General features: G+C 43.2%; 2 protein-coding genes and 1 long non-coding RNA gene across 3 annotated transcripts; 2 read left to right on the top strand and 1 right to left on the bottom strand.

The window, feature by feature from the left end:
• Nucleotides 1-33147: 33147 nt before the first annotated feature.
• TMEM215 (transmembrane protein 215) lies at nt 33148-35180 on the top strand. The gene has a single exon (XM_006265459.3). It carries the CDS (start codon nt 33676-33678, stop codon nt 34381-34383), a length of 708 nt encoding a protein of 235 aa, XP_006265521.1. The 5' UTR covers nt 33148-33675; the 3' UTR covers nt 34384-35180.
• Nucleotides 35181-44264: 9084 nt separating this feature from the next.
• LOC102572314 (atrial natriuretic peptide receptor 1) lies at nt 44265-97503 on the bottom strand. The gene is made up of 23 exons (XM_019490662.2): nt 97422-97503; nt 96346-96442; nt 91148-91280; nt 84814-84937; nt 82770-82874; nt 81537-81639; nt 77943-78088; nt 71872-71944; nt 70882-71029; nt 68277-68363; nt 66532-66675; nt 65457-65578; nt 63972-64113; nt 59539-59587; nt 58354-58458; nt 57168-57287; nt 56395-56488; nt 55405-55492; nt 53806-53945; nt 51291-51443; nt 49706-49804; nt 47682-47773; nt 44265-46573 (listed from the first exon to the last, which is right to left on the bottom strand). Exons 1-23 carry the CDS (start codon nt 97473-97475, stop codon nt 46412-46414), a joined length of 2580 nt encoding a protein of 859 aa, XP_019346207.1. The 5' UTR covers nt 97476-97503; the 3' UTR covers nt 44265-46411.
• LOC132249460 (uncharacterized) lies at nt 73343-112330 on the top strand. Its single transcript, XR_009460933.1, has 5 exons — nt 73343-73480; nt 82068-82178; nt 85121-85303; nt 85483-85615; nt 112082-112330. It is a non-coding gene; the product is annotated as an uncharacterized LOC132249460 (long non-coding RNA).
• Nucleotides 112331-144179: the final 31849 nt, after the last annotated feature.

Below are 144179 nucleotides of genomic sequence, written 5' to 3'. Positions count from 1 at the left end.
AAAAGGGCCAGGTGTTCACCACGAGGGGCACCCAGAGTCGTGGGCCTGGGACACTGCCTGGCCTTTGAGGTGTGGCCAGAGCCTGTGTAGGGCCAAAGTTCCTGAGTAGGGACCACGCCCGAGAGGGGAGCCAGCTATGTGGAGCTCGTGAGCCTGGATGAAGGTGGCGTAGGCCGCCAGAGTGGGGGGACTAAAGGAGGGTCCTATGAGGAGGATTCTGGAGCCTAGCATGGGGCTGGTGTACTTGTTATATCTGGATGCCATCTGTGAGGCTTGGGCTGCAGTGTAGGGGAGGAACGGAGCTGCAGATAGTGCCCCTGGCATCGGGGCAAAAATAGGGCAGCCTCTCGCCTTATTTAACAGCTTATTAATTTTCGGGCAAGTCGTGGTGGGTGAGACAGGCAGGTGGCATGTAAGGAGGCAGATGGGGGCCCGGCGATGGCCGGCCTGAGAGAAGCCCACTTTGCCACACACTCCTGCCCATACCCACCCCACACCCACTGATGGCACCGCTCTGGCTTTAGCCCTGGCCACCACTAATTGGGCTGGACAGGCAGAGGGGTGGAAGGCAGCCGGGAGTTGGAGCTGGAGCCCAGTGCACAGGAGCCACCCAGGTTTAGCTTCTTCCACACTTCTGCTTTCCCTGCTACCTGCTGCCTGGAGCAATGCAGCAGGGGCAGGAGGAGGTGCTGGAGGTTGGGGGGAGATCAGCAGTATCTGGACAGCTGCAGCGAGAGCAGCCCTTCTGGGAAACTGTGCACAATGGCTGGTGCTAGGGCAGTGCTGTCAAAATGTGTGGAGCAGATGTGGGCAGGAGAGCAGCACAGTGTGCCCTGGGCAGGAGTGGGTGGGGCTCAGTCCCCTGAGCAACACTGGTGGCAGCTGTAGGCTGGATGCAATCAATTGGTGGGCCGAATCTAGCCAGTGGGCTGTATTTTGCCCACCTCTGGTGTAGCTAAATGCAGCATCAACTGCAGTATTTTCCTTACTCGGAGATGGGCTTCCTGATAAGATGAGTGAATTATAAATAGAATGAAAGAGAACCTTCTCTGCCTCTCCCTCCATGTAATCAGAGTGCTGCCCTAGGATATCATGCTTGGATTTCCTGCCTGCCTTGAAATCCTGCCTGAGGACAAAGCTGGCATAGAGAGGAAATGTCAGAAGTGTAGATATCGGGTAGGACACATGCCCCACTAACAACTCAAGACTGGCAGCTGGTGTGTGAATTACATACTTCTAAATAAATCCTAAATGGAGAACAGCAGCACAAGGTCTGCAAGACATCAGGTCAGGTGGAACCATTTTACACAAAGAGCTGAGGAGCAACAATTTGTAAGTACTATTTTTGTGTGCCATTAGTTCTTGTCACATTGTAGAGAATGCATGGCATCTTAGAGGTTCCTTATATGCTAGAGGGAGGCTATGTATATTAATGTATTATATACTATATATTAATACTTAAGATGGCCGTCAAGATGGCCATCCTTGGCAGACCAGTCTTTTATCAACAGTGGGAATCCTTGATGTCAACTTTAGTCCCTATGAAAACAGCAAGTCGTATATAGCCACTCTGAATGGAATTGTGCCTCCTTTATGCTTGGGCTGACTTTGGCCTAACAGGCTTACCCCAGTTTCTCATCCTAGCAACAGGGTTATCAGTGGACGACTAAGAATATAATCAACTGCAGAAGCATTGACCAAGGAGTTCCATCACTTTATTGGGTCTACGGACACTGTTATTTACACTGATTCTGTCACAGACAAAGTAATGTGCTAGGTATGTTGAGGGAAAAGTAAATCTGTTCTCTTCAAGTACCAGACATCTGAAAATAAAAATGGTTTTGTGAAATGCTGAGCTTCTATTCTTTCCCCCTGCATATCTATCGATATTTGTGAGCAATGCATTTTGTCCACGGCATTCGTTTGGCATTTTGATCCAAATTTAAGCTTTATTAAGAACAATCTCTGAAGGAACTATATGTTACCAGTGTGCCTCCAATAACAAAGCCTACATACTATAAGGACAACAGGAATCTGAGCAGAACAGTTGCAAACTCAGAAGTTATCTTATTAGATAAGCAGAAATTTGTTCCCGTTTGGTTCAAAGCTAGTAAAGCATTTAAACCTACATTTAAGCAAGTGAGCAGGTTTCTCAACCCCAGAGGGATTTTACTCACATGACTTAAAGCATAATCTTTAGTGCCTTTATAGCTCTGAGTCTTATTGGGCATATCTCTGAGACCTTTAATGCTCACTAGCCTAATAACACTGTGCAATAGCATGCTGGGCAAAAACCGTGTTAATACGCTACTGTGCAGTAATCATCACAAAAAAAATGTGTGGTGGAGCTACTGCGCAGTAACTGTAGTTACTGTGCATTTTAGTTAGCACTTAATTAAGCAAGTACTAAATTAAATGTGCAGCAACTACTGTGCATTAATGAATGTGTAGACATGCCCATTTGGTAAAAAAAAAATGGGCTACAGAATAAACACCACTAAGCTGAAGTAAAGCAGGCAGCATGTGACACACTTTAAAAGTGGTATCATAAGAGCGAATTCCACATAGATGAGAGGTACCAGGGTGTAACGGGGAATTCCTACTCTCCTTACTAGGAAGGAGGAGCATAGTATATGCAGATAGCAGAAAGCCTAACGATAAGGGGTAACAGATGTGGGCCACCTGTGTAAATTGAGCCATGGGCCACAGAACGCCATGTGGCTGAAGAGGGAATTAGCAGCACCTGGGCCCTAGGGGTGGCAATCCAAACTCAATCTGATGGCCAGAAGAGACGAGGTTTGGGGGGCATATAAGCCCAGACTCTGGATGTGGAAGGGCAGTCTGACCCTGGCTGCCACAGGGCAAGGAGCTTTGAATGAAACCGAGTGCAGTTTGGAGTGTGGCCGGCCCAAGCGAGGTATTTGGTGGGCTGGGGGAAACAAGCCTGCCCAGGTGGGAGGGCATGAGGAAACAGGCCCAGGAAGGGGTTTATACTTGATTTGGAGCCATTTGGGTTGGTGTTTTGTGTTCAGGCTTGACCAGAGGTTTGGGTAGTTGCTACTGGGGAGTTTTGGAGGCCACCTGACAGGATGTCAGGTGCATTCAGCAGGATGAGACCTGCTCTGGGCAGGAATTTGAAGGGCTGAGGTCTGAGGCAGCGGACCGAGGCTGAAGGCTCGGCCAGAGAAAAAGGGAGCCAAATCCAGGACACCTGAAGTCCCAGCAAGTACTATGAGGTCTGAAGGAGGTCTGACTTAAAAAGGAAGTACCCCTAGGAAAGCACAGAGATCTCCAAGACTGAGTTTGGACAGAAAAGATCAAGGATGTAGCCAAAGCAGGGGGAGCACCACAAAAGCTACTCCTGGCCTCCAGGGACTGCCTCCTCAGTATAACAGCAGTAACATCAAAGGTGTGTCAGGCAAGACAGTAGAGATGGGGGTGGGGGGGGGAGTGCAGTAGGTGGGTCAGACCCCAGGGGGCATTAGGTGTCAGGGTAGACCCACAAGCTTGCTATACATGGAAGGTGAAGTCATCAGTAATCATAGCATAGTCGCATCATACAGGTTCCCCATAAAATCCAAATCTTGGTTTGGGCAGAATCAAAATCATGCCCCATTCCCATCCAGTTCTTGACATTCAGCTGAAACTGCCAGATAGATTGAGATTCCACTGGCCAGAGAGGTATTTTGCAGCACACCGTATTTATTGGGCACTGGACTGAAGCAATGTAAAGGAGAGGGAGACAACCTTTAGGGACCCCTGAATGCTATCTCTTCTCTCCAACTTTCCAAATTCTACTTTCTGGGAATAGGAAAGTGAGGTCAAACCATCGCTTTGTAAAATGAGGTGAGGGAAGGTGAACTACAACATTAATTCACACTTAGCACATAAGTAGCACTTGTCATGTTCCTAGCACTTCACAGAGATGGTCCATTTCACCCTCAGCACTTTTGCAAAGTGTCTATCTATTTGCCTTACTAAAGTGCCTATCACCTTAGTACGAGGCTGAATAAAACTAGTGAGAGCTTTCTGGTGGTTTAGTCATTGGCTCTTGGTTAAATCATTGGTTTCTAATACTGTGTATGCTGCCATATTCCCTTCTGCTCTGACTGCCTCAAGTACTCCAGTGATGATGCCTGTATTGGCACATTATCTGAGGTTATATATGTATTGATCTATGATCGCCTTTGGGAGTGCTTTTTCAGAAGCTGGGGATTACCACCGTGAAGGCCCTAACAGTCTCCTTTGAGCTCTAGTACATGGAGTGCACTTTATCACAGCTACTAGGTGGGTCCCAACACCACAAGATGGCATGGATTTAATCCACTTGGGGCTTTGTATATCAAGAACAGACATCTGGAAATGAATCCAAGAGAGAGCATGCCATGGTAGGCAGCAATATTTGATCAGTGATGTGCTTTCTCACCCCTTTAGCTAAGGAGGCAGATGATTGTACTGTGGAGCAGAAATTACCTGGGCATAAACACTTCATAGAAGGGGGAACTACAGTAGAATTTAAAAGACTTGTTCCGGGATACAGGGAAAACAAATGTGAGAGAACAGGGACCATTTTCCAGTTGTATGCTTGTATAGGACCCATCACCACAGGGTACTGGTCACTATAGAGTACTACTCAGGGGCTTGGGTAGTAGAGATGAAAATCATAATATAGAGGTGCTTACTCCAGTCTCAAACTCAGACTATTAGACTATATGACCCTATTTCTTAACCTTATTGTAAATAACAAACAATTCCGCCTAACATCAACAACCAAGGGCTAGAATCATATCCTACTATACCATCAGCATGTCAGGAAAAAGTACCAAGTTCAGGGGAGAGCATGCTTCTGAAATAGCATGCCTTCATCTGTTCCTTAGGGGCTACTACAATTACTCTTCTATTCAGGTCAGTGACTAAGTGCTACAATTGAGACCTAAATGTACCTGGAATTATTCTTACAAAATCTACAGGAGGTTTCTCCAAATCAGAACTAAGTTTTGCCAGTAAGGTTGTCTAACTGGTCCTTCTACTGCCATGGCCAGTTAATGTCTATATTCTGTAGCTAAATCAAGGAATTCAAGCCTCCAAAGCTGTCACTAAGAATGTTTGTAAGAGGATGAAAAGAGGATCGTGGTGCTAGGTGGAAGTGATGAATGCAGTCAAAGCTGACATTGAGATATGGAGACAGACATGGAGTGGATTTCAGACGTGTGGAAGTCAAAATATTTTGGCGGCATGCAGCAGTAGCTAGCAGGCAGGCGTGACAGCTAACTTCTTAGATTTCTAGTCCTTTGGTTAATAGAGGGGTGCTCTGTATCTGACACCTCAGGCATTAAGGCGTGTTTGGAATTTGAGTGTGGATGTTTTTACAGCTGATTTGTTTCTGTAATGAGCCAAACTAAATCACTTGGTTTGAACTTCATAGCCTGCAGTTTCCAGTTTGTATCCAATTGTATAGTGTGTTCATGCTAATTCAAACCAACTGTTTGCTAACCTTGAATTGAACTTTTGACCGAAGTCCCTTAGTCAGCTAAAGATTTTTTCATAATGAAAATACGATTTTTATTTCCCATCTGTGTTATCTCATTAAATAGTAAGCTTCGTGGAGAAAGTGCTTTTCTTTGCACGTGGCTGGATAGGTTCAGGTACAATCATGGCATTACATAAATAAACTAAGAAAAATAATTATATCTACCACTAACTTTGTACTGTATTACTAGGAGGTTTTGCTAAACTCAATACAAAGAATGGAAATTAACCATCCATGCCTCAAATTCTGATTTTTAGTTAAAGAAAATAAATGCCTATGTGATGGCATAAGAACCACTACACAGCCTTGCTATGACCTATTTTTGGTGCATGGAGTTTTTGTAACAGTGTGCAAACCTTGGAGCTAGGTGGAGGCTGCAAAGTATTAAATATGTACCAGGTATTATACACTTATATTTGGAAATGTGTAAACATTTGTTTCCTTTAAAGCCATTTCCTGTTCCAGGTGAAATTCAAAGTCTCATTTTGGTTGCATTTAAGAATAATCAGTGGATTTTTATAGCGTTGGGAAATTTTACAGCAGACATTCTGGTTTCAAATCAGCTCTATCCATTTTGGCATTTAGCAACAGCAGTGCTTGTATATGCAGAGTCAGGGATCAGAAACAATACCAGGTAACTTATTCAACCAATCACAGTTAATACAGTTCACATATGGCTTGATCCAAAGCCTGCTGAAAACACTAGAAAGACCTCTATAACCTTCAGTGACATTAAGTCATAAACAGAGGGAAATACTCTTAAGTGATCCATAGATCATCTAACAAATGAATAAAGCAGAAATATTATGAAATAATATTAGATACAGAAGAGGACAATGTGATCTTCTTGGTGTTACCCTGGAGCAAAAAATGATGGCTAAATCTGTTGAACACATGAAAAAAAAATTCAACCTGGAATTTTACCTATTTTCATCCTTAATACTCCTTTTTTCCCCGTCTATTGTCAGACTCTAGCTTTTAAAGTCATGGGGGTGGATGTTCCCTAGGAAGGGATTGAGGGTGGAGACCAGACTCTTCTCTCACCAGAACAATTTCCTCATATTATGACTCAAATTCCCTCACAGCATCTCATGAAAATGCATTGTGAATTGGAAAAATGAGATTGCCTTATTAAAAAAAATGGAAAACCTATTTTGTGATATATATCATATACAACACTTAGATTTTTTAATATTTGTATGCCCACCAGCATGTAACAGATACAGAAGTGCAGACTAGATGAAACCTCTTGTTCATTTGTCTTGCCACAGCACACAGTATGTACAAATGCAAAACAAAACAAAAAAAAGGAACCACATCTCAAAGATCTAACAACATAAATCCATAGGAAAAAATCTTAGTCAACAGGAGCCAACAGAAGTGGGTGGGAGAGCTTAAGGGAGAAGGTTAATGGCTCCACCTGAGCCATTAACCTTTAACTCCACCTGAGCCATTAATCTGAGGAGTTTGCCTTTTAATAGGTTGGATAAAGATAGAACGCAACAAAATACACAACAGAACATCGCCCTAACAGAGTGCTGCAGGTCAATGATACTTAGTTAACACCTTCTGGAGCTGTATCATCTAAACGCAGGGGAGGAAGGAAGATAAGAAGATAACTAAATGCGACATGGAAAGAGACCAAGAAAATAGAAGTGGGAAGGGGAGCTAGTCTAACGGAGAGCCAATCTGCCCTGAGAAGGAGTAACAATAAAACCCATTCCACCTTTATGACTGTAAATAGGTCTCAGCATTTTCCAGGACCGGCAAATAGCTTACCTGAATGGCAAGTTACTTCCCTTAGCCCTGAAGGAGATGGGAATTCCCTATGGAGGAAGAAGCTGAGAAGCAATCTAGCACAGTGTGAAATGCAGACAATCTTTGGCTGGGCTACATGCAATTTAGAGCAGTGTTCAGCAGATTCCACTGGACGGCAGCCAGATGCCAAGCTGTGAGCTTAATGGTACTTGCATGTGGCCCCTCACATGCTGCATGCTTTACACATCCTTTGTTCCTACCACATAACATGCCCAAGAGAAGAGCCATCTTCAGCTATGTCTCAGATATGCTGGGCAATTCCATTACCCCTTCTTTGCTTTGATGAGAATGACCCTATCTCCCACTCAACTTGGAAAAACAGTATATCATCACAGCTTGTATTTTATACAAGACAACTTTTGAGGAAAGCAGAGAGAGATCTATAATCCCAGAATGGAATTCAGATGTATAGTGCATCCCCACAGAAAGTTTTATTTGATGTTCAAAGCCTTACAGCACTCAGACTGACAACCTATAAATCAGAGAGACAAGTTGTAAAAGAGGAAATTCCATCCTTGTACAATACATGGTGGAAGTTCCAAGACCTGAAAGGAATTAGGGGCTGTACAATACAAAATTTTTCCATGCTTTTCAGGCTCCAGCTGAAGAACATATAATTCACTCTACTGGGCAGGCAGAACACTGGAATTTAGAGAGCTTTCCAAGGCTTCTACTTTTACCAGGCCCTAATCTCTTCCCCACCTTTCCTCAATAAAGTGAAAAAACAGCCTCAAACAGACCCATCCACTCTGTCAGGCAAGACATAGAGAAGGAACAAGCCTTATGCCTATCTAGATACTTTAAAGACTAGTATGGCCTCCCATCACTATGATATCTAAATGCCTTACAATCTTGAATGTATTTATCCTCATAACAACTCTTGCTAGTATGCCCATTTTAGACAGGGAACTGAGGCACAGAGAAATTAAACAACTTGTCCAGAGTCAAAAAGGAAGCCTGTGTTAGAACACTAAGCTGAAACAGGTCTTGAAGCAGTCTTAGCAAGCTTCTTCCCATCACAGTCAATAGGCTTGGAGGAAGTGATCTTCAGGGTTCATGACTTTCCACTCAGAAGGACCTGGGCTGGAACATTCACATCTCAAAAATGAACCCAGATGAAACATTTGAACTTGTCTATCATGGGAATAAATGGAAAGAAAGGTACTCCTCTGGAGGAATAATCAAAAACACAAATATAATATGGGCGACACCTGGCTGCATGGCAGCGCTATGGAAAAGGACTTTGGAGTCCTTGGTAGATCACAGACTCAAAATGAATCTGCAGTGTGATGCAGCTGCACAAAAAGTGAATGTGATTTTTGGGATGCATCAACAGAAGCATTAGGTGCAAGACAAAGGAGGGGACAGTGCCTCTATTCATCACTGCTTAGGCCTCATCTGGAGTACTATGTGCAGCTGACATTTCATAGAAGCAGGACATTGGCTGCCATTGTTCCCTTGCTTTATCTGTGGCAGATAAGGGTGTTAGGTCTATGTTGTGTCAGGGTTAATGGTAGTCTTATGAAGAATTTAGACTATGGTTTGTATGCTATTGTTTAGATAGGGATTATCCTGCTTCAAGCAAGGGGCTGGATTAGATGACCTTTGGAGGTCCTTTCCAGCCCTACTTCTCTATGAGTTTATGATTTTATTATTCTTTGATTCCCTTGAATAGCCACCCTGGCTATGTTACTGAAGTTCATTCCCAGTTCTTTCCCATACAACCAAAAGCACAGAAAAAATGGTGTCAAACAAATCCTTGATGGATAAAACTCCCAAGTAAATGGGAAGCAAGGTGAAACTCATATCAGATGAAGCCTTCAAGTGGTCACTACAGGTAAAGTGGCTGGCACTAAAATGTCCGTTTTCAAGTTACACTCCATCTAATCTAAAAACTATAGGGCTCAATGGAGAAATCATTAGGTGGAATCTTTTACAGGTGCTATGTTGGAGTAGGATTAAGGTAATTAGGACAAATCTCCAGACAAGGCTTTAATAAGCTCCCACTCAGTACCTTTAATTTATGGAGGACCAACTGCACACATCCATGCTTGCAGAAAAATTAAGCCAGCTAAGGGACTCAAGAAGGTGCAGTGGACCTTATTATCTACTTTATAGCTTGCCTTGTATCAATCTACTGTATGGCTCCATTACAATCTGGAAAGGCTTGAGTCCAAGCACCATGCTCCTGCCCAAACACTGGCCCTCTTTTACTGAAAGATCTCAGTACTAAATTAAAACAGCTTTCAAAAAAGAAAATCTGTTTTATGCTCAGCACTTTCTGAGTCCACATGAGAACTATACCTTTTATTTCCGATCTCCACATGCTTTTTGGGTAAAAGAAGAAGAAAATCTTGTCATAAATGTCCCACAGATAACACTCCAATGTTGCAGAGAAACAATCTGTTATTAAGCAGATGTGGCACAACCAATTATTTCAGTGGCTGTTGCCTTGTAAAGTATTCAGAACAACGTGTGCCATGTGAGCAACATATCCCAGGGTTCCTAGCTTTGGCAACAGGCCATCTCTCTTCCTGATGCCAGGCCTGCCTTTCTTTGCCAATTTTAGCTGTATTGTGATTTGAGACTAAGACATGGATTTCATTAGCAGAGTCTGTTATCCATTTCATTTTCATTGATTGGTGAAAACGATGGTAAGTTAATGGTAATACTTTCCCCTTCTAGAGTGTTTTTCATACGAGAATTACAAGCCTTAAATCATTAAGCTGCACAATAACCGTATGACGTTGATGAGGGATATACGGGGATCACTTCACGCACCACTGAAATGTACTCACAGTTGGGGAAATGCAGCAGCTATTTAACAGTGTGCCATCGTAAGGCTACATAATAATTTTAGGTTACGAAGTGGAGAACACCTTAATTAATTGAACCTTCAGGGGGAATTTAGAGAAGCAAAATATAATTACCCAAGCTGGAATTTGTCCAGCATACTGGAATAATAGCCCTATTCTTGCAAAAAATACCATGAGATTTTCCATCACCACAAATGATAGATTAAAAGTTCTATTCTCTGTGGCCAGAGCTCTTAAAGTGTTGACTTGGTACTATTTATATAATTGCTGTATATCAACATATCTGAATGGTTTTGTCTTTGCACTTCTGTTCTATTGAAACTGTAATGCCAGGCAACACAAGTCAGAATAGTTTCATTAACTTCAGTGGAGGAGGGAAACCAGGTACATTGATTTACAGCTGCTGAGGACCTAGCCTAGACATATTTAGAACATGACAGTATTACTTTAAGACGATGAGGACTCACTTTTTCATGGTTTTGAGTAAACTAATGGTACTTGTCTTAATTTAAAGGTAATCTGACAGTTACTAGTCTTTCTAGTTAAGGTGAAGGTAGGACAGCATGGGGAAGCAAAGCTTGTCAGGCAGTAAGTTGGAGGTGTAGGGAGCTGGTGGCTCAGTTTTTGGCTTTAGGTGCACTGGAAGTCCTAAAATAAAACACTCTGAGGATCAGAACATTCAATAATAGAAGGCCAGTAGAGTTTGACAAGGCCTGAGTATTCAGGTATTAAGATGGTTCTTGGACTGAACCCAAAGTGACTAAAATCTCATAAACTATAACTAATTAGCTTTCCTGGCAATTCTGAAACTTCAGTTCCTAGATGAGAGAGAGATTTGCTCAAACTCAGCACTGGGACAAAGCACTCTGCAGCTCCTATGGGCTGACTGCAGTTTACTCTTCACCCCATACTGTTCTACCAGCTCATTCCACTTTAACAATGGAGGCTTCTTCTTTGTTGCTGAATTCCATGTTGATTGAGAAGCTTTCATTAAGACAGAATGGGAAATAATTAGCTAGGAAGTAGTGTGGTTGAGAAGGATCTGCAGTTTGTGGGAATCACAGACTCAAGATGAGTCAGCAATTTAATACAGTTGCAAAAAAAGCAAACACAATTTTGGACTGTGCTAACAGGAGTATTATATGTAAGACACAGGAAATGATTGTACTCCTCTATGTGGTGCTAGCTTGGCTTCAGCTGAAGTATGTTATACCATTCTGGGCTCTGCATTTCAGGAAGGGTGTAGAAAAACTGGAGATGATCCAGAAGTGAGTGGGAAAGATAATAAATGGGTTGGAATGCAAGCCGTATGGGAGAGGTTATGAGAACCAGGTATGTTTTCTCTGGAGAAAAGGAGATTTAGGGAGGACATGATGGTAGTTTTCAAATATTTGAGAGGCTACCATAAAGAAGATGGAGAACAACTGTTCTCTTTTACCACAGAGGTCAGAACACAGAACAATGTATTTAAACTGCAGCAAAGCAGATTTAGATTAAATCTCAGAAAAAAGAAAATTTCCTTACTGTCAGCACAGGGGGGCAATGAAACAAGCTGCGCAGGGAAGTCATAGAATCTCCTTCACTGGAGGTTTTCAAGAAAAGGCTGGAGAAGCATTTGAAAGGGATAGTTTAGGAATAATAAATCATGCATTCAAGAACAGAGTTGGACTAGATAGCCCTTGAAGTCCCTTCCAGCTCTATGATTTTCTAAGACCTACATTGTTCTCTGTCTGTTCAAGAAGGTATATTTATTTGAGGGTTTTAAACCTGCATTCCCATACTGGCAAGTAACTGACTGACTTAAAGTCCATGTTGTTTTTCTAGAGACTGGAAGCAGCAGAGTAATGGGGGAGTAGGAGCAGGGGGCTGTTTCAATGCCCCTGTTTTGGTGATGGTCTTGTTAAATGCCACAGAGCCACTATCTTCTAGCACAGGGAGCTTCTGGGTTGAGTTACATCAGATACTTGCCTCTTTAGAAAACCAGAATCTACCTTTAAGCTTCACCAGGGCAATCTGTTTTTGTCATTCCTCCATCTCTCTAAACAAACTTCTATCATTCCTCGCAATGGTTTTTTTTCTCACTATAGCTACTTCCAAGATAAAATTTGCTAAAGCACTGGAGCAGAACCTGCTAATGATGAAGTTCTATAAAAGCATCTGCACAAATATCAAAGCCTCTTAGGAAATAATATTGACCATTCACATGATGTAAAATTAAATTATGAAATGCTTCCTCATTACAGACCTGCAGCCTATTGAATATTTACAATGATTAGGAACTCTGTAGACTTATGTTAATTACTTATATCAGATTTTGTTTTTAACATAAACAGATGCCCCATTCATTACTTCAAATCTCGGACGTGTATTTAAGAGCTTTGATCCAGTAAATATCTCTCTGGGATGTGTGTGTTAATAAAGCTGATGATGCTGTCCCAAAATTGGCTTGGTGGTGATGGCAGGCAGCTGTTATACAACTCAGCACTGAAAGCTGATCCTGTTTCATCTGTGGCCAGCCAGGGACTTGTCTGCCCTCAGAAACATTTCAGCAGAGAACCAAGGATTCCAGCCAAAGGAAATGACAAGGTGATTGGCATGGAGATAAAGAGCCTTTTAGTTTGTACAGAGGGTGATGGAATGAAGAAATAGCTCTTCTTTAGGCTAAAGTCTTGCTTTCATGAATGACTAGGCATTCTTTCCCCAACGCAATCATCAGATAAGTAGTAGTGTCCATTTCCTTGGATTCATTCTGCCCACAAAATTAAACGATCTACTTATGTTATGTTGGAAATATTGACCTGAATTCAGCTCTGGCAAAAAGTAAGGGCTAGTTACCTTGGACAATCTAAGAGCTGCACCTTGCTACCCTAAAGCTGACCTTGATCCATTTTTAGTAATGTCATGTTCATCTTTTGAGGCATGCGTTTCCAAAACACTACCACCTACTGACAGATTCCTCGATACAAGATGGAAGAGAAGGGAAGTGTTGTTATGCTGAACCTAAGAGGAAAAAAGAGAGAGAGAGAGAAAGCCCTAGGGAGGAAGCAAAAAAAGAGAGTGCATGAACAAAATTCACATTCAGGTTTCCGCAGAAAGAGGGGGGTGGGGGAAATCTTTCCAGGGCTGGAAATGCATAGTGAAAGTCAGCACAACAATACTGAATTTGACTCCACTTTATCACCACCAACTTCTCCTCTTCCAATCAGGGAATGCTTTCTGTTTATTGTCATAAGGAAAACTGGTTAAATAATACAAGAAGTGATTCATGAATAAGTGAAGCAAGTTTGCTTTATCATTATCCTTAGGGACATATTGTGTTATTTGCAGAGATGAGAGACATGGCCCTGGCACTGACCTGTGACCCACACCTCACTCCTGTTACTGGTTCATAGTGCCACACAGACAATGCAGCATGCAGAGAGTTTTTCATCCAGAAGAGAATGAAGGGGAAATCAATGTCCTTTGTGTATAATGAAGGTTCCTGGGAAGGGATGCCCTGGTTCATATTCCAAAATGGCTCAGCATAAGCCTAAATACTGGAGTTGGGCTTACAGCCTCACTTTCCAGGAGGGGAATCACAAGCAGGTCCAAGGAGGTGATCCTCCCCCTCTATGTGACCTTGGTCAGGCCCCAGTTGGAGTACTGCGTCCAGTTCTGGGCGCCGCACTTCAGGAGGGATGTGGACAACATGGAGAGGGTCCAGAGGAGGGCCACTCGCATAATCAGGGGGCAGCAGGAAAGGTCCTTTGAGGATAGGCTATAGGATATGAACCTGTTCAGCCTCCACAAGAGGAGGCTGAGAGGGGATCTGGTGGCCATCTATAAATTGGCCAAGGGAGACCAGCAGGCAATGGGAGAGTCCCTGTTCCCCCAAGCACTACTGGGAGTAACAAGGAACAACGGCCATAAGCTGACAGACAGCAGATTCAGGCTGGATATCAGGAGGCACTACTTCACAGTCAGGGCGGCTAGGATCTGGAACCAACTTCCAAGGGAAGTGGTCTTCGCTTCTACCCTGGGGGTCTTTAAGAGGAGGCTAGATAGATATCTTGCCAGGGTCATCTGACCCCAGCATTCTTTCCTGCTTGTGGCAGGGGGTCGGACTTGATCTGCTCAGGTCCCTTCCGACCCTACTAACTATGAAACTATTGAAAGTAGATAACAAACCAAACTGGTGTGCTAGGAGCCTATGACTAGGAAAGCATTTGAATCATCTTTCACTTATACCTAACAGATGCTTAGGGAGATTAAAGGTGCATGGCACCCACTGTGTTTTGGCTGGGCACTATGATATCTCAGAGTCCAGCATACCTTGGACTCAGGTATCAGATCCATCAACATCTCTAAGCACAAAGAATGAGTCAATTTACATTCCGGAAGATTTGAGTACTCATTGGAAGCCATTCAGTACTCTGAAAGCATCTATTTAATGTGGCACAAACGCAGCTGATGCTTTTGACAGTAGAGTGGAGTGCAGCTGTAACTGGCTGCATGTGAGCTTTTGCATAAGCTCCCCAATTTAAGAGATGCACCATTCATACAGGTTGAGCTCACCTACTGAATGCAAACCCAGCATGTATTTGGTCAGGCTGTGGCATCCTCTACAGGACCTAGCAGAATACTTCAAGAAGTGGCTAGATAAAGATTACAGAGATTCATGTTGTGGCACAAGACAGGAAGGGCTGAACACAACTGCCTCAGAAATATACACTCTGCAATTCTTTTTAGAAATGGTTCACCAGCCCTTAATTTAATAGGAGCCTCTGAAACTACAAGGACAAAAACAAGGGATAGATATTCTTTGGTGTAAATCAGTGTTATTCCATAAAAGTCCATGGAGCTGAGCCAATGTATACCAGCTAAGACTCCATCCTCTTATTCTGAAAGCACATTTTGCTGCACAAATTATTATTGAAGCATCTGCTAAGAAGCATTGCACAGTGTATTTCAGAGGCAATTGTGTTCAAACCTTTCTGCCTTCTGGCTGTTAGCACTCAACTCAAAAGAGCTGTTGGGCTCTGCAGCTACCCTGTGGCTCCAGAATGCCTTTAGATTAAGGAAGTGAGTCATCAACACCCCAAAATTCAGCCATAAAGAAAATCATAGGTAGACTTAAGAAATAAAAGAGAGGGGGAAAAATCAGCTGTGTTTACAGTACTTGATGCCCACAGAAGTTAGTGACTTACAAACATGGCCAGGCAAAATTGTAACATAAAGGCATTTAACATAGCCAAGCATACTGCAGATGGTAAAAACCACAATGCACCCAACTTTGAAGAGCCTCTCCAGCACTGCGCTGTTACCATGGAATGGGAATATATTTCAACTTGTAGTAATATGTGGTTGCTAGGAAAATCAAGGGCTGGCAAAGTGCAGACACAGATACTACTCTGGCTTTTGCAGCACTAAAAGGTGAATCTAGATTGGCATTTTCTGCATCCTAGTTTGTAGGTGGCATTTTGAGGATAAAAATGTAAAATTATTCCTCTTTCAGAAGAAATGCAAACTAGCTAGTGTCACTGGGACAGTGCCCTTTGAGGACTCTCAGTGGGATATACTTAACTTTTAGTATTTTTCCAGTTGAATGGCACCTCACTGCTACTTGAGATCTATAGAGCTGTTCAGTTTTTAAAAACAAAATTGTTTTGCTGCTAAGGGTGAATTTATTCCCATAATAGACCTTCCTCTGTACTCTTCATTGTCTCACTCGCACATCTTCAGATGCCTAGCTTATTCTCTCTCTTCTCGAGCCTGATGGTATGTTCTGCTGTTATTTCAAACTATTCCCCACATCTTCAGTTCCCTCCCACTATCCCCCATTCCCATTTTACCTCTTAGGGTACATACAGATGTTTCCATTTACCTATCTTCTTCTTGAGCCTCTACACATTCAGGTTGCAACACCTATCAAGTAATACCTGCAAATTCTGCTAACACTCCAAACCATGATCGACTTAACTAAATTAGGTGAACTAATTTAGATCAGGAACAGGTTAATCTGGGAACAGTTTAATATGGTCCAGCAAATATCTACATATGTTCAGAGTTCAACTCCAGGGCTGGGAAAGCCCACCCACTTACCCCAGATCTGGGGCTGCAGTCTTCCACAACCAGACTATTTTTAGTTCCCGACCCCTGGACTTCTCCATTCTGCAAGAGAACAGTGATAGTACTTCTTTATTTTAGTGCTGTGATAAGACTGAATGTTCAGAGTACTTCCTAGCCAAGAATGGGAAACAAGAACAGAACAAGAGAAAGACAATTTACAGGGTCTGACTATGTCCAGTCCTTACTCTGACTGAGTATCACATAGCCTTCCAAGCAGGCCAATTGATTTGAACGGTCTATTCAAACAGGGAAAAGGTATTACTCACAGTGAGTAAAGGTAACTAAATCTGTCCCTACACAATTAACCCATTACTAAAAATCATAGCTTTCAATGTCACTTTCAATTTTGTGAGCCTCTGGACCTGAGCTAAACAATGATTTGGGACCCAGAAACATGACACCAGCAAGTGTTTTCCCTTGATAAAATTATAGCATCCCAAAGCAACATCGTTTGTACATTAGGTATCTGAAAATGTGAAATGTCTATTCAAATTCCTACAATTTCCTCCACAAATTACTCTAATGAGTCCCCTGTGAAACAAACTATTAGAAAAGCCTTTGTTAATTTGTTCCAAAGTAAATGATTATCTAAAATGTACACAGTAGGGAGGTTCTTAATTAGTCTGTCATCAGCTGGGACTGTAAGTGCCCGTGGCAGCGAGAACCTAATTAATTACTCATCTCACCACATTGCAGCTTTTTGTCCAGCTGCAAGCCTACATAGTCTATTGTTCCCTATCCAAGACCTCAAGAGTAGCATCCAGGAGGTTTGCCTGATATTGCTCTGGACTGTCCTCACTATCGCTATGCCCACCTGGAATATGAGAGATTCTAAAATTCACTAGGCTTACACCAAGGATTAATTTAGTGCTCCAAGAACAAGCTGCCTTGATTTCCTGGTGAAAGGCAGCTCTTTGTGTTGTTCTGCTGCACTTTATTTGAAGATTGCTCATTGAGCTGGATGAAAAAGGAAGAGGTCTGGGAGGTGGGTACTTGGGGTCAGCTATAAGCACAAGCCAGTGTCTGCCCAAGGCACTGCTTCTTATGTAAGATTAGCAACACATGGGCTACCCTTATCTAATCTCTAGCATTAAAGCCAGAGGGGAAAGCCATTGGTTTCTTCCTTAGCAGCTCGCAGGCCTACAAATCATAAGAATATACCTATGAATAGCAGATGCCCTGCTAGAATAAAGGTTTCTCTAAACTAATGTACAATATAGCCAACTGGAGAACAAGCTAAGGGTGCCTCGAGCACCAAGGGTATTTTAAAAAGTTTTAGAATTAGAAGGATAGGGCTGTTCTTTCCAGATAAAAAAAATGAGCCCAGTTATAAAATTGTCACTATATAGTATTATGTAAGTCAGAGAGTGCTTATGTCTAAGATGAAGAATTTTGTTTGGGTGAAGTATTTTATGTAATCTTTGTAGTTATATAATTTTTTGGTTAAAATTTTGACTTTTCATAACTTACTGGCTGTTCTCTGTATAATAATAACATGGATATGAGACTGGGAAAATGCTACATACTCTAAGTGCCTTTCTTACAACCTGGACCTCAGATGTAACCAGATTCTGGGGTTCCCTATAGTTGGAAGGAAATACAAATTTTAGCTCGAAATGCAGCCTGTTACCTGAGGGGTATTTTGTTGTTTGCTGAATAAATACAATTTTACGGGGAGGTGTTGATCCAGAAGGTTGGCGATGGACAGCTACTTGGTCTGTTTGAAAATCAATTAGATTTTGTTTTTTAATGGAGCAGGAGAGTTAAAATCTTCTACGTGCCCACTATAAGGAATCTTCTTGTATAGAGAGGACTGACTGGAGCAGCCAGGGCCTGACTCTTGCAGCAGAATGCAAGCAGTGTTAAAGGTATCTTAAGGATAGGCAGAAGCCTGGCTTCAGCTGAGGGACCTAACCCAGGCATCAGAATGCTTGATTATGTGACCTCACAAACAGATAACTCCTTTGAGCTGGCTGCAGCCATTCTGTTTTCAATCACTGTCTCCCTTCCTCCTCATTTTTTTACATAATTTTTCCCAGATTTCTATGAGATAGCCCATCCCCTTTTAAAAGACAGAACCAAACAGTATACAGATATGCATTTACAAACTTTTCCTACAGAGTGCCTTTGATATTGTTAGAAAGACAGTTTTGACAGTTGGGAGTAACACAGTCATGCCAAACATGCAGCAATTGAAGCTCAACATACTCTATCATTCACTTGAATACTGTATTACTCTATATGTTATAGTGGACATCATCTATTAGCCAACTAGTTGTTTCATATCTCCAATAAAAGTTTCTTCTACCAGTAAGCGCTGCAGTGTAAACATACTTTATGTCTCAGGCCAATGGGGAAAATTGCGTGGCTGGCACTAAACACAAAGGATCCTTGCCTACAAAGACCTGCATGCACACAACATGATTAACTTGTCAGAGTCCTTATAGTTATAGAATGCAATTCTTTTCTATTATCTTCTTATATGTTGGCTCCTTAGGAGACTATTTGGATGAGATTTTAAGAAAAGGCATATTTGCTCCCCAGCAAGTAAATGACTACATTCAATGAGGACATCCACAGGATTAATCCATGCCAAGCTAGTGAAATGATCTCCGAAGCAATCAAGTGTATTTTAGTTACTATAAAGTGACAGCAAAGATGAGTTTATGAGATGTGGTTTTATGTGTTTACTGTGGAAAAAATATAGAGCTTACATATTGACCACAGAATGGCAAGTTTGTTAAAGGCTGACTGAGATTTCCTTCATATGTTTGATCATCCAAGTTCCCAGCTCTGTTTCTCTGCACTTTACACAGAAAATATGAAGAAAACAGGACCTCCAGAGCCTATCCATATTCATGGGTGTAGTAATGAAATCCATTTGGGGATCAAAAGTGTGTTCTTGAAGAGCCTCTTACAAACTAGTGACACACTGAAGGGCTACCTGAGAAAATGCTTATATTTTCACTGCCATCTTGTTACCGCCATCTTAGAAAAGCATCCTGGATTTGCTGTATGCTCTAAAGTATGGTTCACAGTGAACCACATCAGCACACTGGAGGGTAGATGAGGCCATCACTTTCATCTATGGGGCATCAAAAACAATTCAGGGTGATAACAAGTCACCGGGTATGGATCATGACATGCAGCTGCTAACTTTGTTCACCAACAGTATCTCCAACATGTATCAGGCAACAAAAGAAGCCGTCCATTGCAGCTGTGCAAATCTTGATATCATCACATAAATTGCTGATTACACCTGCCAAGATTCAGTGCACCTCTCCTGACTTTTCTAGGAATAGTTTCATTAGCTTTCAGCCACATCTCACCTCTGGATTTGGACTACTATTCTTTGCCACTGGGCATATCTGACAGTTCTTCTCATTGTACTCCCACCTCTTCCAACCACGGATCTCCATTGGTCCTGCTTATTTTCTACACAAGACATTCACTGTAAAGCTGACTAATTAGCTCAGCAGTAAAACATTACTGTCTACATGTGCAACCCTATCAGGTTGCAGTAGACTAATAAACGGCACTGCAGGGTAGTCTGGCTAAACACAAGTACTACCATGCAGTGGCATTGTTTTGTGCACCATAGCACACATATAGATGATAATGGGGCTGGCTGGGGCACAGAGTGCTTCAATGCGGGGCTAGCCAGCAGGCTATCCCCTGTGCTGATGCACCCTTGTGCCCCAGCCAGCCTCTCCACAGCATGTGGAGCCCAGCTGGAGCAGCCTGAGCCTAGGGCTGCTCTGACTGGTCTCCATGTGCTGCGGAGCAGCTGGCTGAAGCACAAGCAGCCTCCATGCTAAAGCACCCTAGTGCCTCAGCCAGCTGCTCCCACAGCACATGTAGCCCAGTTGGAGTAGCCCATGGCTGGCAGGCTGACCACGCAGATACCCTGCCAGTACAGGGCTGCTCTGACCAGGCTCAACATGCTGCACATGAATAAACTCCAGGGTAATATGTTCCAGAGTGTTTTGCTCCTAGGAGCATGTTCAAATGGCAATAAACTTCAGAATTTATTTGTGCACATTAATCGCATGTGTATCCATGCCTGCTGAGAAGTAACTTGCTCTAAACCAGTCCTATCCTGAAGTGGGACATTGTTCTTCATCTCCAGACATCTCCTTTGTCCACAGCTGAGTGGTAACTGGGGAAAGAGGGTTACACAACCCCTGTTAAATCCTCAGATCTTTATTGTACAGCCTCCCCCTTGGGGCAAGCTGTTGTATGCTATGCAGTGATCTCATAGCATATTATCTGTTTAGGTTATGGAAAACCTGTAATAAAAACAACAGAAGCCAGAATTTGATGCCCAGAAATTAGAGAGAAAAAAAGATTCACATCTGTTAGTTGATTCCCTTGTCAATTCTGGATTAATTAATTCAGTGGACCACATTCTCAGCTGTTATATGACATCATGTGATTAAATTAAGTGAGCTATGTTAACTTATTCCAGATGAGGATGTCTCTCATTACACTCCTTTGGAGACAGTTAATCAGGGGTAGAAAGAATGTCTTCATGTTTTTTGTATAATTAGGGATTAGCCATGATGCAAATGTAGCACATTTCTATATCTCTCCAAATTTTAGGCAGTACTATGGACATAATATACAAGCACATCCAAGTGCTTGGCATAAGTGTTATTAAGCTACTTGTATGCCACTGAAACAAGTATAACAAAGCTAGTACTGTTGTTTAAAAAATGCTTGTCTTGGCATGTCAGAAAGTCCCTGTTTTTTTTCAGATGTGGCTGACCCTGGCTTAGACCATTCTGCATGTCTTTCCTAAATGGCTTTTACAGGTCAACCTCCTGTCTAAGGGTACCCAAAGGAATTTTGAATTGGCATCATTTCTGAGTTCCTGGCCACAGATACAACTATCTAGTAGTTTCTTGGCACCTTCGTTGTTCAAGTACATAGCTATCACTGTCACTTTTGAGGGACTGGAGCATTCTTCTAGTTGGTAAAATAGTTCCCCAAGATCTTAAGGTCATCAACGAGGGCTGTGCGGATATCAATGACACTGATACCTTGAGTTACAAGAGCAATATCATTAACCCATATGAACTTTTTCAATATTATATTTGGCATATTGCTTCCATAGATGTGTGTTGGATAGGCAAATGTGGTAGCTGAGGTGATGACAGACACTGCCTACGCAGACAGATGTGCAGGTTGAGATTGTGATGAGAGAGTGCTGACTGAGAAAGTTTGACAGGTACAGCCAATCAAGCTGTCTCTGCTGAAAACATGGCCCATATTAGTCAGGAATACAACTGCCAAGTCAGCTGTGATTATGCTTCAATTATTTCATATTAGCATCTGAAATAAGAACTGAGCTTCCCCCTTTCAACAAGTTCAATGTCCTGCTGTTGCCCAGCCCTCCACTAAACACCCATATTCTGAAACTCCCCCTTCCTTGACACAAGCCCCAGTGGTGCCCTCCACTTGTTATCACTCATTCTTCTGGCACCAGAGTTCTGTCAACAGATAGGACAAGGCTCCAGGAGCTTCACTGCTCACACACAGGCCCTCTGTTTTCTCCATGATGGTAGACAATGGAGGAGTAGGGTAGGCCTTGTGCTGAAATCACTATGAATTGGGCTTGAAGCGATGCAGACCTTGAGGCTGTGTTTTCAGAACAGTGGCATGTAATAACATTATTGCTGGAAAATCTGTGGAATATGAATGGCATCATTTATATTCTGAAAAGAAAACTTTGCAGTGTTCAATAGATAGAGTTCTTGGCTGTTTACATTAATTCAGCAGAATAAGTGAAAATCACTGCTTTTTATTTTCCACCTCCGTTTAATGAAGCGTACATTATGCACAGAATAATTCCCAGCATCTTCATTTACTTCATGCTTAAATGATTTTGGAAGCTACAATCTTTCAGAGCATCCAAATACCATGAGTTGTTTGGATTATTTAAATCATAATCTTGCATTTTATTACTACATGTTCCTCAATCAGGTGAAAAGGAAGCGAACAGTAATCCTAGAGTCTCAAGACTCAAATGGGACTAGGAATTTTGGTTGCCTCGGTGTCTAAGCATCCTTGCTTTCCCTCCCCCAAAACACACACTAGTAGCGTGGTGACCAGGGCAGCTGCCCCGGGTGCTCACTTGGGAAGGGAGCATGGAAAACGCCCCCACTGCCACTGCAGCCTCATGATTGCACTGCCCCAGGTGCCCATCTGCATTGCTTTGCCAAGTTCCTGTAAAAGAGGGCCTCAGTCTGGGCATCCCAGTCACTAGCTTGCTCTAGCCTAAATTTCAGAAGAACTTGAAATAATGATTAAATAACTGAGAGAGTAAAATCAGAGATCCCTTAAAAAGTTCTGGTATAGCTTTTGGGAATCAAACACCCACAGATGCCAGATAAAAATTTTCCTCCTGATTACTATATAACTAAACCTTTCAGGTTATTTCCATGCAACTATTGCATCTTTTGTGGTGCTTTTGTGTGAACTGTGTTCCACAAAAATAGCAGCATATTTACCAGAAAACCTTATTAAAGGGGAAGATGGAGTACAACTGCCTCTGAATGTGAGATCTTGGTCTTACCAACCAACAAAACTCACAGTAACTTGAAAAGAGCCAGAATTTCACTCCTGAAGTGCAAATTTACAACCAGATTCTCACTTACTGATATAACACATAGCCCCATTCATCAGAAGTCAGTGAAAGCACTTGAAAAGTAAGGAATGACTCACTACCAGTGGATTTGGTATACCTTGATTTAGCAAAGTCTCCCACAACATTCTTGCAGGCAAGCTAAGGAAGTATGGGCTGTATGAATGGACTGTAAGGTGGATAGAAAACTGACTGGAAAATTGAGGTCAGAGGGTAATAATAATCAATGGCTCAATTTCTAGTCAGCAGCCGGTATCAAGTAGAGTGCCTCAGGGGTGGGTTCTGGGGCCAGTTTTGTTCAATGTCTTCATCAGCGACTTAGAAGATGGCATAGAGTACACCCACAGCAAGTTTGCAGATGATACCCAGATGGGGGTGGAGGGATTGATATGCTGGAGGGCAAAGGTAGGGTTCAGAGGGGTTTGGACTGGGCCAAAAGAAATCTCATGAGGTTCAACAAGGACAAGTGCAAAATCCTGCACTTAGGACAGAACAATCCCATGCACCAGTACAGGCTGGGGGCTGACTGGCTGGGCAGCAGCTCTGCAGAAAGGACCTGGGGGTTACAGTGGACAATAAGCTGAATAGGAGCCAGCAGTATGCCCTTCTTGCCAAGAAGGCTAATGGCATACTGGGCTGCATTGGTAGGTGTGTTGCCAGTAGGTCCAGGGAAGTGGTTATTCCCCTCTATTCAGCACTGGTGAGGCCACATCTGGAGTACTGTGTTCAGTTTCGGGCCCCCCACTACAGAAAGGATGTGGACAAATTGGAGAGAGTCCAGTGGAGAGCAACAACATTGTGAAGGGGCTGGGGGACATGACTTATGAGGACAGACTGAGGGAACTGGGCTTATTAGTCTAGAGAAGAGAAGACCCAAGATGGGATCTAATAGCAACCTTCAACTACCCGGGGGGAGGTTCAAAAGAAGATGGAGTTAAACTGCTCTCAGTGGTGGCAGATGACAGAACAACGAGCAATGTTCTCAAGCTGCAGCAAGGGAAGTTTAGATTAGATATTAAGAAAAACTCTCTCACAAACAGGTTAGTAAAGCACTGGAACAGGTTACCCAGAGAGATAAAGGAATCTCCATCTTTGGAGGTTTTTAAGGCCCAGCCCAACAAAGCCTTGGCTGGGATGATCTAGTTGGGGATGATCCTGCTTTGAGCAGGGGGTTGGACTAGATGATCTCCTGAGGTCCCTTCCAACCCTCATTTTCTATGATTGCTTGGAGCAGACAAGCTTTAGAACTGTAAGCAAGGCAGGTTTCTGTTGTCCATCGCATCATCTATTTCTTCCAGGGACGTGCATCAGGAAAAAAGTTCTCTTGAACAAAGTTTCATCAAGCCTGACCTGAAGGCCATTCTGCCAGGAAACAGCAGTTGAGTTCAGATGATTGCCTGTGAAGATCAGATAGAAGCAAATTCTTGCACTACATTCCTCCCCAAGATAAACTCCATAAGTGTGAAAGATTTCTGCGTCCTGGAGGACCGCTGTTTTTTTCAACTAGAGAAAGAGACAAATAGATTGTTCACTGGTTGCCTGTGGTGCAGACAAAAGCTCCATCCTTATGTTTGTCATTCTCCTTTTCAGCCAGGACTGAGAACTACAAAATAAGAGTGAATTGCAAAGTGGATAATGCAGTAAGCCCTCACCTGCAGTGAAGAAGCCCAGAGCACAGACAAAGAACTTGAAAGAACTGCTGGAATAGATCTTCAGAAGGTGTAAATCAGCTGCAAGTGATGTTAAACTATGTAGATGTAGTGCGGCTGAGGCTCTGGCCCAACTATAAACTTGACAAAACCATCAACCCAAAGTAACAATGTGCAGCTGGAGCTTCCCAACACACAGGGGACTCTATGAAGCCAGTCTACGCACTAAACCTTCCAATAGGACAAAAGAAGGGGAATTTCACCAGGACAGGGCTTATTTTCCACTAAAGTCCTGTTCTGAGAGCTTGAGTAGAACTCTTCAAGAATGCATGCCATTTAGAATGAACTGACAAAATTGTCCAACTTTGATAACTTTTTCCCATCTACTAAGGAACATTCAGAAGCTGGAAATGGAAATGAGTGTTCAGTTTTATCTGTGTTAGCTTTCAGTACTGTAGATTTAGCTTTTGGAGTCTTGGCACTTTAGGGTTGAGATGTTACATCTGGGCCAGCTGCCAGGTGCAACAGAATAGCTTAAAACTTCGTCTACTGCAACTTTTTCTCATCAGGGACTTTTTGAAACACATTATGCTGTGTCCCATTGGTTTACCTGGTATTAGCAAATCAGCAGAATGCAGGTTACTCATTCTACTTTCATAATAATCCTAATGAGACTCAATACTGGCTGAAATAGCAATCAGATATATGAAATCTGTGAAATTAAGATGAGGAAATGTATTTAAGAGAAGATGTGAAAAGAGACATAAATCCAGTCACTCAGCCAACACCCCTTTTCTGCACATTCTTCCCTCTGTACCACACAGTCTACTCAGTGGAACAAATACATAGAACATTTCTTATCTGAATATCTGTTTCCTGTATATAACTGCTATTCTTGTTTCTTAATCAGCTTGAATCAACCATTTGCCATTTGGCCCAATACGCAAGATGAAACAGTAGCAATTAGGAGTTGATTATTTTGTTCAGTTCCTTGGTACTTCAGGATGATTATGGTTGATCAGCATATTCAGCATTGATAACATTTATCTGGCAAGTGTCAATGGCATGCTCTCCATTAGAGAAAGAAAAAAGAATGCATGTTCCCTGCCTAAAGTATTACAATCTAGATAGACAGACAAGCAATCCTGACAAAAAATACCCTATACTGAGTTCTCAGCATTTACAAGATCAGCTCCTCAGTGTTGTAAAATCCTTGTCATCCTAATAGGTGTCTAGCTGCTTTTTATTTTAGGTGGTACAACTTATAACATTCTTATTTTCTGTGAAGTTTACCAAAGATAGAGCTAAAGGAAGAAAAGGTAACCAGAGAAGTTTCACATACTTGGAACACAGATATGAGTGAACAGGCTTTAATAACCAAAGTCCTTTGAATTAGCTACTTACTTCAAATCCTTAAATTTAATTTGAAGTTTGCCAGTTATAAACCATAGCTTGGAAGTATTATAATGACATCTGACATTTCTAAAGCCCCTTTCATCTCAAATGATCATTAGGATGCTTTACAAACAAGAGCCACTTCAGTCAGCACTGAGGTCAAGCACAGCAATTGATAACAGCAACACTGCACAATAGTTTAGGACAGAAACTGAAGAATGCTGTAACCCAGGGGTGTCGGACTCATCTGGCCATGCGCCCCCCCCCCCCCCCCCCCGCCAATACAATATGCTGGATCCAGAGTGCTCAGCACCCATTCCAGGCAGTCCAGGATTGTATCACATGCCACCTGGAGTGGGCACCATGTGCACTGGATCCAGAATGCCAGCAGGGGAAGAGGGGAGGTCCAAATGAGGGGGCCAACAGGGCCAGATGAATTTGACACCACGTGTGGCATGTGGGTCAACTCTTGAGACCCAGGGCCAGCACCTACAGACTCCTGGGGTTTTTTGTTTTGTTTTTTGGTGATCTCTGTTTCACACACAGATCTAATCAGACCCCATCTAGCTTGTGAAAAACAACCAGATCACAGAATCATAGAAAAGTAGAGCTGGTGGGAACCTCAGGAGGTCATCTAGTCCAACACGATCTTAAACAAGTGTTTGTCTAACCTACTCCTAAAGACTTCAAAAACAACAGCCACTCTACAAAGTTTTAGAGAAAAGTATTTCCATTTTTTAGAGGTTCTCTCTCCTTATGTTGCAATAGCACTTAAAGAGATGAATTTGTGGAATGGAGCTCCATTATGCTAGGTGCTGCATACACACACAGACCAAAGCAATGGCTCCTGCCACAAAGCACTCATTTTTCCTCCCAATGTGAACCAGACAATAATTTAACAATAAACAGTCTCAGTTCGTAATTTCAAAGTTACAAGTTCATGGGTAAATTTAGCAATCTGATAAGAGTTTTCTGAACCATCTTCTAGGTTTCCCTCTGTGCTCCACCCAGGAAGTCTCTGATATTTACATTATTGTCCCTTGAACTGTTTTCTAGGTCTAAATTTGCCCTGTTTAGTTCCACCTTTATCCTGACATTTTCTATAAGCATTTTCCACTAACAGCATTCTTGTCCTCCAGAGTGGATATTCTCTCTTCCATCTCAGTAACCCTGTCCCTTAAATCTGAAGAGCTGTTTTAATGTCTGTTACATATTCTGACATCCACTGTAGTTCATGCTGTATCTGGATAACTCTTTTTTTTGCTGTGATTACTAATAACATCTAGAGTCTCACACTGTTTTCTGCTCCTCTGGTGATATTTTCCAAATGTCCTTTTTTCTTAAGGACCCTGAAAAAAAAAGGGGGGGGGAGGCACATTATAGTTGCCACTCAGAGGCAGTTTTATTTTATTTTTTTTGCTTCAGAACTTTCAGTTCTGGTAATTAATTAGCATATCTTAAGAGCTAATACACACATGCGTGCACATGCGCACATGCACACATACACACATTATATACATAGTTACATGTTTATAAACTATTTAAACATTGGCCAAATCCCTGGCCACATATTTTTAATGTTATAACTCCAGTTCAGTGGGCATTTTTGTGTGTTTGAAGTTAGGCATATGTTTAAGTAACTTGTTGAACTGAGAATCAGGTAGAGGGCAAAAAGCTATATTGGTTGTAATGTCATGAAATCAAAACTATACGTAATAATATGACACATAAAAATAAACTTCATGCTTCACAAAAGCATGAGGAGTGGAAGTAACTAAAATTCTTCCTAGAAGTGCAAATTGGCTTGCCTTGCTATAGGGACTCTGCATCCTGACTTGAAGTCTTAAAATGAGGAAAGAAATCTTCCTGAAAGATCTGTACTATTTCAACCAGAAATCAGTGCTTTTGCACTAAGCTCATAAGTAAGGTTCTCTGGCATCTGTCATGTAAGAGATCAGATGGCATGATCACAGCAAACTATTCTGGTCATAAAATTTACACAAAACAAAATTCTGGCCGATTGCATCAATCTTCCCCAGAACCATGGAGAGCTCATGCACTTCTCAGTTACACACTTAAGTTTTCCCTAAGATGAGAGAAAAAAAATATGTCTTATATCATGTGCTATTAATCTAATAAAGAAGATTGCAGGTCTAGTCCTAAAAGACTGCGTATTCCCATGTACCATGAAGAAATTAAGTACCTGGCAACTTATGATCCACTCTGTGATATTTCTCAAATGTATTACTGACATTCCTAACGTTAAGACGCTGCCAAACAATATTCATTGAATCAGCACCCTCATTTCAGCTATGTCAGCATACATCAACCTCAAATGAACCTCATGTAAACAAGCAGACTTAGAATTTTTTAAATAAAATATCAACCATTTAAAATAATAGATAAAGTCTGGGAGAGCTTAAGCATTCAAAAAGACTAATGATTCTGATTCTCCTCATTAGTGGTGTAGCTTCTGCATTTGGATACCTGGGGATGTTTCTTATTCCTACAAATGGATATTTTTTTAAATCTTGAATTCTTGGCTCTATGACACCTTGTGGCAATTAGTTCTACTGATTCATTGTGAGTTGTGTACAAAAAGCATTTTCCTTTCCTCACATTTGCCTAATAATTTCACTGAATGTCCTGAGACAGGGAGGAAGCCTTGACCTTTATCTTCCCTATACCATTCATTACTTTGTATGGCTGTGCTGTGCCCCTTCCTTATCATCTTCTGTCTAATTTAAACAGTCTCAGTCATTTCAATCTTTCTTCATATTCAGGTTTTTGCAAGCCTACCATTATATGTGTCCCACATTTTAGATGCATTTCTAGAGCTCTATTTCTGTAATTAACTTTTAAATGGGATAAAAAAGCAACATTTAGTACTTACACTCTTGACTGGCCACAGTTAATGAAGAACTATGCAATGGGTAGAAGTAGTTCAAATGATTCCTTCAGTGTACATTACGTTACATTTGTCAGTATTTAATGTCATTCATTATTATGCTGCTCCCTTACTTAACCTTGCTATTAAGGACAATTTGTAGAATGGGACACGAGTATAGGTTCAGTTCCCATCTCTTTCGCAAACTTCCTATATAGCCTTTCGAAAATCCCTTTTTCTCCCTACCAATTATTCTGCAAAAGATTCCTGAGCCTATCTATGTGATAAACATCTCATTTGTATCTTTGGTACTGGCTATTTGTGCTTCCAAACATGCTTCTTTTCTAGCTTTTTTCATTTCCAGGTGACATTTACAAAATAAATTGATCTTCCTTTTCTAGGCTTCACCTATGCTGGATTTCCTTTGCCACATAACCATGCTTCCCTTTCTTTTCCCTCACTTCCCCTGCTTCCTTTTGTGTATACCCACATTCTACAATTCTTATAGCTGCTTAAATAATTTCCATGTTCCAATTTACGATTTTAATGTATTTAATGTTGACTATAAGTGTTATTTTTATATACTCTTTTCTTTAAAAAAACAACAACACTGTCTTACAGTTCAATGTCCCTGTGCTAGCTTTTAGTGCAATCTTTCCTTTGAGGATGTTGGATTTAATTATATTCAAGTAATTATTCCTGAGGGGCTCAGCTTTAGTGGTTTCTTGAATTACCTACACTCTGCTAGAGATGATTTTTTGTCATTATTTTTGGGAAAGAATACTAAGATTTAATACAGGCCATATTTAAAGATATAGGTTACACAAGGCAAAGGGCCTGTTCCTGTATCCATCATAGTCAAAAGGATTTTTTTTCTCTTCTGAATTCTACAAAAAGCAGTATTGGGACCAGAATCTTCTGACACTAGACTGTCAATTCAAATTTTAAGCCTTACACTATTTTTCAGTGTCTATTAAAAACTGACTTAAGAAGGATGAAGGAAGAGGAACTAGATAACAAATCCTACAGGTGCTGATAAAACCAGGGCAAGATGGGAAAATATATTTGTTTTCTCCTTGTGTCATAGATTCATAGATGTTAGGGTCGGAAGGGACCTCAACAGCACCCCCTGCAGTGTCATCACTGTTTGCTTTATATTGCCATTGGGTACTAGAATAGGGAGGCAAAATGGCTAAATCATTAGTAATTGGCATTCTGCAAGCCTCTCCCTCCATTTCATAAATACCTCCTAACTTAATATGTTCCAGGTTACCAAACTTAGACCTAAATATACCTCCATCTTCCACAAGCCTGGAAATAAGTCATATGTCAAGTGGAGCTTCCTCTCCAGATGCCTCCTCTGCAGGGATTTTAGTGGCAAGACTTGCAACTTCCTCCAGGAATGGGCAACCAGTCAGCCCAGTCTCCCTGGCAAAAGAAATGGAACCCCTCAGGAGGATATACTCTATTGTCTCAGCACCAATTTCTGAACAGTCTTGAAAGTCACCTTTCAGGAAAGTCTATGGTCTCTGTGTTGTTACTCCATCTTGAAGGGTTCTTGAGGGGCCTCATTGTGGCACCTTGATTTATGTATTGACTTATCTGTGTCAATGGCATCTTGGCTGCCAGCAGGCTTGGGAATTTTAAAGAACCCTGAATAAACCCATGCATAAAAAGTCTAGGATACATTTTGATCTGTAACGCAGGCCCATGCCACAGGTGACAAGCAAAAGAAAAGGCATAAAAGGCACTATGTTGGGTTCTCTTTTGTGCTCAGCCTAAAGCTTTCTGCAACACTTTCCAGATTTCTGATGTCAGCAATACGGAGAAACAAAGAGTAACTTGAATGGGACAATTCATGTGAATAATGGTCCCAAAGCTGAGCCCTCAAACTGTCCTGTCTTCTTCCCTGGCATTGCCTGCTATTGTCACTTTATCCCCAGAGCATCTTTGTCCTCTAAAATGGAAACTATTTATTCCTTTAAGTCACTGACTCATAAAAGTGTTGAAACAGATCACGGGAAGGCTCTCCCCCTCCTACAGAATTCTTCATTCCTTTCCAGACATGTCAGGTTTATTCCTGTGTTAATTTTTGTGGTTGCCTACCCCTTGTTTCAATCATTTCCACACACTAACATTTTGAGGCCTAGATAGTTGTGAAGAGCTACATGCATGTGCCCTACTAGCACTAAAGGAGACAGCAAAGGTTTCACTTTCTTAAACAGAAGATGGATAGGTTTTTAACCAGGGTTGGAAGGGACTGCAGGAGGTCATCTAGACCAACACCCTACTCAAAGCAGGACCATCCCCAACTACATTATCCCACCCAAAGCTTTGCCTAGCAGGGTCTTAAAAACCTCTAAGGATGGAGATTCACAACCTCGTTGGGTAACCTGTTCCAGTGCTTCACTACCCTCCTAATAATGAGAAAGCTTTCCTAGTATCTAACTTCAACTTTCCTTTCTGCAACTTGAGACCGTTGCTCCTTGTCCTGTCATCTGCCACCACTGAGAATAGCGTAGCTCCATCCTTTGTAACCCCTCCTTTAGGTAGTTGAAGGCTGTTATTAAACCCCCTCTCAGTCTTCTTTTCTCTAGACTGAATAAGCCCAGTTCCCTCAGCCTCTCCTCATAAGTCATGTTCCCCAAGCCTCAAACCATTTTTGTCACCCTCTGCTAGACTCTTTCCAATTTGCCCACATCCTTTCTGTAGTGGGGGGAAGGAGGGAGGGAGGGAGGGAGGGGCAGTTTGGTTCTTCTTTGCATAGTGCCAAAAAATAACAGGGCTAGCAACACCCTCAGAAGGTTGTCTATGCCAGTAGTGCTCAACCTTTTTGCCCATTAGGCCACATGGGCAGTGCCCAGTTCATCTGTGGACCCAATGCGATGTCTGGGGTGGGCTTGGCGGAGCCCCATCTAGCCATGCAGAAGAGGATGTGGGGGAGTCCAGTCCCAACCTAGCCCCATAGTTTGGGAAGAAGGCTTGACCCAACTTTGCAGGGAGAAGCAGGCACACCCATGGGACTTGGTGTTTGGGAATCTAGCAGCAATGGAGGGTGGCTGTATTAATTGCCACCACTCCCCTGCCACCAAAGATCCCACTTGATGGGGAGTCCTATGGAGTGGATACCATGGCTGCGTAGGCACCATTTGGCCCGTGGGCTGGACATTGACCACCTCTGCTCTGCTGGCACCATGCTTAAGGCAGGAACAGCCCAGCCCAAGCCACCCCAGACAGACCCTTAAGCCCGTCCAGTCCTGATGTTCCCAACCCAGCGCCGGTTAAGACAAAACCAAAAGCCTCAGTAAAAATGCAGGGTAAATCCAGCCATGAAGCAGGAGTGCTCTTATGCTCACTAACACACTCACATGCACACACTCTCACATGCACACACTCATGTTTACTAGCACACACTCGCATTCACACACACACAGTCACACCCGTGCACATTTACATTCACTTTCACAGACACATTCACACACACATGCTCACTAACACTCATGCACACACACTCACACATACACAGTCACGTTCATGCACACTTACATTCACTTTCACACACACATACACACACATTCACACACACTTATGCTCAATAACACACTCACATCCACACACTCGCACATGGTCCCATTTACTCTCTCTCACACACATTCATGCTCATTAACACACTCACATTCATACACATACCCACACACTCACATGCACACGCTCATGTTCACTAGCACACATTCACACTTATACACACAGTCACGCGCATGCACACTTGCATTCACACTGACTTTCACACACACATTCACACACATGCTCACTAACACTCATATTCACACATGCACACATGCTCATATTCACACTTAAATGCACACGCATGCTCACTAACACATTCACACACTCTCACAGTCACATACACTCATGCACACTCAGAGTCACACACACACATGCTCACTAACACACTCCCATTCACATTCACACAAACTCATGCTCACTAACACACATATCTCCACACACAGTCCCTCGCACATACACCCCCCCGTCACACTCATGCCCACTCGCATTCACACACACACACGTGATTCTCTCTCCTGTGTGGGGAGGGGGGAGCCCCCAGCAGCACGGGGGGCGGTGTGAGAGCTGCGCCCCCTTTCACCGCCCGCCCAAGCCCTGAAGGCAGCGCTGAGGGGACAGCCCCGGGGCCGCTGCGAGCTGCGCCTTCTGCCCGCGGGCAGGCGGGGCGGGGAGCTCCTGCTCCTGCCCTTGCCCCGCAGGCGATCGCAGCACCCGCGCGAAATGGCCCCAACCCCCGCCCCACTTGCCTGTGGCTCGCGGTCTGCCGGGCGCCGCTGCAGAGACGCGCGGGGCGGCGGAGAGGACACACGTGCGAGCGGAGCGCGTGTGTGGCGGGGCGGGGGGAGCGCCCAGACCAGCCGCTGCCTGTGGAGGAGAGGGGGCCTGGGGTGCCCTGGCCTCGCCCTCCCGCTCCCCCTCCCCGGCAGCGCGAGCCGGGTCCTCGGGGCAGGCGGCTGCCCCCCGGGCGGGCTGTGCAGGAGGGACCCGGCGGCAGGATCCCGGGGATCTCCCGAGAAAGAGCTCCGGCACCCCGCCTCGCAGCCCCGGGGAGGTTTGCAGCCAGCTCTTCCTCCTGGGAAGACAGAGGAGCACATCAGATCTGGCCAGGGATTGGCTTTTTCTCTCCCCCCCCTCCCCCCTCCCTCCTTGGAAACTTTGGGCTTGTCACTCCAGCTGATCCTTCACAAGAGCAAGTTCTCCTCTGGAGGATTAGAGCCCGCCAGCTGGAGAAGGGATCCAATGCTCTGCTGCGGTGAACCATGAGACCCGACGACATCAACCCTAGGACTGGACTGGTGGTGGCTTTGGTCAGCGTCTTCCTTGTCTTTGGCTTCATGTTTACTGTCTCCGGGATCAAAGGGGAGACCCTGGGAGACATCCCCCTCCTGGCAATAGGACCTGCCATTTGCCTGCCTGGCATCGCTGCCATTGCCCTCACGAGGAAAACCGATGGCTGCACCAAGTGGCCCGAGAACAAATGCCCCTGCTGCAAGAAACCAAAGGACAGGGAAGTCATTGAGCTGCTGAGAACCCCCTCGGACCTGGAGTCAGGCAGGAGCAGCTGCGATGAGTTGGCCAAGAAGGCATACCTGAAGGACAGGAAGGTCCTCAAGGGAGATGACTCCGTGTCCATCTGCACCACAGCGACCAGCACCACGGCAGGGGAATGCAAGAGCCTGCTCAGGAAGGTGGACCAAGAGGAGATGCTGAGATACCTGGAGACCTGCTACCCAGAGATGCCCGGGAACGTGTTCGTGGGAGATGGCTCCACTTACCGTGCCTTGGAGAAGCAGTGCTCTTCTCCTACCTGGGACAGTGCAACCTGCCCTGACACAGAGGACAACATTTTTGTTGCTCCAAAAGACAGCATTATTGTCTGTTCCTACAAAGAGAACAGCCCTTACGACAGATACTGTTGTTATATAAACCCAAATGAAGTCAGCTCGGACCATGAGACCATAGTCTGAAAGATGCACATTTTATAGATATAAAAAAAATGTACGTACTGATACAAACACCATAACTTCTAGCTCTTATAGGGTAAAAAAAGTAGCTGATTGCACTGCATGGGACAATCTTCATGTTGTTACAAATTTAACCTGGTATTTGACTGATGCTCAAACCTTTTGTGCCTGAAATACTCTTTCTGTAAGTAAATGAGCATGTTTAAGGTTAAGAACTCATTCTGCTCTTTGGAAACCCATTTTGTTTTCTTTTTTTCTGTGTTGAAAGGCTGAATGTTTTATCCAAGCCCCTAGACAAGCTAGCAGGATGAAAACAGATGCTGTCAGCTAAAATCAAGACAAGAATCAAAAGTCTGGAGTTCTCGGTATAGAATAATAACATACAATATGGATGAGTGGGTCTTATGAATAGTGTCACTTCCTTCGTGTGAGAAAGAAGTGATGGAATTCAACGTGCAGTTCAATTAGCTGGCTGTCCAATGTTAAGCTGTTAGAAAGGCTTTGCAGTTGAGACTTAGATTCAAGACTGTCTCTAGGTTTGTGCTCTTATTTGGTTTCACAGTACCTTATTTGAGAAAGCAAGAAAGTAAGGCAATAGGCTACTACCTTGAGAAGCTCCTGCTTCAGGGAGTGGGAATAGGATAGGGAAAATGTTCAAAGTGAATCTATTACCAGTCATATATAAAAGGGTACAGGCTTTTAGCTTATTTTGCTTTCTTCTTATTTAATAATGAATTCACCAACGTGTTTGGGAGACATTTGGAGTTTAAATCTGTATTATAAAAAGAAATTACAACTTGGACATGATGAAATCATTTCAGTAGCTTTTAAAAATATATACTTTAAAATATATATGCAAACACTTCTCCGATCAGTTGGTAGTATAGGGCCTGATCCAACTCCACTGGAAGTCAACTGATAGATTCCTATTGGTTGTAATAGGAATTGGCTCGGGGTCTTATAGAAAGTGTCATCTTTACTCACCTTTTAAAAAAACATCCAGATGTGTATCAGTGGTTTGCAAATAATGCCACTTTTCTCAACGTCTTCAAAGTTGATTTTTGAGGGTGCAAAGAAAAAAGAGAATGTTGCAGACAGATTTTTTGCACAGCCATAAAATATGCTTCATTACTAGGTTCATTGATCACAGATATATAATAATAATGGAACCATTAACTGAATGAGAAAACATACTGGTGACTCATTCAGAGCTCGCATAATGTGTGCACACATATATGTAATATAAATTACTACACATATTCTATGTGTACAGATGACACATTATGTGATATCTGTAATATTCTACATGTACTTATGTATGAGTTGTTTTAGCTACTAGTCAGCATATATGTAATCTGCACAACCAGTTTAAGGGTTAAACTGTTAGGAAAATGTTTGCTAATGCCTAGAACAATTTGTTAGCATTTCACAGACAAAAAGCCCTGATTTCTATAACTAAACTCTCAATGCAGCTCTGCAAAGCCGTTCTGTGATGGAAGTCTTAATAACAGTTCTCACTTTAGTTATTTTTAATCAACCATAATTTGTACCAGACAGATTTATTGAACTACCAGTGTAAAAAAAAATCCATCCTTCTCTTTCAGGAGGAATATTCTGCAGAGACTGGAATTTTCCATTGAGAATTTATTGAACAATTCATTTTTGCCTGTGAAATCATTTGGAAAGTAAAGGGAAACCTCAGGCACCTTGAGGGTCTCCCCATTTGCATGCTGCTTTCAAATTGCTACTGACAACCAGCTCAAAAGAGATTGCCAAGGATGAGGGGAAGGGAAGATTTCCCAACGTGGGTGTTTGGCTTCTCACTGGTGTATTAGACTTTACAGTTTGTTCAGCTATTTGTTTTTCACATGGTGCGCATTGGTGGGCACCACCAGGTGCTGCTAGTACACATAAAACAAATGCAAGCTGGTCTCAGTCAGAAACAAGCAGTTAATATCAATATCCTGCATGTCTTGCTTCCGTGGCGTTTAATTAAGGGATTACATAAGTAAATATGCCCTCACATTTGCAAAAGCCAGGCTCTTGGGGTCCCCAAGAGCAAGTTAGTCCCAATGTCTAAACTAAAAGTCTTCAACTAAAAATATCAAAATATGCAGTCCGGGACGAAGACAGCCCTAGGACTGTTTAAAAGAATAACTCAAAAGACCCTCATCACTACCATGTCTCCCTTGGAAGAGGTAATATGGCTAATATCCTAACGTAGTGCAGGGTAAGGCTGCTGAATTGCCTTCTGCTGCCACTGGACTGAGCCAGAGTTGTGGGATGTTTTGCAAAAGGTGCTCAACATCATTTGAGATTCAACTAATCTAGAGAGAGAAAATCTATCTGGCAGCTGAGTTCTAAATCAGTCAGGATTAGGTTGACAGTGTAAACAATCCCTTACATTGCACGAGGTTGCAAGGAAATAGAGAATTCAGAGCACAGATTGTAAGAGTTTGTAAAATACATTAGAAGGATGAAGAGGTTGACTGTTTTTTATTTTGGTTAAATGGTATCTGCCAAAACAAACATTTTAAAAGATGTTAAAAGGGGTTTCTAAAGGCAAGACAATAAATTCTAGTGACAAATGGCACGTCAATGCTCTAATGTGATTCAATCAACAATTTGGAGTCATGGCACCATATTCTGTTCTTAATGTAGTAGTTATGGATTTGTTATTTATGAAAGCAGAGCTTTATAACTGAATTACCTACAGTTTACAAAAATTATGTTAAAAATTTTGATGATCATGAAAGAAATCTTGGCTCTGCTGAAATCAATGCGGCCAAGATTTCACGTTATAAATTTGCAGAAGTTTAAGCAGTATTTATAGGCCATTTTAAGATGAGGCATTAAAATGATTCTTAAGTAAGCACAAATACAATTTTTAAGCCAAAGGTGTATGGATAAGTGTTCTCTCACATCTCTCTGCTTAACAATCTCTTCCCCCACCTAGTTCAGAAATAGCCATCATGGAGTAGTGTGAAATAAGTTTATCCACTGAAGTGATTGGGCTCTGCTTCATTGATGATGGTGGTTTTCATCTCAGGCCCTTAGAATTCCTAGAAATCCTATGCTTGTCCCCAAACAAGCAGATTCTAGGGGTAGCAAGGCTAATAGTGTGTCACAACATGCTCTGCAGGATATATCCTCCTGGATCAAGAGCGCTGTTTAATCTCTGTGCCCACTCAGTTCTTGGCTTCTCTGGTACCATCAATCAACACCAGTTCTGGAGTTGGCTGTATTTTAAATCTAGATTTAAATCTAGATTTCTCTACAAAGCAGTCATCTTATGGCTACAATCAGTAGCCATTTGAACACCTTTGAACTTGGTGTAATTAATTAGGAGCCATTCCATTGCTTTTACTAGTGTTGCTCCTGCTTTGAATGAATTTGAATTTGTTGAATTCAGTGTTGAATTCATGGATGTGATTTGAACACACAACACCAAGGTACATGACTCTTGATGTCATTTCTAGCTCAGCAACCAAACTCTGGTTAAAATGTCACTTCATCCTTGATTTAAGTATCAAAACAAGGAACACAAAGTGTTCTGCTCTTAGGGCTAGGACCTATTTCCTCTTTAAAGTCAATGGTAAAGCTCCCATTAAGTCAGCTGTGTGAGTAGGATATCAAATTGTAGAGACCTGGCAATGTATGTATGATAGGTTTATAAGACTTATAAAATATATTTTTGCACTAGCATTTGCTATGAACATGTGTACCATAGAACATGTGTACCATGTGCTTCTCCTTTATTAAATAATGTAATAAGTGATGCAAAAATCAGTTATAGTCCATAGTTAAATCTTAAAGTATTGTTTCGTTTATTTGTTATACAATAACACGTTTATCCAGGAAGTTAGACTTTTTAAAAAGCCATGTAGTTTCTGGAAGAGAAAATCAGGAAGCATTTTAATCAGCTATGCTTCTATATTAATTTTCTTCTCTGAGCTCAGGTGTAGTTATCTCTTCTCCCCATCGTTTTTTAGAAAGCAAATATAAAAACAAGAAACACTGTATGACCCAATCCTAAAAAGTACTGAGTACCTTCCAGTTTTCTTGGACTAGATGGAGAGTTGAATAGATTAGGCCCAAGATTAGGTTCTAAAGAACTAAGTTGCTATTGCAAGGATAGTTTTCTTTCACCCCTTCATTTGTCATCTTTTCCCCTTCATTGTATATCCATGTTATCATCAGTCAAATTTTGGTTATTGGAGTAATAGCCAGTTTCTGAAAGCCTTACTTGGGTACAGTAGCGCCTCACTCCAAATAATTTATAGAAGACTACTCGTGCAGTAAGGGCAGTGAAAGTAAGGCACACTGCTATGGCTCCAGAAGAGCAAGAATTCAAAGCCTCTCACTGGACTTGTGTTGATGGTTGTCCACCCCTGTGAATAGTCATATTGTCACAAGGGTCAGGGAATCAAAGGCAGGAGGTTACTGTGCTAGCCACTTCATTAGCTTGTGTGCTGTTGACTACAGAAACATGGTGCCTGGACTGTGCCTGGATTGATGGGACTGACTTATACAGTAAGATACTTACTTAGTGTCAAGGTGGAAGAATCTAGACCTACATCATCAGTCTAATTTAGACTGTCATGCTAAATCAATCTAAACTGTCAGCTCTTCAGAGCCTGGGCTTTGTATTTTGTGTCTCTGTATAGCACCATTGGGACTACATACATTTTACTCAGAAATAATGATCAGTGTAAATGACTGTCATTAATTAGATCACTTTGGAACAAATTTTCAACATGCCTATGACACAGAGTCCTGAGAGGCTTCATCTTTTGAGGTACACAGCACAATTTACCAAATATCTTCAATAATTATTTGAAGTCTATTCAACATCTGGGTACTAAGCCCACATTAAATCAGGTCAACAGCAATCCTTATTCTGATACAAGACAATTTTATCCTCCCTGCCATAAAGGATTTCTGTAGGTTGCTAATAGTGCTATTAAATGTAATGGGTGCATCTACACATCACCCTACATCACTGTACAGCTTGCTACAGTGACATAGTGATGACGTGGGTCTACATGTGATCACCAGCTACATCACCGTAGTGGCAAAATCTAACTGTGCTATGTGCACGGCATAACAACTGCTTGTACTGTGCCATCCTTTAGTACTTCCAAAAGGAAGTGCTAAAACACAGTGACATGTAGATGCGCCTATAGAATTAATTTTTTAAAGAAACTTCATTCTCATCTCATTGTGTGGGGCTTTCACTGAAGAAGACCTCACACTGGCCTGGATTCTAATCTGCAGTGACTCAGTGGGCGAAATGCCCCTAGGAAGATCTAAATGTTGTTTTAATGTTTGTATCTGGTCTTCCCCATGGGATTATGAAACCTGGGTGCTCTTGCATCTTAAATCTATTTACAGCAATTACAGAAATCTAGCCCAGGGTGCATTTATGATAGAGTTAAAGTTTTAGGTAGAGATGCCTGCAGTTACTCTCAGTCTGACAGTACCCCTTCCATGTAGAGGAGCAAAACATAGGAATGAAGGGACTGGATGGGGACCACTTGGACCACTGAGTTAGGGCTCCTGCAGTCACAGACAACTACATTTCTTTTATCAGCCAAAAATTCTGGCTACCGTTGCTATTAAATGCACATGAAGGAGGAAACTCTGAAAGTTATAGATATCACCTCTGCTCCTACTGACAGATGCATTCATAGATTTTTATGCTTGGATGGAGTCCCCCTGACTTTAGTGGCACTCCATTCGAGTGTCAGAATCTACAATAGTACATCTGTTCACAAGATTGGGGCCATACGATACATTCACAAAGTAGTATGTTTGTTTGAAATAGCTTCATAGCCCTGTGATCTCAACATTCTTAAAGTATGAGAAGGTTGTAATCCAGAAGCAACCTTGCAGCTCTTTATTTGTGCTCCTGGAACTTTAACATTATTTCCATCCTTTAGAAAAGGGGAATGTTTCTCATAGGAACACAGATTTTACTCGATAGAATGCAGGATATGTCCTCTGAAAGATGTGGAATTTCAAAGCTCCAGGATTGTATTATCATAACTAGACATGAAATCCTAGCCCCACTGAAATCAGTGGCAAAGTTCTTATTCTGTTTAATAAGTCCAAGGTTTTAGCCCAGATGTTCAAAAGTGCTTTGCACCCAACCGTTGCCATGAAGCACAATCACCCCCAAACCTTACTGGGAACTATGGAAGGTGCTGGACACTTTTGATGATTTGGCCATTTCACTTGGGAGTCAGATTAGGAGCTTTGGAAATCTGACCATTAATCATAGTCCAAATGAGCCTAGGGCAAAGCTAGTCAAGTGGCAACATCCAACAACTGAGTGAAAAAAAAAGGATTCCTAGTGGATATCTGGATAGTCCATCAATTTTTTATTTTTTTTTTAAATTTTCATTTCACTGTGTCCTGCTTTGATTACTTATGGTCACTGCATTCTATGTGTATATTGCATCCTTTTGGCAGATCACCCTAAAAGCATTACTTGAGCTGGGGCAGTTGGGGTGGAGGTCTTCCTGCCTTTACATGGGATGGGCTAGGGAAGGCCACATGTGTCACCTTGTGTCATGGTTAAAGAAAAGATATTGAACCCATCACAGATAGAACATCAAGCAGAGCCCTGCAGAGAGGGAAGATTTTTCAGAACCTTGAAATATTTCATTCCATCCTATCACTGAATCCAATGTTAAAATTTGGTGTTCATCAATAAACAATCTCCAGCCTCATATTTTATGACCAGTGCCATTAAGGACGTGATCCTATTGACTTTGAAGTGAATGGCAAAATTCCAGTCCTTTCAGCAAGGTAGAGCTAAGCCCTAGAAGGTCAAAATCAGCCTAGTATCATAGTTGTGTTAAAACCAACACAATTGGTCCATGTTAGCAGTCTTGGAAACTTGGGACTGCACACGCATTGGATGCATATAATCCCTATTAACATAAATGTTAGAAGCACATGTGAACTAGGGGAACAGTTCAGGCCCCTTATTGATAGTGTGAGCTGAGAAGTCAGAGACTGCTCCAGCACAATACCTCCCACACTGACATAGGTGACTGGTGTCTCCCGAGTCTAGTGGGGCACCGACAGGCACTGCTGTCAGCGTCAGCAGTAGGGCCGGCGGCCCTGTCGGGGGGGGGGGGGGCACATGCCCTCCCGCCTCGTGTCCCCCCCCTGCCCGCCCCGTGTCCCCCATACATGTTGTCTACGCACACTGGGTTGAAGCACAGAGGTTGAACAGTTTGCAGTGATGCCCCTTTATGCTGTAGCTTTGTGGCTTAGCAGAGGGCTTCAGTCCTCTGAGTTTTCAAAGCAAAACCTTCTACAAAGCCCAAACTCACACCATTGTTTCAAGCTCCAAAATGGTTGCTTTACATGGGAAAAGCTAATCTGAAGTTTTAAAATGTAGAAACAAAAGATTATGCTGGGTTTGTTAAAATGGATCCAATAACCAGGAATAAGAAAGGGAAAGCTTGCAAGAAACATCCATTTGCAAGAAAGCTGGTATAGGTCTGTTGATATTGGCTTCTGATGGATTTAAAGGAAACCCCAGAAAGACGTGATGAGAAAAAAGATAATTTCAAGAAGGCAATTCATCAGTGAGGGTCTCTAATTATCAGGAGTTTATTGAGGGGTAGAAAACAAGTGATCTGTCTAACAGTGCTATGCCCTAATTGCCCTGATCTCATGGCTTCTTCACAGAGAAAGAGACAACTTTCTAACTCCTATCAGGGTTTCTTCACTCAGAATTGGAGCCCATTCCTGCACTGTGAAATTAATAGGAGACCCATTATTGGGCAGGGTGTGAGCAGCCAATGTTGCTGCACAACCAACATGTTTGAACTATGCCCTGTTCAGCTGGGTAGGGAGGTTCCTGACTTTGTGTCCTTGCTGTCTGCACAACAACCTCCTCCCGATTCAGAAAGCTGAAAGTTCCTGCCCTACCTACATGAGCATATTCTTTGTACCACAGAACCTCTTTACAAAAACAATAGCAATTGAACATAAGGTAAATTTAGTTACTAAAATATTCTGAAGTTTTGGGGTGGGGGTTGTGTTTTTTTACATTTCCATTGGTTTGTTCCTACTATTCTTTAGGCAATTGAGATAAACTTTATTAGAATGTTATTAATTATATCAACTTTGTAATTTGTTTTTTGCTTTGTGCTATTTATTACTTGTGCCCGTGTGCATCAGCATCTGTTTATAAACTGTAATGGGATGGCATTGTAATAAACAGCAATCAAAACTATATACATACATATATGTATATAATTGCTGCTTCATAGAGGGAGAGTGCTGTTGTTGTTGTCCATACCTAGGATTTCTTCTGTGTTTGCAGATCTAATACAGAACATAGCACCTTCTCTCATTCCCATCTGGATGCTAAGAGTGCTTAACTTCCAATGAAACCCCTCTGAGGATCTGACCCTATCATTAAAAATGTTCACTGTTTATCTGCTTTCAGATTTAAATAAGGACTAGAGATAACAAAGAAGAGGAGGAAAATATCACAGCTGTAGCTAAATGTAACATATGTAGTGCCCTCTAGTCTGTCACAACTGTGATGGTTCACAGGTCTGTGTTGCATGAGAATTTCAGAGATTTACACTATATCACAACATCGTACTTCATTGTTTATCTGAGTTTTGATTGGTCATTGTTGGCCTCATTCTTCCCAAGTAAACCAGTGTGAATTTAGTCATGAATTTTAGTTGGAGTCAATGTAAGGTGTATGGCAACATTTCTGCCAAGCCAAATAATTTTTTAAGGAGATTTTATTTTGAGATTATCTATTTGGTGAAAGATATAATAGAACCATCTGGAGTTATGATTTGATAGTAACTTCAGTCAGGTGTGCAGCCTAGTCAAAAGAATTTCAATGAAAAAAGACTATTTAAATTATATACAACTTTTCCTTTTCTTTGACCTTTTTTGTATCATTTTTGTCTCATTTCATTTCTACCAGCCTGAAAAGGAACTTCTCACATGTGTAAAGCTAGACAGGTGTTTAAATGGTTGCAAGGCCAGGGTCTGGACAATTCCCAGTGTAAGTGTTGGCAGTTTTGTCAATGGTATTGCTTGTGTATGTATGTAAGTCCAGACCTACACATATATGGCAGTAAAAACTAATGCAATCATTACTAGACCATCCCAATGAGCTAGAAGAGCTCACCCCTAAGCCTTTGTGCTGCTACCAATTTTATTTTGTTGTTGTTTGGATGGATAACACCTCTACTGATTGTTCAGCAGGTTTTAAGACTTTGTCCTATAAACAGTTAAGGTCTTTGATAATATTGCATTCATCCAACATGCCTCTTTTTTGAAAGGTGGCAACCCAATTTTGGACACCTTTATTGACCATAATTGTCAAGATGCATTAGTTGATCCTGCATATCTACTAATTTACCAGAAAACACTAAAACTTAGATTTAACATTATGTTGTATATCCATTTCCTAGTAGACAAATATCCACATTGCCAGTGCCATCATCCTAACTGAATGAATCAAGACTCTTTTTAGAAGTGTCAGAAGAAACAAGAATTCAGTTACCCATGAACATTTCCCTTATCTTTTACCTCAGGGGGTCCATCTATGACAGAGCTGAGAGAGGGAGAGATGACAGAGTAACAGAAAAAGAGGTTTGCACTCGTGCCATCTACATTGTTCCTCTTCTGCAGATAAGAAATGTAATCCAAAGCCCACTGAGGTCAATATGAGTCTTCCCATTCATTTCACTAGATATTAGACCAAGCCCTGGATGGACAGGGCTGTCAATCCAGCAATTTTCATGAGCATCAGTACTACAGATAGTTTACAAAAGTGAAATGACCACACTCCTCATTGATATATAAAAGCACTGTAACAGAAAACATGCTCATTTTAACATATTTAATTATAAGAATTTAAACAAATACAGAGTAGCTGAGTAAGAATTGCAACGTTACTATACATGAGTTCATAATAGATCCAGTGCATACTATCTATCCAGTTTACATTGCCTAAAAGCTGTGAGATCTTTTTTTATATTACTCCTAATACAAAATTTAACACATTGGAAAAATGACTGTTAATTCAGTGAAAGAATAATACACAACACAATGTATGTTGCAACTGTGTAGAACACAGGGGTTCAGGAACAAATGCCACATCCTGATAAATGGGTTTTTGGCTAAGCACCAGAAGCAATCATTCTGAGTGGGATGTTACTGCTATGTGGTTAAATGGGAGTATAAGGTTGAGACTGAGTATAAGGTTGTTTTCCTGTACTGGACATTAATATGATATTTGAGCATATACAAATGAAATCTTTCAAATTTAATAGCTGTGAAAGCATATTTTTTAAAATTCAAGTGTGTAGTATAATTTAACTCAGTAAGAATAATTTCATATGCTGGGTGACATCCTAGCTCCAGTGAAGTGAGTGGCAAAAATCCCACTGATTTAGCAGGGCCAGATTTCCCCTTTTAGTATCTTCAAAGGTCCCTCAAACTCACTTTGGATTTCAGAAGGATTTGGAATCATAAATCTATTAATTCCCTTTAAAAACTGCTGCCTACTGTTGCATTTGCTTTCTGCAAAAGAGCTGAGTAAGAATCTACAATGTCAGCAATACCGTAATATGTTAAATCTCACTCATCACACAGCATATACTTAATAAAATGCAGGCTAATTACAGTGCGGGCACAAACTGGGCAATTATTCAGTTAAGATTTACACCTAATTAAGTGCACCTATGTGACGTTTTTGTACCAGACTACCTAATTGGTTTTAAATCAGGTTAGTTACTCTGCAATTCTTCTACTGTAGACCAGTCCTGACTCAAAGAAAGCTGGCTACCATTTTAAATAAACCTTTAGTCTGACAGAGGGAAAAACACTAACAACCCTAAATAGTATACAACACACACCATACTTTGCCTTTAGGGAAAATAGTGAAAATAATCACTAACAGAGCTTGAAGGAGAAACTCTAGAAGTAAAACCATGTTTACCAGCAGACACAGATTTCTAGCATAAGGTTTCTCTAAATAAGAAGCAACAACCCTGATTATGGTCTCCTAAATTGCACAGTGACTCATAAGGTTTTCTCTGATTTCTCAGTGAAACTGCAGACAAACAGTATCTCTTTAACACAAACTTGCCTCCTTCATCCATAATACAACTTGAGTGTGTCAAACCTTCATTCCAGAGAGCTCCCATAGTTTCCTAATCAGTCCTCAGTTGGGAAATGCTTTTAACAGTCTATCTTGTATTCAATAATAACAAAAACCTCTTGTATAGCATTTTCTGGGCATGAATTTCAGTGTTTTACAAAGAAGGTAAATATCATCATCCCCATCTTATACATAGAGAAACTGAGGCACACAGAGGTAAAGTGATTTCAGCCAGCCAGCAAGCTACTGCCAGAACTAGGAATAAAATCCAGGCCTCCTACATTCTAGTGCAGTACTCTATCCATTGGGTCAGGGTCAGACTATTTTCCTTCTACTGCACACAGCTAGAAATGTTAACAAATCCACATTTCTGTCCCTCCTTCTGAAGCACTCATTTTGATTCCATGAGGTTTACTATGACCCTAAATAGCAGCATTACCCATTTTCTCTCTTTCCAACAAGCAGAGCTAATCTGTTGGAATCTCCAGCCTGTTGTTTCTGCCAAGTCCAATAATAGGGGTTGTACACAGGGAGTTCCCCAACAGAAGCAGAGAGACAGCTGTACAGATCTGATTCCTGTTGGAAGATTCCCATCTCTGGATAGCTTCTGACACAAAATAATCCATTTCACTTCTTATATCCACACACCTGTCATTGCCAAACATTTCTTTTACTATATTTTTGTTTGTGCCACAAATCCAGGAGGACTGGTGGTATGGGGAGGCAGCACCTATTCTTTAGCTTTGACTCTGTGTGTGGCACAGAAAGGGAGACTTTCAAATACCCAAGGCCCTTCAGGAACACAAGAGAGGTTTGTCAGATATATTAGAAAAAGACAAGAAACAGGAACAGCCAAACCACTCAAGTCCTTTAAGTTGCACTTGAGAGCGGGTCACTGGGCAAAACTCCAGGAATCAAACTAAAAGTGGTGGCATCCAGCTCTTGAGTCGGTGCAGTCAATTTGGGAACTTGCTTCTGTCTGGCAGCAGCCTGCTTTCCTTCCAGCCAGTAAGTTACCATGTCTCCTTTTCCCTAAGGAGAAAATAAAATAAGCCAAGATGCAGCAACAGCATCTACCTCTTATATACAGGCTTCCATCAGTAGATCTAAAAGCACTTTTAAAGGTCAGCATCATTATCTTTGTTTTACAGATGGGGAAACTGAGGCACAGCAACTTGCCTAAGGTCAAAAAGCAAGTCAGTGACAGAGCTCGGATTTAAACTGAGTTTTCCTGAGTCCCAGTCCAATGCTCTGCCTGCATTACATTGGCCCTATCATCACACTGTTGCTGTTATTTATTCCATAATAGAACAATGTGGGGAAAGTATCTTTGAGAAAGTGTCATTGTTTATACATAACACTACAGATCAAACCAAGACTGATGATGTGGTTATCACAAACTTCTCCCTTAACTCAGTTACAAGACAATTCCAGTTTGTAGTTTGGACTGGACTCATATGGGCTTTGCCATCTCCCATAATAGAGGTAAAAGACTTTAATTAAATCCCTAAGTCAATCCATATCTTTATCCTGGACATAAGACATAGTTATAACATAGTCAGATCCTGTCCCCTCTATGGACTGCAACTGTGTCAATGTGATAACTGGGCACCTGGAAGCAATTGTTTCTGTGGTCTTGATGGAAGTGGCAATGGAAATGAACCATTCACCCAATGAAAAGTCTACCTGCCACATAGTTCCATATCATAGGGCAAAAGACCAGATAATGACCCAAAATGAAAAGACAAGATCTGGGTTTATACCCATCAAGGTCTAGGGGTGTTTAGATCTAACATTCTCATTTATGACCTTTCAAAGAGAAAAAAAAAGCACCTGGATATGAACTCTCCCCAAATGTGATTTGTCCCACTTTTTATCACAAGGAGTACATGCCACTCCCTCTCTCATAAATATGGGCAATTAGGATTCACTTGTTCAAAACAGAAGGCTTTTATCACTTTGATTTTTCACTCCACTTTAAAGTCTCGCTTGATTTTCAGTAATTGTGCTAATTAAGGCTAATTCAAAGCCTCTGAGAGATGAGTGTACGAAGGGTTAAAATCAAGGACATCTCAGTGGCATGTACTTCCTTCACATGCTTTTTCTTCTAAAAATTTGGACATACACTGCATATATTTACCTTGACTTGTAAATTCCCTCGACACACTAACACATACTCTCCAATCTGCTCCAACAGTTGGTATGTACTCAAACTGCACTGGATTTTAAGAGCTGAAAAGGGAAAAAGTGCTATATTATTTTAACCATTTACCTACATACAACGTAGTCAGCAATGAATACTGCTTACTATCTGCTGCACAGGCTGCTATATCATCACTTCGCTTTTTTAATTTCTTTGCTGTCATTTCCATGTTATTTGAAGGGCTCACAGATGAACCGTAATGTCCTGGGTTTCTTTGTGAGGCATCTCAGGACAAATCCATGACTGTCAACAAACACGTTGTATCACATCCTGTGTTTGGTATTATTTTTCTGCTCTTTATAGCTGCTTGGCTGGAGTTGTTGACAAGTGTCTCTTTCATCTCACAGTGAAGAAATCCATATGGAGTTTTATCTTATGGCCCAGCAAAACTAGTGCTTTCTTCATGCAGTCTGTTTTGAACAAAACCTAAAACAACCTCACCCCCGCCCCCTCCATCTTCAGAACTATGAATAAAAAAAGGGGGGGGAAGATACTGTTTCCTGCAATTGTATAAAAAGATATGGCTACACAAGTTTCCTTCTTTAGCTCAGGCACACAAAGTGTTTATTGTTTGGTCCTCCCGAGAAAGAGGGGTGTGACTGAGCAGGAGTCTAGGCAGCTGGACTCCTAGGTCCTATTTCCACTTCAACTGTTAATCCTCTGGGACACTGAGCACTGAGAAAGTGAGAGAGGAAGAGAACCCAGCTCAACACTCAGCACCCCATGGTTGAGTCTTGTAAGGTCAGGGGGTAGGAAAAAAATCCTTCTGCAAACTAGGCAAACTTGGTCTGAAGTGCATTATGGGCAATGGATGTTGAAGTTCACCATGACAAACAAGGTTCATTGGGTAAATGTGATATCTTTTATTAGAACAACTAAATAGTTGGAAAAATTGTTCTTTGCAAGCTTTCAGGTACAAACACCCTTCTTCAGGCCCAGGGTGTTTGTACTTGAAAGCTTGCAAAAAACAATTTTCCAACTATTTATTTGGTCTAATAAAAGACATCACATTTACCTGAAGAACATTGTCTGCCTATGCCCTTAGACCAACACAGCTACAACCAACACCCCTGAAGTTCACAGTGATATTTTGAAAGTCATTTTTCAGAATGCAAGTGCACTGTAAAGTAACTTGAAAAATTACCCAGTTTTGATACCTCTACAAAGTATTGTAAGTCTGGCAATAGAACTATTTGGCCTTGTTTTCCACATTTAAAGAGAAAATACAAGAACAACAATAAAGTCACATTATTTCTTTTAGATTTTTTCCAGCTCCTGGAGCTTAGATCAAATCTAATTTCAGATACTGTTTTTAATTCTGAGTTCGGAAAGATAAAGCTTGCTAACCAGACACTAGGCTCTGGGAGCCTGTGGGAGAAGCTGAAGAAGAACAGCAATCTGTGAAGATTGCTTTGTTGAGATTTCTCTGTCATCGCTGTGCTGGAGGGCAGAGTTTGCCTTGCTGTGGAACCAAATGCCCTACTCCCACAGGCTGCTGGCGCACGTCCAATGCACCATGCTGTCAAGTCTCTTGCAGTTGCTGGCAGTCTCCTGAACTCCCCACAGGCAAGAAGATGTCACTGAAGAGAAAGGGCTGTGAAAATGGATTAGGATTTCTGCTGCAGATGCAGTTACATAGAGGGGACGAAGGAAACAATGAATGTTCCCTGATAACTGACACACCCTTTCATTACCTGGCCCACCTGCCCTTCAGAGATCTTAGGATCCAAGACAATCCCTTCCTGGGGCTGGAAGAAGAGTGGATGCTCTTACAAAAGGGGAGAGACATGTACATAAATGTATGTGAATCATGGGTGCATAATCAGATCCTCAAGTCAAGAAGCACCCTGGATGGGGATTTGCTCCCATTTACCAGGGTTGTACCCACAATTCGGGATTTTGTTTCTTTACACTTTATTACACTGTGCTAAGAGCAGACCCCATGCTCTGCTCTTCATTACCTTCACTGGTGGACTCCATCCTGGATGCGGTGTTCACAGTATCTCCAAATAAGCAGTACCGTGGCATTTTGGTTCCAACAACTCCAGCCACAACAGGCCCTATTTGAGGGAAAGAAAGCCAGGAATTCTCAGAGACACTTTTAATTGACCCCTGAAGCTAAGCCTAAAACCTGTGTGGCCTTCATGGGTATGTTCAGCTGAGTGCATGTGTGTAGTTTGTGGTGCCTCAAAGCTGTTTGAGGCGCCTCAAACTGCATGCAGCGTGTGTGCAAGTGTTCACCACGCTGCAAATTAGACAAAATCTGACACCAGCCCGGCCATCCAGAACTACATGCTGGCTGCTGGCAGCTCACTCTTTCCCTCTGTGCAGCCAGATTGGCATTGCTGCTGCTACAAGTGCTGGCCCCAGCCTCCCCTACCCCACCCTGGACAAATTGCCCTGCACCAAACCCCACACACGGGGGTGTGTACAGCAGCAAAAAGCAGTGGCACAGATTCTTGCCACTGCAATTTTTGCCACAGCAAATGCGTATCCCTGCATGTGGGGATGTGCCCCATGGTTGCAAGAGACCAGATACAATGCATAGCTCCTGTCTGCCAGCCACAGCACCATTCTCAGTTCTTCACAAAGGAAAGGACTGAGTAACAATTTTGTTCTAGCCACTCCCTGCATTTGATAAATTGAGCTTCAGCTCCACAACTAACTACTAGCTGGGTAGAACAGTCAGCAGAGATCAAAGAGCAGAGGTCATAAGCAGAGGAGGACTGGAGTGGAAAGATCACAGGTTGTTCATGTAAGGTCCACAAAACCTTAGGCTGGCTCATACCAGGAAGCATCTAGAATTACAGAAATCAAGAAATGAGCCCTTAGCTGCTGAGGACAGCCAGTAAGCTTTCTGTTCTTACTTATGCCCACTGAATGTTAGTTCTGATCCCCCCAAATCCACCCATTACACCTTAAGATAAGAATGGTTTGATCTGCCATTGAGATAATGTAAGCAAACTATTCTGTAGACTCTGTGCAGTGCAGAGCTGAACATCCCATTTGGTCCAATTTTTTAGACTCAATTGTTCACCATACACTTTGAAGAGTGGGAAATCATTTTTCAGCCCAGGCAGCCAGGGCAAGCGTAGCATCAAAGATATGAGAAAGGCTTTCTGCTTTGGATAATGAATAATGGAATCGGTCCAATGAGAAAGAGGCTGTTCCCTGCCTAAATTAGCAGCACTTTTCTCTTGTTCTCTGTGGAACACAAGTGAGATCTGACCCTTTCCAGTCTGGCTGGTGAGGTGCTGGTTTACTTAAAATATTTGTGCCAGGCTTGTCATTTAAAATGCAGCAGCTGCCCCTCCGCAACAAGATCTTTGTCAAGGTATGCCTTAGGATAGAATGATGCTGCAGTCACTTGGGGCCACATGTGTCAGGTGTTCAGTAGCATCCACAGTTAATGCTGACCTGAGCATTCAGATGTAGTGTACTATGTCCATGGCTCAAAATTCAGCTCACTCTTTCCCTAGAAAAGGTGCTGTTATAATCATTTGTGGTTTGCCAGACAATTTTTTATTCTGCTTCATCGCCACGTACCTGAGTGGATTCCTGCTCGTATCTGCAGCTGGGTGTTGGGCTTGTGTGGAATCCTGAATGTCTTACACACTGCCACAAGGTCCAGGGCCATACTGGCTATTTCTCCAGCATGCAGAATTCCATTCTCCTTGGGTACCCCTGACACGACCATGTCTTAAAAACAAAAAACACAATGATCAGCCCAGTCACTATAAAAAGGGTTTTTGCTATGGGATATTAACTCATTTAACCCACTGTTGTGGTTTGGTGATAGATTCCTTTTCTGCCATGTAGGAGACCTGGGTTTGATGCCTCAATGTACATATAACTATAGCTACTGAGGCACAGAACATCCAGACTTCGTCTGACCTTTGGATTCTGTCTCAATGGTCTAAAGTTGGGGAGGGAAGGTCTGGGCAGCCTCCACTCCTCCATACTCTTGCCTAGGTCCTGGTGACTTCTCACGTATGAACCATGGTTGAGAAGGATTGATGGTTGCCTATCAATTCATCTAGAAAAATCATCTTTCAAACTGAAGTGTAGAACTGTGAGTGTAGGGTAGTGGTCACCAACCAGTGGATCTCGATCCACCAGTAGATCTCTGAGCCTCTTGGAGTCAATCCAAGGCTGCGGTGGGGGGATGAGTGCCCATGTGCATGCACATGTGTACCCCAGCCCAGCGGGTCAGTCTGTGGGCGTTAGACCAAGGCTCCTGCGGTAAGGGACAGTGCCACAGAGGCAGGAGCAGGGCTAAGTTGAGTGGGGCCCTGGCTGGATGGGACTTACCTGCTGGGGAGGCACAGCCCCAAATAATTTTTTCTCCCTCTGCCTCGATCTGCACCCCCCTTCCCTCCCCACAGACTTACCTGCTGGGTGGGGGGGAGGGTGTGGCAATGGCAGTGCATGGTAGATCTGGATCTTAGGCTGTTTTTAAATGCCAAAGGTAATCTCCTACTTAAAAAGGTTGGAGACAAAGGCAGGTTGGAGATAAAGTTTGGAGACAAATCTCCTACTTAAAAAGGTGTAGGGCAAAGGCAGCAAGAAACAAGGTCTAGGCATAAACACAGCACCATATCCTGAGTATTTAATTGTTCCAGCTGTGCAAAACTAGACTTTCCCCTTACACAGCCAGGAGGGCATGCACTCCCTTGTCAAGGTCCTTGAGGTTGGGGGCAGCTGATAGGTGTACCCAACTTTAAGAAGACGTCATTAGGAAATAGCAATGAAGTCATCAGGAGCCCTCTCCCATTTCTTCTGACGTTGGTTCCTGCTTTGCAGAGGGAGAAGTACTGTAGGATTAGCACTGTGCCTACAGAATCCATGCGAGTACTCTGCAAACCAAATGCTAGGTATGGTGTCCATATTCCCTAACACACAGTTGCTCAGGAACCCTGTGGGTGCATCTACATGTGCGATTAATGCGCACAAATAAACTCCAGAACATATTGAACATGCGACTGGGAGAAAAAAAATAAAACTCTGGACCATATTGGGTACCCTACCAGCCCTGGCTTATCTGACCAGGCTCCACATACTGCCGAATGGCTGGCTGAGGCACGGGAGTGTTCATTGTTGGGGCTGCCTACCAGCTAGCCCCTCACTGAAGCGCCCTGTTCCCCAGCTGGGGCAACATCTATACAGGCAGAGTTGTGCATGAAAAACTCCAGAGCAGGGTAGTACGTGTATTTTACAAATACTACCCTGCTGTGGAGTTTATTAGTTCCATGCACCCTAATAGGGGCACACGTGTAGACGCCGAGCTGTTTATTGCACAGTTAATTAGTCAGCTGCACAGTAAACATCTCATGTAAACATGCCCAGTTTATTAGATTTATGGGTGTGTGTAATCCTGCTGCTTGGTTTAGCAGCAAGAGGAGTATTTCTTCATTCCTGTTACTAAGAGTTAGAGTCTGTCCCCAAAAGATACCAATGATTTGGGAAGAAGTAGCATTTAATTAGTTGCCAAAACCTACAAAGTTACAATATGGGAGAAAAGTCACGGGGGGAGGGTTCCAAAGAACCAGGAGAGGAGATGCCAAGACTCATAGAGACTGTGGAAGGGGCATGTGTGTACTGAGCCCTGCTCAAGAAGACAACAATGGTACGGTTTAGGAATGGGGACCTTGAGACATGAACAGAAGTTTCATCCTTGGCAGAGTGTGTGAGCTGATTGCTTGGGCTGATTTTGGAGTCATATATTCCTATAAAATGCAAGTCAACAGCTAAAACTAGTCAGTTTCCAGCATCTCAGCAGAGACTCTGCAGGTCACACCAGGTGCTGGTCAGTTCCACCCACTCCTCTATTCTGCAGCTTTCTTTAGCCTCATGAAATACTATGGCCATGCATGAAAAAAATACTGACAGTGCATTTTCTAGTGCTGTGTTTAGACTTCTCGCTTCCTGTAATTTTATTCCTCTGGTCTGTACAGTGATAATTAGCTTTTCACCTCTCTTCAATTGGCATGTTCTTTTGAGAATTTGACTTCTCCTAATTACCTCACAAAATCCCCTCCTACTGTTGGTACAGAGAACTCACATGCATCTCCTATAGTTTCCACTTTGTAGACATCATAATTGTCTATAATTTCATCAAAGGTGGTGTAGAGCTTGTTTAAGAAGTCTACCACTTGGTAAGGTGTGCTGGTGCTGGACAGATGAGTAAAGCCAACGATGTCACTGATAAGACACAGCAAGGAGAAGAAATCCTGGTCAGTCATGAATGTGGCATGCTTTTGTGAAACAAAAATAGGATGGTGCATCTTGCCTTTTGATAATAATTTCTCAACTGGAAGTTAGGACTTTCCTTTTCTTCCTTTCCTTTGCTTTCTCATTTTATTTGTTTTGAAGTGTATTTCTTGAGTTTACAGGATCTTACAGACATATTTTCTTCTTTAAGACATTCCCTTAGTAGCAAAGAATGGACTACTCCAAGTTAGCTTCACTGACTAAGGAAGTAGACAGTTTTAATTTACAACTGGATGTAAATTTATTTGAGGATATAGGGTCCTTGATCTTAAGCTATGCCCACAAGGCAAAAATGGACATAACCCCTATCCCTTGCCATGGGCTGCACAGCGGGGTCAATTACTTGCTGGACTATGTCTTATCACTGTACATGTCCAATGCTGAAAGTCAAATAAAGTTTATAAAATGTGTTTTCTCTCTGGTTTTTCTACTAAAATCTTAAGGTTTTTATTTAGTTTTACCTTGAACAGAAATATATACATTTTAACCTCATCACCAGAAGCAAACTTCCTCAAGCCCAGAACACACCAAAAGGATCCAGACCGTGCCATGACAAGAAATGCAAAACCTGCCCCCACATCTCCACCACCTCCACTATTACTACACCCCACAACAGAGCCATCAGCATCCCAGGATCTTACAGCTGCACCTCCAGGAATGTAGTATACCTCATCCAATGCACCAAATGCCCTGATGGAAGATATGTAGGAGAGACCAGACAACAACTGCGCACCAGAATGAACGCACACCGGAAATCCATCAAAGACAGAAACACTCAATTACCGGTGGGGGCACATTTCTCACAGGAGGGCCACTCTCTCTCTAGTCTCTCAGTCCTGATCCTCAAGGGAAACTTACACAACACTTCCCAGAGACGAGCCTATGAGCTCCATTTCATCAACCTGCTGGATACTAGAGATCAGGGACTAAACATAGACATTGGATTTTTGATACATTACAATCTGCCTGGCAACTGACTCCCCAGCCCAGCCCAGTCCCTGGCTTCTTTACTTTTCATTCCATCCAGGAAGAGCACACACCAACTGCTGCAGCTTCCTGAGCCTGACGAAGGGTTTTTGAACCTGAAAGCTTGCTTAATAACTATTCTCCAACCATTTGGGTTGGTCTAATAAAAGATATCAAATTCACCCAAGGAACCTTGTCTGCCTATGCTCAGATTGGAGGTTTTACCTCTTACAGTTAACACAGTGGCATCCTGCAGATGAAAATTTATAAAACTATATTAAGGGCTCACTCCAACAAAAAGCTTAATGATTTACATCATTTGCTCCTTGTCCTCTTAGACAACATTTTGCTTCTAAATATGATTTGGGCACATATGGCTTTGTTGAGGTAAATTCCATCTCTGACCACATCCATCCCTACTCACCTGAAAAAGATGGTGGCACTTATGTAGCTCTGGGCTTGTGCAGGTTTTCCTTGCCTTAAATTATCTGCTACTTGCTTTGGTAACATACCTGTTTTAGAGAGTAAAGAGAGATCATTAACTAATATTGTAACAGAGAAGTACACAAAAATGCTTCACCATAATTTGATTTATTTTTCCTGTTAGATACAGAATGCAAAATAAACATGAATAAATGTACAATGCTTTGATGTTGGGGCAGAAGCCTCAAGGGAAAAAGAACTAGGGAATCTAGATACAAACACTGTGGCTCTTATCCCTCACTAGTGCTTTCTTTACCTCTCCTTTCTTGTTTTCTTTCCTATGAGCTGTCTCTTCTGTGCATTCCCCTTGCAGTTCTCTTCACCCACAACCTCTCCTTTCTCTCTGTGCCTCCTTATTTCCCTCGTCTCTAGTCTCTGTCTGTCCTTTCATCTCTTTCCTCTTGTAAAATTCCATAGTGAAAAATCTGTCAGGAAATGACATCACCCTTGTATTAGTTCTCCAACATTCTCCAGCATTTTTAGAGCCAAGCAAAATGACATTTTCATAAAACCAAGAAGACCTCAGACCCAGAGGAAGATGAAACATTAGCAATTCAATGGGAAAGGAATGATTTGAGGGGAAAATGAAAACAAATGCTAAATGTCTATCGTACTTGCATGGAGGAAATATATTAAAGGAAGACCTATAAAAAATGATGAAGGGGATCAGGCATTGGAACAAGTTACCTAGACAAGTTGTGGAATCTCCAGGCTTGGAAACTTCAAAAGCAGATTAGACAGACTCTTGGCAGGGATAGTTTAGTTATCCTGCCTTGAGCAGCAGACTAAACTAGCTGACCTTGAGAGGTCTCTTCCAGCCCTACTTGCTTATGAACCTATTATCCTAAAAAGGTAGATTATTTCACTGTTTGTCATTAAGAAAGAAAAAAAAAATAAATTTGACTATGCAGAATACTTTTCAGCAACTTACTATGCAACAAACGATCAGTTTTCTGTTTTTCATGCATTAAGTCCTGGGTTCTTTCTGCAACTAAGACTTCCAGGTGTTTGCTGTATTTCTCCATCTAAGCAACATAAACAGAGAATTGGACAATGTAATCCATTCACTGAGTTCCTCATATCTACAAAAACAAACAGCTTTAGCATGTCACTGATTTCAGTTTGAAAGCATGCAGATGGACAAAGGTCAACCTTTCACCCCTATTTTTTCTGATGGCTCTATGCATTAACTTTTATCTTTAGACTGCCACTAGTAAGCAATCAGACCACCGCTCAAGGCAGTATTTATCCCAGACATCCAAAGCCTATAGAGAGGTAGTTAGCCATGTTAGTCTGAACTCAAGCAGAAGGCAAGGTAGATTTGCACCTTATAAATCAGGACTGTCCAACTGGCAGCCTGCAATTTGCATGCAGCTTGTGAGGGATTAAATTGTGGGCTCTGGACTTAAAAATGTTTATCCTTATACAAATCTGCAGAAGTTCTGATTGCTGACAGGAACAGAGTTAGAATGGGACTTGGACTTCAACTTAAGCATAGCTTCCACTGAAGCTCAAACTGCAGTTAACCTACTAGATGTGAATTACTGGATTTTTTTTTCCTTTTGGCAAACAATGGGTGCAACATCAAAGGGCAAGACAGTCCTCAATGAGTGGCAGGGAAAGCTGGCATCAGTTTCAGGTGTGTGCGCTGACAACTCTTGCTTGAGTTGCCTTTTCATTTGATTAGAAATCTACTGTGCTTACCAGGGTCATCATCATGTCAACAGGGCTAACTTTGTTAGGATTCATCTTGTACAACATCTTCTTGACCTGCTCAAATGTTGGTCTTTGGACTGGGTTGTTTTTCCTGCACCTTCTGATTAGCTGGAGAAATGCCGGGGGGGGAGATAAAGCAAATAAGTCATTTGTCAGTCAAGGCAGGGATAAATCTTTCTATCAAGCACTGCTTCTTGGGTTGTCTTTGCTGCCATTTGCAACCATGATACCAGATCTTTCCCTGGTCTATGTTCATACCTATCTCAAATCATACTGACTGATTTATTCTGTCCCCTTGTACTTCACTGGCATTAGTTAATGAAGTGCTGCTGGGGGGAAACCCCAGAATGCTCTAGTGTTGCTTGTTTTCCTTTGGTTCAATACCTTTAAAATGTGGGGACCCAATTCTTTTACCTTACCACGTTGCACTGCTAAAGTCAAACAAAGTGACCTTTGGGTTTGCTATTCACAGAAATTGCCTGGGGTTAATTCAGCTGTCTTTCAAAATCAATTTAATTAAACCAGAATAAGACCTGGTTTAACTCATTTCTAGACACTCATTTCAATCTAAAAGGAGACCTGTTTAATTTAAGTAGTTAAGGAACTGAACTGAGCTAAGTTGATACAAAGCATTCTTAACCTAAAATCAGACTGGCTGAATACAAACTCCCTTAATTGAACTAACTTGCTTCCTTTGGTTACACTGCACAGGTTTAAGTGAGAGAATCAGCTCTTTCATCTCATTAAAAAAAATAAAATGGATTGTTTGAGAGGCAAACTTCAGCTTATTGACAACTGGCTTTCAAATGCTAATCATAAAGCATCTCTAATATTAAATATGTATATCAAATTGCCACTTTATAATAAAATTAAAAGCCATAGCATTCCATTGACTGAAAATTAAAAACATCATTTACTGCACTGAAACTTTTTGGGACAAACTGAAACTTTCCATTTGTTGGAATAATGGCTGCTCTGTTATGAATATTAAAGCTATCAAGCATTTTATGGTGCCTTGCTTAAGATGTAAAATCTTAACTCTTCATTTCCTGGGTTTCTTACTTGTTTACATTCATCAAAGGTGCTACTGCACTGAAATCACTGTCAAATCCCTACAGCCTTCAATTCACCATAATAACAATGTTTGTGTGCAATAGTATATAGTGTTATTTACCTCCACATAGTCTGTAGGGCATGGGCAGGAATTGTCAGACTTCCCCGAAATTAATTCTGTCAGAGGCGGGCACCAAGAATACTCTGCTGAAAGAGATTCATCCTTCTAGAAGGCAATATTTAATAACATTGAAAGAAGAAAACAAAAAGGGGGATAAAAACTGTAAATAAATCAATCATAATATTGTAAAGCAGTGAATCAATGAAAGAGAGATTTATTGGCACTTTTTTGTATGTTATGTTGAATGTACCCCACTATTGTCCTACGTCTGCAACATATTCTTCCCTATCACTTACAACATAGAAGCCTTCATATTTTTCTGTGTTGGGATTAGTCCAGATCAATGCTTTCATGTGTAAGCACATAAAAGGCCTGGATGGCTCATTCTAACCCAGATGGCTCTGTCTCCAAGCGCTCACTCAGCTGAAAGGATTTGAGCTCAGCCTGCATTGCAGGTGAACAGCTTTGGAAAAGAATGAAAAAAAAATAGATGGAACCAGATACTCAGAGCCCTTTATGAAACTGGATGGACAGTACTATTAACCACTGGAGAAATACAGTCCTAAATTCAGGTTGTTAGATCTATTTTAAGCAATGCATTCCATAGGACCAGAGCAATGACACATTCTGTCTTTAGGGAAACTGCTATCAATTTTGAAGCATATTCTTTATGCTGGTGCTTTTGCACTAACCATTTACATGGGGGATCAATTTGTAGACAACACCACCCCCATGGATAAGGGCTCAGCAGCTATGCCAGTGCAGTTTCCTGACCTCTAACTTACTCAGTCAAGGTGCTTTGTGGTTCTATGGAAACAGGACAGACCAGGGAAGGTATGGCCTGGTGAGGAACATGCCTGGGAATGGCATACATGGTCATAGCTCTAGTCCCAGAGAGCTTCCCCAGAAGTAATGGATACAAAGACATATAGTCTTTTCCACTGGATTCCTCTTGGAAGTCCTGGGAGCTTCTGGAATTAGGAAGAATCCTTAGTAATACAGCTCCATTGGAGCCAGCTAAAAATCTGGCCCTGAGTAAGCAGTGAGGCTTTTTGGTCCTTGTGAATAAAGTGCAATAAATCTCATCCTATTCCCTCTGGAGTCTATCAGAGTTTTGTTAATAACTTCAAAGGAAGCAGGATTAAAATTACTAGGAAAAAGCTCACAAAACAGAAGAACTCTTACCGGTACAGGGTCACTTCTTGTTGCAATCTCTAATAAAATGATGGCATAACTGTAAAATTACAGACAAACATGTGAAACAGAAACAGCAAAGTACATCATTTGAGGAACAGGATGGATTTATGTATATTTTCTTCCCCTTGACTTTTTGTTAAAGAACTTGACCACAACAATTTTCTGATCAGCAACAGATCTGACCTGCTTAAATGGGCAGATTATCTATGCTATCAGTTGAAGAGCATGGATATAGTCCATAGGGGATATGTAATGTACTGAATAGCGTCATAATTAATCTAGTGTGGTTTTATACACTGATCGCTTGCAAGGAGGGGAGCCATTTCTGGATCACATGACAACAAGAAAACCAAGGAGATTTTTAAGGAGAACAATTAGATGGTAACTGAAGCAAAACACCAGTGATTCCAGAATGCCCTCCCTGCCTCTGCAGTGCCAGCAGCTATGCTAGTACATGCTGGGAAGAAAAATAAAATTCCTAAGAGGAGCTAAACAATGTCAATTGGACCCAGGTGCTTTGGTGTCTGTATAAATAAAAATACTGAGAAGCAGAACTGAAGGGAACTGTGACTGAGAGCAGGCTTTGCATCTAAAATGCAAGGATTCTTTAATGACCCTACTCCCCATTCCTCACTAAATGCCCATTTCCCCATTCCATTGTCACTAGACGGTCCAAGGATCATCTGTGATGAATCCTGTTTTCATGCGCAGGCATCTTGATCTGCCACAGGGAGAATGGCAGAACAGGAGTAGGCACTCTAAAAGGAGACTGCCATGAGTTCAGATACTACAGTGGTGAGTGACCTCTAGATTTATGTCACCTTAGTCAAGCCAAATTTTCTAAAAGTTAGTATTGATTTGGAGTGCCCTAATTTTTAGTTCCCAAATTCAAGGTACTTGAGGAAAGGACTGAATACCTCTCCTTGCAAGTCAGGGCTTTTTGAGTTATGTCCCACAATTCATGACTCACTTTTAAAAATGGTGAATTCTGGATTTGAGTTCCACCCAAGAGAAATGTCAGGCACAACTAAAACCTACACCATAAGGCAAATCAGGTTTTAGAAAGCCACAGATTATAGTTACCTTACCTAGGATTTCCAGATCATGTCCAATGTATTTTGGCCAGCATTACCTATGCTCATATGTTGGGATTGCTTAGCATCTGTTTCTACAGACAAGCCCCAGTTCTGTTGCAAAGTAGGTGCCAGTCATTAGTAAATTTAGGACAGCCTGTGCAATAATACAGGTGCCATCTCTTTTTCAGGAACTTTCTTGCACTACAACTACATGTTTTGCCTTGCAAGGGGAACAAGAAGAAAGTATGGAAACCAAGGAGACACTACTGGCAAGTGTGATGCTTTTTGATACATGGCAGTGACAAAACAAATGCATAAGAGTGCTGAAAAACAGCCTGGGCAGAGCACCATATGGTTTAGGAGAACTAAAGCTAGATCCATCAAATCCTCTACCATCAGGCCTAGGACAGAAACAGAACAGCATAGCTAGGTTCAACCACAAAAAGTCCAAGCCATTTTGGACCAGCTTCTTCAAGGTATTAAGATGCTTTGACATGAAGATAGGCACCGAGTAGAATTTTCACTAGTATCTGGGAACTGAACTTGCTGGAAAGCCTGAGGTCTACCAGCTGGGTCCCTGCAGGTATAACCCCAAGTTATGTTTTATTCACTGAAAGGTAATAAAATCTAGAAATCCAGTATGTATATATAAAATAACAAGCTTTTCTACCAAACTTGTCATTTTGCTAGGTGTTAAGTGAAAATAGGGGAAAGATTAATCAAAGTTTCCTTATATTAGCAACTAATTTATTTTTAAAAAGACTAAAAACAGTAATTGAAAGGCAATTAGACTTAGTCACAGACAACCTAGCCAAAGGAAAACTAGGCTTTGAGGTAAACATTAGTTTTATAATTTCTTTCTCTATAGAATATTGTACATTTAATTCATACATAGTTTGGTTAGCTTAACAATTATTTTGACCACTCCCAATGTGATTTTGGCTGTTATTTTTTTACAAATGTACCAATAGTTAGAAAGCCCTGTCTGCATTTGAACAGATGGAGCCCCAAACAAAATCTCACCTGCATATTGAAGATACTGCAGACCTAAATGCCCCATTAGCTTCAACCACTTATTATTTGTATTTTGTTAGTACCAGGAGGCTCCAACTACAACCAGGGTGCTGGGACAAAATAAGAGAAAATTCCTACCACAAAGATTATATGATAAACAAAGTTGTCCCTAAAGGACATATAGGGTGCGTCTACACATCGCTGTAGGGTGACATTGCTATGGTGCTGTGCTTTAGTACTTCCTTTTGGAAGTACTAAAGCATGACATGGTACAGATGATTACTGTGCTGGGTATGCAGTACATGGTTAGATTTCGCCCCTATGGAGACATAGCTTGCGATAACTTGTAGATCCACATGATTGCTATGTTGCCATGGGGCGACATGTAGACATGCCCCCAGAGGCACAACAAGAGAAAGTGACTTGCCTAAAAGCAAACCGGAAATCTTGGGGAGAGCCAAGAAGTGACACTATATTTTTGGAATCCTAGTCAGGGGCCTTATAATCACAAGACTCTCCTTTTCCTCAATCATCTTAGTAATCTCTGTGTGTTGAACAGAAAACATAGCAGAACACAATTTAGCAGAACCTGACAAACAGAACCCACTTGACAGATAAGCAATTACCATGTGCTCAGAAAGAAATAGGAAAGTTTTTCATTTCCTCTATATTATGGTTATTCCTTCTGCATAAAAATATATTCTGAATCAGTTGTGTGACAAACTGGAAATCTGCTCCCTGCGTGCAACTACGCATGTGCCTGAATAAATTTTGGTGCAGTTTACATTGGAGACAGCTGTTTCCCGGGTGCAGTGTCTTCACGGGCACCCAGGACCACAGCTATTTGACCTGGGGTGAAGAAGCCCTGGCCTGGCAGAGGGTATGGGGGCTCAGCCCTGGGTAGCAGCAGAGGACAGTAGAGAAGCTGGCTGGGGGACGAGGGTGCTACAGTACAGTGACAGATGGTAGGTCCTGGTCACAGTCTACATGTGCATTTGAGCACATGTAATTACTCTGTTGTAGGATAGTATTTGTCCCAGACAATACTGTCCTACAGTGGAGTTAATTAATTTACTGGACCCTAATACTGGCGCACATGTGATGCTTTACTGGGGAGCTAATTAATCAACTCCAAAGTAAAGCGCATGTGTAGATGTACCCTATTTAAACCATTTTAATATTACTGGGTACATCTACACATGCAATTAGTACATAGCAATAAATTCTGGGACAGTTTGCACCGGAGCTTATTCTTCCCAGGCGCAGTGTTTACATGTGCTCTCAGGACTGCAGCATGTTGAGCCAGGGCAAAGCAGACCCGGGCTAGCAGGAGACCTGGGGGCATCAGCCTGCCAGATCAGGGCTGCTTCACCCCAGATCAATGTGCTGCAGAGGGGCTAACCAAGGCATAAGAATGCTATAGTGTGCGGTTAGCCGGTAGGCAGCCCCCACACTGCAGAACCCTTGCACCCCAGCCAGCCCTGGTGACAGTCTACACATGCACTGTAGTGCATGTTAGTGCTATCTGCTGTAGAATAGTAATTGTCCCTACAGTGGAGTTAATTAATTTACTGTGCTCTAATGCAAGAACACATGTAGATGGTGACACTTTACTGCACAGCTAATCAGTCAGCTCCATAGTAAAGTGCACCCACTGTGAACTAAGTACAGTAAAAGCTCCATTAACTGGCACCTTACAAGCCAGCACGTTCTATTAACTGCCATGCCGGCTTGTAAGATAAAGTGAAACCGGAAGTGCCCACCGTGGCACTTCCGGTTTCTCCAAGCCCCCACAGCCCGGGGCACAGAAGGCTGCACGGGGTCCACCTCCCTGTCTCTCGGGGCCCATGGGAGGGGCGGCGATGCCCCGGATGCAGCGGGAGAGGCAGCAGCCCAAACAGGCAAAGACGCCTGTTCAGGTTGCTCAGTTAACAGGCATATTTTGTTATCTGGCACCCCCTATTCCCCATGGGTGCCGGATAACAAAGCTTTTACTGTAATATTTTTTCAACAGAAAAACACAAAAGAAGCAATACTGTTAAAAAGAGAATAGCTATAAGACCTATCTTTTGATTGCACTTGCACTAGTGAAAAAATATCAAAAACATTACCCTGGATTTACATCAGCTTCAACAAGCTCTAGAATTTTACTTCCTATCTTCAAGTAGTGGTCCCTTTAATAGCTAAATTATTCTCTAAATGTGAATCAATCAACTTTTAATCACAATCAGTCAAATTCTCCTCTGATATAATGTTAGAAGTCAATTCAGCCCAATTAATAACAAAGGATATTTGATCACGAAGGAGGACACATGAAAAGTTTATCGTCACCTGTACACATCTGCCATAGGAGTAGGTTCAAAGTTCAACAGTGAATGCATCTCAGGTGGCAAATAAATCTGTATCAAATGCTGCTGATATGAACTAGAACCCCCAGAGGAATCTTCTTTCCTGTAAGACTGCAATCCATAGTCTGTCACAGAAGAAAGAAAGAAGCAAGTCCTCAGTAAAGATTATGTTGTTTCCTGAAACACCTGTAGTACTAAGTTGCAACATTATTGATTTAAATGAGTTTATTGTGGAAGTAAAGCCATCCCAGTTTCAACCTAAAGAGTTTGGTAGGTGGGGGGAGGTGTTTCTACTCAAATGTAGTTGTGAACGCAGGAACTGGAGAGCAAGTGTTGGGTGAGATTACCCAGATAGTATAACTAAGCCTTTTGATCCACTCCACATTGAATTGTGGCCTAAAAACCAGCCTATTCAACCGTGGCAGCATCATTTCAGTGTAAGACAGAACCAGTGTTACAGTCTTTTGCAGCACCCACTTCCTTGCAGGCCATGTTGAAGATGTCCAGGTATAGTTTCAGTTTTTTGGAGCAATTAGAAGCCAGCAGAAACAGGGTACTGAACCTACACATACTGGCCCCAGGATTAGGGGAATATAAAGGTAAAATGTGGAATACCGGGGCAGGGGATGTACAGTAACTTTAACACTACTTTTGGAGCCAACCCTCTGTTCTGTACGGTATAAAGCTCAACTGGACCCCTGGATCTGACCCTGAATTGGGATGAGGAGCCCACACTCAGCCACAGGGTAATCTCAGGCAACAACTTGAGAAAAAATACTTTTACTTTCATTTTCTAGAAACAAACACTATTAAAATTGGGAGTGGGGGAGGGTAAGGTTTTTGGTTCAGACCCATCTCTAATCAGGATATTCTAATAGTCTCATTTTTTAGACTACAACCCAAGTTTTACCCTTAGCAAGAAAGTGGCAAAGCTGTTGTCTGAAACCACTGAGATCGAATACACTGTGATCAGTTAAAGACTAAACAGTTCTGTAAGTCAAATTATCCTCTATGTTACACTGGCCAACACCACTGAAACTGGTAGGCCCTCAAAGAAACAAGACTGGTTGTGTTGGTGTAAGGGAGGGAGAATTCATCAGACTGTCCCTAGTTTTCTTTTACCTTTCCCTATTAAAGTGTCTTCAGGTTTACCAGTCATCAAACATCTTTTAGTGTTTCATGCTGATGTCTATAATGAGGTTTCCTTATGAATCAAATAGAAGATGAGGTGGATTTTGCCAAATCTGATGATGTCTGACTCCATCTCTCGTGGGATATGATATATGCAAGAGGGGCACACATTCAGTGGGAGGACAAGATAATATAATGGGTTTGCTCTGCCATTGTTTACTAGTAATATAGGCTGTTTCAGTTAGTATTCCCATCTGAAATGTCAGATTGCAGTACTGCTGGAGCAGTGTATAATTGGTTTACTGGACAGATTGCAAAATCCATCCCTTCTCTTTACCTGCGATTTTACAAACCCATCGGTCATCAATCACACAATTACTGGACTTCAGCTGTCCATGATACATTTTATGTTGGTGAAGATATGCCATTCCGTGGGCAATGTCTGCAGCAAAGGAAAACCTGAAAGGCACAAAGTTACTATTAACAAACTAGTGTCCTTGTGAACCAAATCCTCAGTGAGGGATTTGTTAAAAACCTATTGAAGTCAATAGAAGATTTTGAGACTTAAGTAGCCTTTGGATCCAGGCTCCCAAGGCTCAATTCTGCAAAGTGCCAAAGTAAGGACTCCTGTGAGTTGCTGAATGTCCTCAGTTTCCCCTTAGGTGACACACCAGATGGAGCACATGGTACTCAGCACATGATAGGAGTGTTCATGTTCTTGAAGGTTTTCTCAGTAGCTTCTATGATTAACCTCTGGCTACAGACATGCAGATGAGGAACAGATTTCTAAACTTCCTTATTTAACATGGAATGGCTATTTTTAAAGAGATTTTTTGCTGTTGCCCTGAAGCAAAGCAAAGAGAATGCACAGCTGGTGGGAATAAGGGGCAGTATGTATTTATAAAATAAATGGCTAAAGCAAAGAAGTTGTTTTTTTCTGTATTCCTTTGAAATCCTTTGAGCCTCTTCTGTGTACATGTGTCTTTTTACAGGTAACTAATAATGCTCACAGTATTCCTTTCAGTGTTGGACCTGTATTGCTCTTTTACACAGTTTAAGTCAATAGAACATCAGAGTGTAATAAGTCTATATAACATCAGTGAAAGAAAGGAAGCTATGTGGGATCCTAGACTTCAAATGGCATCATACCATAAACAGAGATGTAATGAAAAGGCTTGGGCTCAGCAGGAGTAATGTGGAATATAAGGATATCCCTGAGATAGGTCAGGGCAAGGATCAGTGGGCTTTCCTTTCTCTTTCATTTGCAGAAGAGTGGTATCTTCTGATCTACAACACATCACAGATTCATGTACTCCATGACTTTATCTATAATTGGCATCCTGTCTGAAACAGAAAGTGTCACCTAGCAGTGCTACTTGTGTCGCTTATCTTTTCCAAAGTCTTGTTTTTACCTGAAGCCCCAGTTTAGAGGGATGTCTTCATTGAGCAGAACATCATTCAGGCTCCCTTTTGGACAGTATTCTGTCACAATTGCAATGTTTGGCACCTCTACACAACCTCCGACAAATTTGCAGAGGTTGGGATGATCAAGTTCTCTGTGAAGAAGAAGCACAGGAATCACATCATAGAACCATAGATTCATAGAAAATGAGGGTTGGAAGGGACTTCAGAGGTCATCTAGTTCAACCCCTGCTCAAAGCAGGACTATCCCCAACTAGATTATCACAGCCAAGGCCTGCCTGCTCCCACATCTCTACACACTGCAGAGCCTCTGCACTGAGGCACCCTGCATCCCCAGCCAGGTGCTCCCTGGGTTGGCTGCTCCCCTGTCTCCTTGTGTCTCTGCATGGGGGCTCCACTGTGGAGCCCCTGCACTGAGGCACACTGCACCTCAGGCAGCTGCAGAGCAGCTGCCTGGGGTGCACTGTGCCTTGAGACAGGGGAGCAGGGCTGCCTGCTCCCCCATATCCACATGCCTCAGCATGGGGGCTCCATTGCATCATGTGCTATGGGGGGAGAAAGTGGTGGGTAGCTGACTGGGGGACAGGGTGCCTCAGTGCAGGGTTAGCTGGCAGGCCTGTGCTGGCCTCCCAGCTGGGAAGTGGCATGTGGAGACAGGGAAGCAGACAGCCCAGGGCTGCCTGCTAACCTGTCGCTGCACACTATGGACCCCCTGAGCTGAGACACCCTGCACCCCCACCTAGCTGCTCCCTAGTGGCCTGGGAAACAGCGTGCCTTGAGATGGGAAAGAAGGCAGCCCTGGGCGACCTGCTCTCCCATCTCTACATTTGTCCTGGCGAACGCCACATTGGTGTGGTTTGCACTGCTTTTTCAGGTTTCTTTTTTTATTGCTATCAGGAAATCCTGGTAGCGAATTTTGCCCTGGCACTGCAAATAAGCAGCACCGTGCACAAATTAACATGCAACTCATGGAGTTTCTGGGGCTGCAAAGAGTTAGGGTTGCAAAGACATCCCTGCATGTCTGGATCCAGCCTTGCTGGGTAACTTGCTTTACCACCGTCCTGGTGAGAATTTTTTTCCTGATATCTACCCTAAACTTCTCTTGCTGCAGCTTGAGACCTTTGCTCCTTGTTCTGGCATCTGCCACTACTGAGAACAGTCTAGATCCATCCTCTCTGTAACAACCCTTCAGGTAGTTGAAGGCTGCTATTAAATCCCAACTCAGTCTTCTCTTCTCCAGACTAAATAAGCCCAGTTCCCTCAGCCTCTCCTCAGAAGTCATGTGCCCCAACACCCTTCATTGGTATGAAGATGTGGTGCTTTGCCATATTTTTTGAGTTTTTTGTGTTCTTGAATATTCACAAAAGCATCTTCAATCAAGGTCAAATAAATGCACTGCAATAAAACATTTGGAGAAAAAAGAAGATGAACACAAGTAACAATAGGCAGGTCTAAATTTTCAGTCAAAGATGTACTAAACTTTAGGAATCTATCAGCCTGGCATGGGGAAGGCGCATCAGTGTTTGTAGCCAATAGCACAGTGATGATGATCACATTTAGTTACCTTTGACCTGAAGCCTAAATGATCAGATATTTACAGCAGAACTGAGTGGGTCATCTTTTGCAATAAGCCTGGAACAAGACTCAAAGTCATAACAAAATGTCTTAACTGATCTGCCACCATATCCTCCTACTGGTGCTCTCATAGCAACCCGTATTCAGTTTCATTGTTTACCTCACTTGCTTTACTTCCTTCCGTATGGATTTGGACAGAGTGAAAGTCTTTTTCATTATTTTCTTGATGGCGACTGTCCTTCCATCACTGCAACAAGACCAAGATGTTTTTGTAAATGCTGTAATCCCACAGTGCTTCACTGTGGGATTTGGGGATGTTTGGAATAAAAATCTGCAGAAAATTACACATTTTGAAGCTCATGTCAGTTTCTCTCTATATATTTGTGTTTCCCAACCCAATAGGTAAATTCTTCCCATTTCTACAGGGGTCACTAGACTAGCACAGAGCAGATTGGAGAGGTGTGAGGCAGAAAAAAGGAGCAGTGGGACCAGGAAAAATGGTATTCCCCTAGTCAGCACGTGGGACACAATGGTAATTAGCTCCTTACTCCACTTTCCCTCACTCTTTTTCAGCAGCTTCTAATGCAGTCTGCTAGAAGAATAGCTAATGTAAGCAGGGCTGCCATTTAAGTTTGTCACCCAAATTCTCCTCTCATCTTCTGTGGGACTCAGCATGGTATTCTACAGTGCAGATTGCAGTGTAGTGTAGAGAAAAATATGTTAGCTTTAAGTAAGCTAGCCTGGGTAACTGAAACAGTCTAGCCAAGGAAGCTCAGAGCTGTGTGGTCTACCCTACTGAGGTAGCTGGCTTCTGGATGTTCTGGGCAGCATTTTTCCTGGGATGTGAGAGGGGCCACAAGAAGTAGGGCCCTTGTCCATCAAACTATTGGAAGTAGCTGCTCTACCCTGAGATGTTTTGTATGGGTATATCATGACCAAGATCAACTGGTGACCTAGTGGTGAATACTGTCTTCAATTCCCAGTCCTGCAAACTGGTTTAAGGATCCAGTTTATAGATAACAACAATGTAGTACAGCATGTCATTCCTTTGTTCTAAGACCCTAACTGACTTCTACTTAAATATTACAGATGGACCTGCAGTAGAGCCTTAGGTTTAAACACACTGAGGTATTGAAAGGCGCTTGTACGTGTGACACCACTAACATGTACACATGATGAAAATATCACTTTGTGTGGCTTAATGGCATCACAATGTACATGTGCAAGACTTTTGAGGGGTTTTAAATGACTTTGCATTGTTGCAAACTAAACTACATCTGGATGTAGTTTAGTTTACAACTTTGCAAATTGCAATGATGCTGCTGTCAGCTTGTCCCCTGGCCACAGGACAGGCAGGCAGGCTCTGCCAAACAAAAGGATTGGGCCCCTCTCCCCTTCTCTTTCTGGCCTGATCCAATTCCTCCCTGAGCCTTCTGGGGCTTCCAGTGCCCCATGCATTGTCCCTGCCGCCTGGGACTGCCTAGGAATGGGATGGCTTGCCTGTGGGGCAGTGCGGGGAGGCAACAGGAAGGGGGCTGGGTGTGCTGGCATTCGGAGAAAGCAGCAGGGACAGTGCAAAGGGCGCTGGAAGCCCGCCAAGCCTGAGCTTCCACTCTGGGCTTCCAGCACCCTGGCACTGTCCTTGCTGCCTTCTCTGGCCTCCAGCACACCCAGCCACCCTCCTGCTGCCCCAGAGGCAAGCCAGCCCATTCCCAGGCAATCCCAGGTGGTAGGAAGGCAGTGGGAAAAGTGCACAGGGTGCTGGAAGCCCCGGCGGGCTTGGGGAAGAGTTGGATCCAGCCAGGCACTGCCTCTGAGCTGGGGCAACACCCGGCCTACTAGCAACCTACCAAGGCACCCCGGGCGGGGAGGGGCACCACTGCCGCAGAGGGAAGGACAGGGCCCCTAGTAGCTCAGGGGTCACTTTTCCTGCAAGCAGCTCACACCTCAGCTGGGGACAGGCTCCAGCTCCGACAGAAGAAAAAAAAAAAGGATCGGGCCCCCTTGTCATAACACGATGGAAAAATTGAAACGATTAGTCCTCAGGATTTTATTCTACACCCCACTGTTTCAATTTATGGGGCACAGAATGAAACCTTAGGGATTAAACCCCCATCACATGTATATGCACCTGAGAACATTTATAAACTGAGCTATGACTTGCAGCAATCTCATCACTATTAAAAATCTCATCAAGAAAAGAAAAAGGGGCAACCAAAAATAGTAGTCACTGGGGTGGGTATGGGAAAATCCCTCATGCAGAGCATGGGAAGAAGCTCATGTTATCATACAAGATCATATGAAAGTAGGGCTGGAAGGGACCTCACAAGGTCATCTACTCCAGCCCCTGCTCAAGGCAAGGTCATCTCTGACTAAACCATTCCAGCCAGGCTTCTGTCCAACTTGCTCTTGAAAGTTTTATGGATGGAGAGTCCACAACTTCTCTAGGGAGCATGTTTCAATGCTTGACTACCACCCTAGTCAGAAAGTTCCTCCTAATCTTCAGCCTAAATTTCCTCTGTTTCAGCTCGGGGCCATTGCTTCTAGACCTGTTCCCTACTAATGCAGAGAAAAGCCTGTCTCCATCTTCTCCATAATCATCCTTTGGGTACTTGAAGACTGTTATCAAAATAGGTTAGGGGATGGAGAATAACCCATTGTATTACTTGCATATGGCAATATGGCAAGGAATGACAGTCTTCTTGAACATGTGTAGCTATAGTAGACGGAATAACACAGAAAGAATGATTGTAAGCTAAGCCTACTATATTCCGGTCTGTGTGAAATACTGCTTTCTGGAGGTGCTGACAGCTGCTGTGCAGGAGCTCAGTGCAGTGATACAGCTGGCATTGGATTCACTGGGTGCATGGGGCACACTAAGGATGCTACCCATTGCAGTCCGTACCATGCGATCTAAATTGAAACAGTAAATGGCCATTGAGACACATGTGACTTTCAGGCACATTTAAATCATACACACAGAGGAAACTTCGCTTCTGCTCACACCAGAGTCTGGTCTTGTGTATACTTGTAGTAGAACTGCTTAATTGAGGATCTGACTATTAAAGCAAATGTAACATCAAGTCCCTGAATTTATTATGGCTCAAAGCCGTAAATTAGTGACCTCTCCCACTAACTCAGCAATTGGGGTAATGCTGTGCCACACAGAGATACTTACACTAGCTCAGGTGAGTTAGCTTCAGTATAAGAAACGGACTAGCATCATTAGATCCTCCTAGCCCAAGCAGAGGACCATGCTATTTTAACTAGACTACAATATAAAGCTAACTCAGCTATCTATACCCTACACGGTATTGCACCATACAGGCATTTCCATAAGTCAGTTTCCTGGCTCTCAAAATGATCGGCCCCCAGTGACTGACATTACCAGCACAGATACAAGATGTTCTCTGTTGAGTCCTTACTAATATTCTGTCGAGATTTGTTTTAAATGAGCAGGTGTGATGGGCTTTCCATCTACTTCCAGCAGATCATTATTTCACTGCATGACAGATCCATGTCATAAAGTTTTTTTTTGATAGTCAATCTAATTATTCTCTTCTTTTATTTCATCCCCTTAGTGTAAGAAACTTTAATATCTTTCCTTTCCTTGGAATTTACACTTCTTTAATCAGCGCTTGTCTTGCAAGTCATATAATCCATCCATCTGGCATGCAGACACATTTATGCATTTGATTCACTTATACAACAAAGTAACACTGCTAAGAATGCAAAAAAACCCAGTATTTACAAACCTTGTCTGATGTGGCGGAAGTCTATAATCCAGCTTTCATCCCAAAACATCTTTTGCTTCTGATATTGAAACCACTACAGAAGACATAACAGGTCAAATTCATTTCGGGGCTGGGGGGGAGGGGCAGGGGGAAGAGGGGGTAACTCCATTGGTTTCAGTGGAGTCCCTCCAGAAATGAACATGGCCAAAAATCATTAGATATATAGATATTTTAAAGTATAAAATCTACCAATACTTGAACGTATAAGATAACTCTGAGCAGTAACAAGTCAGGATACAACACTTAAATACAAACATCAGTAGTTCTAAACAATATGGCACGATAAATTAACGGGAGGATTTAGGATTTTGAAAAGTGGGATGCAGCTGATGTGGTACATCATCCCAAAGAATGCAACACATATTTTTCGTTACTAATATGCTAGGAACTTATGGCTATATTATTCCATTTACCATTGAAGCAAAAACAAATATCATTTTATTGGAATGTGCATTATTATGTATTAAAAACACAACAAACTAGGCAAAAAAATAATCAAAATACCATTTCATTAGTCCTGTAGTCATTAGAGTTAAATGTATATCTCTTTTTCAGATTCATAAAACAAAGCCTAGTCTTTTTGAGCATCTTGGCAGTGCATCCAGTGCTTCATTGAAAGTTATTCCACATCAGAATTAATGTTTACCTGAGTTAATGTTTTTAGCTGGAGTTAAAAAAAGTCTGCAACACAGTTAAATAGGAGCTACATTACTAGGAGCAGCTAACAGACAGCATAAATGCCAAAAAGGATAGCTTTTGATTAGTGGAACATCAAGGTCATTTAAAAAAGAAGGGAGGGTTGTTAAGGAGGAATTATGTAGATTATAATGAGCCAGGAAGTTAACTGAGTCTCTAACCATTGCCTAAATAGAAATGCTGCTGCTGCTGCTGCCAGGTAGTTGGTTTTGAACTTTGGGTAGACCGAGAAGCAAAGGGAGCTGCAACTGCACCAGTGCACCTCCCCCTGGATCCACCGCTGAATACATTTATAATAATATAATCTAACAATTTCCAACCATTTGTACTACACTTAGAACTCAACTCTGAAGTCAGCTAGGGGTGCATATGACCTCCTTAGGAAGACTGTAGGTCATGTTAAATGCCAGTAATATATTTTTCATCAATACAAACAGTGGTATTTTTCACATAATCAAATTTGGGGTCTAGATCAGCATCTTAGGGGGTACATTATCACATCAAGTTCGCTATCATATGAAACACTAGATTGGACATAGTCACTGCTTTGTTAATAAGATTTAGGTCTGTACCAGGGAACCCTAGCCCTGTTACTAGGAAGTAGAGTGGCCCCTTTAAGACTCAAGTCTTCAGAGCAAAGCTTGCCAGCAGAGCAGGGGTTAAAGGCTAAGCCTTGCAGGCCGGTCAGCTGACTGGGGGCTGTCAGGTGTCTGTGAAAGGGCCCAGGCCAGAACTATATAAACCCTAGTCTGCGCTAGCTAGAGGAGCCCAGACTGAGACAGAGGGTGGGCTCTAGAAGGCTCCAAGCAAACCTGCAGCAACTCTAAAAGAGAGAGCCACTGGCAGTGGGGACTCAGAATTGTGGAGCCCATGGGTAAGAAGGCTTACTGCCTACGTTAACTCTTCTTTGTTATAGCCCAGCGGCTTCCTATTCATGTTATAGTTTAATCCAGTGGTTTGTGGCTGAGGCTGTATAGGCCTCATCAGCACCCATGGGGGTGCAGCTACAGGAGCCAGAGAGCCTGGCTTCATAGCGGGTACAGCTAGACAGGGCCAGGGGCCCAGAGCAGATTGAATGAAGCTAGTGCCTCTAAGCTGGGTCCTAACCAGTGGGCCCTGGCTGGTAGGCCTAGCTAGAGTGAAGGGGTTGAGACCTCAGAGGCCTTGGCCCCAACAAAGGGACATTGTACAGATAACACCTACAAGGCATGGGGCGTGATAAGGAGAGGTCAGAGTTATGCAATTAGCCCTTAAGGCAGAAGCTCATTATCTCACAGAGGTGAGAGCAAAGACCCTGTCTGGGAAGCCCTGGGGCAGCCTCCCTTTTAAGAACCAAAGAAACACCAAGATGTGGCAGGTGAATGAAAGGGAGTCTGTTCCCAGAAGCATATTAAAAATATAAAAAGAAAGGACTCTGGGGGGTACCTCTAGGTGTGTGCCAGTGCATCTGGGGATGACACCCTGTTACAAGGTCCAATAAAGCTTTCAAATGCCATAAATACAAATTAATATAAGTACACATTCTCTATAGCTGATTAGTTATGCAGATGAAATTAAAATAATAGAAAACTAGGGTTGGACGCGACCTCATTTCCTGCTCAAGGCAGAACCATCCCCAACTAGATCATCCTGGCCAAGGCTTTGTCTAGCTGGGTCTTAAAACCCTCGAAGGATGGAGATTCCACAACCTTTCCGCATAACTTGTTCTAGTGCTTTACTATCCTCCTAGTGAGAAAGTTCTTCTTACTATCTAACCTCAACTTACTTTGCTGCAACTTGAGACCATTATTCCTTGTTCTGCCACCGCTCAGAACAGTCTAGCACCATCCTTGCTGGAACCTTCCTTCAGGGAGTTTAAAGCTACTCTTAAATGCCCTCCCAGTCTTGTCTTCTGCAGACTTAATAAATCTAGTTCCTTCAGCCTCTCCTCCGAAGTCATATGCCCCAGCCCCCTAACCATTTTTGCTGCCTTCTGCTGGACTCTCCCCAAGTTGTCTACATCCTTTCTGTAATGTGGTCCCAAAACTGGACACAGTGCTCCAAATGTCGCCTCACCAGTGCTGAACAGAAGGGAAGAATCACTTTCCTCAGTTTGCTGGTAACCCTCCTACTAATGCAGCCCAGTATGCTGCTAGCTTGCTTGGCAACAAGGACACACTGTTGGCTGATATTCAGCTTATTGTCCATTGTAACCCCCAGGTCCTTTTCTGCAGCGCTCCTGCTTTGCCAGGCAGCCCCCAGCCTGTAGCAGTGCATGGGATTGTTCTGTCCCAAGTGCAAGATTTTGCACCTGTCCTTATTGAACCTCATGAGATTTGATGCAATCATCACAAGGCAATTTATATACCAGGTAGAGAGCACCATTTTTTTGCAAACCATCTGAATATCATATTCTAGGTTTTGTTCTGCAGAAATTAGTTACTAAAAGACGGCAAGTGACAAAAGCCAAAGTAATACAAAATTCCTTGTGACATAATAAGAGAACTAACAGTACTTGGGGAGAATTGAGGGCCAAATCGAATCCATAGCTCAGTGAAGTTAACAGGAGTATTTCCATTAATTTCAAAGGACTCTGGATTGGATGGCTGATGATTACAGAAAAAGGAGAATTACATTTTGCCATGCAAGAGTATGATCAAACAAAATGAACTGATCACAAGAGACTGTAAGAGCTGATCCAATACCTTCTGAAGTCAGTGGCATCCTGGTATATGGAAGACAGGCTGACTGGATGGGCAATCTGTTACTGTATATGAAAAACTGAATAAAAGTGGCCTCAACATCTTTTTAAAAACAAGCTCGTATGCGGGCTAACCTACAAACATATACGAATGATCTTGTACACCGAAGCTAAGGAAATGAAACAGCATAAGATGGTAAAAGCAATACTATTGATGTGTCCCTACAAAAGCATCATCAAGAAATAGTTGTAGGAGGTAAATTAGACTCATTCTGAGTCTTCTGTAGCCAAAATATGCATGGATGAGATAAGGATTTGATTTTATCCCAAATCAGTTTAATGATAATTTTAAAATTCTTCTGAAATATGACACAGCAGACAATGATCAAGCTGCACTTTGTCAAGACGTAGAGGATGGAGGGTAAAATGTTATCATCTGCATTAGGTTGAAAGACCCTTAATAAAAACATGTTTTTGTAACAAACCAACTTTGAAGCACTATACAGAGCCAGCTCTGGACTTATATAGTGCCAACTTCCATGATCTGGGGATCATGCTTAGGAAATTTCAGAATGTGTGTCTAATTGTGGTAGTTCTAGGGCCCAGTTCTGCACTCTAATCAGACTCTCACTTTCTGGGATGAAAATTTTATCCAGATAAGATACTGATATCCTGTCTTATGTTAATAAATTTGTTAAAACGAACTGCCATGAAGTTTAATAACCATATAATTGATAACCATAATATTACTTATGTGAATTATGCTGTATTCTTGTGAGAAAAATGAAATATGTATGTGCCTACCACAGACCTTGAACACAGCCAAAAGCCAGTGATAATTCTTCATTTCCCATTCAGAATCACTAAACACCCCTACCAACATTTTTATTCTTATCCTGGAGAAAGAAGCCCACGGGAACAAATGAGGATTACATTGCAACCTGAAGGGTTACGGAAGTGGACTTGTGGTGAACTACAGTAGGAAGCTGATGCCACATACCTAATTATAGTGCCCCCACAACTCTATTATCTGAGTGTCTCCATGGAAGGCTGCTATTGATTTATCTTGAAAACAGCTTTGTGAAGTAGGTACAGATTTTGATTCCTATACTTTCAATAAGAAACTGAGACACCAGGAGATTAAAGGCCAGAGACTTTTAGACTAAGTCCCAAAGTCACACAAGAAATATGCAAAAGAATCAGGAACTAAATCCTAATTCTCTGGGTATCACCACAGTTCCTTAACCATAAAACAATCCATCTTTCCCTGAGGGAGAGCCTGCTTTCTTCACTCCCTTTCAGTTAACCCTGGGGAGTGTGTTAGCTTGAACACTCCAGATGGTCTTCAGAGCTGCAGTGTGAGATGAAGAAAGAAGTGAGATATCAAAGAGCAAATCCATTTGATGGATTTATATGTTAAAGCCAAATAAGTCTTTTGTTATGGATACAATCAATACAGTGACTATACATCTACAAACATTCCCCCAGCAACATCTTTCGGTAATGTTCAGAAATAAATTTATGTATTTTCAGATACAGAAGTAAATGTAAACATGGAGGATCCATTCTCCAGTAATACTGTACAATAACAAGCAACAACAGTACATTATCTTGTATCAACATAGAACTTTCCATTCCAAAGGATCATTTTTCCTACATTGATCTATCCAGGTCTCTATATAAATGCTTCTTTCTGCATTCCCTCATTAAGTGAATTTGTCATTATAATAATTAATAACTACTAAACAAAACCCAACATTTTGAACTGAACCATGAAATTATGTTGTGCCAAGCCTTTAATTAAGTAACAGATGATGACCTAATTTAGTATTTCTTATCCTCTCTCTGGTCAGACCCTTCATGCTTCTTCTTATCCTCATACGTTGTCTAGCATCCAATATAAGATTACAAAATACTTAAGGGGTATGGATGTCTCTTTGGCCTGTGAAGTCCCTCACAAACCTCTGTGCCCTGTAAATAATAAATCTGTATATCCATGTATCTGTATGCATAGTCCTTGGGACCATTTCACTATGCCCACTAAAACAAAGGCCTTTTTAGTATGGAATTGTGCAGAATATTAGCAGTTCCTGTATATATGTTCAGGGCAGAAGGACATTTTATTTCTCTGAAACTGGTGACAGAGAGAGTAGTCAGAATGTAACTTCTACAATTACCTATTAAACTTGTGACAAGACCACAAGCCAAGAAGTAATGCCAAGTCATCTAATAAAAATCCTTAGACTACCCTTCATGTAAACTTTTGCCTGGTGACTTGTTCCCTTGCTAGGGGCCAAACCTTACCACAAGGGTTAGATTTTCTCCCCAAATGCAGCCTGCTTAATAGTGCTTTGTCAGTGCAAATCATTTGGAAACAAAATGGATTTTCTTAGATGGGAATTACCCTGGCATGAGGGAGTCCCTAGTTGGTGTCGGGTGTGTCAGGATCATTATGGAGTTCCCTGCTGGCAGACACTCTCTAGCTGTGTAGGATTGCCATAACTCTTGCCAGGGTTAGTGTAGAACTAGCCTCTGCATTTAGAAACAACTTTTGCTCAAAGGATTCTAGAGAACCGCTACTTCCAAAGAACTTTTCTGTAAATAATAAAATAATGACCAAGCCAAATGGAAATAAAAAAAGAGAGGGGACACTCACCATTATTGTCAGTATGAAGCCAGAACAGACTAAACATATTGGTAAGGCAATTGCTATTCTGGCACCAGTTGTCAGTGGGCATTCTCCACAGTCAGCTGGACATGTCGAACAGCCTTCATCGTCTTCACAAAAACCATCTCCACACACTGGACAGAAAGAGGGAGATATCAGAATACTTGAAAAAAAATTGTCATCTGAACTTAGGTGTGAATTTATCCACAAAAACAGATGGCTTCTGATACGTGGATGCCTGTGCAAGGTGAGAGAATAGGCAAAGGAACAAATTTGCCCTTGTAGTTGAAAGCAGCATTTTGATTTTTATAGGAACCCTTAAATCACTTCCAAATGATTGTGAACATCAGTGCTTGTTGTAGATGTCTTACTTGGTTATTATTGAATTTTATCTGTCTATTGTTATTTAGCCTGTAAACAGGCCTGTCTGTTTAGTCTGTAGTGAGACGAGACTGCCTCCCTTACTCACATTCTGTGTACTAAGCACAGTCCTTTGAGACCCAGAAATAAGGGAAGCAAAACCCCATCTTTTCTTCCTATCCTTCTAATCAGCACCACAGGATTAGCACTTAAGGAGTGTAAATTTAGGCATCTGGGGCACCTATACACATGCTAGATGTCTGGCTCCAACAGATGCTAATTAGCACATGTTGGAACAGACTCAATTAATTAAGTCTGCTGGAGCGTGCTAATTAGCAAGCTCCAGCAGCCTCCACATCACGTGTATTCAGCGTCCCCACATTTCAAAATGGTGGCCGGGGTGCTTTAACTAAAGCTTGACAAATGAGACACTGAATACATGTGACACCTCCCTCCCTTCCCCCAGCGTCCCAGAGCACGTATAAAGATGCCCCTAGTTTTCATAATCTTGGCTAATGTGAACAGAATTAATGACCCCATACACATGCAGGGAGTTTCTAATGAAATCTCATGAATACCACATGTTTTTTAAAAGGAAGCCTTCTCATGCAATACCAACAATTATACTTATAATAATAAGTTTGAAAGTATCCTAAAATACATTATTCTTTTCTGGATGAGATGTCCAAAGTGAAAAGAGTTGGGTAAGAGCCATCAGATTTGCTTTGTGTTGCAGTCAATAAAGCTAATGACAAATGGAGCTTCATTAGATGATCACTATTTTTTCCTTTCATTTATTGAAACATAAACCCAGTAGGATTATTACCGAGAATAAAATTATTATTTTATTTTAAGGTATTATATTGCTTAGAGTAAAATCTTTCTCTGAAGTCAATAGCCAAACATTTAGATGGTCCCTTTAGATCTTTATTGCTAGACATTGTATCTCAGACTTTCAATCTAAAAAATAATTAGTCCCACTGAAACAAGCTGAAGAACGGCTCTCTTAAGATGTCTGTACAACACACTTTGGGAGGAAAATAAATAAGTAATAGCTCTGCCTGACTCTTTTCTACCCCACTGTAATCTGTGGTCATATGCTATGACCATCACCGAGGTTTCTGACTGCTTTATCACTAGTAGGCAAGATGGAGGAGGAGGTGATAGTGATGAGAATACGGCTGGGGATATCCCCTTTAACAGAGCATTTTGTGTCAGGTCAAATAGAATGTTTTGTGTTGAGTAAAAACTGTTTTGATGTTATATTTTGGCAAGAAAACCAGAAAAAAGTCAAATGCAGTTTGGTTTGAATCAGTATTTTGTTTTGTTTTTCCCCCTTGAATTTCCAGTTCAATAGCCTAACTGCACAATCAATTATTGACTTAGTCCTATTTACAGCTCAACTAAAGTGAATATAAGACCCATGTATTTGGGACTGTGTGAAGTTGTATATCCAAGCAAGCTTAGTAAGGTCAAAAGCAGTTGGTTCTGGCATTTGATTCAAACTATTTTTTACCTCAGTCTTCACAGGCTAGGTCAGCTCCCAGACTACTGCACCAGGCAGCACAGGTTGGGGAGGAAGTGAGCAACCAACAGTGGTGAAAGAACAGGTTGGGACTATTTAGAAAAGCTGGATGTGTACAAGTCCATGGGGCTGAATGCAATGCATCTGAGGGTGCTGAGGGAGTTGGCTGATGTGATTGCAGAGCCACTGGCCATTATCTTTGAAAAATGTGGCAATCAGGGAAGGTCCCAGATGATTGGAAAAGGGCAAATATAGTGCCCATCTTTAAGAAAAGGAAGAAGAAGGATCCAGGGAACTACAGACGAGTCAGCCTCATCTCAGTCCCTAGAAAAATCATGAAGCAGGTACTCAAGGAATCCATTTCTAAGCACTTGGAGAAGAAGAAAGTGATCAGAATCAGTCAGCATGGATTCACTAAGGGCAAATCATGCCTGATTGCCTTCTATGATGAGATGACTGGCTCTGTGGATTATGGGAAAGCAGTGGATGTGATATACCTTTATTTTAGCCAGGCTTTTGATACTGTCTCCCACATCATTCTTGCAAGCAAGTTACAGAAGTATGGGTAGGATGAGTGGATTGTAAGGTTCATAGAAAGCTGGCTGGATCATTGGGCTTAATGTGTAGTAATCAATGGGTTGAGATCTAGTTGGCAGCTGGTCCCAAGTGGACTGCCCTAGGCATCGATCCTGGGGCTGGTTTTGTCCAATATTTTCATTAATGACCTGGAGGATGTAATGAAGTGCACCCTCAGCAAGTTCTCAGATGATACCAATCTGGAGGGTGTAGTAGATAATCTGGGGGCTAGGATTCAGACTGACCTAGAAAAATAAGAGGATTGGGCTAAAAGAAATCTCATGAGCTTCAACAAGAACAAGTTTAAATTCCCTCATTTAGGATGGAAAATCCCATGCACTGCTACAGGCTTGGGATCAACTGACTAAGCAGCAGCCCTGCAGAAAAGGACTTGGGGATTATAGTGGACAACAAGCTGAATATGAGTCAACAGTGTACCCCTCTTGCTGAGAAGGCTAACAACATACTGGGCTGCATTAGTAGGAACATTGGCAGCAGAACAAAGGAAATAATTATTCCCCTTTATTCTGCACTGGAAAGACCACATCTGGAGTACTGTGTCCAGTTTTGGGCCCCCCACTACAGAAAGGATGTGGACAAGTTGGGGAGAGTTCAGTGGAGGGCAACAAAAATGGTTTAGGGGGCTGGGGCACATGACTTCTGATGAGAGGCTGAGGGAACTAGACTTAGTCTGGAGAAAAGAAGAGTGAGGGGGGGATCTGAGAACAGCCTATAACTCCCTGAAGCGGGGTTCCAAAGAGGATGGAGCTACACTGTTTTCAGTGGTGGCAGATGACAGAACAATGCTCTCAAGTTGCCAGGAAGTTTAAGTTGGATATTAGGAAAAATTCTCGCACTTGGAAGGTGATGAAGTACTGGAACTGGTTACTTAGAGAGGTGGTGGGATGTCCATATCTGGAGGTTTTCAAAGCCCCGCTTGACAGATCTCTGGCTGGAATAATTTAGTTGGGCTTCGAGCAGGGGTTGGACTAGATGACCTCCTGAGGTCCTTATGGGGGAAGGGAAGATGTGTGTCCTCCTGTTCTTCGTGCTTATCTATAAGTAGGATGCACTACGTAATACTTATTTGACATACATTGACTCTACATTTAGTTTCATACCTACTGCAGGTAGGACAGTGGTTTTGGCTTCCAGAGCTACCTGCATTCTGCCAACTCTGATGTGTGCGATGAGAGAGGTCACACCCACATGAACCAAAACTACCTGAAAAACAAATTAACACAATCACAATTGATTTAAATTGTGCAAACAAGAATCTTTCAATATCAATAACCCATGCTCCTTTCCCCTAGACCTAGTGTTGCCCCTTCCTATTCTTAGGTATTAGCTACCTCAAAATCTTCCCACTGCCTTATAGAGTAACTCAATCAACTGTCTAGGAATTTCATTTAGATATATTTATCAGTGTATGCATTAGATGTTACCTAAGACCTAAGGTGGGCTACTTTCCTAGAGTCATTATAATGTAGAGCAAGAAGCAGGAAGCAGTGTCTATGCAGTGATATCATCTCCCAAGTATTTGCATTGCCTTTGGGAAAGGAACTGGGGGAAGGGTCCTTCCTTTCCCTCTCCCCATTTCTAACCAACTGAGAAAAACCTTCACTCTGATGGATTTTTCTCTTCTGTAACAGATGTGTCAGGGGCTGGTACTGTTTTAAGAGTGAGAAGTGCCTCTAAGGAATTGTGCTGCTTACAAGCTTGCTGCCTCCCCACTCTCAACACCAATAGACTGAAGAAGCCAGGTAGGTATCTCTGCTCCTTGGCAGGGAACAGGATTGGGGCACATCTATAGCTGGGCTAAAGGAAAGGCCTTTAAGATCTTTGCAGTTCCTCCTGTTCCTTCTATGGTAAAAGGGAAGATGGGAACCATGCCTCCCTTAGAGATGCTGGCATAGGAAATGACAATGCTGAAAACTCAGTGTTTTGTTCCTGCAGGGGACTGGACTCCACGAAGCACTAGGTCCAGTCACTTCCCAATGAAGCCAGTGGAGAATTACAAGCACTCAGCACCTTGTAGTATCTGGCTCTTATCCTACAACCTTTATATGCATAATAATAATCCTTTGGTGAGGTGGGGGGCAAGGTTGTCATACATGGTAGAAAAGCAACTAAGGTGTCTTCCTATAGCTCCAGATGTCTGAGTTCAAGTCTCACTTCATTGTGTGCTGTTAGCTATAGAAACTGGTGTGGCTTCATTTTGCTAACCTAGGCTCAGGTTAACCTTTGACCTTTTTCATGCATTAAGACTCCACAACATTATTTCAAACTACTACAAGCTGTCTTGGAAAGATAATAATCCAAATAAACTATAATAGGCAGAGAATGCACTGTACCTTGGCAGTCCAGTTTTTCTGACTCATTTTGCCAGCTGTAGATAGGGTATGAGTAAATATCTGTCCATCATCTGGAATCCATGGCCCACATATTCCACCTTTCCCCTTCACCAAACATTTGCAATAAATAATGAAACAGTGAAAATTCCAGGTTCCCTCAATAGTCTTATAAAGTTTTATGCTTCAAAACAATGACCACTCAATTATTAGGCATGATATCTGCATCTACAATATGACACCATGGTATTGCTGTATACTAAAATCACAAATACTGTTGTGTATACTAAAATAAAATACAAGCAATAGGAACAAAGCAACTTATAATTTAATTTAAAAATCTCATAAAACTCCCATAAAGAACATGAGCCAAAGTCTGTGTGGGGTAACTTCGATCAAGTCATTCTGGATTTACCTCACTGAAGAAGCAGAATTTTGCTCCAATTTTTTGGCTGTTACATAGTATTTTCACAGCAGCACTCATTTTGATATAGCAGCTTCTTCTGACTAATGAATAAAGCATTTCTGCTATGAAATGCTTTCTTTCACAGCATTTCTCATTAAAGCTGCGAAGACTTTAATTTCCTAACAGTTGCAGCCATGAAGGATTATAATGACTATATACAGATGTAGGTTGTTGTGGGTTTTTTTCTTTTTTTAAATGGATTAGTTCTAATTCCTAATTTCAAATATTCATGCAGACATTCCAGTTTATGCACTTTAGATTATGATACAGAAAAAGAGATGGATTATTCATGCCAGCTAAGGTAAAACTATTCAGAACACATGACACTGTCAAAAAGATCTTGCTTAATAGAAAGGGATTGATTGGTAAATACCCATTCAGACTCATCTATCCACATTCTTGTGGTATTTTTGGTCTATGATAATTTTTCTACACAAACTTGCCTTTTTTCAAGCAGGAAACCACAAAAACTTTGAAATGTGAGGTTACATGGAATCTTTGTGCTAGGTGTGTTCACAGATCTCATTCCCCACACAAGGAATTTAGCGGTGCACTAGCTTCACAAGAGATCCCCTCCTGTCCTCCCACAAAGGGGTGTTTGTGGCTTTGAAGATTCAGATAGGGAGAGAAAGGGGGAAGGAAGCAGTCAGTGGGTAGACTAAGAGAGGGGCAGGCATGCTGGTGGGATGCATGTTGACCCCTGCTGTGCCTCCATCAGAAAGATAAGACAATCAGAGGTTGTATGATCATTCTGGTAGGGATCTCTCTCTCAAGAGAAAGCAGAGCCAGTGCTACCAAGGAGCAAAGTCAGAACTCCTTAGCATGGAGATACAACCAGCTCCAGGGTGTATCCTGGGGTATGTATGTGATTGGTGGGTGAGAGACTGATTTCCTTCTGCAAAACTCTCCCTCCTAATGAAATAGTTTTTAGAATCTCCATGAGGGCCACCATGGAGGACTTCCTGCCTCATGTGATCTTTCTAGACCTATGGGCTCTCTCTGTCCTTCAGCAAACACACACAGTTCAAATTGTCCCCACGCTTCCTTCTGCAGTCACCATATTAAATAATGAAGATGAAAAAGAAGGGAGACTCCCCAGCTTATCAAAAACATTCCTATTTATTTAAATGGGCTCAGCTTTTCAACCCATAAATTTGGTTACACATGCTCTCCTAGAATCCAAAATAAATGAATGTATCTTGCTCACTATGCACCAGCAAGTCTTCAGATGTCCATTCTCTAGCCCTAACATGTTTGTTTTGCCTTAATCAAATCTGATAAAGACAAACCAGTTTAAAGGGCCCAATTCTGCAGGTCAGTGAGGGATTCTCCCTGATTTGCATGGAAACTGCTTACTACTTCTGAGAAGTCAAACCATTTGCTTTGGTACCTGGGAGCCTAATCTAAAGACTATTAAATTCAATGGGAACCTTTTCACAGGCTTTAATGAGCCCCTGGATTTGATCCTCAAGGAAGGGTCTGACTTTAGGCATCTAATTTTCATGATGTTGAGTCTAGCTATGAAAGTGGCCTATCCACCAGAGCAAACAGACTTCTGAAAGCCCTACCCTCGGTACTAACCATAAAGGCCAAGGGGCAGGAATGAATGTTGGCATGATGAACGCAGCAGTTCTCTCCATTTGCATCTTTCCAGTTGGAAGGGCACTCCTGTTCTTCGCAAAACTTCTTTGCAGCAGTAGCATTGCTGGCCAAACAACATTTTTTTTTTAAATAAAAAGATAATTTATATTAATTTCTCATTCCTAAAAATGTCAACAGGCACAAAATGAAATTCTGCTCTTTAAGCAGCACAGAAAAAAAGCATTGTGCAAACATCCATGGCAGGAGACATGTGGCTGTTTCCTTTTACTTATCTGTTTTACCTTAGGGTCAGGCAGTCCCAGAGCACTGAAAGACTACTGTTGACTGGGCTACCACCTACTGCTTTGTAGGAGGAAGTTCTGGCAGCTACTACCCCACCAGCAGATCCCAACACCTCAGCTTGCCCATCCAACCTGACTGCCCCACCAGATGGAAGATTTTGGCAAGACCACTTATGGCACCTCTGATGGTAAAACCATAGTAGTTCCTGAATACTTCCATCCTCATTTTATCATCATTATGTTTGTTTCTTTATAGCTGTAGAAACATAAAATGTGTACTATTCAGTCTCTCTCTGCTCCACCATCTCAAAGGTCCAAGGATAATGGCTATGATATTTATGAGTATGTCCATTCTGCTCAATTACAGCACAGTACATCATGCCTGCTCTGCATAGGATATTTCCTGAACTGAAAGAAGTGTATTCACACACACACAGAGCCCTGTGTGCATGCCACACGGGCTGTGGCATCGAGCGACTACACTACATCCAGCTTGGAAGGTAATATTCAGGGAACTGGTGTAGCATGTTTCAGTAGGACAGTGCCTGGCTCTGTAAAAGACCAGCTTAGACCTACCTGGTGTGTAAGATTTCAAAGACTGCAAATTGCAAAATCGTGACATTTAGAACCAGAAGTGGATTTAGTGAACTCAGCTGTAAAATGATTCAAGGCCCTTGAAAGTTTACCACATGTAAAGATTGCAAAAACCACACATGCACAAAAAAATGTATGTCACTACAATTTTTCCACCTGATTTACCCAGCCCTACTTTCAGATGAGCAATTATCTCTCTGAACTTGGTGCCATGCAAGAGGAAGTAAAAATAATTGAAACAATATTCTTTAATGAGTTGCACTATGTAAATAAGTCCGAGACAACATTTGAGCAGCATCTGAAAATGTGTGCTGTACTGTAACTTTCTGTATCCAAGTTCTATAAAAGATTTCATTTTTGCTGTACTGCAAATTATATTCACTGGATGCATCTACATGTGCCATTAAGGCAATGTGATAAACTGGTGAAGTTTCTGTCACAGTCTGCTGTTCCAGGGTGCAGAGTCTGCACAAACACCTTGCAGCAGTTTGAGTTGGGGTGTAGCAGCCCCAGGATGGCAGGGCCCCAAGGGTCAGTCCCAGGCTCCAGGTGGCAGTGTCAGGAAGACTATGGCCTGGCGGGGCACGAGGGTGCTCAAGTGTCAGGCTAGAGTGCAGGCAGCCCTGGTGCCCCAGCCAGCTCCTGATGTCATCTACATATGCATTTAATCGCATGTGATTACTCTATTTTAAATTAATTTACTGTGCCCTAATACTGGTGCATGTGTAGGCAGTGATGCTTCACTGCAGAGCAAATTAGTCAACTCTGCAGCAAAGCATATGGGTAGATGCACCCATTGGGGTGCATCTACATGAGATGCTAATTGTGTAGTAGCCTAATTATACTGCACAGTAGTGTGCAGGGCAAAAACCATGCTAATTCACTACTGCACAATAGTATTAGACTACTGCGCAGTTAGCATCTGTAAAAAGCCACATGCTGGTGCTAGCAGTGACTGTGTGTTGATTTAGTACTTGGTTATGCAAGTATTAAACTTAATGTGCTGCAACTACAGTGCATTAATGAACGTGTAGATGTACCCACTGAGAAGTAACCAGTAGCATTATAAAAAGAGACTTCACTGTGAAGGTATAAATGCAAAGAGTTAAAATATAAATATAGGTATAAACAAATACATATTTTAAATTGTAAATGCCAGGGTAAATCTTTCAAGATTGGCTAGGGCCAGATTTAAAAAGGTATTTGGGTACCCAAAGATAGAGGTAGGTACCTTTTAGGTTTTGCAAATTAGCCCAAGCAGGTTAAGCCCAAGAAGTCTCTATAGGAGATAGTACCGGTGAGAGAGGATGCCATAGGGATGACGGAGACCTGGTGGGACTCCACCCATGACTGGACCACGGGTATAGATGGCTATACCCTGTACAGGAGGGATTGTGTAGAGAAAAGGGGCGCGGGTGTAGCTCTCTATGTTAAGGAAAGCTATGCGTCCCTGCAAGCCGATATTGGCGAGCAGGGTGGACGGCTGGAGACCTTCTGGGTTAAAATCCGTGGGGAACACGGCACAGGGGACACAATGGTGGGAGTCTATTACAGACCTCCCACCCAAAGTCCTGAGCTTGACCAGGAGTTTGCCCAGGAACTGGCTGAGGCAGCTTGCTCCAGGACCATGGTTGTCATGGGTGACTTCAATTACCCAGACATCTCGTGGGAGGGTCGCTCAGCAAAATCTGAGCGGTCGCAGAGCTTCCTCTCGTGCGTGGATGACCTCTACCTGACTCAAGAAGTCTATGGGCCAACGAGAGGCAAAGCGCTGCTCGACCTGGTACTGGCTACTGGGGATGACCTAGTCGGCGACCTAGTGATCGATGGGAAGCTGGGTGACAGTGACCACAAGCTGATCACCTTCACCATCCGCCGAAAAGCTGGCAAGTCAGTCAGCAACACGGAAGTCCTTGACTTCAGGAAAGCCGACTTTGACAAGCTCAGGAGGCTTGTCAGTGAGGCCCTAAGGGACTGTGACCACAGGGAGAGGGGAGTTCAAGAAGAGTGGTTGCTCCTCAAGGGAGTGATCCTCAATGCACAAACTAAGTCTATTCCATCTCAGAGGAAAGGCAGCAAGAGGGCACAGCAGCCCCCCTGGCTCTCCAGGGACCTAGCAGACCTCCTGAGGCTAAAAAGAAAGGCCTACAAAGGATGGAGGATGGGAGTCACCTCCAAGGAGGATTATTCTGCACTGGTCCGGTCCTGTAGGGAGCTGACCAGGAAAGCCAAGGCTGCAACTGAACTCCAGCTAGCTTTGAGCATTAAGGACAATAAAAAGTCCTTTTTCAGATACGTGGGGAGCCGGAGGAAAAGCAGGGGCAACGTTGGACCCCTGCTGAACCAGATGGGGCAACTGACAACTGACGCCCAGGAAAAAGCCAACCTATTAAATAGGTACTTTGCGTCGGTCTTTCATCAGCCCCATGGGATGCCCATGCCCGCTACAGGGCCGGGAAGTCCGGGTGAGGGTGATCCCCTGCCCTCCATTAATGCTGACATCGTGAAGGAACATCTTGAGAAGCTGGATACCTTCAAGTCAGCCGGCCCTGACAATCTTTACCCCAGGGTACTCAAGGAGCTGGCGAGCATCATAGCCCAGCCTCTAGCACGGATCTTTGAAAACTCTTGGCGCTCTGGTGTAGTGCCCGAAGACTGGAAGAAGGCCAATGTGGTGCCTATCTTCAAGAAAGGGAGGAAAAAGTGGATCCGGCTAACTATAGGCCCATCAGCCTGACTTCTGTCCCGGGGAAGATCTTAGAAAAGTTTATTAAAGAGGCCATCCTTAATGGACTGGCCGACACCAACATCTTAAGGGACAGCCAGCACGGGTTTGTTGCGGGTAGGTCTTGCTTGACCAATCTCATTTCCTTCTACGACCAGGTGACCTATCACCTGGACAAGGGAGATGAGATTGATGTCATATATCTTGACTTCAAAAAAGCCTTCGATCTGGTGTCCCATGATCGTCTCTTGGAGAAACTGGCCAATTGTCGTCTTGGGTCCTCCACGATCCGCTGGCTGGAAAATTGGCTCTGGGGTCGTACCCAGAGGGTAGTAATTGATGGAAATCACTCATCGTGGTGTCCTGTGACCAGTGGGGTCCCCCAGGGCTCTGTCCTTCGACCCATACTGTTCAACATCTTCATTAATGATGTGGACACTGGAGTCAGAAGCGGACTGGCCAAGTTCGCAGATGACACCAAACTTTGGGGCAAAGCATCCACACCAGAAGACAGGCGGATGATCCAGGCTGACCTGGACAGGCTCAGCAAGTGGGCGGACGAGAATCTGATGGTGTTCAACGCCGATAGATGCAAGGTTCTCCACCTTGGGGAAAAAAAACCTGCAGCATCCTTATAGGCTCGGCAGTGCTATGTTGGCTAGCACTATGGAAGAAAGAGACTTGGGGGTCATCATTGACCACAAGATGAACATGAGCCTGCAATGCGATGCTGCGGCTAGTAAAGCGACCAAAACGCTGGCTTGCATCCATAGATGCTTCTCAAGCAAATCCCGGGACGTCATTGTCCCCCTGTACTCGGCCTTAGTGAGGCCACAGCTGGAGTACTGTGTCCAGTTTTGGGCTCCACAATTCAAAAAGGATGTGGAGAAGCTTGAGAGAGTCCAGAGAAGAGCCACGCGCATGATCAGAGGTCAGGGAAGCAGACCCTACGATGACAGGCTGAGAGCCCTGGGGCTCTTTAGCCTGGAAAAGCGCAGGCTCAGGGGTGATCTGATGGCCACCTACAAGTTTATCAGGGGTGACCACCAGTATCTGGGGGAACGTTTGTTCACCAGAGCGCCCCAAGGGATGACGAGGTCGAATGGTCACAAACTACTACAAGATCGTTTCAGGCTGGATATAAGGAAGAATTTCTTTACTGTCTGAGCCCCCAAGGTCTGGAACAGCCTGCCACCGGAGGTCGTTCAAGCGCCTACATTGAACACCTTCAAGATGAAACTGGATGCTTATCTTGCTGGGATCCTATGACCCCAGCTGACGTCCTGCCCTTTGGGCGGGGGGCTGGACTCGATGATCTTCCGAGGTCCCTTCCAGCCCTAATGTCTATGAAATCTATGAAATCATTTTGGCATCCTTAGTAACACTCATCCTTAACTCATCCTTAGTAACACTCATTTATATCCACTGATTTCCCTAACCTTCTGACTTGGTGTCTGGCATCTAACTTGCTAAGGCATTTTTAAAAATCCTCTTAAGCATCTATGCACACTGCCAGGCACATAAATACCTTGAAAAATCAGGAAATAGATACCTTATCTAATTTTACCCTTATATGCTCCATTGAGCATCTGCCACATTTTGGCCCTGATCTGAAGCCCGCTAAAGCCAGTGGAATAATTTGAATAAACTACAGTGGAGTTTGGACCAATTACAATAAGCATGGTAGTATGTCACTGAAATCAGTGAGACCACTCCCATGCTTAAAATGAGTCACATATTTAAGTGCCTTGTTGAATGAGGGTGTGTGTTCCTGGGGTTTAGGTTGTAGCTGTGTTGGTCTAAGGACGTAGGCAGACAAGGTTCCTTGGGTGAATTGAGTTTGACATTATTAAGGTAAGAAATAAATGTGTTAGTATCCATATTTAATGGCAGTTTTTTCAAAAGCTCCTAAATGTTTTATGAGAACAAGTTGCACTGAAAAGACCGTTGAAATAATCCCTCTTTTACTGGCAGAAATTGTTTATTTTTTGGCAATGCTATTGTAATGCTATAATTAATGGCTATGAAATTTTACTATAAAGCATATTTTGGGAAGTGTGAGAAGGATTTTTTTTTTACCACATATGATGCAAAAAGGTAACAATTCTCAGATGAACAAAATAAAAGTTTATGTGGATGATTCATTTGATTAAATATCATTCATAGTTATCTGTGAAAGTTTCTCTAAGTCAATACATATACATTCAGACAAATTCTGGTTCGTTAAATCAATAGAAAATTGATTTCAATGAGCTCAAAATCTGGCCCATCATGTAGTTTATATTTGCAAGGAATGCATTTAACTATATGAATTATTATTGCTACTGTAATTCAATCTTCATGTTGAGGTAATACCTATTGGCTGCAACCAGGTGGGAGCCCTTTGTGTTAGACCTTGTACAAAGATACCTCCATCCCAATGAGCTTGTAGTCTAAAAGCCAAGAAATACCAGGAGGCGGAGACAAGCAAGCTAGGGCAGTGATAGCATGCAATCACAATAGGATATGCAACCACTCTTAACCACCATTCACTAGAAGTGATGTAAGCATATTTCACTCAGAATGAAAGGAATGGAACAGTCACTCCGAAGAAAAATGTTCCCAGAATGTCTACCAGTAGAGTCTTTAGTACAGCCACGTCATTGAAAATAGCCAGGAATCCACTGCAGTACGTTGTTCTGAACATTAGAGAAGTCTCTATAGGAGATAGTACCTGTGAGAGAGGATGCCATTTTGGACAGCATATTGGTAGAAGTGATCTGAAGCAAACACTGTGTAGGTTACATTGAAGAACTCCCCACTTAAGGCCTTTTCTGGAGGTCGTTGGACCCATGCCATCTCAAGGCCTAGGAACAACACAGAGTTATGGGTCAAACAGCTTTGCTTAATCTACTTCAACTGTGTGCATCTAGACAAACTGGTTTGTAGCAGAAATCCAAGGCAAATGTATATATTTTTTCACAAATATTGCTCTTATAATTTTTCCCAGGAAAAAATGATTCCCCCTTTAGAATGTATAGATTGTTCTAAATTCACCTCTCCTGGTGATGTAGTATCTTAAAAAGTAATGACCCCATACTGCTTGCTTTGCTCATGTTTACCTCATTCTTTATGTACCAGTAGAAATGTTACTCCAGTGTGACTCAGCTTACTTCAGTTATACTTGGTTTACTACTACGACTACTACAACAACTGCTACTACTATACAGTTTTTCTCTTAGTAACGCTCATTTACATCAAGCAGTAAATATATCCTCTCTTTCTCAGATGGTATCATATAGGTACAAACATCGTCACTGAACAAAGGAAGGGAAATATTACCACAGAGAGAACCCAGACATAAAAATCCTTTTTCATATGAGCAGTCCTTAGTCAAGCAACAGTCTCTTTAAAATGGGTCAGGAAGAACCTGGATTATTTAGCATAAATACCAGAAGACTGAATGGGGATTTGACAACTATTCTGAAATACAAAGAGGGTTGTTATAAAGAGGATGCCACTCAATAGGTCTCTGTGTCCACTAGGGGAAGAATAAGAAGTAAAGGGCTTAAATTGCAACAAGAGAAACTTAGGTAAGATCAGTGATGTCCAACTTTTTGGGCCATGCAACAGATGAGTGGTGCAGGGTTGGTCCATGGACTGGATCCAGTCTGTGGACCCAACCTGGCACTCATGGCTTTTATCCTGTGGACCATATCACAACTGCAGTCCCAGCCCCACACAACAGATCTGACCTCAGTCTCATGTGTGCTTGATTGTGCCTGCAATCCTGCCCCCAGCTCTGTGCATGCCAAATTGAGCCCGCTGCCCCAGTCCCACATGTGCCAGATTGGGCCCACTGCCTTACCCTGCCCCGAGTCTTACAGATACCCAGAAAAGACTGTCCAAGTGTGAGGGCCCAGGCTGCAGAGCTGACTGCACAAAAGGGGTTGTTCATGCCCTGGGCATAAAAGCCTGTGGCCAGAAAAAGCCACCTCACAGGGTAGAATTTTCCATTGGCAAGGAGTGTGCAAAGGGAGAGAGATCGTGCAGCAAATGTGGAAGGCAACATGGACTCAAATGTGATGCATTTGGAAAGCTCTGTTTTGCCTATCACAAAAGGAACCATTTTGTCATGTGTTGCGGATCCCAAACACAAAAACCTTCATACAGACATTACATCTAGAAGTTCGAGGGGATTTCATCAGGTTTAAAATGGCCCCTGATCTAACTCAGCAATCAGATAGGTGCTGAGATCCTGATCTAAGGTAAGTCAAGGGAGGGGGAGGGGGCAGGCAGGGTGGGGGAGCTAGCGGGGGGTTAGGCGGTTCTGGGGGGCTAGCGGGGTCCAGGGGAGGGCTGTGAGAATGAGGGGGCTAGTGGAGTCTACAGGGGAGTCAGGGGGATGGGATGGGTTAGAGGGGTCTGCAGGGAGGGTGGGGGGGAATTGGGGAGTGAGCTCTTAATGCGTACCGAACTTCAGTTAGATTGGTTTACCTGTACCTCATCTAACTTAGTGCACCTCTGAGGTTAAATTAGATCCAGTAGGCCATTTTCTGACAAATCTAACCTTCATGAGATATCTGTACAATTCACAATTAGGTCAACCTAACCAGGGATATACGCATAAGGTCCTCACATGGGCAAACTAAGTTAGATCTGGTGTCTATTTTTAATGCAGTCTAAACAGTTCCTAACCTCCCTGAATGTCTATGTAGGCAGAGTGAAGAAAGACTTTTTTTATACATATAGTTGAATTAAGCAAAAATCAATGAGAAGGACTGGATTTGCCAATGAAAGAAAAAGGAAGCTCAGGTTAATATTTTGCCAGGGCATGGATGTAGAAGTTTAAAATTGAGATCAAAGACAAGTCCAACAAAAATCAAAAGAGTAGGCTATTCAGGAATAAACATACTAGTGAAAGGAAGATATATTGCCAGCACACAATATAAAAAAGAGCATACAAACTCCCACTCATAGTATTTAGGGAAGTGACACCAATTTTTTGGATTAGGTAGCCTGTGAGAAACTGAATCTAGTTAAGTGTGTGGTTGCAGTAGAAGAAGGCATAGCATCTGTGCCTCCTGATGATCCTCTTGGCCATCATGACCCAAATCTGGACAATTTTCTTTGGAAGAAGCTGATTGTTCCAGAACACAAGAAGAAACTATGTCTTTAGGGGAAGAAATGTACCTATGGAAACAAATGCAAATACTAGTATACAGAAAGTTGAAATCAGCCTCAGTGGTCTGTAGCACATGAACTTTGTGCTATGTGCAAAAGCATGGGTGCCAAAGTGCAAGTCAGTCAGGTCCTTGTATAAGAATTCAAGTCTATCAAGACGGAGAAAAAGCTTCCCACCAAAACAAATGAAAAACTAGATACTTCTTCGATTTGAGAAGACAGTAACATCTCCTGAAAGGTTCATAGAGACTTGTTAAAATAGCTGTAGAAAAGGAAAGTGAGTGGTAAAGACTGACTCCAGAGTGAAGTTCCAGTAATCTCGTCTCTGTAGATTGGTATTGATGGCTTTTTGTGTTAATTTTTTTTTACTTATTAAGAGGGAAAATGTAGTGATAGTCAGTAGAATTTAGAGATGCTTCTAAAAGGGAAGCTGAGGGAGTTGAGAATTGGGGGACAGTTCCTTAATGATAGAGGAGCAACCTAGCAGGTTATTCAGGAGAGCCATACTGGGATTACAACAGTTGCACACTTCAGCAGAAAAAAACTTGCTGTGTAGTTTTTCTCATTCTTGTATGCCTGTATTTACTAAACCTAGCGATCACTACACTGTGTGTGGGGCCATGTTATCTGGCAGTGGGGGAATAGTGGCAGTGTTAATTGCCACTGCTCCCCTGCCACTAAATTTCCAGACTCCTGAGGAGCCATACAACCCATATCGCATGACAGCGTGGGTCAGATCTGGGCTGTAGGCCCCATTGAGCTCCCTTGGGTTAGGTAACTGGATGAACTTTCTAACACTGCATGTTGAAGCACTGAAACACATTACCCAGAGAGGTTTTGGTATCTCTGGCATTGTATGTTTTAGGTGCAGGCTAAAATACCTTTCACAGATGAGCCTATGAACTTCACTTCATCAACCTATTAGGTACAAAAAATCATGGACTAAATATAGACATTGGATTTATGACACATTATAACCTGCCTATCATCTGACTCCCCAGGTAACCTCTCTACTATTTACCAGCTATATTCATTCCCCCTCCTTCCTCCCCATGTCTCTCACCCATTGACTACCTCAGTTTACATTTTCACTGACTTCCTTCCTTGCCTGCATACCAGCCTCTGGCTTCTTTACTATTCCATCTTGCAAGAGCACAGACCATCTGCAGATGCTTCCTCAGCCTGACGAAAGGTATTTGTTCCCAAAAGCTTGCAAAGAAGATTTTTTCCAACTTTTTGAGTTGATCTAATAAAAGCTATCAGATTTACCCAATGAACTTTGTCTGCCTAGGTGCAGGCTGGACAAGCATTTACTCTGGGAGGCTTTATACAACAGGACCCTGCCCTGAATGAGGGGGTTGGACTTAGATGGCATCTCGAAGCCCTTTTCCCCGCATGATTGAATAGGACCACTTATATCAACAAAGGCTGGCAGGAGAAGCTTATCATTTTTAGTGATTAGAACATTTTGTTACTGTATGGTTGGTGACTTCAGCTGCTTTTTCTTGTGCACAGTTGCCTTTTCAAAAGGTGCTAATTTTAACAGAAATAATCCTTTAAGGCATATAGTGCTATAGAAAAGCAAACAAGCAATCCAACCATGAATAACGATTACAGCAAAACAAAACAAGGCTACACTTGAAATATCATTCCAATCTAGCCATATTTTCACCAATTATTAAAAGGTGAAATATTTGCTATGTTTGATGGCAAGCAATAAAAGGTCAAAATAAATGAAGCTTTTATTTTTCTCAAAGCAGTTTATATCCTTCATAGATTCCCAAAACAAGCGGATTCTGTTCTTTTATCCTATTCAGACATGCTTAAACACATAGCAAAACAAGAATAAAGGTTTTGATCTATAGCAAAAAAAAGCCATAATATTTGTCTCTAGCTGAATTTCATCTGCCTTTAGAAGCTGGCAGCGGTGTTTTACATAAACAGTAGCCTGCAAACTGCTCTAAAATTGGGTAAAATGGGAACATGGTAGTGCAACAGCTTCAGACATCATGGGATTGGCAGGGAAACAAAATAAAAACTTTTCTTCCTTTGTTTCCTTTGGTATCTATTTGACATGACCACTCATTAGTAGCCAATTCAAAATCAGTTGTGGTCATAACGAGTTGTTTTAATCCTGGGCAGAAAATTGCTAAATTCACCAGGTTATGGAAAGTTCCGTTTATAATCTGTACTCTTCAGACTTTCAGTTTGATATGAATGTGAACACGTTAAAGCTATTCAGTTCTATTTGAAGCCTGGACCCGAAGTCCTTACACAGATCTCAATTAAAATACTGATGAAGAGACTCTACTTATTGGCCAGAGTGTTTAAATGAATACAGTCTGGTTTGGAACTGGTTCTGCAAAATTACAGCAACTTCACAATTAAACAATCTGCTCCAATGCAGGGCTGATTGTCTGCTTTCTTTTATTTAGGCGGCTTTGTTTTTTCTTGAGTGAAACAAAATTCCTTGATTAAACCCAATTAGTTGAAATGATTTCTGTTGATTTCAAATCCCTCTCACAGGTACTCTGTCGAGTCAATAGCTCCAAACAAACATTTATTATGAAGTGAATTGGCCTCTTTCCTTCATCTAGGAAGAAAAGTTGCTACTGACTCAAATAGTTCCCTTCATGAAAGAGACCTGACATGCATTAGGGATTATTTTATTTCCTTTATTTGCAAGTTGTCATCTCTTCCTTCAGCCAGAGATACGGACTTTGTTGAATAACTGTACAACACACTCACCTCCGCAATCCAGCATGTTATACTCATCTGGTTTTTCTAAGGGCCAGCAGTCATAGTCTTTGTTATCCAGATCATGCCATCCCTCCACTAATAACACCTGCCGTGGAAAGACAAACAGATACGTATATAAAAGCCTAGGATATTTTTCCCCTATGCAAAGTCTGCCATTCTTTTATTTAAAAAAATGCACAAACAAAACCTGACATTTTGTAGGTCTTTTTCAGCTTTCTGGAACAAAGATGACAGCCAGGAATAACCTTAATGCTCACAAACTAGGTCACAGATGGATTTTAGCCCTATTCTGCTCCCCCGTCCCCCAAATCATTCATAAAACAATCAGAGAGACTCAGAAAATGCAACCTATAAAGAAGAGGCAGCTGAAGGTTCCAGTAGCATCTGCAGTTAGATTGTGTCATTTCAAAACCCCTTCAAACTCTCTCTTCATTGTAGTTAAATTTCTTAAGTTTCTATTTAGAACCTCTTTTTAATATCTTAAATAGTTAATATGTTAAATATACACATATGATAACATATTATACAAATATAAGCTTTAATAACAATATGTTTTATTAACCTATTCAGTAGCATGAAAAAGTTTCATTATTAACGGACACTGGGTACACAGCAGCAGGATATGTTACGTTATATTAATAGAATATATTCTGAAAACAGTTTGCTATTATTCTGTATACTAGAAAAAGAACAGAATCTATTCTTCTCATTATTATTCTATACATTATTGGAATAGAATAAATAGAATAGGATGCCTTCTGCTAATGTATTATGCTATTATTATTCTATAAGTGAGTAAAATAGGATGAAATACATTAGGATAACATATTTTATTATTTTTCTATATATTATCGGAATGCAATATATTATTTTAAGAGATTCTGCTATTTGTCTTCTCTGTTTTAGTGGAATAGAGTATAATCAATTATTTCTTTATATTAGCCAAATAGAATGAATCAGGAGCCATCAGTAATAAGCAAAAGCACCACAGTGCACTACTCTTAATAGTTCTTTGACGTTGAATTGTATGTAGACTAGCAATAGGATCTATGCAGTTTACCTACCAATAAACTGAGGAGACTTCGGAGCCCAAAGCCAGTTGATTTGACAGGTCTCATGGTCCTTACCAGGCATTAAGCCCAGTTACTGTCAGGACTGCTGCTGCTGCTGCTACTGAGCTAGGAACCTCCCACCCCCAGGGTAGCCAGCCAGCCAGCCAAGCTGTTTGCCACCACTTCAACAGGCTGCAGCTGTTCCACTTCCTCCTCCCTTGCTTCCTGCCCCTTCCCTGTTCCAGGTGGGAATCCCTTGATACTCCAGCAAAGCCCCTCAGAGGGATGAGTAGAGTGTCACCTCAGCCTGAGGGCACCCCACCGTGAGCGCACACAGGCTCTGAGGCAAGGGTTCCCTCACCCCAGCTCAACTCAGGATGAGTAATGTAGGAAATTTATTTCATCACCCCCATTGCTCCTGAACCACAAGTTGCTGCTGATCATTGCAGGGAAATTGCCTTAAAGGAGAAAGGGTCATTTTTGCAGAAATAAACATGTAAATACAGATGGGCTTGGAGTAAAATAGATTTATAGACTGTAAAGCCAAAAAAGACCATTTGATCGTGTAGTTTAACCTGCATAACAGCATTTCACCCAATTACCTCTGCACTACACCCAGCGATGTAGGCCTGGAAAGTAGCCTGCAGCATATGCAGCTGCAGTAGAAATCAAATAGTTTGGTAGAATCATCAGTATATTCAGACCACTGCTAACATGAGCTTTGGGTTTGACCTGTGTGTGCTGGTGTCCCACAAATTTACTGTGTTCAGCTTGCAAGAAGTCTTAGTGAAAATGCCATGTTATCTTTCATTGCATCAAAATCACATGAACCTCCTATTCAGAAGACTGATGCTTACACAAAATTGTGGCCTTGCTTTGCTTGAAACATGTTTGGGACCAACTTGAAAATAGACCCAGGCTAACTCAAAAAATGTATGGACTGATGCAAACATTTCAACCTATCTGTTGAAGTTTGAAACTCTAAATGGGTTAAGCTTAATGGATTTAGTGGGAGTAAGAGGAGCAGGTTCATTATGAACATTTTCACAACTATGGAATACGGACACACCTCTGTTTTTGAATAAATATACATATTTATTGTAATCATTCCCCAGCAGTACACCCTAACCAAAATTCCTAGCATGAATCCTTCATCCCAAGTTTTGGGCCATGTTTAGACTGATACAAACTGCATACATGGGTTCTAATCTGAAATGGAAGTAGACCTAGTAAAAATGTTTGAATTTTAGAAGAAACATATCACACAAAGACCCAATTCATTTTTTTCTGAATATTAGGGGATCTAACAATATTTTTTGTCAAGAAATAGATTTTCTGCTGCAAAACAAAAACATTTAGTCTTTTTAACCAGTTTTAAACCAAATCCTATCTCCAGTCACATTTAAACTTCAAGTTTGGATACAGATGCTGATCTGAGGCTGTGATGCCTTAAACCTATTCTTTATAATGACTCTAATATTTTAAGAGAGATTAAGATTTTGGTCTTTTTTGAGTTACCATTTAAGAAAGAGAATTTTCACCTTTTTAACAGTAGGGTGCATATAGCCTTCTAGGGAAAATGGATTGCTCATGAAAAAGGTCCTTGTGGAGTAGAACTTCCTTTTCAGGGCAATGTAGTTTAGGTCTCTCTATTTTCATCCCTGGTAGCCAGACAGTATATGATGAATATGAAATTAGAATAAAGAAATACATTTTTTCTTGTATCCTTCAAAAGTAAAGGCAAAGCAACTGTAAGTTCTGAATGAACCCACAGGAACAGTTGAGAGAGAAAATGGGAGAAAGTGATAAATGATAGCTAACAGCAAATGTGCATTGATAGCATCACTAAAAGCTGATGTGTATGAACACTTATGTTTTGTTTTCTTGTAGGATTTATTTTAGTATATTTAGTTTAACTATGATATGCTACTCCTTTACATTCAAATGTCAGCATATTTTTAGAAGTTTTAGAAGTAAAACCATTTAGTCCACATCTGAAGTACCACATTGTGCTACTTTACGCAAATCTAAAAGAAAAAGTGATTGGAACATTCTGTTACTCCCACCTAGTGGTGTTAGAACAAAACAACTGAATGGGAAAAAGGTCCATCTTGACTTGGGCATGGATTCCTTCTGCTGTAAAAGCCATTGTAAAGGGAATGACTGCTCTGGATGGCATGCTAAGAGCAGTGACTTAGATGAAATACTGTGAAGATACAGCAAGGACTGACAGTGGGGCTACATATCTGTTCATTGTAGTGTGATCCAGAGGATGGCAAACCTAAGATAAAAATTTCAGAAGTGCCTAAGTGATTTAGGAGACAGAGTTCTACTTAAAAAGTGCCCTAGGAGCCTAACTCCAACTAAACTTCTCTAAACTTACATGGTCCTACTTTTGAAAATGGGATTGTGCTTCCTAAGTCATGTAGGTGCTTTGAAAAATTTAATCTCCACATGCTGTTTCAAATTCTACCACTAACTGGCTCTATGATCTTGGGAAAATCTGTTCACTTCTCTGTGCCACTGTTTCTCCTCTTACTGTTTGTCTGTCTAGCCCATATAGCACATAAGTGCTAGTTATAGTTGACTAGCAGGGGTGGACTACGTACCTTTCATGCACCTTGTAACCCTATGATTTTATGGCTGTGTGTGTGTGTGTGTGTGTGCGCACACGCATACACACAGCACTTCACACAATGGCACCTTGATCCTGGCTGAGGTCTTTCTACTACTGTCAAATACATAATAATTATTAGATCAGATTTCTTGATAGCTACAATTTAAAGAGACTATTTAGATTGTGGTAAATTGCAAGTCTTTCAGATCTGAATGTCCTCAGCTTGCAGAGGGGGCTGAACCCTTCACAGGATGGGGCACTAACAGCTCCTTCTAAAGAGAAAGAAGTTGGACCTCACAGGAAGTATATGATAATTTAAATTGCCAGCATCTCTATTTCTCTCAAATGTTGAAGATGTCTGAGGGAGATCCAGAGAGAAAGGCCTTAGACTAAAAAAGTCTTAAAATATATATTTTTTTAAAAGGTAAAGGAAATGCCAAGGCATATATTTGTTCCCAGCCATTTGGAGTCTTGGTTTTAGATGATTAATCTTTGATGACAGTTTAACTCAACTGTAGCAGAAGGAACAAATAGCACATGATTTACACATAGGAATAGAGCTGACAGGCAGCTAGCTAGCGTGACAGCTCAAGAACAGGACTAGCAAAGAGATAGTAAGGAAGTTCAACAACGAAGCTTTAATAAAGATATGACTATATTGGAACCCAGGATAGTATGTATATCTATGTCCACAGTGCATAGATACAAGCTCCAGAAGCATTCAGATTCAGCCATGCATTAGTATGCTACCTCTGGGTTGTCTAACTGGTGGCCTGCAGGCTGCATGACGATCACAAAGTTAATTTGTGATCCTCAGGCTCCCACCCAGCCAGTTTCCCCCCAGCCCCATCACTGTGTCTGAAGTAAGTCATGGGCCATGGGCTTTGGGCTCTTCCTACTTCCTCCAGCTTCTACTTCCTGCCTCCACCCCATGGAGCAGGGTGATGCACTGCAGACTACAGCACTAGGAAGGCCCACAGCCTTGGGGTGCCCATGCAGTGTGGTGCAATGGAGGAGCCCTTAGCTAGGGAGCTGAAGGTGTCTGTTGTGCACAGTGCAGTCAGGGGGCACCTGTGGTTCACCCTGTTGTGGCCTGAACAGTATGGGGCCACTGATGGTATGAGCCCTGGTTGCCTGAAAGTTACTACATCAGCAGCATCAGCTCTTTTCTATCACATTTTGTCCAAAGATCCCAGTGATATATAACAGTGATATATAAGTGATATATCAAGTATACAGTAATATATGTGTAAGTTTCCCTATTTCACAGATACTGTGAAGCAATTTGCCTAAATTTACCTAGGCAGCCAGTAGTTGGGTAGTTGAGTTGTCCCAGCTAAGATATGTGCCCCCTTGTACAGCACACTGTACAAACACAGTGAAAGATAGCCTTAAGCACCAAAAAACTTACAATTTAAATAGGGCTTGAAAACAGTCTTAAAATAAATAAAAAGAGGGGTTAGGGTTGTTATGAAGAGGATGATGACCAACTATTCCTTAACCAAATAAGCTTTCATAGATAGACATTAGGGCTGGAAGGGACCTCGGAAGATCATCGAGTCCAGCCCCCCGCCCAAAGGGCAGGAAGTCAGCTGGGGTCATAGGATCCCAGCAAGATAAGCATCCAGTTTCATCTTGAAGGTGTTCAATGAAGGGGCTTGAACAACCTCCGGTGGCAGGCTGTTCCAGACCTTGGGGGCTCGGACAGTAAAGAAATTCTTCCTTATGTCCAGCCTGAAACGATCTTGTAGTAGTTTGTGACCATTCGACCTCGTCATCCCTTGGGGCGCTCTGGTGAACAAACGTTCCCCCAGATACTGGTGGTCACCCCTGATAAACTTGTAGGTGGCCATCAGATCACCCCTGAGCCTGCGCTTTTCCAGGCTAAAGAGCCCCAGGGCTCTCAGCCTGTCATCGTAGGGTCTGCTTCCCTGACCTCTGATCATGCGCGTGGCTCTTCTCTGGACTCTCTCAAGCTTCTCCACATCCTTTTTGAATTGTGGAGCACAAAACTGGACACAGTACTCCAGCTGCGGCCTCACTAAGGCCGAGTACAGGGGTAGAATGACGTCCTGGGATTTGCTTGAGAAGCATCTATGGATGCAAGCCAGCGTTTTGGTCGCTTTACTAGCCGCAGCATCGCATTGCAGGCTCATGTTCATCTTGTGGTCAATGATGACCCCCAAGTCTCTTTCTTCCATAGTGCTAGCCAACATAGCACTGCCGAGCCTATAAGGATGCTGCAGGTTTTTTTTCCCCAAGGTGGAGAACCTTGCATTTATCGGCGTTGAACACCATCAGATTCTCGTCCGCCCACTTGCTGAGCCTGTCCAGGTCAGCCTGGATCATCCGCCTGTCTTCTGGTGTGGATGCTTTGCCCCAAAGTTTGGTGTCATCTGCGAACTTGGCCAGTCTGCTTCTGACTCCAGTGTCCACATCATTAATGAAGATGTTGAACAGTATGGGTCCAAGGACAGAGCCCTGGGGGACCCCACTGGTCACAGGACACCACGATGAGTGACTTCCATCAATTACTACCCTCTGGATCTGACCCCAGAGCCAATTTTCCAGCCAGTGGATTGTGGAGGACCCAAGGCGACAACTGGCCAGTTTCTCCAAGAGACAATCATGGGACACCAGATCGAAGGCTTTTTTGAAGTCAAGATATATGACATCTATATCATCTCCCTTGTCCAGATGATAGGTCACCTGGTCGTAGAAGGAAATGAGATTGGTCAAGCAAGACCTACCCGCAACAAACCCGTGCTGGCTATCCCTTAAGATGTTGGCGTCGGCCAGTCCATTAAGGATGGCCTCCTTAATAAACTTTTCTAAGATCTTCCCCGGGATAGAAGTCAGGCTGATGGGCCTATAGTTAGCCGGATCCACTTTCCTCCCTTTCTTGAAGATAGGCACCACATTGGCCTTCTTCCAGTCTTCAGGCACTACACCAGAGTGCCAAGAGTTTTCAAAGATCCGCGCTAGAGGCTGGGCTATGATGCTCGCCAGCTCCTTGAGTACCCTGGGGTGAAGATTGTCAGGGCTGGCTGACTTGTGTCATGACCCAAAGGTCTGATTTTTTGTGTGTGTGCTTCGGTACTAAGAATTATCCCCATGGGTATACAGCTTCGTTGCGCAGAGGAGTTCTGCTGCGCAGAGAACCTGCGTGCAGGGAAGTGTTCCCGCCACTTTGCAGCGATCTTTGCAGGGTGCATTTCCTTTGCAGCACAGAAATGCACGGTGCAAAGGTTTTCCGCTCATCGTATGCAAATTTGCGCCCCGCAATTGGCTAGTTCTAAATTATTCACACGTGGCAGCTAGTGATTGGCCTGCTAGCTGTATAAGAGGCTTGAGCAGTTTCCGCCCAAGCCGAAGAGGACTCCGCATCCATCTCGTGGGGACTCTGGGTGTGCGCGGCAGGGTAATAGAAACCCTGCTCAGAGGAGTTTGGCGGCCTGATCCACCGCCCACCTCTTCCCGTCTTCGAACGGAGCCTACTATAAGACGTAACGACGAGTTTAATGCGCGCTTGTCCTGGACATCCGGAGTTTGTCGTGTTCTGTCTACATGGAGCCTTGCAACCTCCACGTGTGTTCGTGTTTTTTGTTGTAACCGCAACTCAAGCAAGTTCTCAGCCTACACCACGACCATCTCGGTGTAAGTAAAATAATCTTAAAATCAACCGTTACGTGTCTGTGCCTAATTCTAGCTCGGCGCCCACCCTCTCCGATCCGGCCTGCCTGGGCTGCTGGCCACAGCCCGCGTGCAGAGCGACGTAAGCGACCCGGGGTCAGACCCGGCGCGCACAACTTGAAGGTATCCAGCTTCTCAAGATGTTCCTTCACGAAGTCAGCATTAATGGAGGGCAGGGGATCATCCTTTCCCAGACTTCCCGGCCCTGTAGCGGGCACGGGCGTCCCATGGGGCTGATGAAAGACCGACGCAAAGTACCTATTTAATAGGTTGGCTTTTTCCTGGGAGTCAGTTGTCAGTTGCCCCATCTGGTTCAGCAGGGGTCCAACGTTGCCCCTGCTTTTCCTCCGGCTCCCCACATATCTGAAAAAGGACTTTTTATTGTCCTTGATGCTCAAAGCTAGCTGGAGTTCAGTTGCAGCCTTGGCTTTCCTGGTCAGCTCCCTACAGGACTGGACCAGTGCAGAATAATCCTCCTTGGAGGTGACTCCCATCCTCCATCCTTTGTAGGCCTTTCTTTTTAGCCTCAGGAGGTCTGCTATGTCCCTGGAGAGCCAGGGGGGCTGCTGTGCCCTCTTGCTGCCTTTCCTCCGAGATGGAATAGACTTAGTTTGTCCATTGAGGATCGCTCCCTTGAGGAGCAACCACTCTTCTTGAACTCCCCTCTCCCTGTGGTCACAGTCCCTTAGGGCCTCACTGACAAGCCTCCTGAGCTTGTCAAAGTCGGCTTTCCTGAAGTCAAGGACTTCCGTGTTGCTGACCAACTTGCCAGCTTTTCGGCGGATGGTGAAGGTGATCAGCTCATGGTTGCTGTCACCCAGCTTCCCATCGATCACTAGGTCGCCAACTAGCTCATCCCCAGTAGCCAGTACCAGGTCGAGCAGCGCTTTGCCTCTTGTTGGCCCATAGACTTCTTGAGTCAGGTAGAGGTCATCCACGCACGAGAGGAAGCTCTGCGACCGCTCAGATTTTGCTGAGCGACCCTCCCACGAGATGTCTGGGTAATTGAAGTCACCCATGACAACCATGGTCCTGGAGCAAGCTGCCTCAGCCAGTTCCTGGGCAAACTCCTGGTCAAGCTCAGGACTTTGGGTGGGAGGTCTGTAATAGACTCCCACCATTGTGTCCCCTGTGCCGTGTTCCCCACGGATTTTAACCCAGAGGGTCTCCAGCCGTCCACCCTGGTCGCCAATATCGGCTTGCAGGGACGCGTAGCTTTCCTTAACATAGAGAGCTACACCCCCGCCCCTTTTCTCTACACGATCCCTCCTGTACAGGGTATAGCCATCTATACTCGTGGTCCAGTCATGGGTGGAGTCCCACCAGGTCTCCGTTATCCCTATGACATCATGATTGTTTGCACTGAGCAGGAGGATGAGCTCCTCCTGTTTATTCCCCAAGCTCCTGGCATTAGTGTACAGGCAGGCAAGTGCCCCCTGTGGGGCTCCTTCCTTGCCCACAGATTTTACCAGGGCTGGGGCTGGGGTGGGCTCCCTTGAGTGCCGTGATCCGCTGGCTTTGCAAGGATTGCTCAGCGGGCCAGCAGTGGCGGTAGTCCCCCCGTCCCCCAACGGGCTTAGTTTAAAGCCCGGTGGAGCAGGTCAGCCAGTCTGGCTGAGAAGAGCCTCCTCCCTAGGGGAGAGAGGTGGAGACCATCTCTTCCCAGCAGCTCGCTGCCTCTCTTGCCAAAGAGCGGGCTGTGGTCATGAAAGCCAAAGCCTTCCTGACGACACCAGCGCTGCAGTCTTTGGTTGACCACATAGATCCTCCTGTCCCTTCTCAGCCCATAGCCTGAGACTGGGAGGATCGACGAGAACACCACCTGTGCCCCCAGACCCTTAAGCCCTGCTCCCAAATCCCTGTAGCGCCTCATGACCTGACTGGGAGTGCTCCGAGTCGTGTCATTGGTGCCCACATGAATAAGGAGCATGGGATAGTGGTCTTTGAATTACAACAAGGGAGATCTAGGTTGGACATTGGGGTATGTAGGTGGTTAAATGCTGGAATAGATTAGCGATAGAGGTTGTGGGATCTTCAGCAATGAAAGTTTTTAAGTGCAAACACTTATCCCAGAGGGTCCAGCCTTGACCAGGAGTTGGGCTAGAATGATGACTCTCTGAGGTGCTATAAAAGGGTGGTTTGGCCCTTTAAGTGGTAGCAGACAGCCAGTGGTAGAGACCCAGCTGTGGGTGGCTAGCAGCTTAAGGAGGACCTGCAGGCGGTTATAAACCCCAAACAGAGAATAGGGAGCTTAAGCTAAGGGGAAGAAATGGTTGTGGGGGGCTTGCTGCTTTTGCCTGGCAAGCCTGGCTTGGAGAAGGACACTTTGGATTGGAAGAACATTTCCACCAATCAGGTAACAGCTGGGAGGGGCTTGCCCTGCCTCTGCTCAGAGGGGAAGGGTGCGAGAAGCACCTGGACCTGATTGAAGACTGTGCTTTGCAGGTCCAGAAGACTTCGGGGCAGGGCTTCCAGTGTAAATAAAAGCCTAGCATGCTCAGCACAGTGGGCAGATGCAGCAAGGGATGGCAAGGAGAGAGGAGCTGCATAGAAGACCATCATCTGGACTCCGCCTGAGCCTCAACAGTGCATGGATCAGTGCAGAGAGCCAGGCCTGGGAGCTGCTCAAGGCTGCTCAGGCCACACACAGTGCGCAGGTCAGCGCACGGAGAGCCAGTCCTGGGAGCAGCTTGAGGCTGCTCAAGTTAGGCCCGGCTCTAGGCCGGAAAGCCAGAGCCCCACAGTGTGGCTCAGTATTAAACTAAAAGAGCCCCGGTGCCCAGAGCAGGGCCTGAGAAAGGGAAGGACCCCTGGCACGAGACCCAGGAACCGGCATGAGGCTGGAGAACTGAAGCCAGTGAGAGCTCAGTTCCCATAGGAGCTCCCTGGGTGCCCAATGCGGGACAGAGGGCCCAGAGGGAAGAACCCCCAACTTGAGGCTGACTGCTCCAGGAGGCCTGAGATGGTGTGGGGACCCAGAGGCCAGATTGACAGCCCCCAGAGGAAGGACCATGAGTTACCGGGAACCCGGGTCCCACAGGGGAGGCGCCTCTGGGCAAGAGACCGTGGGGGAAGTGGTCCTAAGGGGAGAAGACCCTATCCCAGGGGTCAGCAACTACCCCAGCACGTGCCAAGCACAGCACACAAGGCCATTTTGCTTGGCATATCGCTGCCAGCCTGGGTTCTAGGCAGCTGCTGCCAGCCATGAAGCCTCGGCTGCTCCCAGCAGCTAGCTGGGCAGCTGCAAGCCCTGCTTTAAGCAGACCAGGCTCCACGGTTGGCAGCAGCTACCCAGAGCCTGGGCCGGTTGCAGCCAGGAGGCTGCAAACATCTGCTCCAGGCTCCAGCATTAGCTCCGTACTACTGGGTACATGTGTGCCTCAGAGTGGACGGTGGGGGAGTGGCTTGAGGCAGCGCAACCCCAGCCTCTCCCCTGTTGCTGGCACAGAGCTGATGACTGGGCTCTGGAGCCCAGCGCAGCTGTTGTAGCCAGCCTGGGCTCTGGGCAGCTGCCGTAAGCAGCAGGCACTCTGCAAGCCGCTGTGCTGGGCTCCACAGCCCCGGCATCAGCTCCATGCTGGCAGCAACTGCACATGCATGTCAGAGCAGACAGCGGAAGGGCTGTGCTGCCTCTGGCCCTATCCCCACCATCTGCTCCAAGGCGCACTTGCACCCGCTGGTATAGAGCTGATGCCAGAGCCTGGAACAGCTAATTTGCAGCCTTCCAGCTGCAGCCAGCCCAGGCTCTGGTAGCTGCTGCCAACCACAGAGCCCAGGCTGCTTGCAACAGGACTTTCAGCTGAGCCTGCCTGACTCCCACTGCTCTGAGCCCAGCCCCAGCACAGCCCCCTCACTAGGATGAGGCTGGCGCTGCCCCTTGCCAGGAGCACTAAACCTTTTGTGGACTTAGCTGTGCAGGGTGGGTGGGTGGTTGGGCTGATGGGCAGGCTTCAGGCCAGGGCCTCAGTCAGCTGCACTGTAGCCCGGGGGCTGGCACCCCGGGGAAGCACAAGGGCTCTGGTGGGACCAGGGCAGTGTTGGGTTGGACTTTGTCCAGTGGCCCAGGAGCCCAGCTCCATGTATCCACGCATCTGGTTCTGTATGTTTGTCTGCCTCTGTCTGGTTCTTTGTGTCTGTATGTCCACACACGTGTCTTGTTCTGGGTGTGTGTGTGCATGTGTCTGTTCTGGGTGTGTTCTGGTTCTTTGTCTTTGTGCACATGGTTCTCTGTGTGCATGCAAGTGTGTCTGGTTCTCTCTCTGCTCTCCTTTTTCTTTCTCTTTCTCTCTCTCCTCTTTCTCTTACTTGTGTTTTTTTCCTCTCTCATTGCAACATGCTCAACAAAAAAGGAATACACAACAACAAAGGCAATATTTATGATTATTAAATATAATAATATGCAATGCATCCTGCCATGAACGCCCCCCGCCATCATTTTGTTTTTCTGGAATGCTGGCACTCTGGCACCTTCCAAGGTAGACATTGTGGTTTCTTCTGCACTCCGATCAAAAAACATTGCCTACCCCTGCCCTATCCCATTTGAGGGACCAAGTGGTTAGAACCCAAATAGGGTACGTCTAATATCTGGTATAGTTATGTTTTCTATTCAGTATCTATTGTTATTGTTGGTGTTATAAATAAATAGGTGTATTAATTCTGTATAATGGGCTCTGTAAGAATGTCTTTATTAGCTAACCCACTTGTGGTATAAACTTGCTGGATTAACTGTCCTGGGATCCACCCCTCTTCTGGGCCTGACGCATGGGTACTTACCCGAATGTCCTCGCTAGGGCCAACTTCCTCCAGCTAACAGGCCTTTATATGTATATTTGTATCTATATCTGTAATTATATCTGTATTAAAGAGTTATATATATATACACATATATGTATATATATATATACATATATGTGTATATATATGTGTATATATATATATATATGTGTGCGTGTGTGTGTGTGTGTGTATATATATATATATATATATGTTGGTAACTTAATAAATTGTATATAGTTAAGAACTTTGGGCCTGGGCTAACCCTATAGAGGAAAGAGGAATCCGCTTGAAATTCTGACATTCCTCTCACAGCACCCCCTCCTGCCTACCCATCTCATCTGATTGAGAATAGGACACACCCTTGGGTGTACCTGGGTTACATAGTCCACGAGCAGGAGACTGACTGAAATCCAGACAAGCTTGACACTAGAAAGGGGCCCAAGCAAAAGGCCTCTCCTATGTAAGGCAAGTTATATATTCTGGTAAATTATATCAGAAGTCATAATCTATATTTATGGGAAACGGTCATGATGCACAAATGATCTGGAATATACTTAATTTAGTCGAATATAAGATGACCCTAAATATAAGACAACCCCTCAATAATTACAATTTTCCAGGTACAGAATCTGTTTTTGGAGGCTTGCTTTGAATTTGCCCCTCTCCCACTGCTACAGCAGGGAAAATAAATCTGGGGGGTCAGATGGGTCCCTTGCCCCCTGCCCCCACAACCCTTCCCTCTGTAGCCCTTTCCCCAGGCCCTTACTGTCAGACTCTGCTCTCCCTAAACACATTGAAGTGAGGGGCAAATTTAAAAACACTGACTTTAAAATAAACATACCTGTAGAATGTTGTATACAGGCAAATTACTACAGGTACACATAGATTTAGTTAATCCAGAATAGATGCATTTTACCTTGTATCACAAACTGCTGCAAGGTTTAGCATGGGTACTCCATTAACACACTTTTAAGCAGCACTTTTGTATCCAATAAATACATAGTTCAAGCTATGCATGATATTAGTTCAAAGCTAAAAGGTTCATGATTTATCATGTAGTTCAGTGGGGTGGTCTCCAACACAGTCACAATATTTCAAGCCATGGTGAGCCTGCAGCCCAGCACTGCTCAGTATATGTGTGTACTCTAGATACCCTCCACCCACATAGCATCCATGTGCTAATTAGCCCTCCACTCATGTCTGGAACGAGATGTTTTTGTCATGAGTCTTGGGAACCACCAAAAATTTATATGCAGATGAGTCATGGGGCTGAATTCAGTGACCTAGGCAAATTGGAGGAGTGGGCCAGAAGAAATCTTATGAGGTTCAACAGGGACAAGTGTGAAGTCCTGCACTTAGGATAGAAGAATCCCAAGCACCAGTACAGGCTGGGGGCTGGGCAGCAGCTCTGCAGAAAAGGACCTTGGAGTTACAGTGGACAATAAGATGGATATGAGTCAACAGAGTGCCCTTGTTGCCAACAAGGCTAACAGCATATTGCATTAGTAGAAGTGTTGCCACAAGATTGAGAGAAGTGATTATTCCTTCTATTCTGCACTGGTGAGGCCACATCTGGAGTACTGTGTCCAGTTTTGGGGCCCCCACTACAGAAAGGATGTGGCCAAGTTGGAGAGAGTCCAGTGGAGGGCAACAAAAATGGTTAGGGGCACATGACTTCTGAGGAGAGGCTGGGGGAACTGGGCTTATTTAGTTTGCAGAAGAGAAGACTAAGAGGGCATTTAATAGCAGCCCTCAGCTCCCTGAAGGGAGGTTCCAAAGAGGATGGAGCTGGACAGTTCTCAGTGGTGGCAGATGACAGAACAAGGAGCAGTGGTCTCAAGTTGCAGCAAGGGAAGTCTAGGTTGGATATTAGGAAAAACTTTCTCACTAGGAGGGTGGTGAAGCACTGGAACAGGTTATCTAGAGAGATGGTAGAATGTCCATCCTTGGAGGCTTTTAAGGCCCAGCTCAACAAAGTCCTGGGTGGAATGATCTAGATGGGGATTGTACTGCTTTGAGGAGGAGGTTGGACTAGGTGACCTCCTGAGGTCCCTCCCAACCCTAATTTTCATTGGTTCTATGTTATGCCGAATTTAGGCTTATAGATTAACTCTTTCATAGCATCTGATGCAGTAGGCTGTAACATATGAAAGCTCATGCCTCTCTAAACAAGTTGGTCTGTAAGATGCCACCCTGCCCTGCCCTTTGCCTAATCATACTACAGTTACTTTACTCTTGACAACTGAGGACATCTTTGAATTATGTTAAAAATATAGGGCCTGATTCACCAATGCATTATTCCGTTGATACTAGGATAACTCCACGAACTTTACTAACAGACTTAGTGGCAATGGAGTTATTCTTGCCATGGAGTATTCTCCAACTTGAATCAAGATGGAGAATCAGGCCTGTTATAGGAATTTGATCTCCTGGGCTACGAACAGACATTCAAAAAGCCCAAGGTGGAATCAATCTAAGTTACGCAGTTTTCTGTAGGTGGTATAATTTAGATTGGTAGTGAGCAAAACACACATCCACCCTTCGGTGGGGGTAGGGGTAAAGTGGGGCAAATCTTGGAATCAAGGAATGAAAAATAAGTCCCATTTGACCCTATGCTGAATTTGCCTCTATATGGCAAGATGGAAAAGCTTTCTTTCTTTTTTCTGTACCATATGAATACCTATCATCAGAAAATGGCATGCATGGAGAGTTATATATCATTACTCTCTACTTATTATATTGCACAGATAAGTTACTGTAGAGAAAGGATTTTTTTTCTTTGCTGTTAAATGCATATAGGGCACCTTACTCTACTGTCCTTTAGGTCAGGGAAATGGGGGAGTAACATCACTGCTGCCAATGAAATTACATCAGTGTCAAGCTAGTATACACGACATGTTAAATGTGTATGCTTCAAGTTTCTCTGGGAACCTTCAACTCCTCTCAGATCTTCATTTAGACTAGGACAGTGTCAGAGGAATTGCTCTCAATTTACATTAGTGTAACTGAGAAAAGAATCAGGTCCGTGTAATCTCACACAACATTGCCCCAAAACACGTTCTGCATTTAATATATTTAGCCTTTTCCTTTTTAAAGAGGAAGGAAAACGCAGCACATTGTCTCATTGCTGATGCTGCAGATCCAATTGCTTCTGTGACTTGTATATTTTCTAGGAAAGTATTCACAATGCTTTGAATGCCTTCCAACTCGCTCTCACATGATTGAGATTTCTGGGGACACACTCAACACTTTTGAGGCAGTGACAAAATTAGCTTTGAGCTACCTTTCCACTTCCCAAGAAGCTACTTTAAGTGACATCGGCTTGTGAGAAACTTGAAGCCACCTGGAGATTGCCGAACCCCAGTGCACTCTGACAGTGACACTGTGCCCCTGTCCTCTTCCCCTCAGCTGGAGCATTAGCATAAGTTGCTCTTCCTTGGAACTATTCCTATTATAGAGTCTGCTAGAGTCTCCCATTCTGCTAACAGTCATGTACACAAATGGTAGGTGTCCTATTGATGAATGTGCTCAAGTGCTGCCCAGGCATTCAGACTACAGCAGCTGAATGCATTCTCTCTTTTCACAGGTGGGACAGGATGATTCAGGCTGCATCTTAGAGACCTCAGAAGCACTTTGAGGACTTCTCTAAAATTAGGGACTTGGAGCTGCAGGAGTTACAGCCAACAAAGTTAAAAAAAAAACGGAGGTAATAAGGATGCCAGATGTTGCCATTTTAACAATCCATTCGCATCTGCAGAATGTCCTGCTTATGTCAGCAGCATGCAAAAACAATGCAACTTACTTGGCATGCAGCCGTTGCTTTTAGGAAAATCCACACTGGCAGATCTGCTAGTGTCTCTATCATCATAATAAAATAAATTTGAAATACCTATATGTTTTGCTGTTTGCCTTTGGTTTTCTTATCATAGAGAAGTTAGAGCTCCTCCTGACCCTTTCACTCACCAGAATGTGGGGACAGCTGCCCCTGCAGCCACAGCTCCTGCCAGCAGGTCTTATCCTGTCTAGAATCCGGGCAGTGACGGATTTAGGCACAAGCTAAGCAAACTATAGCTTAGGGCCTCACATTATGAGGGGCCTCTAAGCATTGGCTGCCAGACCGGAAGTGATTGTGGACCAGAAAACCGCAGCCCTGCAGAGCTGGGCAGAGAGGCTGTGACTCCTCCTGCAGGGCCTGCGGTTGAAGCTTGGCCCACCCCCTGCCCAGGGGCGTGGGAGTACCTTTACCTGTGTTCCGGCCAGAAATTCTGGGCGTGGGACTCTGCGCGGTGGTCCGCAGTTTGCCGGGTCGCAGCATGGAAAGGTTGGGAACCCCTATCTTAGGGTCCCACCCTATCATAATCCATCCAGCCCTGGAGGCAGGCATGCAAGGCGTGTGCTAGGGGGATGTGGGTGGCTGTGGAGGGATGTGGGGTGCTGTAGGATGTGTGGGTAGGTGTGGGTGAATCATGGGGGGACTATGGGGGGCTGCTCAGGAGGGGTGCATCCCCTGCCCCCTGCAGGGTGCAGCCCCCCACACAGCTCATGGACTGCCCCCCAGAACAGGGCCACAGCCCCCCACAGTGCCCACATGCCACCCCACAGGGGCTCCATGCCCTCCCACAGGAGCCACAGCCCCCCAGAGGGGCCACCAGCCCCCCCCAGGGCCCACATACCCCCCGGCCACTCCCCGCATGGCTCCGCATGCTGTTAGGCAGCTGGGGCTGCTGGCTGTTATCTGGGGCCCGGCAACGCTCAGCCTGAGTGGCCCCAGCTGCCTGACAGTGCGTGGAGCCATGCGGTGCCCTGCCGACCTGGGTCGCACCCATGCGATGGAGCAGTGGCAGCACCAGTGCCAGGCAGCTGGGGCCGACCCCCACTGCCTCCCACTGCCCTGTGCTGTGTGGGGGGCTCTGCCAGAAGGCCCCAGTGACCCTGACAGCTGCTGCTACTGCCGGTGAGCACGGGGATTTTTAAAAAAAATATTTTGAGTCCTGGACTGCTGGGGACATATGGGGAGGGTGTTCAGGGGCAGGGGCAGGGCCAGGCAGGGGGGGGACAATCTGGGAGTGGGGGCTGGGCAGGGGGGTTCTGCCAGAAGGCCCCAGAGCCCCCACAGCTGCTGCTACTGTTGGGAGTGCAGGGCTTTTTTTTTTTTTTTTTAAAGTGCGGGGATGCTGAGGCCGGGTGGGGCAGCCATCGGGGAGGCTGGGTGAGGGGGGGCCAAGGGAGCTGGCAGGGGATGGGGCCAGGTGGAGCAGCTAACGGAGGGCTGGGGGACTGGGTGGGAGATGGGGCCGGTGGGGGTCCCCCCCATGGTCCCCTCCCCCATCTCCAGCCTCACCCCACCCCCTACTTATTGGCATGGAGCTCGGGTCCAGCTCCCTGTGGCTGGCATGTTGCCTGCTCTGCATGGGCAGTCAGCATGCTTCAGCACTGGGGTAAGGGCCAGCCATAGAGATGCTCTGGCTGGCTACCAGAGCCTCTCTGTGGAGGACCCGAGCCTTCAGTTGCCTCAGGGCACGGTCCCACTTTTTTGGCCGGGGTATTTTTTGACCCCTGGATATCCAGCGGTCTAATTTTGCCCCCGCACTGCAAATTTGCATTTTTTTGTTCCCGCAAGTGCTTCTTGCAGTGTCTCAAAGGGCTTTGAGACGCTACAAGAGGCATGTGCATGCTTGTCTGGACGCACCCAATGTGTTTCCTCTTCAGTTCAATGCATGATTCATTCTGCATTTCAAATGCTGAATAGATTTTTACCCAGGTCTTTATTCACAGTAGAATTGCTCTTTTATTACCATTTTCAGGAAAAAAAGATGTTTTGCAGCGCTCAGTGGTGACATCAGGTAATTCTAGGCCAAATTTTATATGTGCGTACTGAGAAGGGCACCTATCCCCTTAATAATGGTTTATAACAGTACCCTTGCAAAGAAATCCTGGTTTCACAGTTTGAAAACTAAGCCACCAACTGAGGGACTTGCCAAAGGGTACATTGTATTTAAGCTGCAAAGAGAGGAGATCTTTAGAGTTGCAGACTAATGCTTGACTCATAAGACCAACCCGGACAGTAAATAGAATAGATTTCACATCTTTCCTGAATCAGAATTTGAATCTTACCCAGATGTTCAATGATTGATGTTCTTTTGGATTAGATTTTGAAAACCAGGGCCTCTTGCAAAAGAATAACTATTGTATGTTTAATGCTGAACTCAGCTAGCAAAGCATCCAGTCTGACGTATCACTATTGTGAAGCTTGCAGATATCTGTCCAAGATTCCTTCTTGGGAATACAGAATTCACTGCTATAGCAGGCTGTCTGTTAACTGCTACTTGATGAAAAAGAAATTGTTGTCTGCCATTCTGGAGTCCCAAGGGAGATCACACACTAGTTCTGATGGCAGAAACAGTGGCTCAGAACCAGAGTTTGCCCTTCACATCCAGGGAAGACTGGGACGTGAAACACAAATAAATGGATTGCCCAACTTAGAGTAGATTACTAATTGCCAGATAAAACCTATGCCAAAAGATTGTTCTGCATATAAGGCTGGTCCAAATTCAAATGAAATCAATGGAAGGATTCCCAGTGACTTCAGTGGGCAGTGAAGCACTCTCTATACCTGGGCATTAGCTTTATAAGATATGATTTGATAACTCACTGAAAGAGAAGGTCAGTATTCTCAACAAGTGACTTTTATTTTCACCATGCCTGACACTGTCACATAACCTGGTCTGCACAGCATCTCATGCTTGCTCTCTTTCTCTCCAGTGAATACAGACCCTAATGTAATTGTTAACACATTCAATTCCAGAGGTTCCGCTGGAAGCCTTGTTTCTCAGTGTTGACTTCACATGAGGTATGCCATTCATACTTTGGCAAATATCATTTGTGCATTAGGATGCATCTGAAGAGTTAGACATTGTTTGTTCACCTCGGTTTCATTTACACTGCTAGATGAACCCCAAAGGCTCTTTTTAATGTCACTTAACTTTTCAATTTGAGACTGGAACCTTGGAAAGACTTCCAAAGGCACAAATGGCAGCTAGCTACCTACCTCCCACTGAATTTCAATGAAGTTCAGGCATATAACTGTCACTGATGCCTTTTAAAAATTCCTTCCCTGATCCATGTATGTGTTTGTACAATGCTTAGTACATTGAGCCCTTAGCAATGCTTATAAGGACCTCTGCATTAATGCAATTCTGATTAAAAATATCATTAAAATTATAGACCAAAAAAAGTACTAATAAATGTGTGGTAGTAAATGATCCTTCCCTGGCAGGAAGATGAACTATTTTACCTGACATGACTCATGTCTTCCATAATCAGTTCTATGCTATTGTGGTAAATGTGTTTCTAATTCTTCAGAAAGATGATGGGGATGAGGCAGTCTTTGGACACACAAAAACCTCTTCTCACTATCATTAGACAGGTATAACACTGCACACTGTGATATATAGATCTATCTATGTTTATAGATAGATCCATATATATCAGAGGACAGTGCAAGTTAGGACAGAGACATCAGCAAAGCAGTGCATGTGTATGTAAGTACATATATAACAGTGGCCTTCATTTTAATCACAGAAAATAATTAGAGATCATTGTAGCAGGGACATCATAGAGCAGTACAAAAGACTGAAAGCAAAGCTACTATAATCCACATCTAATGAGGTATAACTCCCAGTAATTGGCTTCTATTTCATATCTGATTTTGTTCCTCACAGTTTAGAGTTGGACCCCCATTAGGTATGAATGGGAGCAGTTCTGTTGAAGGCAGTGGAGCAATGCCAATTTACCATAGTGAAAACCAGAATGTTTTTATCAGAAGAGGAAAACAAAAGGTTATTTATTGCCAAGAAAGAAGACTGCAGTCAGACTGTACGCCAAGGGTCAGGAGCCAAAAGGGGGATCTGGAGGATAAAGATGAGCGAGCAGGTAGGACCTGGAGGTAAAGCAAGAACCAGGAGGAGCGATATGTAAGGCTTAGGAAGTGCTTCAAGAATGAAGGTGAGGGCACTTTATGTCAGAGAGTTCAAGTCTTTGAGCTCTCCTTAAATGTAGGGCAACAGCCAGTCAGGTAAACTAGTGGCTGGTAACCTGCTCAACCTCAGTTGGATTTAATTAGCTAAACAATGTGCTGGTACAGCGTTGATTGGTCTGTATGCCAGCTGAAGGAAGAGAACCCTTACAAGTATTCCTCTGGATGGCATTGAGCTGGTGTCCCTATCCCATGCTACACAGCGCTAACAGTAAGCAGAGTACTGGAAGTGTCCTGGGAAAGGGCACAACCAAAACCAAAGGTTAATGTTCAGATCTGAGAATTACCTCCTCTGTATGACAGGGTATCCAGAGTTCAGTATATCACAGGGATCCTGGCTGGTGTACAAGCCCCTAGGATCAATTTACAGTACAGTGTTTTATACAGCATAGTTTCTCAACCTGTGGTACGTGTATCCTTGGGGGTATGTGAGACATAGGCAGAGGGTATGCAGGTACCCTAACACTCACTCCCTCTCTCTTTTTTCCTCTCTCTTGCCCCTTCCTCCTCCCAAAATTATGGCAAAAAAATTGGTGCAATTGAAAAAATTTAATTCTCCTGTAATAATTTGGTGTGCTGCACTTTGTGTGGCACTGGGTTCAGCCCTCCTAGCTTTAGCTAATATCACCTCTAGCCCAGGTACATACTTGAGTTGTGCACCCCGGTATAAAAGGTGGCAACCCTACTCACACCAGATCAGACATCTGTCATATCACAGCCTTATGTACACAGCCCTTCTTCCAACACATGGCACACATTAGTCTGTAAATATAAAATCCCCTGGAAAATTGAGTGTTGGGGTACTTATTAAAGTTTTCAGAAGTTAGGGGGTACTTGCTACTTAAAAGGTTGAGGAAACACTGTTATAGAGGAGCCTTGTATCTCCCTACTCCTAGTCTAGTACTTCCTGGGTACCAAGAACGGAGTAAAAAATTCTTCCCGTAACCTAGAAATTATAATAAACCCATTGCCCAGTGTTTATTACACAATGTTATGCATCATGAGATGTTACCATTTGCTTGGACAAGTTTTGCTCTAAAGGAACTTTGCACCATTGCTCTCCCATTTTCAAAACTCAAAAAATCTCTTTCAGAATGCAATCATATGCCTACAAAAATGGTCGAGGTAACTGTAACAGGGAACCCCTGCCCCTGATACAGGTGAGGCTTGAGAGGGCAGGCAGTTAAGGGGGCAGACAGTTAAGGGTAGCAGCACAGGTGGACTGATAAAGACAGGTGGTTAACAAGTGACTGGCTGCACCTGGCCACTGGGTACAGCAGCCTGGGTCAGGTAACCTGAAGGAGGCTGGGATAGGAGATTTAAACCCAGCCTGGGGCTATACAAGGGTAGTAGTGGGGAGGGTAGCTTTAGAGAGTGTGGGTGTTGCTGGAGAAGGTAGGCACATAAACTGCTCAGGAAACCTGGAGGGGAAAGACTCCTAAGGAGGTAAGGCTGGAGGGCTGTATGTACCCAAGGAGATGACTTGTTTTTTTGCAGAGCAGCTGGCTTTTACTTTTGTTTTGGTTTGGACCTCTGAACCAGAGGACCAAGCTGTGGCTATAGGGGTAGAGAAGGCTGTGAACAGGGGTGCAAAGGTGCCCAAACTTTCTTTGTTATAGGGGTTAAGAGATGACCCCAAGCCTCTGGGCAGACTCTAGCGCTCTGAGACAGAGCCCCAAAAGTGAGGGGAAATGGCTATTGAGGCCAGACCTAAAACGTAGAAGGTTGGGGTCTTTATCAGTGGGCTAAGGCAGGTGTGGCCAGAGAGGGAAAAGGGGGAAAGGCTTTGATAGCTAGAGCCTTGACAAGGTCTCTGAAACCTGCAAGGGCAACCCTCTGAAAGGGGAACTCTGTGTGGGTGCAAAATATGAAGACTCGGGTGGGACAACTGGTTTGGCTGAAAACACCAGGTTACCCCTAGAGCTGCTCCTCATCCAAGGAGTCCCCCACTCCCCAACCACAAATAACATCAAACTTGTGACAGGGAAGGAGCAGGAAGTATGGGGAGACTGGGAGAAGTTGGCAGGCAAGTGTTGCTGACCCTACCTGCTTTACATTGGCCTAGTTTGAACCCTGTTGAAGCTTTCTGCTTGGTTTTGTTTCTTGGGGTTTGCACAGCACCCTCCCTGTATGCTGCAAAAAAATAGAGCTACTTCAAATGTTCTGGCCAGAATGGTTCCCAGAGTCTCTAGCTGTGCGAGTGACCAGCATGCAAGAGTGAGTCGCATGAACTAGTCTATAATCTTCCCTTTACACTGGAACAAAAGGATGCTTTTCATCTCGAGCTGTACTATTGCTGATACCAACAAAACCATGTTTCGAGGCATTTTTTTATTTTATGCAGCACTTAAGAAAGTGCTATATAAACTGCTATTAGATGCCAACACAGCCTCCTGTCTGCCCTCAGGGTCAAATCATCCAATGCAAGTGTGCTTTAACTATATAATTCATGTAACTCATTCCCTTTGGTAGAGTTGAACCAAAGAGAAGGAATAGCCTCCTATTCCAGATTGCTGGTGAGGTTTCAGTTCTTCCTCTAGCTTATTCCTATAAAGTCAGTGGTGATTGATTGTAATTTACTAGGATTCAGAGGACCAGTGCAACCCTTTCATCCTACACCAAAAGTTAGAAGACCCTGTTCTACACAGGAGCTTAAAAAAAAAGTAGGTCCAAGTGAATGAATTGTATAAAATAGCTACAGTATTGAACAATGCACCTCTTGTGCTATCAGCATGACTCCTGTAAAGTGGGGTATTTCAGTCCTTATGCAAATGACCTTCATCTCCATAAATGCATTGAGAAGACTTCTACTGCAACAGGTAAAACCTCTCAAGGTTGTCAATTTTGACCATTGACAAAGTCACAACATTTTAATTTAAACTCTTCTTAGGGCAAAGATTCTAGGATAGGAGCTTGATGTTGGAGAGGAGATGGTATTGTGTGTCTGTGCTCAACGTTGACTGGCACCAATATACCTGCACAGGGGAGATAACACTCCTAGCCTCTACCCATGTACAGTTTCTTTCCTGTTGCTGTAGACATGGTGAAGAAGACCAGGCCTCAAATAATGTCTAGCCCACTAACCTATGGGGTAGGCAGGGAAGGGAGCGTAGGGGGGCAGGGAGTAGGCAGAGAGAGCCTGCACTGTACTCAGAATCCTCCAGCTAGAGGATGCAAATACTTGTACAAGGCTTTTGCAAATTGCTTCCCACCACAACCCTGGAGCAATGAGAGACTGAGGAGAATTTGGGGTTCCAGAGGGTTTGTGAAAGGTAGACATAGCTATTCACCATTTACAGATGGGGGCTTTTAAAGGCACAGTCTAATAACCCTGTACATGGTGTATTGACCTGTCTGGTATTATCTATCTAAGAGGAAGTGTGCAAAAGAAGTGCTTATACTCTGATGTGGAGTCAAGCACCTTGAGATCCATAGCAACTGGGTAGGAAGGTAGGAGTTTTACTCGGGAGTACCTGGCACATTTTCATTGTTGTGAATTCAGAATTTACTACCACATATTTCATTTCAGAATCGTGATGTTGAGAAGAGCAGCAAGGGTCCTGACAGCAGTCTAAAAGGCAGCACTAGGTGTGTGTAAAGAAGGCATTTGCCTTTTCAAAGGTGGAAAGGGAAAGGCACAGTTTAACAAACTGGACAAGACTGGGAAGTGCACCGACTATCCTCTGCTACTGGTCTCTACTGAATGGCAGGTGACGTGTTCCTTTTCTTCATAGTCGCACCGACTATATCAGCCTTTTGGAGTTCCGCAGGATGAAAGCTGGGGAAACAGTTCTAGTTAACATAACTGCTGAGACCATGGCCTAAACAGCAGGGTGAAATGCTAGGCTCAAAGAAAGAGGTTTGGAGTGCTCAAGCAATTTTACCCCTGCCAAAAAGTAACTTGCCTTGAATGTCTAGTGGGAATTCCAGTCATGTTCAGTTTAAGAACAATATCTCCCCTGCCCTTGCGGAACACAGAATGACCGCATTTCAGAGCGGTCTGCCTTTGGAGACCTTGGTCCTGAATTCCTTCTGTACCTACAGTTCTTCCACTTGGAAGTTTGCCAAAATGAAGCCCAATTATTGTATTAATGTCACTGGTGTCAAAAAGGGGCAATGCAAGCTTCCAACTGGTTCAACAAGGAAATAATTGAAATTGTAATGACAGATGTTTGTAAGCATGCATCTTTCAAGGGGCACAGTGGGTAACTGGCATTAGGACCTTTTAACAGAAAACCTCACTCAACTGATGTTTGAATATTTATTGGCAGTTCTTTACTCCCAGTTCTTAAGAGTGATTTAAGCAGCATAAATCTTTGTTCCTGTCCCTCTCTGCTGTGGTCTGCAGTTAATGCTTCCTAAATGGAGATTTATAATAAGGGTGCTTTCATTCACTTAACTACTCTGTGCTAGATATGCCGGTGCTTCAAGACAATCCATCTTATATATGACATTTGTGTGCTACCATACGAAATTATCTGTTCCATTTTGGTGGTGAATTCATTCCTAATTATCCATAGTTATATATATGAGAGAGAGAGACAAAGGTGCAAACCTTATGTTTCATGCACATATCTTCTCAGAATAAAGTATGGGGAAGTAGAAATGCAAGTTATTTGACATCTGTCCTTTTTAGATGGGCATCAGGATGTTAGAGAGACAGTAATATATGAGAAGAAGGATTTCCATATATGCATTTTCAAAGTTTCCCAGGTGATATCATCTGCCAAACTGACTTCTGAAACTTCCTGCTGCATGAAGAACTTTGATATTTCAGGATGCCATCCTAGCTAGGGCCGAAAATCAATTTTGATTCAGGCCAGAAATTTCAGTTTTCAACTAACTGATTTTTGCAACAAACATGATAAGATGTAAATGGCACTTACCCTGGTGCACTGGAGAGAAGAAAAATGAACTCGCATCTTCTCATATCTCTACTCTTGAGGAATGGATTTTCAAAATACAGATGTGAGTCTGCGTATATATCTCATGGAAGTTATTGCTATTTGTGCTTCCAACTTACCTGTGTGCTTTTTCACGTCACCCTTAATTCTGGCCTTGCTGTTGCAGGATTCAGAGTAGCTGGCTGTACAGGCTTGATTGAAAAGGACACCTTTCAAACAAACTGAAAAGCAGAATGAATCTGATGAAGACTTTAACAGTTAGGATTTTTGGAAGAAGACTTTTAGGAAGATCTCCCCCTGAGGGCTGACTTGCTTTGATACTATAATTTCAAAATGGAGGCAAAAGGGGGAGGAGAAATGGAGGAAGGCTAGGGTTGTTACAGTTCTTAGGCTCAGATTGCAAAATTATGTTGAAAGTTGAATGAATTAATGATTATTTTGTGGTAGCCACTAAAGTGTCCCATTTAGGAACAGGGCCTATTATTCTCTGTGCCTGTACATACGCAATAAGAGATGTTTTTAGCCCTGAAGAAATTACAGTCAAATCTGAGTGAAGGTGCAACAAATGCATGAGACGAGAGAGAATAAGGCAGGGTGATGGTAATGATAGTAAAATGACACTGTTATACTGCTTATAGTTCCTTATGGGTCCTGTCTTTGGGATTTGGGCTTAATAAATAAAATTCTGTCGTTGACTGCTACCATACTAACCCATCATTATTGGAAGACTTTTATGGGTATTTCAGCAGGCATGAAACCTGAGGATTTGAGCAGGATGGGGATGTGGCCTGTTGTATTCACTCAGCCTTTAAGAGAAGGTGGCATATGGAAGGATGCATTTAATATAGTGAAGGAAGAGAGGGGATAGGCAATATAAGAGAACAGTGTGGGTGACTAAGGAGTGGCAGAGATGTAAAGAGCCGTGAATAGGGAAGTCAAGCTTCAGCTTTAAGAAAAGAGAGATGGGAAGAGGCATTCAAAAAAGAGAATGATGTAGGCAAAGCTGTTGCCCAAGGAAGATGTGCCTAGACAAGGTCCTGTTACTTAGTTGGTACATGATGAGGATCTGGACAACTGTTTGGACAGAAAGAAAAGAAAGACTTACAAAATGCCTTTGGGGGAAGAAGAAACAGGAGACACAGATTTATACTCTGAGTACATGGGGCAAAGAAGAAAATAAGATTCAGATTCTAGACCTGAGTGCCAGGCAGGATGCTGTTGTTGTGGAGTAAAAGGACAGAAGAGGCAGGTCATGTTAAAGCTCAACTGCAGCATGTCATTCAGGAGGAGATAGCAGATAGAGGACGAAATGTAGAGTTTCTACAATGTAGAGACAGCTGTAGGCAAATCTGGAATAAAACTGGCTGTAGAAATGCTTGCTGAATTTGCCTTCTGACATGAGGCATTCAGCACAGCACAAATGCTTTCAAGTAAACTTTTTCAAAATGATTTTCCACTCTCAAAATGCCACCTCCTGGCTTGGCAAAGACATCCCAGAATGCATTGTTATCTGTCATGATTAGCATTGTTCTGTAACTTTTAAAGATGTTTGTTTTTTTTACTAGGACTTAGGATTTATTGCTGTATTCAGTTCTAGGGTGCATCCAAAATACATTCAGTCACTTGGTTTAATTCAATTTTCTCTTTCATGTTGTTTCAGTTGAGATCTGGTTGACTACTGGCACAAAATATTTGTTAAATGAATTATTTATTCATTGGTATTCATCCATCTCTAAATTTAATGCCTTTTCTCTGCGGGGCAGTCATACATTTTTAAATCACTGCATTCTCAGCCTGACTTCGTGAATTTTACTTTTAATATTGTTTTAACTGTTTCACGTGTCTGGATTTTACATGGTCTTCTTGACACATTCCACATGCTAGAGAAACAATTAATTTCAAGGTCTTTAAGATATTAGAGACACAGGAGGGCTACAAGAAGGGGCATCCCACCAGGAACCTGGTATCCAGGCATATTGTGATGGTTTATGGTGACCCACGCTGCTTTCCATTGGCGAATAGGCATATAAAGCCCAGTAGGTTGGGGTTGACAGGGAAGAATCCTCAGAAAAGAGGAAAGGAGAATCAGTGTAACTTTTCAATGGGTCTTGCCAGCATAACTTGGAGACAGAGCCGAAAACTAAAGCTTGTCCCCACTGTGAAAAATCCACAGAAAGAACGGGGCAGGAGAAAATGTATCCTGTTTTCCCACAGCATAAACTCCTCCACCACTGACCTGAGATGCTAGGCAGTCAGTCTGAGATCTAATTTAATAATCCATGCTCCCGTTCTTTGGTGTGCCTGAGCTTTAGACGTTAAAGTGGATAGCATCCAAAAATACAGCACTGTCTTTGTGCAAAGGAGCTGGAGGAGTTAAAGCTCATGGGCTGTTGAAACTGTAACTCAGAATCTACAGCTTTTTTCTGGGTGCTTAGTAAAGCCATGGCCACAAAGCTGATTAGCGTTTTGCTGAGACCATTATCCAAAGACTACCGAGTTAAAAGTTATTATAGTGGCTGATCATGCTATATAAAATTTTCATCCAAGGTTTTCTAGAGCAGTTTCCTAAAATCAGGCCCTTAAATGCTTATTCATAATTAATGGGATCTAGGTACTCTGCAGTTTTGAAAACCAGGCTTCCTGTTTCAGTACCTTCAGTACCAAACTAAATTTAGGAGTTTAGTTTTAGGTATCCAGACTTAAAAAAACTTCTTCTTTCCATGATTAATTTTCACTTTCAATGAAAGTCTCCAATATTTTTAATTCGAGTTGTTTAAAAAAAATCAAATAAACCCTAGTCAGAGAATATTTCATGCTTCATCTGTTGCAGAGCTCTGAGTTCCTCCAACGGGCAGTGACTTTGCAGTAAATCCTGACAAAGGATAAAGATTTGCAACTATTTAGTGAAAGTATCAAGGGAAAGCAATGCTAATTTTAGGGAACAGCTTGCCTGGTTTATTAAAGCACTTTGAGGAATGCATGGTATGCTGTCTTTGAAAAGACTCTATATAGCTTGAAATGGCAGTATTTATTCTTAGGATGAAAACCATGAAGGGCAGTGAGAGGGATCTTAGTATGGCTATCTTTTATCCTTTTATTATCCTTTCTAAAAGATTCATTTGACATGACTGAAAAAGCCAGTTACACTGAAATCCGGTGACAACTTCCTGTGCAATGCTAGTTTTGCAAATTGGTACACAAGACAGTCAGTACTATGAGTATAGCTTAGTTTGTAGGTAACACTTTTCCTTTAGTCTGTAGCACTCAGTGAGAAGTCCTTTGTTTTCTTTCAGGCAAGAAATGCAATTTGCATCCTCTGCTCCATTCTCATAGAGGTCATATTCTCTCCTATGGAATTCCCATTCAGTGGGCAATCTGCTTGCAGAACCAGGATTTGATATATGATTTGTAGCATTTCAAATAGGATCTGCTTTGGGAGGTAATGTTTGTTTATGCTAGATTGGCAGTGGCCAACACAGATGCTAGTATTAAGGTGATATTGTGCTTGGTTATTTGCCAGGCCCCACACTTTAATTTAAAGAGTTTTACATAAAAGGATTCCAGATTCAAGGCAACTCAATCCCCTAGCATCCCAGGATGCTTTGCACCTCTCCTTGCAGGGTGGTAGACTAGTCTTGGCCCAGGCTGTCTGCTGCAGTGGTTCCAGCTGGCAGCAGGATCCTCCTGTCATCTGGCAAGCAGATCACGGCCTGCCTGCACTCCCGGGAGAGCTGCAGGGGCTGTGGTGGACTGCTCCCGGGGGTGTGGGCCCCGATCTGCCTGCCGGATGATGGGAGGCTCCTGCTGCCGGCTGGGACCAGCGCTGAAGCCAAGTAAACCTTTAAAACTGTCCTTGTTTCGTTTCAAAGCTGTTTTGAAGGCTTTTGTTTCATTTTGATTTCAGTTTCAAGCTCGAAATGCTTCGAAATGAAACACCAGGTGACATTTCACGCAGCCCTACTGTCTGTACTTAGCTCTGGAGTTGGGATGACAACCAAGAAGAGAGCTGGAGGTAAATAATTAGCAGTCTGAGGAGCCTGATAGTTTCCCTGGACAACACAGGGCCAAATCTGTTTTATACGAAGGCCCTTTTATACCACACTGGAAGCATAGAGGACTTCAAAATGTGCATAAATGTAACATCCTTTTATATCACCCTTTATACTGCCCGTGGTGTAAAGGAACCTTAGTAAAAATGAGAATCAAATCCAGGATATGGATTCATGGTGCGCACACTTCCTCATGGTGCACTGGCTAAATGGTCAACCTGCTAAAATGTGAGGAGAAAAGCAGCAAAGAGTTTAACAGTCACAGATTCTTATCAGGGACTAGAAGGCAGAGGTTTTATGAATGCACGTCTCTGAGAAATTCTTCCTTCAGCTGGAAGGCAGTAAGGTTGAGAACTAGGAGACAAGAGACTTGAAGCCAGTTCATAGATTCATAGATGCTAGGGTCAGAAGGGACCTCAACAGATTGAGTCTGACCCTCTGCCTAGGCAGGAAAGAGTGCTGGGGTCAGATGACCCCAGCCAGATGCCTATCCAGCCTTCTCTTAAAGACCCCCAAGGTAGGGAAGAGTACCACCCCCTTGGAAGCCCATTCCAAATTTTGGTCACCCTTACCGTGGAGAAGTTTTTCCTGATATCCAGCCTAAATCTTCTCTCTGTCAGTTTGCAACCATTGTTCCATGTTACCTCAAGAGGCGCCCTGATGAACACAGCCTCTCCGATCCCTTGCTGCGTCTCCCTAATGATTTTGTAGGTGGCCACAAGATCACCTCTCAGCCTTCTCTTGCAGAGGCCAAAGAGGTCCAGGCCCCTCAGTCTCTCCTCATAGGGCTTGTCCTGTAAGTTCCTAACCATATGAGAGGCCCTCCTCTGGACCCTCTTGAGTCTATCAACATCCTTCTTGAAGTACAGCACCTAAAACTGGACGCAGTACTTCAACTGTTGCCTCGCCAATACCGCATAGAGGGGAAGTATCACCTCCTTGGATCTATCTGTCGTGCATCTGCTGATGCGTGATAAAGTGAGGTTAGCTTTACTGATGATTTTGTCACGCTGACGACTCATGTTGATCTTGAAGTCCACTATGACTCTGAGATCCCTTTCTGCTTCTGTGATGCTGAGAGGGTCACTTCCCAGCCATAGGTATACTGGATATTTTTGTGCCCTGGGTGCAGCACTCTGCATTTGTCCTTGTTGTACTGCATCCTATTGTGTACTGCCCACTTTTCTAACCTGCCCAGGTCTGCCTGCAATTGTTCCCTACCCTCCTGAGTGTGCACTTCACCCCACAATTTAGTAACATCTGCGAACTTGGATGTGGGTTTGAAGTGTACTCTGTCCAAGTCACTGATGAAGATATTGAAGAGTATAGGTCCAAAGAACCAACCCTGTGGGACCCCACTACCCATATCTTTCCAGGTCGATACCGACCCATCTACTACCACTCTCTGGGTGCAACCACTAAGCCAATTTGCCACCCACTGGACCATGTAAACATCTACGTCATACTCTCTTAACTTATTTATGAGAGTGGGATAAGATACCATATTGAAGTCCTTGCTAAAATCCAAGAAAACGATATCCGTTTCTACTCCTGCGTCTAGGCTTTTTGTGACTCTGTCATAAAATGAAACCAGATTGGTCAGGCATGATCTACCTGCTATGAATCCATGCAGGTTTCCCTGCTGCATTATTTCTCCCACTGGACTCCCACAAATATGAGCCTTCATAATCTTTTCAAAGATCTTTCTAAGGATGGAGGTGAGACTGACTGGCCTATAATTACTTGGATCCTCCTTCCTCCCCTTCTTGAAAATAGGGACTGCATTGGCCCTTTTCCAGTCCTCCGGGACCTGACCCGAGCGCCACGAGCACTCAAACAGCTCTGCCAGTGGTTCTGCTATGACACCGGCCAATTCCTTCAGTACTCTCAGCTGCAGCTTATCCGGGCCTGCCGACTTGAACACATCCAGTCCATCCAAGTGACTCTGCATCAAGTCAGTGTCGACATTTGGTGGGCTGGTGTCCCTCTGATGCCCACCTAAGAACCCATTAGGAGACTTATCTTGATCCCTGTTCAGGAACACGGAGGCAAAAAACTCACTGAATAGTTCAGCCTTGTCCCCCCTCTCTGTCACTAATTGCTCTTCCTTGTTCAATAGGGGTCCTATGCTGCCCTGTGCCTGCCTTTTACTCCCTACATACCTATAAAAATACTTTTTGTTATCTTTAATTTGTGTTGCCAGCCTCAGCTCTGTAGTTGCTTTGGCCTTTCTAACTGCCTCCCTAGACTGTACGGCCTCTGAGAGCTGCCTCAAGAATTCCAAGTCTAGCCTTTTCTCTTGGTGTGGTAGTCTGTAGCAGACCCCCCACCACCAAGTCCCTTTCCACTCAACCTCCATGTATCCTAACCCACAATGCCTCAACTTTCTCTTCCTCTGATCCCATTTTGATTAGGGTAGATGTATAATGCTCCTTTACATAGAGAGCAACTCCACCCCCTTTCCTCCTTACTCTGTCCCTTCTGTACAACCTGTAGCCACAATGTGTACCACCCAGTCATGGGTAGTGTCCCACCAGGTTTCTGTTAGCCCCACTAAATAGAAGTTATCTGCAAGCAGGAGTGCGAGTTCTTCCTGCTTGTTCCCCATGCTCCTAGCATTAGTAAAGAGGCACTTGAGCCCTCTGAGTGGTGCCTTTGGTGCCCCCCTGTTATGATGCCCAAAGGGCCCCTTAGTACTTACCTGGGATGTACTATTGCATGTCTTGCAGTTCTGGGTCTGTCCTAGACTTACTCTGTGTAAGTGCTGTACCTCACTGAAATTGTGATCTGGTTTCCACACAGATAAAATAGGAATAAAACTCTTAGCCTGTGTAAAGAACTCAGATGAAGAAATGCTCTATGAAGGCAAAGAATCATTGCTATTATGATTGGCTTGTACTGGCTGCCTAGTTTACAGCTAAAATGACCTGCCATTTAAAATACAACAATTCCTATGTGTGCAGTAAGTTATTTTAACATGCCCAGGCTCTTTAGAACTCAGTGCAAGGCCTATTTAATAACCTTCTGGGGTGAATGTTGAACAAACCCCAGGAAGCTGCCATATGTTCTCCATTATAGGCAGTGATTTCCCTCTCCCCTCCCCCCCCCTGGATAAATCTCCCATCCCTGGGCCCATGAGATTTTTTTCCCCCAAAGAGGACTGAGTCATTTCTGTGGAATGAAACTTGCTGTTCTGTGCCTTTGATCTGACAAGAAAGGTGTCAGAGCAGCAGTACAATGTGCTGGTAAGAAAAATCCTGTTTCCTCAGAACTCATGAAAAGGGCTAGCTCTCAAAGGGTGCGTTTCCTATTATAACAGGGATGACTTATAAAAAGTATGCCATAGGCTACTTTCTTTTCCTATGGAATATTAATAGTGCTTCAGTAACAATGAGCAGCAGTAGTTTTATAGCCTGTCTGGGGTGAAGTGGCAGAGCAGCTAAGGTGTCTTGCCACAGCTCCAGAGGCATAAGCACAAACCCCAATCTGGTTTAAATTGGCCTAATAAAAGATATCAGATTCACCCAAAGAACGTTGTCTGCCTAACCCCACTCCAGACTCATGCTGAAATCTGTCTCTGGTCAAACCAGATGTCAATGGATCCCTGGTCAAAGGCTGGGGAGTCCAAGGCAGCTTGATGTGATGCTAGCCATTTATTCTCTTGGGTCTGTTAGTTATAGAAACTGGTATGCTTTAGCTAGGAAAGCCTGATAAGTACCTAAATGGTTGGATATTGAAGCTAGAAAATATGGATTTTCTACATTTTCTATCATTATAGAAAACTAATAGTACTACTAATACCTTATGTAGCAGGTTCACCTTTCAGACCTTGGGTTGAGTCCCAGGCTTTAGATCCTGCTGTTTTGATTGATGGAGCCCATTTACCAATCAGGAGGCAGCAGGAGAAATAAAGTCATGCCCCTTTCCTGAGGGAAGGCAGAGAAGAGCTCCCTGAATCTGACTGAAAATTGTAAACTGTCAGGTCCAGAAGACTTCAGGGGAGGAGCCCTGGTGTGTATAAAAGAAGCTGCAGGTCCAGCACAAGGGGCAGATGCAGCAAGGGACTTGAGAAGAGCAGAGTGAAGAAAAGCTGGGGAGCTTTCACCCAGCAGGCAATAGGCCCAAGGCTCCTGAAGCTGCCACTGGAGGAGCAGCCTTGGGAGCGGTGCAAGACCACTCAGGCTGTTGGTAGTGCATGGAGACCTGGCCCTGGGAGCGGTGTGAGACCACTTGGGCCCATCACAGTGCATGGTTCAGTGCACAGAGCCCAGGCTTTGGGAGCTGCAAGCAGCAACTCGAGCCTGCAACCCCAGAGGGCCAGTAGGCCACAAGGTGTGCAGAGTGGGGCACAGGCCCGAGCCTTGGGAGCTGTGGCAGGGCAGCTCGGGCATCATTGTGAATAACCCTGGCAGGCAGCTGGGCAGGGAGGTGCACAAGTGGTGTACAAGGGAGCAGAGCCAGGGAGCAGCGGAGGCTGTTTGGGTTAGCCACCCAGTGTAAAGACAGCCAGCCAGGCCTGAAGGGCCCAGCCTGTGCTAAAAGAGCCCCCAGTGCCAAAGCCAGGGCATGGGGAAATAGTAGTGCTGCAGCGTGAGGCCCAGGAGCCAGCAGCAGTGGTGCAGCAGCTGAGAGGAGCTGAGCCCTCGGTGCCCAGAGCAGGGCACAGGGTGGAGAGGAGCCCAGCATGAGAGAGGCCTGGAGAGGTGCTGCAGCAAAGGAGACCCCATTGAGCTGTGCCCTGACCACCACCACCTGAGGGAGCGTGAGTCATTGGGCCCTTGGGTCCTATAGGGGAAAGACATTTGGGGTAGGCAAACCGAGAGAAGGGGCTGGGTGAGCAGCCTCCCTGCCTTGTCCAGGCCCTAAGGGGAGGGGCCCCTGGTGCTTCCTGGATACCCCCCGAGGGACCCCATTGGAAGGAGGACTATCTCTTGCCATGGGTCAGGGACTATATTAAGGAATAGGTGTTGTTAAGATTGTTTCTGTTTGCGCCTTATGTTTTGTAATTGAAATGTTGTGTTGATGCTGCTGAAATTGTTTTACTGTGATGGGTAAATAGTGTTATTTAGGGTTTGACCTTGGTTATCGGTTAATGTTCACTGTGTAAATATATGTATATGATATTTAGTTTTATGTGTATTATAACTCAATAAATTGTATATAGTTAAGAATTTAGGGCTTGGGCTAACTGTAGAGGAAAGAGGGATCTGCTCAAAATTCTGGCATCGCTCTCACAGCACCCCCTCCTGCCTACCCATCCCATCTAATTGAGAATAGGGACACGCTTGGGTGTATCCAGGTTACACTTAATTCCTCTGACCTACCAGAGCAACAGACTCAGACTTGTTTGTATCAAAGTATGCAGTAGGCCCAAACCAGAAGGCCTCTAACAAATTTTGCACCTGTTAAATCAAGGAGGCTCCATATTGGAGACTTTTGCTGATAATAATTGATGCAGTGTATCACAGGAAGAGGAAGTATCCTGTTGGAGCTTTGGAGGTCTCCTGCATTCTATTAGTTCCACCCACAAATCAATATGCAGCGACGGCAGATCCAGAAGACTGGAATCCTATTCTCATGCCAAGATACTCATGTTAAAAAAACAAATCCTTATGTGATGATTGAGTTGAAGTCTCCAGTATGGCTGTTCTGGCATCTGTTGTATGTTTTGATCCAAACTAGCCCAGGTAGTTTCGTTATGTGTGTTTTACCAATGGGGAAATTGAGGCATATGAACATTGATTGACCTGCTGAAGTGTCCCAGAATATGCACAGAGGATCTCCTGTCAACTCCCTGTTCCAGCCTTTGATCAACAAGCCAAATGCATGTGTTTATAAGGCTCCAATCTTGCATACCTACCACATACAACATACTAAATGACTCAATATGTTGGGGAGCTGAACAATTAGGCTTCATCAGTATTTATGGCTTGAATTGCTCTTCCTCAATAAGTGTCTTTCAGCAGAGTAATGTGGTAAAGATAATTGAGTGTATTTTTTTTAAAGTTTTTTCTATTTTATTATTTTTTCCACTTAAACCCAATGAGAAACACTTACAGAGAAGGCAAGAGGAAGGGATTCAGTAGATAGGAAAATGAACTGGGACTCAAATTCCTTGTTCTGTTTCCATCTGCTCCTAGCAATTTTTGTGAACTTGGATAAATCACTCAAATGTCAGTATTCCAATTTATCCATTGGTAAAGGGCACATGAAGTAATACTTACAAAGGAGTGTCATGCAGTTTTCTGTGTTACAGACAGCAAATCCATATCCTTTGATGAAAGGAGATGCATATAAAGGCAAGAAATTTAGTATGATACCACAATCCTGAGATGGTATATACATAAGTTCTATTCAGATATATTACTGTAAGCCCCCTGGAGTCTTTGTTTGGAAGAGCAGCATATACATGTAAAATAAATATAGTCTATTTGACAGGTGGGTAAAATAGGATGTATTATATTTGTCCTTCACCCCAAAGACAAGCTCCAATATCAGAGAAATTCTTAAAGAATTTTTAAAACCACCAATAGCTTCATGGGAATAGTGGAAGGCAACCATAAGAGTATGAGATATGGTTCAGTCCTTCTAAACATGCCTGGAATTCCACTCTCTTCCACTGAAGTAGGAATAATAACACTTAACCCACACACATGCTATTGCTATTCTTTATATAAGCTTTGACTCTGTGGGGAGGTCTTTGGCTGAAGGGCAAAACTTAACTCTAGCTTGAGTGTGAGCTTCTAGTCCTGCTCTTTTGGCCTTTGAGGCCAAACTGATTATAGTCCCAAGGGAGGCAAAAATGAGAAGTGGCCAACAGCCCAAGTGTAAAAGAGACGGCTACCCTCCTTATTGGTATCCCAAGTCTTTCATTCTAGGGTGAAGTTTCCTAACCACATCAGAGTTGAAAGGATGACGAAATCGTGCCTATTTTAAGTTTCCTTTTGTCTTTAAAAAATGAGGGTTTTATTAGAGTGCTGGGCTAATTTGTATGCTAAACTAAATGACTCATTTTTTTGGACACAGTATTTTTCAGACGGAAGGAGAGTGACTTGCTGTAGAAGTATCAATGCCATTTCTCTGCAATCCAGTGGTGTTTGACAAGTTTCTGTGAAATAGAGAATTGTATGAGTACCTGAACAAGCTTGCTGTAGGGTGTGTATGAGGGTGTGTCAAAATTATCCAGTGTCTAAGAAAACAAAAAGTTAGTAGTCATAGAATGTAAGAGGCAAATGATCTCTGTTTAGTTCAAGCAAACCAGCCAGCCTAGTTGGCTTGTTAGAGGAATTGCACTACAAAACAGCTCTCTCTCTGCTTTGGATGTGTCCTATTTTGCTACCTTCTAAAGGGCAGATAATGGCATGAAAGAACATTTTAAACTTGTATTAGATCAGAGGACCTATCATTTTATGCCAGTTAGATTTTGCAGCCTAACATAAGGGCATGGGAATGAGTGATGGCAGGGTTTGAGAGTTGAGAAATTGTTTCAGGTTGCCACCAGCCACATATCAATAAAATAGCTTTCTTTAGGACATCTTTTTCAACAGGTAAGCAAAAAATGACTGCTATAATCATTGGGTTTTCCTAATGAAAGCTATTCTTCACGGCTGACCTAGAAGTCTATAGTAATTCAGTTCCATAGACAGATGTGGTTATTGCTGGTCCAATTTTATATTACTGCCATCTATTGGTTGTGAACTAAAATAACAGAGTAGAGAATGAAATCCTACCATCGTAATATAGGCAACTTTGTTTGCAACCTCAGTTTCTATGAGGATTTTAACATCTTCCAGACTTGCAAGCAAATAGAACACATAAGCAATAAGTGGTAATTGCAGACCTATGGATAGAGCAAAATTATATAGGATGGCATATAAATACAATACAGTAATGCAGTACTGTCCTTGTAAACCACACCTCACATGATTTGCACACAAAATAGCAATCTCTACCCACTCTCCAACAGTGCTTTAAATAGCAGAGATAATGCTGCCCTGATGTATTACAATACTGAGACTTTATTACTGTTTTAAAATATGCTGCTTGCAGTGTAACATGTTATGAAGTGTTATCTCTAAAATGGATAGGTCTTATCTCTAAAGTGGATAAACAAAGCACGTTTAAGAACACATCTCCAGTGGTTGCATGTTCTGTATTGGCTGATTTGAGAAATTTGCTCATTTCCAATAGAGCTCGCAGTTGGTTCAGGTCACCAAGGTTACATTACCATCAAGCTCTTGACAAAGAGGAACAAGGAGAAAATGATCCCTGATGACTAAACTTATACCTAAAAACTCCATTACAGTGGAAAGATATAGAAACCATTTGTCCCTTATGCACTATGCAGATTCTCTTATGGAATAGTCCTATCAAATATAATAAAATATTAGTTTTCCATAGGTTTGGGGCTATCTTATTATGGAGAACTAAGCTCTTGTTGTAGAATTCCATGGTACAGTTCAAATAGTTATAAAGAGATATAATTCTATTTTCAAAATCAATAAGCTTTTAGAGTTATTTCATATATCCTTATTACTTCCATTCCTATTAAATATCCTAGACCATTGCTGGAAGATTTGCTACAGAATTTTCTCTTAGTTAAACCCTGTTGTCAAATGCATCAGGTTCAGAGGCTCTACCTGGGTGCGTCCAGACAAGCATGCATGTGTACACGCAGCACATGCAGCCATTTGCCACACTGCTAATTTGGGGGGGGGTCTGACACAAGTAGAGCCCAAGTTAAAAAAAAAAAAAAAAATGCTAAAAAAAAAAGCAGGGTGACGTATATGGTGACAGTATGTGCTGCCTGAAACCAGAGCCTGGATGGCTCCAGCCAGCCAGGCTGGTTGCTGGCCAGGCTCTGTGCACCTGGGTTGCTGCCACTGGAGGGACCCAGGTAAGACTGCTAGAGCCAGGCTAGTTACTGGCTCCAGCCTCCCCTGCCCTGCCCTTGAGTAACTTGCTGTGTGCCAGAGCGCGCATTCAGAGGTGTTCCCCAGGAACAACTAACCGTGACAAAAATACGTGCTGCTGCTAGTTGTCCCTGGGGAACGCATGCTCCCACTAGTGGGAACAGGCCCATGTGTCTATTTTTATATCAAGTCCTTTTTTAATTTGAACTAGGACCTTTATATGGATCAGAATGTAGGTCTAATCTCAAAGGATCATGTGGGGAGTGTGAACTTGCAACCTTTCTTACTGTGCAGCTAATACAGAAAGAAGAACAAATATCTTAGCAATAAGCACTGGCAATGCTAAGTTTGACTGGGTCTAAGGCTGTGTATGGATGTTGATTTCTACTGGAAGCAACTTCATCTGGTAGAAAAATTGCGCAGGAGGTGAACTGTATAGATAGTCCTCTATCTATAGGAGGAGAGGAGGGGCCATCAGCTCCAGCAGCCTGCTTTGCCCTGCACTGTTCCAGTTGACCCAGAGTAGTGCCCGGTGAGGTAGGGGTGTTTTGCAGAGACAACAAGACTTCTGAGCCTTGCCACAGTAGCACAGCAGCCTGGCTCTGCTGCCTTGCTCTAGGACACCATGGATGTGCAAAGGCTTTCCCCAAGCACAGCCTGCATTTAAATTGTCTCCCTTTTGCCCAGCTGAGCATCAGGGGTGGCAAAGAGAAGCCATTAGGAGCTAGGCTTATAGAGGCTTTCCTGCTCCCAGTTCTTGCTGGCTTCCCCTTGCTGCCCCACTGCTCAGATGAATGCCAGGGCAGTGATTTAAAAGCCAGCAGCTGGTGGTACAGTGGCCCCACTCCCATCTGACAGTTTTTAAATTGCTGCCCTGTCACTCAGCTAGGCAGCAGGGGTGGCAAGGGAAAGCTGGCTGGAGTCAGCAAAGTCTGTGTGCCTTCCCAAAATCAGAGACTGCCCAGTTTGTGGAAGAGACAAGGAGTGGTGGCTGCTCTTCCCCTTTCCTCTCTGTCTATATGACGGGGGGAGAAGTTGACCCTATGCCTTCATAAGACCAGGGTAACCCCAGTCTCAGGAAGGCATGACAGCCTTTCCCCCAGCTCCATTCCTCCATGTCCCCAGCAGGAGTTGTGCCGGAAGAAAATGTACAGATATTTAGTCTCCTGGAAGAAACTCCCCTGGGAGCCATTTAACTCTGGCTGCAACCATCCTTCTATTTGTCTGTCTATCCTTAGTGGGAATTGAACATTTGAAACTGGTTCCAGAGGAATAAAAGAAACCTGCCAAGAAAGGCAATTGAAACCCATGGCCCCAGTGCCAGTGTTTGTGGGGGAGGCTTATATAAGAAGCTGCTTTTGCATCCTACAACGTTTTCCAAGATCTTGAAAATATTTTTAGCCCCAAATTAGGATGAAAAGTTGAAATCTTTAAAATTGTAGCAAATCAAAATTAAAAAATCATCAATTGAGCAGTTTCAGTTCAGTCACTTCAAAATGATTTGTAATAAAAGTTACCATTTTTAATTTTTAAAATTACTGTGATTAATTTAAATGTCTAAACACAAATAATTTTGGACAGGTAAACTAGAATTAATTTCATAAGTGTCAGTATGAAACTTTTTAAAATTTGCAAAAGTCCCCTGTCCCCTCCCAAATATTTAATAAGATAATTTTTTTTAAATGCCTGGTTCATTGCCTGGGATACCAGTTCTGGTGCTCACTGAAAAGGGATAACACAAACTCCTCCACCATTATGGCTTCACAGAGCATTGCTGTACCTTAAAGAATGTATGATATCCATGAGTGGGGGGGACACTGAACTAGCCTGGGAGAAAATTTATGCATTTTTGTTCTATTTTGGACAATTGTTACCTCAAGAGTAGAGCTTTCTGGGAATTTCTGACAAAATGCTTTTTCATGGAACATGCCTGCTTGATGAAACTGAAAAGGAAAGTATTTTAATCGGGGGGATTTTTATTTTTCACTGTGCGCATCTACATGTTTATTAATGCACGGTAGTTACTGCACGTTAAGTTTAGTACTTGCTTAATGAAGGACTAACTAAATGCACAATAACTACAGTTACTGTACAGTAGCTGTGGCCTATGGTTTTTTGTGATGTTTACTCCACAGTAGCCTAATAACGCTGCACAGTAGTGTATCAACATGATTGTTGACCAGTGCATTACTGCACAGTTTTATTAGGCTACTGTGCAGTAAGCATCTCATGTAGGCACGTCCACTGAGACTTTTTACAAGAAAAAAACATTCTCAACCAATGCTATTTTTAAAATGTTGCAGCATAAGACGTTACACCTGCATATCATAGGAAGGTTAGCATTATTCTAAGCAAAATAGCCTTTAGAAATGTCTGTATAATTCTGTTTAAATAAATGCTATTGTCAAAAATGTCAGTTTTGTTTAGCAGCTGTTGGGAATATATTTCCTTTAAAAACTGCCATGTTTTGGTGTCTCCACAGCAGTTTCTGGTCCTGAATCAAAAAGGTTTTGATTCCATTTGGACCAAAACAAAATAAAAACAAGAAAAATCAAATTTTCTTGCAAATTGAAAGTTGTGCTGTTTGGCCAACTTTAGCTGCACTGTATCATCTTAGTGGCACAAAGCAGGTTTAAAGTAGCTGAATGTCAATAATATTGTATCTTCGATATTTGCAGGTCACCTATGGAAGGACAGTCGCACACACATGTGCGCGCGTGCAAAAAATGCCCAATTCCAAGTTTAAATAAATTCTGTTTTACTAGGGGCATTAACCAGCAGATGGCAGGCTCATGCAACATATCAGCCTCAAAGTGTAAATCTCTTTTGCCTTCCTCCTCTATTGCAATTGAACCAAAACATTGTAAATCTCTGTCTTTTCTGAAACAAACAGGTGCAGTCCTGTGGAGTAAATTATGATAGATTCTTCACATTTTCATGCTCCTCTTGATATCTCTTCCATTGGCCTGAAGAACCCGCAAAGGTGATTTGAGTGCCTGAGAAACAACATAAGGTGACTCTGAGGTGAAACTGTAGGGAACAGGAGTGCATATGACCAAGATGCAAAGAGCATTTCATCCCCAAATCAGGGGTGTCCCAGGGAAAGCTGGAGACTTAGGCTTTAGCTGGAGTTTACTGAACTAAGATATGCATAGAGTTGAGTGGCATGTAAAATTTCCCTCCCCTTGCCCTACCCTTGCCAGAGGCATGAGTTACACAGTGCATCAGTCCTGTTCTGGGGACCCCACTTCAGGATTTCTGTACCCTGACCAAAGAGTTGTTTATATGCATCTATTATTCCCATTTGTGCATGGCTGCTGTTCATGGGCTCCTCCCCTTGCATTTTTGTCTTTTTGTTCACACTTCTACCAACACCACTATTGCCTTGTTGTGGTGGAGAGGCTTGTGTGTTCCAAAGACCCTCAGTGCTATGTTGTCTGGAGTCTTGTACTCCTGGTAGTCTCCCCCAGCAAACAGGTTTGAGACAAGATCCCAGGCTAAGCGTGGTCCAAACTCCTGAAGACCCCAATGGCAGAACAGGCATACTTGAAGACCTGCTGGTTCTGTGCAGTTGTGAAGGCAGATGAGGGCTGCAGTGGGTCAGAAGTCTTCTGTTGTCTTGGACATTCCTGCCGCTGGTTTTAGGGCTCCTTCCTGTCAAGTTCATGTGGCTGTTGCTTGTAGGCCTCTGCTAGGGATGTTAACATCTCCCACAAACCAAGTTCTGTGGCAATGTATGAGTGGTGGTGGGGACAGGAATGGTGATCTCTGGGAGTCCCTAGCCACAAATCTGCACGTAGGTGGCAGTCATGTGATGGTCATTTTGCACTTAACAAGACAGAAATACAATTTGGGAACTGTGGCTGTGACTGAACAGTTCTCTTTAGGATCCCCTCTGCTCACCCTGAACAGGGAAGGAGCTAGAAAATGTGCCCTAAACATGGGCTGTCTCAAACCCCCCTGGCTGGATTGCTGCATCCAGTGGGATCACTCTACCTGCGGCCAGACTAACAAAATAAAGTACTGAAATTCACCACGTGCATTCTCTTGGACATCCCGAACAGTTTGTGTCCTGAAAGAAGAACCACCATAGTAGCTAGAGAACTTGCAAGATATGAAATTGATATTACTGCCCTGAGCAAGACCTGCTGGGCAGATGAAGACCAGCTGAAAGTAGGAGGAGATGGCTACACCTTTTTTTGAAAAGAGAGGCACCTGAAGAGAGGCACATGCACGGTGTTTGCTTTGCAATCAAGAACAAGATTGTCAGTCAGCTTTTGGAACTCCCTGTGGGCATTAATGAACACCTTATGACTCTCCCCCTCAAGCTCAGTAACAACCTAATATGCTACAGTCATCAGTACATACACCCTCACACTTGACAATGAAGAAGTCAACAAGAAACAGTTCTGTTGTGCTCTTGACACAGTCCTGACTGCCACTGCCAAGGAAGACAAGCTCATCCTCATGGGTGACTTCAGCACAAGCAAATTTCAATGGTATCTTCCTCCTTAGAGGAAGGTATCTTCCTCCTTAGAAAATATGCAGAACTTGACTTGCTCATTACAAATACTGTCTTCAGACAGAGTGACAAATATAAGACTACTTGGAAACACCCATGCTCCAATCACTGGCACCTTCTTGACTATATTATTGTCAGAGCCTGTGATTGTACCAATCTCTATATCAACCTGAGAGGTGCAGATGACTGTTGAATGGACCACCATTTAGTCAGATCAGTCACGGATATGCAGCTTGCACCACAATACCATAAACAAGCAAAAGGAATGTGGGAGAGATTTAACATCAAGGCACTCCAAGACCAAGCTAGCTATGAGGCTCTTCAGCAACGCGTTACTGAGAGGCTTTCTGATCTACTTAACAACATTAAGGACATCCAGGTACATTTGGAGGAACTTAAGAATGCTATTCACAAAGCATGCACCGAATCAATTGGATACTCCACTTACCGTCACCAAGATTGGTGTGATGAGAATAGTGAGGAAATCCTAGCACTTACCATCAGAAAAGAAACGTGTTTTACAGTTGGCAATATGAACCTTCCAATCAGAAAAAATGAGAGACTTACCACCAGCTTAAAGCTCTAGTTCAGAGTACATTTTCTAGTACAGGACATCAAGAACCAGTAGTGGCAAGCAAAGGCCATGGAGTCCCAGAGTTTTGCTGATCAACATGACATGAGAAGCTTCTTTCAAGCAATAAAAGCCATCCATGGGCCCTGTTCCAATGGCCCAACCCCCACTATGATCCCAGGACAGCTCCACCCTCTTCACAGATAATGTATCCATCAAACAACACTGGAAGGAACACTTCATGATTCTACTCAACTGGGAATCTGAGGTCTCAGCTGCCACTGTGTCCATCCCTTAACACCCAGTAACAGAATCTCTTGCTGATCCCCATCCTTCAAGGAAGTCTGATGTGCCATCACTTGGACCAAGAACAAGAAGGTGCCATGACCAGACAATATTCCCAGAGGTCTTCAAAGCTGGTGGAACAGCGCTAGCACAAAAACTTTACCCACTTCTCATCAAAATATTGGTTAATGAGGAAACTCCACCTGACTTAAAGAATGCCAACTTTGTGACCATTTTCAAGAAAGGGGACAAGTCAGTGTGTCAAGGGGAAAGGGGACAAGTCAACTACCAAGGCATTGCCCTCCTCTCCATTGCCAGGAAGATTCCTACTCTCATCCTTCTGAATTGTCTCCTTCCCCTATCAAAGATGTCCTTCCAGAATCCCAGTGTGGCTTTAGACCATCACAGGGTACCACCAACATGATTTGTGTTGCACGATAGATCCAGGAGAAGTGTAAAGAACAACAGCAGGAGCTGTTTATGGCATTTATTGACCTAACCAAATCTTCTGACTCCAATTGTGAAGCTTTTTGGAAGGCGCTGGCTAGGTTTGGTTGTCCACTTAAGTTCATCAGCATCCTCAGGTTAACTCAATGATGGGATGGCTGCCACAGTCCTTTGCAATGGATCAGTTTCATTTACCATCCATACTGGTGTCAAGCAGGGCTGCATCATCACCCCAACCCTTTTCTCCATCTATCTTACTGTAATTTTGATTCTTATCCGTGACCGCCTTCCTCCCAGAATTGGGGTGGAGTATCGAATGGACAGTTAGCTTTTCAATCTCTTGCGCCTTCACAGCAAAACAAGTTACCAAGACTGGCATCACTGACCTTCAGTATGCTGATGACTGTTATCCTCGCACACACTGAAACTGGTCTGCAGTCTACCCTTGACCTTTTTCAGGTGCCTATCATAGCCTGGGACTCTTCCTTAATATTGGGAAGACCAAGGTGCTCAATCAGCCTGCCCTGGCACAAGCAGATGCCCCCCACCCCTCCCACACACACACACACACACACACAAACACAAAAAACTGTTGGTGAAGAAGTTCTGGAAAATGTTGAGCATTTCCCATTCCTTGGCAGTCACCTCTCCCAGTCAGTCAGCCTTGATGGAGAAATCGAACATAGGATTTGCTGTGCTGGCGTATCCTTTGGCAAGCTGCTTCTCTGTGCCTTTGCTGACCGAGAGCTACAGATGGAAACTAAGATCCTGGTCTACAATGCAGTGATTATCCCCATGTTCCTCTACATGTGTGAGACATAGGTGACATTTCAAAGCCATGTTAAGCACTTGGAATGGTTCCATCAGCATTGCCTCAGGAAGATCCTTTGCACTAAATGGAAAGACCACTGCACCAATGCCAGCATCCTCTTTGCAGCTATCATAACCAGCACTGAGACAAAGATCATGAAACATCAATTCTGCTGGGCTGGCCACTGTGTGCAGATGGATGAGACTCATCTCTCAAAGCAAGTCCTTTTCTCTCAGCTCAGTCGTGGTGAGAGAACCTGCAGAGGACAGAGGAAGTACTACAAGGCCACCCTGAAAACACACCTTAAGAATGATGGCATCAACCTTACAAAATGTCTGGATATCTTTCTTATCTGACTTCTTTAAGGGGGTGCGGGGGGGAGGAGGGGAGGGGTAGTCTCAATGATCTCATGAAATCCCTTCCAGCCCCTAATGTCTATGAAATCTATAAAGTCAGGGAAAGACATTCTGGCTATGCTTAAATAGTAGGTAGATCAGCCATCATCCATGTCAGGGCCTTATCCAGCCCCCGTTGCCACAGTATCTCAGTCCCTGACAATCTCTCCTCCTAACACCATCATGCTAGAAGGGAGTGCTGTACCCTCAATTGTACAGAGCAGGAACTGAAGCCCAGAGAGGCTGAGTGATTTGCCCAAGGTCACTCTGGAAGGCTGTTAAAAAGAAAAATCCCCTGACCCACTGCTCTAACCACTTGCACGCCATTGTTACAAAGCAGATCTCACCTGTGCCTGTGCTGGGCCAGAGAACCTAGCTCTCTGGAAACTTGATTACCTTAGTTCTAGGTACCTCAGATCCTGTAACTTTTTTCACTGTAGCTCAAATGCACTGAATTTAAGCACTGCAGAAAGCTCTCCTGACATGTCCAGTAGGAAAAAGGAAAAATAGATATATTTTTTTCAAGTAACTTCTTAGTTTGAAGAGGGATAGAATGATGCATGGGAGATGCCCACCAGATATACAGTATTTATTACAATGCAATAGGACTTTCTTGTGCTCTGACCTCTGAAGAATACCAGGCAAAAATATATATACATACAAAAAATGTATGCTGTGTGCTATGGTCTGCCATGTAAGATCTTTTGCCGGCAAAACAAAGTCCAGTGATTTCCATTGTAGAAACACTGGAGCTATATTAAATGCTGCTGTTCTAGTGAAACAAGCCCAGCTGAAAAGACCATATCAAGTAGGGAGCATGTAGCTTGCAGGATAAGAGCAAACATAGATCCAGTATTAATACATGATAACTGATCCCAGATGATGCAGATGAGTTCAGGTACCATAATGTGATTAAAAATATCACTATGATACAGCTAGTTCTGTTATAGGCACATTTTAACCACGTCACTCGATAGATACTCGTCTCTTATTCTCTATTTCTGGCATTTTTTTTCAAACAAAAACACCTTTTAAAAAAATAAAAATAAAAAAGGATTACTAAATGAAACCTCATCCTCTAAAATAGTCTCAGAGGCTCTATCTTACAAAGCAGAAGAGCACAATGACATGAAGAGTTGATGTCATTAGGACAGTGGGTGGAGTTTTCCATGATTCAGTTTTCACATTTGTAAAATCAGGATAAAAATCCTCCATTAATCGAGTCTGCTCCAACGTGCTAGAATTCCAGTGCATTGGAGCAGCCTCCCTGTTCATGTATAGGCACCTGTGAAGACTGGATCTAGAAGACCCAGATCCATAAAGCAAGCAGTTTTTTAAATTAATATGTTTATAATAGCAGTGGTGACGCATTTAGGATTCTTTACTGGTCAGATAATGATGAACAGTCAAGATCATTAAAAGGTCTTAACTTTGCCAGCAAAACAAATTTATCGATGGATAAAGACCTGTGGTTGCTGATCCAAAACAAATGAGCTTTGTTCTACATTCATACCATTGTAGATTGCACGTTTTTCTTCGAAAGTCTGTGCTGCAATTTGCACATGAGGAATGCTTGGAAATTTTACACACAGTCCATGTAGATCTAACAGGAGTCAATATTCACATATCTCAGACGATAGCTTTAATGTTGCTAGAAAGAAAGAAAATGTACTTAATGAAAATGTGCTTAATGAAACGTAGTGTTTGCCGCAAACGTCTTTTCAGTTCGCAGAGAGTGTTAAATTAGGATAAGGTTTTGACAGTTTCAGCAGTGCTGTTCTCAAGTCTGACCTGCCCGCATTCACCTGAAAGTAATTTCTATCTCAGTTGCTATATAGTTTACATCACAGGAGTCAAAGATACAGCCTGTGGGTTGGATTTAGCCTATGAAGTCATGTAGTTTGGCCCAGAGGACCAGGCATTGGCAGTGGAGCAAGCAGTGGCAGTGTTAAATACCATGGCTTCCAAAGGAGTGCTAGCCACCACTTGTCCCACCACCAAATTTCCAGCCTAATGGGAAGCCCTGTGGGCTCACTTCAGAGCACAGAGTTGTGTCATATGGCCTGAGGGGCTGCCTGCATGCTGGAAATTTGGCTGTGTGATGAGTGTGAAGCTCCACAGGCCAGATGGTACAGATCTACACTCCTGATCTGACCCCTGGGAAACCCCAGGCTACTCATCTGGCCCTTGGGGCTGGATAAGTCTTATTCCCCTGATTTATATAAATCAAGTCTTAAACCTTTGGTACTTTCTAGATTTTGAGGTATATGTGCTTATATATGCCTTCAGTATTTATAGATTAGTGCTTAGAAAATTTCTAAGCAAATAACATTTTAAAAGTTAAAATATATATATATATTTTCTTATTGATGTGTAGCTTCAATGAAGTTCAAATTCATTTCTGAAGAAATTTATAACATTTTATTCTGCCTGTATATCACAGTCCAAAAAAGCTATGAGTATGCGGCTGCCTTACTGATTCCCCTGGCAGCCATTTGCTTTGTGTAGGGCTTCAGATTTTACAGTCCCATAGCATTGCTTGCATTTTATAATAAGTCAGTCCCAGTTGTTACATAACTTCAGGGATGTGAGCTATGTTGTGTATTGAAATGTATCTGGCTATCTGTGTTGCATTTTTTAGTAGAATAGTATACATCCCAGTAGGATGGAATCAAGAGGTTTGTCATGCAACCTGGCCAAGTAAAAGTAAAGATTTGATATCCTGTGTTATATCCTGTTTTCCCCATTGCCAA

Source organism: Alligator mississippiensis, chromosome 3, assembly GCF_030867095.1.
Source record: "Alligator mississippiensis isolate rAllMis1 chromosome 3, rAllMis1, whole genome shotgun sequence".
Classification (NCBI taxonomy): Eukaryota; Metazoa; Chordata; order Crocodylia; family Alligatoridae; genus Alligator; species Alligator mississippiensis.
Note: the sequence above shows the minus strand (reverse complement) of the source record. Positions and strands in the feature narration are given on the sequence as shown.

Excerpts from the sequence above, each read along its gene's own strand:
- TMEM215 (XM_006265459.3), top strand. The coding sequence starts at position 33,676 with ATGAGACCCGACGACATCAACCCTAGGACTGGACTGGTGGTGGCTTTG.
- LOC102572314 (XM_019490662.2), bottom strand. The coding sequence starts at position 97,475 with ATGAGACCTGTCAAATCAACTGGCTTTGGGCTCCGAAGTCTCCTCAGT. Across the intron at positions 96,443-97,421 it reads GAAGTCTCCTCAGTTTATTG|GTGTTATTAGTGGAGGGATG; the intron begins GTAGGTAAACTG and ends TTTCCACGGCAG. Across the intron at positions 51,444-53,805 it reads GGAAACTATAGGAGATGCAT|ACATGGTCGTGTCAGGGGTA; the intron begins GTGAGTTCTCTG and ends TTTGTTTTTAAG.